This window comes from Nelumbo nucifera, chromosome 1, assembly GCF_055504915.1.
Source record: "Nelumbo nucifera cultivar China Antique chromosome 1, China Antique-T2T, whole genome shotgun sequence".
Lineage (NCBI taxonomy): Eukaryota > Viridiplantae > Streptophyta > Magnoliopsida > Proteales > Nelumbonaceae > Nelumbo > Nelumbo nucifera.
In genome coordinates, this window is record NC_142649.1 from 26920474 (window position 1) to 27064652 (window position 144179).

Consider the following 144179-nt stretch of genomic DNA (forward strand, 5'->3'; position numbering starts at 1 on the left):
AATTTTCAGAGTATTTTTTGTTTTGTTTATTTTATTTTCAGTTTAATTTTTTTAGATTTTTATTTTTTTTCTTTTATTTTATCTATTTCTTGCATAATTTTCTTTATGATCATTTTATTTTCAGTTTACTTTTTAGATTAGCAATTAGTTTGTTAGAATTTATTTTTGGTAGTTGTTAATTCTGTTTAGCACAATTAATTGTTGTTTTATTTTCTATTTGCAATTATTATTTGTTGCGTTATTTAATTCCTTTTCTTTTAGTTGTTTATTGAATAATTAATTTCTAAATAGGAAATTGTTGAAATTTGTGAATTTGAATTTAAATTTCAAATCTGAATTTAAATTTTAATTTTAATTTAAATCCAAATTTCAATTTCAATTTGAATTTCAAATTTCGAAATTTAAATTTTAAATTTTAAATTATCAAATTTAAAAAATTGAAAAAAAAAAAAATAAAAGTTAAGAATATAAAAAATCAAATTTAAATTTTAGGAATTTAAATTTCAAAATCTGAATTTGAATTTAAACTCCCAAAAATTTAAATTTTGAATTAAAAAAATATATCAAAAAATGTCAAAAAAAAATTTTGGTTAATATTTTTCTTGCATTTTCATTCCAATATTTAGGGTATGATATTCTAGAGCATGCATCATATAGGCTTATTTATTTGCTGGAATTATTATTGTTAGTTGGGAATGTGTTAGGTTTTCTTTTTATTATTTTAATTGTTCCTTTTGCTTAGTTGTTTGCTTTATTCTTTTATGTTAAATTGCTGAATTGCATATTAGAAATAATTGTTCATGCATTTTAATTAGTTGCATTTGCTTTGTTTATTTTGTTTTCTTTCCATTATTCCATTTAAGGGCAATCCAACTTAAATAAGATAAGGTGGGGATTTCATCACCCTTCCTTGGCCCAAAAATCACCACCATTCATGTGCGGTTCACCCTAACCCTAATTTAAAATTTGGCTAGAAAGATCCTTTAGGGAAGCCACACATTTGGTTCAAAAGTGTGTTGAATTTTAGGAGAGCTTGAAATTATTTTCCATAACCGGCGATTGGTGTCTAAGGAAAGAGGTTAAATGGCTAAGCCTAAGCGGGTTTTATGGTTACATAATTAGGTCCTTGTGAGAGCAAGGGGAGCCTCCCACATCCCCACCTCTTACCTGGCTAACCAAAGGAAGTGGTGTAATTCCAAGTGAAACTAAAAGGATTCACATTGAACCACTAGTTTAGGAAACCCTAGGTCAGCCCCTAAGTCGTGTGGTTGATTTGCTTGCATTTTTTTAAAAAAATTAAAAATTGAAATTTCAAACTTCAAACTTAAAAAATAAATAAATAATAAAATTTTAAAATTTTAAAAATTCAAATTTGAATTTAAGTTTCATAAATTTAAATTTCAAAATCTAAATTTTAATTTAAATTTCAAAAATTTATTTCAAACTTCAAATAAAAAAAATAAAAAAAAAGAAAAAAGAAGAAAAAAATTAAAAAATCAAATTTGAGTTTAAATTTCAGAATTTAAATTTCAAAATCTAAATTTGAAATTAAAATTCAAAGTTTAAATTTCAAATTTGAAAAAAAAAGAAGAAGAAAATGGGGGTTAAAATAAGATAAAATGAATTCAATGGTTGGAGTTTGTGGAATGAGAAACAACTTCCAACCTAAGCCACAAATAGATTGGAACCATGTGTCTCCACAACAGGACAGGATTAATGGGATGGCCAACAGAATTGACCAAGTCCTTGCATATCGTCAACAAAGTGGCCCATACCCAACCTTGTCAGCCTATCCATCATGTTCCATCTGTGCAAGCCTGGCCCATCATGTTAGCCAGTGCCCTGCGGCAGGCCCATGTCAACTAGTCAGTCCAAACCAAGTACATGCGGCCAACAAACTTTTCCAACCCAATGCTAACCCACTCTTTAGTCCATATAACCTCGGGTGAGAAAATCAGCCCAACTTCACTTATAGGTCCCAAGCCCAAGAAACCCCCCTACCAGATGTGCACTCTCAATGGTCTGAAGGCCAGACCCACTGGGAGTACAATGATTAAACTGGGACTCAACCAGCTCAACCATGTCAAACCTACAAACAGTCCTAGCAGTACCATTCATCTAACTCCATGGCCCAGCGATTTCAGAGGCCATAATGGCAGACCCAATTCCAATAGATGTATCCTAGGAACCAACCGACCCAACTATATCAGGCTTACCCTCAACCTCCTCAGACCCGTACAGTAGATGACCAATTCATGCAGCTTCAGCAGCTGATCCTAAATCAGCAGCAGTCCATCGATAGATTAGAAAGCCAAATAGGACGGCTAGATGAAGCCAAGGCGAGGAGAGAAGTATGGGAAATACCGAGTCAACCGGTTGTGACTCCTAGAAATCATCCACCGGGTTTTCCTCCACAACAAATTCAACCACCTCCTAAGAACCCTCAGCCTGAAAATGCCAAAGCTGTTACAACCTTAAGGAGTGGGAGGATGTTAGAGGACCCGTGTGAGAAAAAGAGACTTAATGAAGAAGAAAAGAATCAGGAAGACCCTAAGTTGGGGGGAGAAGAAGAAGGAAAGGAAACTTCAGAAGAAGAACCTTTAGTCAACCAACCCGTAGTTCCCTTTCCAACTGCACTCACAGTTGAGCCAGTCGAAAGAAGAAAGAGACTCGCAACGAGGATAGTAGGGAAGTCCATATTAACTTCCGTTTCCTTGACGCGATCCAACATGTCTCGGCCTATGCCAAGTTTTTGAAAGAGTTGTGTACTCAAGTGATGGAACCACGATCGGCCCCACAAAGATTAATGCTCTTGGCAAATGTTAGTGCAACTCTCCTAAACCACTTTCCCCGAAAAATGAATGACCTTAATGCTCCTCTCATAAGCTGTGTCATCTCTGGAATCACCTTCGATCGGGCCTTATTGGATCTAAGGGTCAGTATAAATATGCTTTCGTCAATTCATGACAAGTTTAGGATCGGCAAGTTAGAACCTACCCCGGTAATTCTACAACTCGCTGATTGGTTAGTCAAGACTCCTCGAAGTGTTATTGAGGATGTCATTGTCAAGGTAGAGGGTTGTCACTTCTTAGTGGATTTTATCGTCCCAGGCATGAGCCCAACTGAGGAACTGAACCACATCTCGATAATCTTAAAATGTCCATTTCTAGCAAAGGCTAATGCAAACACTAACTGTAAATCGGGAGAAATGGACATTTCATTTGGGGAGCAGAAAATCCGATTAAACATTTTTAGTGCCTCTAAGTATCCAAACCTAGGGAAAGATGAGTGCAAGGAGGATATAGTGGATGATCTTTTAGATGCCCTGCCTACCCCTTGGTTAGCCCAATCTGAACCATGTCTGTCGGAAGATGAAAGTGAGTCGGAGAGTTTAGATGAAGAAAGTGCATGAATGTGTCCGATTGAAGATGTTAAACTTAGCGCTGGTTGGAAGGCAACCCAACGTAATTTTCAGTTACTTTTAGGATTAGAGTTTTTCTTTTCTTGATTCGAGACCATGTGGCAAACCTTGAACCCCTCAGGAAAACCCTATTGATTGTTCCCTTTGGCCCAAATCCTTTTTGCATCATTCTAGTCATGCCATTAGGGACAATGGCATTTAAGTTGGGGGTGAGAAAAGAGAGAGAGAGAAAAAAAAAAAAAAAATTGAGAAGATAAGCCTTTAAATATGTAGAATTAAAATTTCACTGAAAATTTTAAAAATTTTTTCCATTAAAAGAGACTCCCAAATAGAAAAAGTTTAGGAAACTAATAAAAGAATATTGAATTTTGTAGAAATTGGTAGCATGTGATAGGAGTCAAAAATTGGTCATATTTGAATATTGTCAAAACCATTTAGAAATTTGAAAGTACTCCCAAGTTTGCCCCTATGAAGATAAGAAGGGAAAGATTGAGAAATTAGACAAAAAAGTTCTTCAAAATTGTTAAAGACAGTGGATTACCCTGAACCGTGCTTCTGCAAAAAAAAAAAAAAAAAAAAAAAAAAAAAAAAAGGGGATAAAGAGAAAATAAAAGGTCAATGGACACCCTAGACTTAGTAACCGAGTCTCTTTACCTAAGTCAAGTGTCGAGATTCACGTCAAATGAAAAAGGGAATGCCAAAGACACTCACCTAACACTTAGTAACCGGGTCTCTTCACCTAAGGCAAGTGTCGAGATTCGCGTCATGATAAGAAGAATGCATGTCTAATTTTAAAAATCAATCTCAGCTTATCAAGACAGTCTGCAAATGGAAGGCTAAATAAGATTTTTAAGCCAAGTTTCTGTAATATTCAAAGTAAGAGAGTTTTACCCCTTAAGCCCAATATCGATTTATACGGAGTTTGAGGATGCTGGAATCAGAATGCTTGACTAATTCTGTTAGGGAAGATCTTGAGATGGGAAAGATCTCTATGATCAGTGTAATTTTAAGGTTGCATTGCTAAGAGACTAGCAATGTTTAAGTTGGAGGGTGTGATAACTCTGCATTTTGATGCCTTAAGGGCATCAATTCAGAGGTATCTTCGGCCTTAGAATAGTCAAGATGTGCCCTTTTCCTAGTTAAATGCAATGTTGTGGCCACTAAGGGTCTCTGTGCAAATTCTGGGGAAAACAAGGAAGTTTTCATGGCTAAAATGCATATTTTGGGAAGTTGGTGTGAAGTCCAGCTGAGAGAGGAGGTGTTTTTGTGAAAAACTGAAAGCAGGAGGGCGCCTCCTAGTTGCTAAACCCAGTTTGGCGCCCCTCCTACTGTATTATCATGCTCCCCATGCCTTAGGAAACCCTAGGGCGCCTTCTAACTCATTCTTTTCATCCTTAACAAATCCTAACCGCCCCTAACTGCTAAATCCTCACCTTCCATCCCTTCTAATCTCCACCATCCATTCTAAGGCACTCTCTTTTTAGCATTCTAACCCTAGGGAGCACCCTAGAAACATCCTAACCCTTCATTCTAAACCCTAGGGCACCCATATTTTTGCTAAAACCTAGATACCACCCCCCTCTTTCTTTCTAATTCCAGTTATATCCACCATTCTAAATAAAAAGGACCCCAAGGGCCCTGGAGAAGGGGTTGGTCAATTCACCCAGGTAAGAAAAATGATGATCTTGAGAAGTTCAAGGGTAGAGGAAGAGGAGGACGCCTGAGCAAGAGGAGGGGTTCCTACTTGCAGTTCGCCAACACCACTATTGCCACCTCTAGATTTGAATCCCAACCATTTTTTCTTCAGTTTTAGAATTACTTTTTGTTCTTTAATTTTCAGTTTATTTTTCCTTTCTACTAATTTTACTTTTATTAGATTTAATTTGTACTTTATTTCTTTTCTACAGATCTGAAATTCGGCCAGGTAAGACGGAAGGCCTAGCTCGAGAAGTTCTAGGGTCGAAGGAGAGATCCGGAGACTGCTACCTCTAATCGGATTCTCAGACATTTTTATTTCGTTCCTTTTATTTATTTGTTTCTGTTATTTATTTTTATGCACATGTTATTCTCAGTGCTGTTTGAATTTGGTTTTACTGAATTCCATTTTTCTTTTTAATTAATTAATTTTATATTTCTACAACTCACCTTTGTGTTCTCTTTCCCGGATCTAAGTACATAATTATTTTTCCATTGCTTCCCTGTGGATACAACCCGTTCTCACCCATTTACTGCATTTATATTTTTGTGAGAAACGGTAAATTTATAAATATTAAAGCTGGTGTTCCGAAATGGCTAACGACATGCTTCCGAACACACCAGTGGATACCTCTATTAAGAAACATTAAATAACAAAAAATACAAGAAATTTAATAGATGGTAGAAAAATAGAAAAATGTAAGAAAATAGAGAAAACAAAAACACTAAAAATGTAAAAAAAAAAGGAAAGCTGAAAAATGAAAAAGACCCTTTTCCTCTAACTTGCCATTCAAGGGCGATTTGGTTATAAAAGTGTTATTTATGCTGACATGGGCACCTCTGTTAAGAAACATTAACGTTGCACCAATGGAAGGTGAGTTTTGGAAAATAAAAAATTACTAACATGGTGAATTTTAGACGTTTTGAAAAGTTGTGGTGAGCTTAGAGTTTAATATAAATGCTGAAAACTCATGGTGAGTTTTAGACAATTTCCCTTAAAAATATAAAAAGTAATCATTATCATCAATAAATCTAATAAATCTATAGACTATTATCATGTCACTAATAAAGCTTTACACTATTATCAATATATTATATTACTAAAGAAATAGAGAGAAAGAATTATTATATTATTAAAGAGAGATAATTAGAGTGTATTAATGAGAGAGAGATGTTATATTATTAAAGAGAGAGAAATATTACATTATTAGAGAGAGAGAAATATAATATTATTAGAGAGAGAGAATTAAGAGTGTGTTAATGAGAGATAGAGAGACGTTGGATAGTTTATTAGGCCCCCTAGGGAATGGAATGAGAGAGAGAGAGAGAGAGAGAGATTTGGGTATTTTAGGCCTCCCTAGAGATGGAATTCCTATTCATGAGTTTTAAAGAAACTCATGACAAATGTATTAATAAATTAATAATAATGTATAAATATATGAATTTTTAAATATAATAATATCTGAAAGTTTAATGGGCTTTTGTTACAAATGAAAGTTTAGTAAGATAAAAGGAGTCATGTCACGACAACAATTAGGGCCTCTTCATTTTCTTGAAGTCTGACATGTGAAAGTGCAATAATTACATTAAGGGGCATTCTTTTTTTGGATTTTGAGAGGGGGAAAGTTAGTCAAAGGGATTTTGGTTCCCATTGACCAAGAATCCCATGTTCTTTTTTTAGTTTTGTATGGGGATCAAGAAAAGTTTTCCTATGTATCACTTACCTAGGTAAATGATACTCATCTCCTAGGTGGGTAAATATAGGGGAAAAGTTATCAACACTTGAATGGGACAAAAATACCCCTTTTAATAATAGAATTTTATGGATAAAATGGTCATTGCCTTATTTACATGAGAAATAAAAGAACATGGGTAAATGCATTTATCTAGGTAAATATTTCCTAGGAAAAACTTACCCAGGAACTACATTTACCCAGATAAGTAACTTACCGAAAAGCGAACGAGGCCTAAGAGGTATATTGGTATTGATGAACTTTTCTTTCCTTTGAACTCTGAATGCAGAGAATGTTGTTTTGATTTTGAATTTGAATTCTGAAAATTATCAAATATCCATTTTGACCTCATATATGAGAGCTTTTGTTTGTCTTTTTGGGGGTATCATTGGAAAACAAAAAGTTGTAGTATTGCACTTTAAGAGATAAGAGGAAACGAACAACCATTTTTCTCTTAAAATTAAAAGATTCCTCTTAAGAGATAAGAATTAAGAAAAAACAAATAGACCCTTAGTGAAATGATGAAGAAAAGAAATACAAATACTACCAAGAAAAACCCTTTTATTCATGATTTGAGACAGAAATTTTATGGCTTCATGTCGGCCCCTTTACTAATCGAAGGCCAATTGAAGAAAAATTCCCAATCATCCGTATCCCTATTGTAAGAATAAAGGCCATCTTCCCTGATTGCCCAGACACAGAAACTGCTGCATCGATATATATCCCTTCTTGCATGGTATATTTCGAAGCTACCGCTTACAGTAGACCCTCCTGTCCTTGTCCAATCCATCCCACACCAGTAGAGTGTGCTGCTGAAAAGGTTGTCATGAAAACCCCAAGTGTAGTTCTGATTATAACCGATGAAGTGATCACCCAAATCGTCATCCTTCGATTTGCAGTGAACGTGGAGGTTCTTCCCAGGCTCCAACATGTTGATCAACGACACATGAATTTCTTTGTAATAAAGTCCTGATACCAGCATTGATGAATGGCTCAAACTGAGCGCTATCATCGCAATGGCTACCACATGCATCAAACCCATTTCGGATCTCTTTGGTATGTTGTTGATGTTGTTCAACGTTGGTAACTTGGTATATATAATATATATAATATAGCCGATGAGACAAATTAATTAATGGTGGGAGGAAAGAACGTCCACAAGATAGGAACGTAAAGGTGCCAATTAACTAAGTTGGTAAGGTCTCGCTGGATATGGCTGAGACTTGGAATGAATCTTTTCTTAAATTGACATAATTACAATTTTAGGGGATGTTAGTTTTTCCTTGATGCTTAGTTTGGAAGGAGTACAAATACAAATATGTACAGTATAAATACATACAAAATAATACAAAATACAAGGTTTGACAGAAAGATACATATTTGTATTTGTACTCCTTCTAAATTAAGTGTGAGGAACAGGCTGTGTACTGTGCATATATATGAATGTACTCATTGATTCCTGGTACAGATTACCCAAATATGTTTCATGTAAACGTCCACAAGATAGTAACATAAATGTGCCAATTATCTCAGTTGGTAAGGTCTCTGGCTGGACATGGCTGATAAATATGTGAACACATTTGCTGTGACTGTGGTTGTGCAGTTTGCAATAACCCCGGCCCCTGCCCTATTAGATTTTAGAGAAGGCTAAAAAGAATGCATTGCTTAAATATGGTAATTACATCATATTTATAGGCTAAAACAGGTCAAACATATTCAAAGTCAAACTCAAACTCTTAGAATATATCTAGTACTCTATGTAGTCTATCTTAATCCATTTCAAATTCTATTTTACTGAGAACTCCTAGTGTAATTCTATTCAAAATCACCCTTACAATAACAACACATACACCAAACCTTATCTTAATTCCCTAACACACCCAAACTGGTGATGAGCCATGGAAATTTATAAGACAATGTGAACTGCTTTTTCATTTCCATTGATGGGTGTATTCATCGGGAGATGTTCCCAATACACGGCGGTAATGTGCTGTGGGATGTTGTGGGGTGCAGATCTGAACTCGCAGATGTGTGTTTGATTAAGATTTTCCATTGCACTTTCTTAGGTTATCCCTCTTCTTTCTTCTCCTCCTTCACACCTCTATTGGTAGTATGGTCTTCTACTTTTTTTTTCCTTTTTTGGGAGCCATTACTCTTTTAACGTAAAGTGGCATTAATTTAAAAGATTCCTAACATTGACATCAATTAAAGGTGAAGCTACTTTCCAAAGAAAGATTTTTGGGAGAATGACTGATCAGTCCAGCTCAGATTTTTTTAGCCCCACCGTACAGTGAAGATGAATCCTGACCGTGGATTGATGCCAAATCCATGGGGGCTCCTAGTAGACTATGGGAGGCTGATTTCAGAATTCTGCATTGGGTTGCAGTGTACTTAACCCATTTGCAATGAAGACCCCTTAAATTTTCAAATTCCAACAAGACCCCCTCTTCGTTAAGTTGAGTAAGGGTGAGCATTATACGGTTAAAATCAAAAAATCAAAGCGAAAATTTCAGCTTTGACTTTTTTGGTTTTTTTTTTTAGGTTTTGGTTAATTCACTTTGGTTAGTTCATTTTTGAAGATTTCAGTTTCCATTTTGGTTTTTAGAATTAGAAATTCAAATAACCAACCTTTTGCTATATAATATGTAATATATATAATATATAATACATAATGTATAATCTATAAGATATATCATGTTAAAATATAATATATTATAATATTATATGTTATAACTTTTATATAATATAGTAATATATTATTGAAATTTGGTTTTAACTGAAATAACTGAAAGCCTAATCTAAATTTTTGGTTTTGGTTATTTTGGTTTTTCTTTATTTCAATTTTGATTCAGTTTTCATTTTTTAAGTTCAATTTTTTAAATTTTGATTTATTCAGCTTGGTTTTAAACCAAATGCTCACACCTAAAGTTGAGTGATGCAAAAATATGGGCTACCACCATCTACTTTGTGGTTAGTGACACAACTCTCTTGATTGACGAAAAAAGTTAATTTACTAATATGTCCTTTCAAGATTCATATATAGCTAAAAGGATGAAATTTCAAAATACAAAAATGAAAAGGGCAAAGCGCATTATCTCTTTTTCCACCCACTTTGGATGAGAAAGAAGAAGAAACGAAACCTAAGTAGAGGGTTTACATAAATATGTGAGAGAAATGAGAAAATGGTCCCAAAAAAATAAGAAAAGGGTAGTTTGAGGATTTAGAAGTGTTTAATAGGTACATAAAAGTCAAATAAGGGCTTGATTCGTTTGCAGGAATAGGGGTCTAGAATTTGAATCGGAATGGGCCATTCCAATTCCAACTATTTGGTTGGATGGAATCAGATCAAATCCCATTCCCATTCTGAGTGGAATGACATTCCTCCATTCAAGGGAATGGTCATTCCCTCCCCCACCCTTTTGAATGAAATACCATTCCAATTGATTCCATTTCCATTTTAATTCCTATATGAACCAAACAAACTATGGAAATAGACCATTCCAGTTCCGATTCTCGGAGATTTCGATTCTAAATGCAAATCAAATGGACTAAGAATTAATCTTATTTTAATTGATTGACAATATACTAAGAGAAGGGGCAAAGTGTTGGAATTTGAAAGTTCAGGGTGTCTTTGTTGCAAATGAAAGTTTAGGGGGTTAAGTGCCACCACCCCTAAAATATAGGGTGTTAATTTGTAGTTTACCCAAAAATTAATTTACCAACATAATGACTCGAGAAACTTCTATAAAATGGAAGTTTCAATAAAAAAAAAACGAAGAAAGCTCTATAAAATAAAAACCTAGAATTACAACAAACACAACATGCAATTAATACTAATTAAAGCCATAACAAATGAAAATTGAAAAAAAAATGCTAAACAGAACCTCAAAAATTGTTTTAAAAATTATTAGAAAAAAAGGATAGTTTGGGAAATTAGAAAATTTAAACAATCACATGAGAATCTTTTTCAAAGTCAACTGACAGAATACTAAAAAAGAGAGCTTGTTGGAATCTAAAAGTTTAATGGGCTTTTGTTACAAATGAAAGTTCATGCAGAGGGGCCCTACTTGGAAGGGGCTGGAATGGAATCGTTGACCTGTTGACCCGTTGACCCAGTCCTTAGCCAAAAATCGTTGAATCGATCAATCACCCGTTGACCTAAGTAGTCGAACCATTGACCTGTTGACTTGTTTAATGATTTTTGGTTGTTTTTTATTTTTTTTAATCGGCCATCCAGTCAATCGATTCTGTTTTATCCTAATCTTGGTTCGTAGCCAAAAATCGTTGAATTGGTCAACGATCCATTGACTCGGGTGGTCGAACCGTTGACCTGTTCAATGGTTTTTGGTTTTTTTTTTATTTTTTTTATTTTTATTATGAGAATGGGCCATCCGTTTAAACTGAATGGTTCTATTTTTGGGTTGTATGAGTCACACGCTTGAATGACATAACATGTATGATATTGCTCAATGAACCTTACACACTCAATTTTTTGCCTGTAACCTTTGTTGTCAAAACAGATTGTCCGTTCGAACTGGATGATCGAACTGCTAACTTGAAAATTGGTGGCCAAAACGGTTCCATAAATTTTTGCTTATAATTTTTTGTTGTTAGAATGGGTCATCCATTCGAACCAAACGACCAAACCGTCGATCCAAAAACAGGTGGCCAGAACGATTGCGTTTTTGGTTCGTATGAGTCACACGCTCAAATGACATAACACGTATGATACTACTTAATGGACCTCAAAAACTCAATTTTTTGCCTATAATTTTTGTTGTCAGAACAGATTGTCCATTCGAACTAGATGATTGAATTGTCGACCCGAAAACCGGTGGCCAGAATGGCTCCATAATTTTTTACTTGTAATTTTTGTTGTCAGAATGGGCCATCCCTTCGAACTGAACGTCAAACCGTCGGTTGTTAAAACGTTATTAACAATATTTATCAATAATAGTAAGTAATTATACTATTTAATTAAATAATCATTAATGATAGTTTTAATAATATTATTTAGTTATCTTTAATATAACAGTAATTATTAAATTTATGAATAGGATTTATTAACAATATTCATTAAATTAATAATTACCAAAATTAAATTAAATTAACAGTATGTATTTATTAATAATAGTTAGTAATTATAATATTTTATTAAATAATCAATAACAATACTTTTAATAACATTTTTAATTATTTTGAATATAAAAATAATTACTATATTTATTAACAGTATTTATAATTTTAATTTAAAGTAAGATTTAAGTAAATATCTATTTATTAATAAAATTTATAATAACAGTAATTATTAATTATATAGTTATTAAATTACTGTAATAATCAGTAATTATTATTACAGTAATTATATTATTACAGTACTTAATTAATTATTATTATTAATTACTGGAAATGGGTGCTGGCACGTGGGATCTATTTGCACGACTAAATTCCATTTCCTGAGTGCAGAGAGCACCCATATCCTTTTAATATATATAAGATAAGATAATTTACCCTTTTGGCTCGGTGTAACAGTACAAAATCATGTATTTTGTATTATTTTGTATGCATTTATAATGTATATATTTGTATTTGATACTCTCTCTCCAAATTGAGCCTTTTTTGTAAAAACCTTTTTAAGATTGTTTTGACAAAATACCAAATTTGGCGTTTTTAATACCAAAATTTTAAGTCCAGTGAGAAAAGATGAGCATGAACCCAGCATCCAATTAATAGTTTGCAATAAAGGACGATATATGATTAATTGCTTAGCATCTTAATTAAAAGTTCAAACCCAATATTATAAAATAATAATAATTAACAAGCACTAAACCTAAAGCTGGTCAGGAATCCCAAGATGAAGCTTTGAGAAGTAAAAGGGGACATGTCACGAACCACAACTAGTGAAATTAATGAAGAAGAAAAGAAATACAAACACAACCAAATTAAGAACTATGCTTCCATCAAACCTTCAAACTAAATTTAAATTAAACAATTGCAGGGAAAAAGATAAACCCTTTTATTCATGGTTTCTACAGACAAGAAATTTTCAGGCTTCATAGTACTCCATTGATTGGAGATGAGACAAAATCTAATCTAAGGCCAGTTGAATAACTTTTGCCAAACACCCTTGCGGCTATTTAAAGAGTAAAGGCCATCTTCCGCCATTCTCTAGAAACATTGACTGCCGCCTCGATATATATCCCTTCTTGCATGGTATATTTCGAAGCTACCGCTTACCATAGGCCCTCCTGTCTTGTTCCAATCCATCTCACACCAGAAGAGTGTGGTGTCGAACAGGTTGTGATCACCCAAATCGTCATCCCTCGATTTTCAGTGAACGTGGAGGGTCTTCCCAGGCTCCAACACGTTGACCAATATCACCTGAATTGGTAAGTAGAAAGTGAAGGGACGAGAGATTCATCCTATGGACGCCCAAAGATTGCGGAATAAGGGGCGAATTTCAAAAATTTTATCTCTCCCTTCAACTGGGAATCGTATTCCCTATTTAGAAAATCATATTTTCAATGATCAATCTTGAACCATAAACTGAACCAGATCTGAACCAAAAGGAGTGGGAGAGGATTATACCTGATACGGAGAAATACTATCTCCCAATGGAGGTGTTCACGCCCAAGGAATGATCCAAAATCTGCTCCCACTGAAGATGGCGCAGTGAAGGATGGAGCAGAATCAGCAATGTTCTTCAAAAGAACTTGACCCTTCGCAAGAATCAACTGGACGGCTTGTGAGTACAGATCCAACCAATTCTTTCCCAAAAGATTGAGATCAAGATCAAATCTTGATCGCTCCCAAGAACTGGAGATCGAACTGAAGGAATGGCAATGGCAGGAAGGTGGCGGCAGGAGAGAATTCACAGTATGTAGGAAATCTCTCAATCTCTCTTTCTTTAAGAGAAGAATGCTGTTGATGATGTAAAAGGCTGCCGCCCCCTTCCCCTTTTATAATCTCAAAGGGATCAGCTCCTAATCAGATTAGGAGTTGCTAATCCAAATCATATTTGGGTTAGAAGTCCCTTAGTGATAAGGGATAATCCTTATCTTATCTGCAAATCAGATCAGCTGTCTCTTAATCTAATTAGGAGGTTTCCAGATCTAAATCTTATTTAGATCTTGGACTCTCTGAGTGGATAGGGTCTAAGCCCAATCCTTTTAGCTGACCCACTTCAGAATTCGCCCCCTTTAAATGACTGATCAAATCAGCCCATTTCGAAATGGGCTTAAGGCCCATTAAGGTTATGTACTCAAAAAACCTTCCAAATTGCTGCCCAGTTGGGCTTCCTTGTATGGCGTGGGACCCAAGCATTGATCTACACATCAGTCACATGGGTTCAGCCCAGCCTTTGTTACAAGGCCTGGCCGAATGCACTGCTGAAGACAGTGTACCCCCTGAAACCCATCAAATGATCTCTATGGGCCCAACACTTACACTAAGTGGTCCCTGGGCCAAGCCACCTTGTAACACCCAGGGACTGTGGGCAGATGCAAGATTAACCCATCAGGCATTATCCTCAATGGTCTTACACTTAACCTCTCAGCCCATAATGATCATACACTGCCCGACAAGAGAGGACCTCTCCCTCGGCTGCAAGGAACAGTGTTGCACTCTCCACTCATATGGATCCCGGGAATTAAAACCTTCTTGCAAACAATTTAGAAACCATACATATATACTTTTATATCTTATATAAAATATATTTTGCAAAACAAATCTCAACGGTTGAAATCGGCTGCCGGCAGTCTTGGTTTCCATCAGTGAGAGTGCATCCCCGATCATTACCTTTGTCCGACAAAGGGGCTGATCCTGTCACTATGATCACCCACTCAGATGAATTCTCGGACTGTCCCAACATACCCAGGTTTTGACCCCCGCTAAGGATCTCACTGATTGGTACATCAAAGACAGCCCAATCCGACACCTAGTGTAGTATCATAATCGAGTCTAGGGGTCGGGTGTAACTTTCCAGTTTTGCCCATCAATCTCCAAGGTCCAGGGCAATACTGGAAATCTGGTCCAGTTCAAAGATTCAATTAATCCTACACTGTATGTGCCTAGGGTCTCACCCTGGCAGCTGAGACAGGCCACCCCAACCGACTTGGTGGCACCACAGTGTCAGCCTTGTCAGGATAGGTCTCCCCAGACCGACCCACTGGCTGTGAACATTCTAAACTAACACGAGTCTCATTAAGTGTCCAGTTTAAGGGTATTACACAGAAACATACCAAGGGAAAATGAATCAAATATGTATCTTTATTCATTTACAATAAACTCATAAAGTACATCATTCTGATTGAAGCTAAGGGCATACAAAACTGTCTAACAGAAAGCTCCCGATACCATTGATGAATGGCTCAAACTGAGCACTATTATCATCGCCATGGCTACAACAGGCATGAAACTCCAATAGCGGAACTGACTACCCATTTTCGATCTCTTGGTGATCTATCTTTGCAAAACTTGGCAATTTATATATAGAGAGAGAAAGAGAGAGAGATAATTAAGAGAATTTAATAGTTGACAAAGGACATTAATTAATTAGGTTGTAAGATTTGACACAGTAGGAATAGTAGTTCTGGTGAGTAACCCGTCTGATGAGTCCTATACTGTGTTCATCACATCAGTCATTGGTTGGAAAACTTTCGACCCAATTGAGAGGTGAACATGTTAGGGTTCACGGTTCCCATCCAACGTGAATGCTGCCACTGGATCATATCACTCCTAGAAATTAAGTCAAACAAGACAAGTATGCTTGTCTGTCTGTTGTTCTATTAATTCCTTAAAAGAAGGAAACCGTCCCCGCATTGTTTAGCTTCCATGCATGTATGGAAGTCATGAATAATCTGTAGTCTTTATAAATAACTTACATTGTATTAAGGGCTGCTCAGGTACAGAGTGGATCATCTGTATCGATTCTATTATAAACATTCAAAACCGAACCAATCACTAATCAGGATTATGGGTGGATCTGAATCAAAGTCGAGTTGAACATTTGACCATTTCAACTTAGCTAGGTAGAAAAACTTGAGGTTCGAGTTTGGGTTCAGGCTTTGTATAAAAAAATAAAAAATTATACATATAAAAAGTTAAAAATATTTATTACTATACATATCAAAACTAAAGATATTATATATAATATAAGCTCAATTAGGTTTATGAAGCTTCACAAACCAAAGTTCATTGGTCTTGATTAGTAAACAAGCTTATATATTGGGTTTTTCATGAGTCAATTTCAAATAACTTGTGAAAAAATCAGTTCATGTCCATCCCTAATAAGGATAATCGCGTCTGACTCGATCAATCTTCTCTGCTAAAATGCAGGCAGGATGTGGTTACCATACGCACAAGTGCTTTTGTATTTGTGGCTCTATTGATTCATTTTGCAGCATTGCTCCTTGGATTTTTACAATAGTAGATTCTATATTTCTATTCCTTTTTTTGCTTTGCTTTGATTCAATATGTAGAAGAATCAACCATCTTAACAAGGAAGAGGAGGGGATAGGATGGGGAACTGTATTAAGAATATTCCACATTTCTGTTGTAGGTAGGATGAATGTGAACCTAAGATTGCTTGTCCAATGAACACGATATTGTAGTAGACATAGAGATTCCATTGTACCCACATGGCCTCTAGAAAGCAAGAGTCTGAGAGATTTGGGGCTTAAAATTAGTGGCCCCACATCACAATACCTACAGCCTAAGGGTCTCCAAAAACCAAAAGCCCAAATAACAACACCTAATCCAATGTTAGCTAACCTTTGATAATCCATGGAGGTTTTGTCTAACCTTTGATAGTGTTAATCATGTGCAAGTGCTTTTGCCTAATTTTCATCATTCTCCATAGATCCCAGTCCTTCATGTTTCCTATTTCCTTCATCTTTCTAGGCCAGATCAATTTTTTTTTCAATTTTTTCAATTTTAAATTTGGTCAGCTTTACTAATAATCCAGCTAAAAACATTGGTGCCTGATGCCATGAGCTTGTTTTGGACTATCTTTCTTTGGCTTTGGTTTGTAACTAAATTTTGATATGTAGTGGGACAAACTTCAATTATGAGTGCATGTTTTTATTTTCTTATGCAGATATCTCTGTTGGAGGAATGTGGATTTCTTGAAAGGCTCTAGAGGAATTGCACAAGAAAGAGTTTAAAATTGTGAGTGCATGTTTCATGATACTAGTAAGGTCAAGTTGGAATTTTAGTTTTGCACTCTTCCCAAACAATGCCTAAATCTTACACATGAATGGGTGTTATCTTACATATTGTCTGTATTAATTAGACTAATAGCTAGTTACTTCAACCATTTCAAATGGCTAATGCTTTCTGATTTACAATATTAGCTAAGGCTCAGTTTAGAAATAATATAAATACAAAATTTTGCAATGCAAATGCATACAAAATAATACAATTAATTTTGACTCATTGACCTAAGAGTCGTAGCCTCTTATGTGTTTCCTATCTGTAAGTTAGGTTTGGCTTCACTAATGTGTCATATTGGCCTTCAGATTTGTCTACAGTCTACCACCGTGAAGATGTCATCTTTTTTTATTTATTTTGAAGGGTTGGAATTTACCTTGTGTGATCTTACTTTCACAGTAATAGTAATATAATAAAAATATCTTTTCCATGGTTCATGTGCAGAGAAAAGTCTAGCTTAATTAGTAGTTGTGTGGCCAAATTTAATTTGTTTGCTTCGATATATATAGTATTCATTAAATTAATTAGCCATCTGTTTTACTGCCCACACCATCTTTGAGAAAACCATTTACACGTTGATTTCCTAGAAAAGAAAAAGGCCATAGTATGGTTAATGGCATTCGGGGTGACGATGCCAACATGGGTTGGGTCCCCTCTCTTTACCTTTTTCTTCCCTTGTAGAGTAAGCTGGTGCTTCAATACCTCAGCCCAATTCAGTGTTTGGAATCCTTTTTGTCTAAGCATAGATGGTTTATTATAATTCTTAATATTATATTAAAAATATTATATATATATATATAATATTTTAATTTTTATATATAATAATAACTAATTCTTATAATTCTTTATTTTTAAAATATTAAATAAAAAAAAATTTTATATATAATTTTTTATTTTTATAAAACATTTTTTTCTCAAATCAAGCTCGAGCTGAGTCGAGTTTGAGCTTACGAGTTTTTGACTCGAACTGAGTTCGAGCTCAAGACTCTAACTCGAACTGAATTCGAGCTCAAGCCTTGTACTACTTTGGCTCAAATCCACCCTTATTCCCACTTATCAACGGGGCCCACTTAGTGGTAAGTAAAAGGTTCAACGTAAACTGTAATTTAATTTCATTTCTAACATTATCTATCAAAAAACTTTCAGCAAGCTAACTCAGTGCACTGTCAATACACCTGAAAGCGAGACAGGTGTGTTGGTTTACCACCTGTAACAGCACATTTGCCACCTTTTGCAGCACTGTTATCTACCTGAGAAGGGGGACTGAATGTGTTGGTTTGTTACCTGCAAATACTTGTATTTCTACTCTCTCCAAATATTTTGACATAATACCAAATTTGGCATTTTTTTAATACCAAAATTTTTAGTTCAGTGAGCAAAGATGAGCATGAACCCATCCAATTAATAGTTTGCAATGAAGAACGATGATTAATTGCTTAGCATCTTAAAAGTTCAAACCCAATATATATATATATATATATATAACTATAATAATTAACAAGCACTAAACCTAAAGCTGGTCAGGAATCCAAAGATGAAGATTTGAGAAGGGGACATGTCACGACCACAACTAGTGAAATTAATGTAGAATTGAAGAAAAGAAATACAAACACAACCAAAGAACTAAGCTTCCTTGCAACAAACATTCAAACTAAATCTAAATTAACAATTGCAGGGAAAAAGAAAAACCCTTTTATTCATGGTTTCTGCAGACAAGAAATTTTCAGACTTCATAGTACTCCATTTGAGACACTAAATCTAAGGCCAGTTGAATAACTTTTGCCAAACATTCTTGCGGCTATTTAAAGAGTAAAGGCCATCTTCCGCTATTCTCCAGAAACATCACTGCCGCATCGATATAAATCCCTTCTTGCATGGTATATTTCGAAGCTACCGCTTACCATAGGCCCTCCTGTCTTGTTCCAATCCATCTTACACCAGAAGAGTGTGGTGTCGAACAGGTTGTCATAAAAACTCCAATACCAGGACTGAGAATAAGGAATGTAGTGATCACCCAAATCGTCATCCCTCGATTTGCAGTGGACGTGGAGGATCTTCCCGGGCTCCAATATGTTGACCAATGTCACTTCAATTTGTGAGTAGAAAGCTCCCGATACCACTGATGAATGGCTCAAACTGAGCACTATTATCATCGCCATGGCTACAACAGGCATGAAACTCCAGTAGCGGAACTGACTACCCATTTTGGATCTCTTGGTGATCTATCTTTGCAAAACTTGGCAATTTATATATAGAGAGAGAGAAAGAGAGAGAGATAATTAAGAGAATTTAATGGTAGTAAGATTTGACGCAGTAGGAATAGTAGTTCTGGTGAGTGATCTGATGAGTCCTATACTGTGTTCATCACATCAGTCATTGGTTGGAAAACTTTCGACCAAATTGAGCGGTGAACATGTTAGGGTTCACGGTTCCCATCCAACGTGAATGCTGCCACTGGATCATATCACTCCTAGAAATTAAGTCAAGCAAGACAAGTATGCTTGTCTGTCTGTTGTTCTATTAATTCCTTAAAAGAAGGAAACCGTCCCCGCATTGATTAGCTTCCATGCATGTATGGAACTCATGCATCACATGTACTCTTTATAAATGAATTACATTGTATTAGGGGCTGTTCAGGTACAGACTAGATCATCATTATCGGTTCTATTATATATTATATAGGGAACGTTATTTTTTACAATTTTGAGAGGGGGAAATTGGTCAATGGGGTTTTGTTTCTCATTGAACATGAATCTCATGTTCTTTTTTCAGATTTGGGAGGGGACCAAAGAATCTTCTAAGTAGGTAAATAATTTTCCCACCTAGGGAAAAAATTGTCAATACTTGAATGGGACAAAAATGTCCCTTTTAATAATAGATTTTTTCCCAGGAAAAGCTTACCTAGGTAATTACATTTACCTAGGTAAGTAACTTACCAAAAAGCAAACGGGGCCATACATTCAAAACTGAACCAATTACTAATCAAGATTATAGGTGGATCTGAATCAGTCAAGTTGAATATTTGACCATTTCAACTTAGCTAGGCAGAAAAACTTGAGGTTCGAGTTTGGGTTCGGGCTTTGTATAAAAAAATAAGAATTTATACAAATAAAAAGTTAAAAATATTTATTATTATACATATCAAGACTAAAAATATTATATATAATATAAGCTCAATTAGGTTTATGAGCTTCACAAACCAAGGTTCATTGGTCTTGATCAGTAAACAAGCTTATATATTGGGCTCAAACTTGATTTAGACAATTTGAATTATTGATCGAGCTTTCAATGAGTCATCAATCTCAAATAACATGTGAAAATTTCATTTCATGTCCATCCCTAATAAGGATAATCGGGTCTGACTCAATCAATCCTGATTATACCTGACATCTAACCTATGATAAGCAACCTGAACTTCTCTTTTGGTAATACAATGTCAATAAAAATAACATTAACTAGTAAATTATTTATATATATACATATATATATATATATACATACATATGCATATATATAGATAATCAGTTCGGCCAATTTCGTTTGATGAGATAGACGCAACCCATTGATAGTTGTACATTTAAGTGATGGCAAGGACTTTATGCAAAAGAATGACAAAGGTTAGGATCGTACCCGCAAGTCTACTCCTACATGACCCCAAATAGCTAGGTCTATCTTTAAGTAATGGCCTTTTTACAAATGAATTGTACCGCGATATAGGTAGTATGTTGTCCTAGCTAGTAGAGTAGGAGATTACTATGCCACATTTTATATGGATCATCTTATAAGTATTTTTTTGGTCGATATCTTGTATGTTTTAGTGTGTTGTTTTTGATCCTATCTTGTTTTTATTATTAGATAAATTGAATTTTGTTGTAGTTTTAGTGGATATTTCTTTATCAAGATAAGTATATATTATTTCTATTATACATATTGCTTATGCAACTTGCATGTGGTTGAACGTGGATTGTACTGGCATATAAAGCTTTTAAAATTTCTTTTTCCTTTTTCTAGGTATTCTATCATTTCTATTTGTGTATTTTGTGAATTGAATACAACTATTAAAGGTGACTTTGACCACATATACAATTCCTCCTATTAGATGCATATATTTAGGGGTGATCATTCTTCGCCTGGCCCAGCCCAGCCTGCAAATTTCTGGGCCTAGCCCTAGGTTTTTGTGTGTAAACCCGGCCTGCATCGAGCCAAGAATTTTTTGGACCAGGCATGGGCCCAACACTTTTAACCCAACCCAGGCTTGGCCCGACTCATAATATAATATAATATATATTTTTAAATTTATATTATAACATTATATTATATATGTTATATATACAAGTTAAATGTTTACTTTTTATGTAAGATATAAAAGTTTTAAGTTTTAACATATAAATAAATATTAATTAGTTCACACATGTCAATACTTGTGTGAACACTTAAGCCAATACAAATATATAAATTGTTCTCTTAGGCAAAGCTTTTATATAGATGGAAGGCAAGGCCTTCATTCTCATTGTCTAAGCAATGTGAGACTTGGAAAGACATTCAGTGGTATCACTCAATATTTAGTGTTATTCCAAGTCCCACATTACTAATAATGGGAATGGAGGCATTGTCTTCATCTATAAAAGGATAAGTAAGCTAAGTCAAACCAACTCATAGAATTAAATGAGGCACATGCCTTCTTTTGTACATAAGTTCAAAGCTTAACCAAGCCCAAAAATTACTTTGGATTTGTGCGATATTTTTTTGTATATATTACATTTTATTTAATTTAATTTAAAATAAATAATTAAATAACTAAATTTTTATTATTAGATGTTATAGGCTTGAAAAGCTCGTAAGCCGGCCCAGGCCCATGTAGGGCTGGGCCGGGCCGGGCTTGAGTCTAGGTTAAAGCACTTATCATTAATGCTAAACCCAACCCGACCTGACCCATGATCACCCCTACATATAATTAATTGTGTGTGCATATGGTTGACATGTATGCTTCAATAACACTAATTGTAGTAGAATGATGTAGAACTTTGATAATAATGTAGTACAATCAATGTGTTTGATTGTAATTGATGCCAAATAATGTAGTCAACACCACATAATTTGATGATACATCCTAGTAGTAATGCAAATTAGACTTTTGTTAAAAAAAATGTTTTAATAGATTTACTAGTAATGCAAGTCCAAAGTAGGGGAGTGGTTTCAAGCTGGCTAAAACCAAATGCTTGAAAAGAGATTTAACAAAGTTTTTAATTAGAAGTTTGCTTGAAGTTCAACACCAAAGCCTTTAGGCTCGGTTTGGAAAGAGTACAAATATAAATATGTACAATGCAAATATATAAAAAATAATACAAAATATAAGATTTTGCACTTTGCATATTTGCATTTATACTCCTTCCAAGTTAAGCCTTAGTAAAAAAACACAAGATCTAAAATGTTGGTATAAAGAATTAACAAAATTAAGATTTAAGCAAACAGGATTTGATTGGAACAGAGAGAAGTAAATAATGATTGAAGCCTTATTAGACACATGGGAGAACTATTTGATCGTATAAACTATGAATTTTTTAGAATTTGTTTTTCTTTGGGACCCCTTTGTTTTTAAGCTAACCCTAAGAAAAATAGGTTTCACACCTCCAAGAAGCTTTTCTGCATCATAGTTACGTGGTGTAGAGTCTCCACCCTAGGATGAAGGCCGTGTTGACAGTGGATTAATACAATTCAGCACATGTGTGGCTTATGTAAACACCCCACTATTGTATCTTCTTTGATATATCTTATCCTCCTCTTATGTGTTACACTAAAATGTTGTACTTGTACTTATCTTTGTCTTGTAATCTCTCATCATTATCTTGTATTCTTAGAAAGATAAAGAGCAACTGCTTCACAACAGACCTCGATCTGATCCAGTCATGGCTTTCAATGAATCTCAACACTTAGAGGATACCATTGCAACTTTAATGCTGGTAATCATCTTCTTCAAGGGTGATTTCAAATATCACTAATCTAGTACCCATCAAGCTTGATGTCACCAATCATCTCCTATGAAAGGTGTTGTTTGAACCTATTTTATGTAGCCACTATTTCATGCCCATCATTAATGGTTCTAGTCCAGCTCTAAGAATGATCATGCTTTCGTATCATGGTATGAAAAGGATCAAATGCTTCTGTCTTGGATTCACGCTACATTTTCAACCTCTACCCTACCCTATATGGTGGGTGTCGAGTTTTCAAAACAAGCATGGGACATTCTTGGGTGAAGGTATGCCTCATCAACAGCCCTGCATATTTCAATCATCTATCTGACAACAGTTGTATCGTATATAGAAGGGATTTTAAGTTCTCTAATTAATTAATTAATAATTGTTATTGTGGTTAATTTTCCCTTTTGCAATTAAACAATGGAACATTGGAATGTGAAAATTTTCACCCTTTTTCCCTTTTTCATCCATTCCATCACCTCTTTTTCCATCCCACCAAATTTTTTCCTACAATCTATTTTAATGCCCAAACAAAATCTTTACTATGTAATACAATACTTGCCTTGGCTTCACATATATAGTTAGAGGTGTAATCGGGCTGTGCCACCTGCGGCCCAGCACAATTTTGAGCCATACCAGTCCAATTGGTCATGGGCTGTGCCACGGCACAGTATGATTGTATGGGTCGTGTCAGGCTTGGGGTTTTAGGTCTATAGGTTAGGCCGATATGATCCGTACTGTCATGCCACTACCTATGGCCCGTGGGCTAGCACGGCTCGACCCACAAGCCCGCAATGGGCCAAGCATGACCCGCCCGAAGAATTAGCCATTGGAGACCCCCCCCCCCCCACGACTAGTTTCAATTTTTTGGGGTTTTTTTACAGAAATACCCCCAATAGCTATAAACAGCTATATGGGGGAGTATTTATGCATTTTGGCTTTGGGGGAGATAAAATGACAACAATGCCCCCAACAACTATATAACAATTAGTTTAGGGGGTATTTAGGGAAAGTGATAAATTACTTTATAATGACCAAAATACTCCTCCTAATAATTAAAAACAACTAGTTTTTAGGGTATTTTGGAGAATTAAATTATTTTCAATTCCTATAAATAGCTTTACCCTCCACCATTCTCATCACACCAATTCTCATACTCTCTCAAATCTCAATCTCTCATACATCATACATTCATACTTTCACATATACTCTCATACTCTCTCTATTCTCCAATTCTCAACTTGATTCAAGTTTCAATAAGAAGAAGGCTTGTTTGGGTATCTCAAGTTAGCATTTTGAGAGATTCAAAAATTTCAACCATTGAAATCAAGTTGAGATTCCGAATCGGCAATTCGGGTAAGTGTAATTAAATTAAATTTTGTTTTTTTATAATTAAAAAAATGGTCAGCTCCTCCTCTCACTCTTAACACCAATTCCCTAACGTGGTTAATGTCGACGACGTCGATATTCAATCATAATATGATAGTGTTAGCACCGATATGGATGCTGCTAATATTGTTGACATTCTCACCCCTAGTACTACTGCTAGAGGTAGGGGAAAGAAAAAGGAGAACATTAGGTTGATTAGCCCGATTTGGACAATATTTAAAATAGAGGAAGTAGAGGGGAAGGAAAAGAGAGTCATTTGTTAAAAATGTATGAGTGACTTTAGCTACAGTAGTAGTGGTGGTACTGACCACTTGGGCAGACATTTGATATGCCATATGATGAAAGAAGAAGAAGAAGGAGAAGAAGTGGAAGAAGAAGGAAAAGAAACATCACAACCACAAATAGGAAGTGATATTTTTGGTACTTTCAAATATTCCCAAGAAAAAATGAAGCAAGAGTTAGCAAAATATATTGTGCATGCTGAAAAACCTTTTTTATTAGCTGAAGATATTAAACTTGAAAATTTTAATGTAGATTTATAAATCAACAATTTAAAAAGTTTCTAGAAATATTATTAGAACATATGCTTTAAATTTTTTTTATTCATATAAACAAAATTTAATTCCTATGTTATCAAATCTTAATTCTAAAATTGCAATTACTTTTGATATTTAAACATCTAGATTTAATATAAGTTATATTTGTGCTACCAATAATTTTATTGATGAAAATTTGTTTTTACATAAAAGAATTTTAAGTTTTACTAGGTTTGAATGGCCACATACTAGCTTAATTACTGATGCGAGTATTTTAAATACTTTACATATTTATGGAATTGGAAATAAACTTTTTTCTGTCAATTTTGATAATGATAGTAATAATGATGATTCAATAACAAATATTTTAAAATCTCAATTAAAACTATGTTTAGATGGTAAATTATTTCATATTAGATGTGCATGTCACATCTTAAATTTATGTATTCAAGATGCTTTAAATATTATTTCTCATCATATTTCTAAAGTTAAAAAATTATATAATATATATTAAAAGTTTTACAGCAAGAAAACAAGAATTTAAATATTTATGTCAAAATTATGGTTCAAAATATAAACATTTTGTATTAAATGTTCAACATAGATGAAATTCTACCTATTCTATGTTAGAAAATTGTATTGTTTACAAACAAATTCTTACTGATTTTTATAATGCAAAAATACCACACGATATGATATTTGAGGAAGATTGGGAAATGACAATTTATGTAAAAGATTTTTAACAAATTTTTTATGATGCAACTAATGAATTTTCGGGTGTTTATTACTTAAATAGTTGTCTTTTAGTTAATTAATTATTTATGATTAGTGAATGTTTTGCAAAATATAGGAGAAATCCACAATTTCAAAGTATTTTTCAAATAATAAAAAATATTAGGAGAAAATTTCTCCCCTTTATTGCTTAGCTACAATATTAGATCCTAGGATTAGGAAAGATGGCTTAGAAGTTTTACTTGAATGATATTGTGAAAATATGAATATTGAAATTCGAAATAAAAAAGAAGAAATTAATAGTTTATTATTTAAAATGTATAGTTTATATGAATCTTAAGTGGTAGGGCATAGGAAATCTTGTACAGGTGCAAGTTCCACTTCTGAAATAGTTAGTTCCAATAGTGGAAAAGATAAAATTTGGTCTCTAATAAATAAGATGCAAAAATCTTCATTTGCAAGCAAGTTTTTCTACTTTAGTTGATTCTTGGGATTCAGAGGAATGAGGTAGTTTTGATATTTTAGCTTGGTGGAAAGGACATGAAAAAAAAAAAACTATCGAGTCATTTCCATCGGAGTCTTGTTTTAGTGCAAGTACTAGTGTGTTGAACAACAAGAGAAGTTGCATGAATGATGAAAGTTTGGAGATGTGCATTTGCCTTAAAGATTGGTCGGATGGCTGAGGATAGATTTCAAGGCAAAGGAGGCATGAAATTATACCTAATGTTTCACCTGAAGCAGATGACGAAAATGCAAGTGGAGGTGGAACTTGAAGAAAAATGATGAAGTCAATTTTTTTTTGTGTACTCAATATTTCAACTATTGTATTTTTTCAATTTTATTTAAATTAGTTGTTATTTTTTCAATAATGTAATTTCTTTTTATTTCCAATTTATAATTGTATTATATTTTTTTATATTTTATTCCATTTTCTATATTTCATTCATCCATTGACTATTGTATTGTTCAAATTCAAGAAATAAAATTCCTATTTTTTTTCCAATTTGTTGTCCAATTTGTATTTTGTTAAGTATTTAAGTATATTTTTTTATTTATTTGTTAGATTTTTTATTTTTCCAATTTGTTTCCAAAGATCAAAGGAACCAAGGAAAATTAAGTATTTTAGTTTTAGTGCTTACTTAGCAAAAAAAAAAAAAACAAAAAAGTTTGGCCTAGTTCGGCCCAAGCCCAAAGGCTTGACTTGTAGCCTAGCCTAACATAGGCTAGGCCCACGTGTGACACAACCCACAACCTGTCCAACCCAAGCTTGTGTCACCCAAGCCTGTGGCACGGCACGACCCAACATAGGCTTGCACGGGCTTGGAACGTGGAACATGCCAGGCCGACCTCCCAAAGTATCTTAGGGGAGGGAATCATGACCTGATTTACACCTCATACATCGTACCATGTGAAAAAACCAAACCATCCATTTTTTTTTTCTCATCTGAGTCCTCTCCCCCTCTTTTCCATTTGTTTTCTTCTCTTATCACCATTTGTATCTTTATTACATGATGATGATATTTAAGTTGGCTTTACCTCGATACCACTAAAAAGTTGAACCAATGTTCTGGTGATACATGGTTTTCATGATTTAATGGTTTAACCATCGATTAACTAATATAAATTTAACCCAATGAGCATTCATGTTTTCTATCTGGTCCAAATTTAATAAAATAGGGGATGGTAATGGGATGAGTTTGGGGTGGGAACTATATTCTTTGTCCTTAATCCCAATTTTGAACAAATCTGATGTAGCGCGATCTGGTCACTCATAGCTAGCAGGGGCCTCGCTCCTAGCTGGCAACGGACAATACCTGAGAAAGAGAAGAAGACAAAGGATTCCCGGGGAGTTCGCCCGACGGGAACACTCCGATGCTTAAGTTAGAACTCGATGGAGAGCTTAGAGAGTAGTAGAGGAAAATAAGCTAAGAGTAGAGATGCGCACTTACCTCTTTCTTGGGGGTCGGGACCCTTATATATTAATGCTTTGTCAAATCGGGTGTAACCGCCTCTGATTCTCTGCTACAGTCGTTATTTGCTAGGGCTGATTCGACTGGTGCAGGTATCCGTCATAGAGTACGGTCCTGTCAGTTGAGAGACGTTTTTCAGGGCTGGTGTGTACGATGCCGCCTGACGAGAGACATGGACATAGTCCCCTGGGCTGGCAAGTGTTGTGCCGCCAGACAAGAGATGTGGGAGCAATCTGACGGGCACGGTCTTGTTAGATAAGAAACTTTCCCAAAACTCCGAATTGCTCAATAGCAAGCTTCTTTGTAGCGAGCTGCCTTATAGCAGACTATTTTGTAGCGAGCAGTTTTACTAGGGTTTCAACGAGCTCATTATGCCGAGTTGTGGCCAAGCTGTCATGCTGAACTGTCACTTACGTCAAATCATATCCACATGTTGCCTAGTCAGGAGGTCGAATCAAATCACCCTCCATCAAAATCCTTGTCTTCAACCCCGACCCTTGTGCCAACGATAAAAGTTATCTTCCATCCTCAATTTTAAGAGAGATGGATTTTACTTGAATTTCTAAAAATTTTTAATCAAAAATATTTTTGAAAAACAAATTTACTTAAAATAAAAACTTTTAAAATATAAATAATATTTTAAATATATATATAATTAGGATCTACTCTTCACAGAACTTTCCGTACAAGACCTCACGGCCATGACAAATTGTGAGACCAGTGTGAGGAGCAGATCCGCCAGGACAATCTGTGAGATCGGTATGAAGAGCGCTCCGTTAGAGTAGATCCGGACTCGGGTGAAGCGGGACTTCACTCGCCATATCTATTCCCTCCAGATCGGGTTCTTATGAATCTCCTCCGCCGAATCAATCTCCATCCCCACTCCATCCTATCATAATTGCTCCATCCTCAATTTTGAGAGAGATGGAGAAAATTGACATCCTATCATAATTGCTCCATCCTCAATTTTGAGAGAGATGGAGAAAATTGACATCCTATCATAATTGCTCCACAGCTCCAGTTAACTCTACCCACGAAAACAAAAAGCATTCTCCAAGAAGTAAGTGGTCAAATAATATTTGGGAAAAATACCCGAAACACAGATGCAGAATTCTGAATTCCAGCCCCCTACAACTAGCCCTGTACCCTATAAACCACATCCTGCCCGTGAATTTGGCATCAATTCACGGTCAGGATGCATTCCCCCTGTACTTTGGGCTGGGCTGATTTGTACTTCTCCCATAATACTTCTACATTATTTGGCCCGGGTGGATCGGGCTTGCTCGATCCAATTCTAACTTTGTGCTAGCTGTAGCCACAATTTCCAATGCAGGCCGAGTCTGTAAAACTGTTACCCGGCTCTGTGGCCTAACACGATCAACACGCTATCTCTCGCTTGTAAAGTTGTAACAGTAGAGAGAAATAGAAAGGAAGGTTTGCAAGCAAAAGGACGGCAAAATTTCCAGAGATAGAGGGATGGTGGGACGCGGACATGGCATCATTCATCCCCTGGAGGTGGCGGAGACGGTCTTAGAGGTGGCCGATGTCGCTTGGAGCGCTGTTGAGCATTGCCGCCATCTCTGCCACCATGGCGAACATGGCGACCATGGCCCAGCTGACAACGAGCACGGTTGCGCCTCTCCTGACGAGGAATTAGCAGCCCTCTGCTCCGAGAATCGCCACCTCAGAAGCTTACTTGAGCAGAATCTAAAGCTCCTCCAACAGCTCTCCCAATCTCCGTATCTATTGAAAGATTGTCCTCCCGATGTGCGTATATTATCGTTTCCCCTTGATCCTTTTCTTTCCTAATTCCTATCTAGGTGGCTTTGATTCAGGGTTATTTTTGTGGGTTCTATATTCTGAACTGAGTAGTTTTCGTAAAGAAGGGAATTTCTTCTTTTCGTGTTCATCAGAAAGGGAAAACTTAACGCGGTTATCTACATGTTGAAGATATGTTTTGCAAATTCTGAACGTTTCACAATTCACTCGTTTGGATATCTAGCAAATCTTGTTGTTTGGTTGACTTGGTTTATGTTGATTATCGGTTGGCTTCTATTTAAATTGTGTTGGTTAGATTCATAGTGGTATTTGGGTGGACGGAATCCTCCTCGTCTCCTTCCTCTTTAAGCACAGGAAGTAATCAGGAACTTCATTCGGCCATCCTTTGTTGGGATTCAATTGTTTTATTGATCCCAAACTTACAAATGCTATGTATCATCTAATTTTCATAATTTCTCTTTTTCCTTTGATTCTTAAGCTCTATCAAGAGACCATTAAGAACTTAGGAACTGGACATGGAACCCAACAACGCTCTATCTCCACTGCTGTTCAATTAGAAGAAGCTCTATCAGATGCAGTTCAATTAGAAGAATCTCTTCTATGAACCAGCTTCTGTATATCTCCACTGCTGTCCCATTGTCTGAGGTTGAAATTAATCTAGAAACTAGAAGGGAAGAATTGGGCATGGACTTCCACCAGTAATCAGATCAAGCACTTTAAGGTGGAGTGCAACTTAAAAAGTATTCTTATTTAATGCAGCTAATCATTCGGCACCATTTTACTGCATGATATTCTACTTCTTGCTTGCTAAAGGAGCTAAGTAGGAGATAAAAGATGATGATAGAGGCTGCAGCTAGAAATTAGGATTTGAAGTGGATTCAACATTATTTTACTGCATTCTCTATTATGGTTAAGCTCAACTTGGTCTAAAGCTCATCTAGTGGTGTTGTTCCAAACTTCCTATTACTGGATTTAAGTAGTTACAAACTGTTCTTTTCATTTTACACTTTATCAGCATGAGTAATATTATGATTATTATCTGGAGCCAAAACTGATTTTGAAGAATCTGTTTCAATTTTCAGCTATACACTCGTCTCATTGCTACTGTGGATTCTAAAGACTTTTTGACTCAATTGGAATCACTCCATCAGGAATCTAGAGATGCAACAAGCAATATATTTCCCTTTAAAGAAGTTACAGGTTCTTTTATATGTTCAAATGCTAGTAGTTGCCAACATTTTTTCCTAATCTCTCATTAACTTATTTTTCTTTTTTTGTTGGTTTTGATTATTGAATTAGGAGATGATCTGCATTCAGTTGAAATTCTGATAAATGTTGATCAGGAGGAACCTAGTTGGTGGGTGTGGGTCACAGATGAAATGATTACAGAAGAGTGGAGTGGAATTGATAATGAAAGTTATGTGATTGTTAGTGAGGAACATGTAGTTGAAGGGGTTGCTAATTTCATAGCCAAATGCATTGTCTCAAACCCCAAAGCTAAGGTATATGAATACCAAAGCCCCTTATTTTGTCTTCAAACCATGTAATCGTATCTAATGAAGATTGGTAATGCCAAAATTGCAGAGACTGAGTCCAGAGCAACTGCAGAAAAGTAAGTCTTTGTTGGAACCCTGTTGATTGAAATCTATTCTGGGTAAAATGTGTTTGATAAGATTATGCATATATTTGAAGATTGAAATTAGCACAGTTATATGTGAATTTTGTTACTCTTAGCTGTATATCCTCTCCTTTTGATATGATAGTTACATCTATATTTTTGTGAAGATAACAACTGTTAAAGAAAACCTTTTGAGTACACTTCTAGGCATTAAGTTAGTTAGACAATTTGAAGACTTTTTCATTGCTTGAGCTTTACACTGTTGTAGTGGCTCAATGGAGCTAGACTATTTTGTTCTTTCACCATAACCGTGTGAAAGAATCATAGCCATAAATTTGTTTTTTGGTAAACCATAACCATGAATCAGGTAGTGGGACTTGTAACTGTAAACCATAGCCATAAATTTGTTTATGGTTTTTTGGTAAACCATAACCATAACCATAACCATAGCCATATATTTTTAGGAGAACTCTAAAAGCTTGTGGGACTTGTAAGTTGTAACTATGTATTGTGCTCCTCATTGGGAGATGAGGCTGTGTCTGTGCCTCCTCTCTTGGGAACCTTGTTGTACTGCATTGAATGTTCTACTGCTTAACAAAATTCTTACCTTACCTTTTTCTTCAAAAAGAATTGTCTAGGTGAGGACCTCTTAGGATTAAAAAAAAAAAAGCTGTATGATGTTTTTTTTATTTCTGTTTTTGTTGTGAAATTTGGAGTATTATTCCCATAGCATGTTGTGCTATCATCTAATAAATTTATCCATACAAAGGGTGCCTTCTACCTTTTTTGATCTCTCTTCTTTTATCATCGAAACCTTTTCCTTTTGATAGAAGGTTTGGTTAATTTGTACTGAGAATAAAAGAAAAAGAAAAGAAAGCAGGGGCGGGGGTTGAAACCTTACAGTTAAATAATTGTCCTTACATACGAGATCAGCAACGGAAAAGAACCACAAATACAATGATGAATTACTGCTCTTGGAACTTAACTGGAGGCAGGAGAGATTTGTTCAGAAGTTCCAGCTTACGTTGTTTAAGTCTAATTAGAGGTAACTCCATACTAAAATGCTGGTAGCTAGGTCCATATAAAATCTACATAAGGTAGGACTAATATCATCCAAGGCTGGACTATAAACAATTTTAAGGGAAAATTGAAGAAGGAAATAATGTTTTTATGGGGTTAAGTCGAAGGTTTGGGTTTGTGTGGCTAGGGAGAGGTCTAAGGAAGGTGGATGAGGGTTTACCTACGGTTATTGGACTATTTGATTTGATTAGAAAACTATTTTTGAGCTGAAATTCCAGCAATATGAACTATGCAGAAACTTCTAGATAGCTAAATAAAAAAACTAATATCTTGACATAGGATAGAATTTCTTCAAGTTGTGTTTAGGGAAGATGATGGAATATGGAAGGATTTTGAGATGGTTTCACACAAGGATGAGAATTCCCAAGATTGGGAAGTTTTGAAATCTATGGATTTTAGTAGATTTTTTTTAAAGCTGTTATATGAAATGAAAAAGGGCCTAAAATATGGAGAGGGATGAATAAGACCTGGTTTCACCAAGATTTGACAGGGGTGATTTAGAGAGAAACTTCTCTCTACAGAAAAGTGTGTGAAGTTTGAAAAATGAGGGAAATTGAATGGCCAGAATCAATTCATCCTTTATCTAGTGTCATATGGTAGCTTTTGATGGTTTTGTCCCAGGTGCTTGGTGGCTATTGTTGCTTAACTGAGAAAATTTGCAAGTGAAGATGAGAGAAAAGGGAGAGAAGAAGAAAACCTAAGAATCATTTTAGGGTTTTTAAAACCACTATAGGGCTTTGGGATTGTTCAGTAGAAGACACAAATAGCAGAAAATAATCTCCAAATTCATTAGCCACATTTTTGTAACTTTACACACAGAAACACATATATACTGTTCAGCATCAGCCAAACTCCATCATAAACTAATAAAAGTCAATATTATAATTTTGCTTCTCATACTCCAAATAAAAAAAGCATTAAATAATTCTTAAATTGCTTAATCAATAACTGATGTAGTATATAAAAAATAACTGAAAATTTCACTGCAGCTAAACTAAGATTAGAAAAATGACCAAAGTGCCCCTATGAATAGAATCAGCCAAATTCTTGAGAATATTAACAATTGTATTTTGGTCTTTTTTCCTTCTTAAGTATGTCCTTAAAGGGTGTTTATGATTCCCATCACCACCACTCAGGACCTTGGATATCTAGGACCTACTTTGGTAGTGGCCTCTTTTGTAGCTTGCCTATTGCTTTAGGGGCTGTTATTATAGCATTCAGAAGGCCAGTAACATTCTATAATCAGGAGTTCAAAATCCAATTTTATAAGATTCCATATAATTTGTAATACTGGGAATTCTGATCTTTTTGCCAAAACTGACTGCTCAAAATCCCATAACCAAGATGTTTATGGATTTTAGTTGGGCTGGATTTTGGATTTTTTTTTCAGAAGGCCAGTAGCATTCTATAACCAGGAGTCTAAAATCCAATTTTGTAAGATTCCATATAATTTGTAATACTGGGAATGCTGATCTTTTTGCCAAAACTGACTACTCAAAATCCCATAATCAAGATGTGCATGGATTTTAGTCTGGCTGGATTATGGATTTTTTTTTTCAAAGAAGGTAAGGCATTGTATTAATATAATTATGATAACAAGAGATACATCTTCCCATGTACAATACTACAATGTACATTGGGAATATACAAAAAGAGTATTCAATCAAAAAAGGGTCCAACTTTAAAAAATGAACCAAGTTGAACAGTGGACACCCTAATTGACATAATGCAAACTCCAAGACAAGGGTGCAAGGGCATGAACAAGGCAGTTTTGCTCTTTAGTTTGGAAGCCCTGCAAGAACTAAAAAGATGCTGCAATGGTGGTTCCACCTAAATGACAAGAAATTAGGAAAAGAAATAAGAAAGAGAAGCAATAAAAAGGATAACTAGCAATCTCACTGCTGGGATCCAATCGGCTTGTTAGTTGTTAGAGTGTCACTAAGTAGAAAGAGAGGAAGGTGGAGTGTCACAATTGGGAGAATGGACTTCACTTTTCAACTACAAGTTGTAGGGATCAAACTGTATCTATTCTAAAATGAAAGTGTGGGTCAATGCCTATTATAGGAGAAGGTTAGGTTGTATTGATAGGCAAGAAAACAAAAGGCCATTACCCAAAGTGGTCGCCCTGATACTCGAACCCATGTTCTCACACTTGCCAGCCCAAGATTTTATCATTACACTAAGTAATGGCCACTGCTAGGAAAGAAAGCAATATTACAAGAATGCCAATCTTATCCTTTTGGGATTTTCCTTGGAATATTCTCTTTCTGGCGCCATATGGATTGGGCCTGTTAGAGTGGGCTAGGTATGGGCTTGCATATGAGAAGATGGTAAATGATCTTCCATAGAGAGAGTTATTATTAGTTGTGGGGCATGTAGACACTATGGTAGCACAATTTGTATGAGCTTAAGACCACAAAAGTAAGGACCATTGATACTGCAGCATTAACTACCTTGGATTCTCACTAGAATATGATTCTGGACAGAATCCAGATTCTAGAACGTCATCTAAATAGGCTAATGCTTACAATTGGTAACCTCCAGGGCTGGACATCTAGCACTCTTTGAAGTCTCTATTTATATTTATAGAGTCTAAAATGCCTAGGTGTGAGATCCTGTTAGGGTTTTCATCTCATAGAGTTTAGGGTGAGGCGTGAGAAATGATGTTCACTCTCTCTCAACCTTCAAATTAGAATCTTCACTCTATTCATACTAGTTAGTGATCAAGATTATAAAGCCATCCTACAATTGCAAAGAGGTTAACCAACACATTTGCAATACACCCTTGAGATTGTGGAAATTATCAAAGCAGTCATTTTGAAAGAAATGAAATTTTTGTCCTTCCACGCAATAGTGTCATAATTTGACCAGAAAACTACTGTAAGATCACTGTCTTACCCAATCACAATCACATGGAGTTTATCCAAGAGTTCTATTACTACCATGAGACCTCATAACATGTTATTCCAAAAACCATTTTGCAAAATTAATACTTAATACATAATAAATAGGGTTCATAATTCTTTTAGAGTAAATACTATAAAATGTCCACCTGTGTGTTATAAGAGTCCCAATATGATCAGGTCACTTTAGGACAGTTTCTAAGAAACTTTCAATACAACCAACTGACCAAGATTGAGCTTTTAAGACGCTAAAGTTAGGCTAGGCAATAAGAGGTGCCTTATTGCAAAAGCCTAGATGATGTGTTCTTTTTCCCTAATAAAAACCCTGAATCCTAGGGTAATTTCTTCGGTTCCGTAGCAACTAACCATCGCTTTCACTAATTTTCAATAAAAACTATAAAATTTATTTTAAAATGTAGATAATCAACATATTCATGGAAAGAACGGGAAAAAGAAATGAAATTCCAATATATATATATATATATATAGGGGTTGAGCTCCTATTTTTGTCTTAGGAAAGGAAAAACAGGAAGGGTTGTAGAAGGCATGCACCAACATGTGTGTTGATTGAACACTACAAATAAGAAATACTAAAAAAACTAGTAGACCCACAAAATGGATAATTTAGTGTAATAATGTTTACTTCATTATTATAATCTAAAAATAATTAAGAATATAAAAATATTTTATAGCACCATGTATAAAATAGCTAGGTACTTCAGCAAAATGACCTTCCATGGGTAATCTTATAGCTTAATTGTTTTTTGTTGTTTTTTATCAATAACATCAAACTTTCATTAGAAAATATATGCTAATAGTACATGGCAGATAAGTACAAAGTGTACATGGTAAAAAGACAATGAGAGATAAAAACTCTTATCTCTCACCACACCCAAGTTTCTAATTTACAATTGTTCCCCGAAAAGTGTTTCTCTTCCCACCCTTGTTTGGCTAAGCATTTGCTACAGAATTAGCACACCACTTTATCCAGTTGAAAGAGATTTCCATCTCTTTTGTTAGCCATCTAAATTTCTTTTTTTCATTGTAGAGAACACTGATGTGGGCCCCACAACTATGGTCCCACTGTGTTCGTAGGTAGAATGTGTTCTAGTCATCCTAGGGTTAGCTGGTGGTCAGTCGGTTATTTCAGTTGTTATTTATTTCAGTTTTATTTTGTTCTATTTGTTATGTAAATACTAAGGGCAGATCTGTTCTTTCCATGTAATGAGCATAACTTATAAATACTAAATAGAAGTGGCGGCGGCAGAACATTCAGATTCTATCCCTCATTTCAACCCTTTGTGTTCTACAATTCTCTCTTCTCTTCTCTACATTTTCCTTCTATTTTCGAACCTGAAATCTATTAGGGTTCAAGGCTGATAGCAGTTTTGAACTTCTACATGGTATCAAAGCAAGGTTAGGGTTTCTCATGTGAATCTAGTCCAACCGACCACATGAGAACCATCTAGGGCTAGAAGCTGAGAAAGTAGAGTTCGTTGACTGATTCTTGGAGATCGCCAGAGGGTTTAGCAGCTGTTGAAGACTTGCCACGGTTGCAAAGTGTTGGTGATCAGGAAGAATCAGAGAAGACTAGGGTTCGGGTAACCTTGGAAGGCAGCGAACAACATTCTCTTGTAAGTTATTTTATTTTCTAAGAGAAGTACTATCAGAGAAGATTGGTTGGACCTATCTAGAAAGGGCGGCCGAACTATTCTAGGGTTTTCTTCTTTCTATTCTCTAGGGTTTGGTCTTAACCCTGCGGCAAACCCTACTAATCTTGTTGCAAACCCTGCTGCTGGGCCGAGCCTTGTGATCTACCTGTGAAGCTCTTCTTAAGTTTTTTTCAGCATTGATCAGTTTTAGGGTTTCATATTAACCCTATTACAAGTCTTATCTGTATGGTACTGCTTGGAATGTGCGGCTGAGAATTTTTTTTAAGGACTTATTAAGACCCTAATTCTGCTTTAGCATATCAGATCATTCTCCAAACTGTATTCAGATCTTTTTTGGGGTTTCAAACTCTTTTAAGGAGTGAAAATTGTACGGACTGTTGCTATTGTGTTTGCTAATTGGTTTTAGATTAGACTTATACTGGTTTCATGAACATATACCGTGAATACAGATTAGTTCTATACTGATTTTTGATTGTGATTGATAATCCAAGTGCTGTTCTTCGACTGTAGTAACCCTAATTTTTGAGACTACTGGTTCTTGAACGAAATGGAGTTTAAAAATCAGGTAGAAGGCAGTTCTGGGAACAACAGTTATGGTAGTGTTTTTGAGACAGGTTTTCAGATTACAACCGTAAAATTTGATGGATCAAACTATTTGGAATGGGTCCAATCAGCCATGATGGCTATTGGGGGAAGGGGTAAATTAGGGTATCTCTTGGGAGATGTGAAAGAACCTTCCAAGGGAGACCCCATGTATACCAAGTGGGTTCAAGAAAACTACTTGGTTATGACATGGCTATGTAATTCTATGCAGCTTCATACCAGCCGAAATTACTTGTGGGCAATGACGGCCAAGGAGATATGGGATGTTATGAAAGAAACTTATTCCCAACCCCTTAATGTTGCCAGAGCTTATGAATTGAAATGTAAAGTGAACACTCTTAAACAAGGAGAGAAACCAGTTTCTGTTTACTTTTCTACCTTGAAGTTCCTATGGCATGAGATTGATCACTTAGAGACTCTTGAGTGGGAGAGTCCCAAAGATGCATAGACCCATAGAAAGCAAGTCGAGACAAACATGGTGTTTGAGTTTCTAGCAGGTCTGAATTCAGAGTATGATATTGTGCGGCAACAGATATTGACCAAAGATAGTGTGACTCTCTCCCAGGCATACTCCTTAGTGCATAGTGAAGAGACCAGGAGGAAAGTCACGATGCAACCTCAGCCTCTTACACCAGCCCTTGTAGCTGTTAAACCTAAATCAGGAGGTAATTCAGAAAGGGACAGGAAGAAGGAAGATAAAAGAGATGTGGTATGTGAGCATTGTAAGAAACCCAAACACACAAAAGAAACATGTTGGAAACTGCATCCTCATTTGGTCCCGACAAAGTTGAGAAGCAAGAAGGGTAATGCTCATAAAGCTGTGAACACTGATTCAACATCCTCGTCTGGCACAAGAGGCACACCTTTAGAGACCTTAGCTGCAGTTCGGACTGCTTTAATACAGTTGGAAAAGGAAGTTGGGAACTCAGCTCAGCCACTGCAGTCATCATCAACCCCTACCACATCTGCTTTCGCACATTCAAGTACCCGAGCCTTAGCCTACCATGCCTCAGTTCCAGGTACTACTGAACCCTGTTAGGTAATAGATTCAGGTGCATCCGACCATATGACTAGCTTGCCTTTCATTGTTTACCACTTATCATTTGTCTTCTGGTAGGGATAAAGTATCTATTGTTGATGGTACTCTCCCCATTTCTAACAAGGGTGACATCAAGCTATCGAATACTATCTCCTTGTCTTCTGTTTTGCATGTTCCTAAGCTTGATACTAACCTTCTTTCAGTTAGTAGTATTACCAAACATTGAACTGCTCAGTAACTTTCTTCCCTAACCGATGTGTTTTTCAGGACTTGGAGACGAAGAAGGTGATTGGGACTGGTCATGAGATGAATGGGATCTATCTGCTCAGGGAGAGTTCTCATCAGGAAGAGTCAGTGGATAAGAAGTCACTTGTTTCTCAGATTGTGAGTCCGGTTATGCTTTGGCATAACCGATTGGGTCATTTGTCTTTTCGATCTTTAAAGAGTCTGTTTCCTACTTTGTTTGAGTCTGTTGAGTTGTCCCAGTTGAAATGTGAAAGTTGTGAGTTTGCTAAACATTGTAGAAAATCTTATTCATTGAGTAATAAAAGGAGTAATAGTTCTTTTGATATTGTGCATACTGATGTTTGGGGGCCATATCACATCCCTTTTATGGGTGGGTACAGATATTTTTTGTTATTTGTTGATGACCATACTCGGTTTTCTTGGGTTTATCTTATGCGTTCACGAGATGAGGTTCCTGCCCCGACTCAAAACTTCCACCAAATGATCCTAACCCAGTTTGATGCCAAGATCAAAGTTCTTAGGTCTGATAATGCAAAGGAATACTTTGCTAAGCCATTGGCATCTTATCTTCTTAATCATGGGGTTATCCACTAGAGCACTTGCCCTCATACACCTCAGCAGAATGGGGTTGCAGAAAGGAAGAATAGGCACATCTTGGAGGTGGCTAGATGTATTATGTTTACCTCCAATGTCCCTATTCGCTTCTGGGGTGATGCTATCCTCACGGCGGTATATCTTATTAATCGGGTTCCTTCCCAGGTTCTTGATATGAAGACTCCTTTTTCCCTTCTATACCTAAATGAGGAGTTGTTTACTGTTCCCCTTAAAACATTTGGTTGTACCTGTTTTGTTCAGCTTCTCGGATCCCGTCACTCCAAATTCGAACCAAAGGTCTCCAAATGCATCTTTCTTGGTTATGCACAAACTCAAAAGGGTTATTGCTGCTATCATCTTATCTCAGGGAAGAAGTTTGTCTCCATGGATGTCACTTTCTTTGAGGAGACACCCTATTATTCTCGGGTTTCTCCTTAGGGGGAGAGCAGTGAGAGTGGGGATTTGGGTCATTTTCTTCAGGGGGAGCGCAGTGAGGGTAGGGTTAATACTTTTGGGGCTGTTCCCTTACCTATTCCATTGGGTGATGAGGGCTGCAATAGTGAGGGTGGTTAGAGGGATTGGGAGTTGAGAGTCTATCACAGGCGATGCAGGCAGGTTGATCCCGGTCATCAGCAGTCCAGGCCAGCTCCAACCTCTTCTGTGGCTCCAAGTTCAGGTATTACAGTCCCAGGGCCCACAGAGACTCCTTCCACTGTTGCCACTTCACCTGCAGACGACCTTGACCTTCCCATTGCCGTCCGTAAAGGGAAACGGCATTGTACCACATCTACAGCCCACTGCATTTCCCAGTTTTTATCCTATGATCGCCTATCTCCCTCCTACAGGTCCTATCTTACTTCCGTTGCCAATGTCCCTATTCCAAGAACAGTGCAAGAAGCCCTATCAGTCCTGGAGTGGAAAGATGCAATGCAAGTTGAAATGGATGCCCTGTTGAAAAATAATACCTGGGAGCTAGTTGATCTGCCCAAAGGAAAGAAACCAGTTGGATGCGGATGGGTATTTACTGTGAAGCACAATGCGGATGTCTCCATTGAGAGGTACAAAGCTCGGCTAGTTGCAAAAGGGTTCACCCAGACTTATGGTATATATTACTTGGAGACCTTTGCCCCGGTAGCCAAGATGACCACCATTCGAGTTCTATTATCTCTTGCAGCAAGCCACACTTGGCCTTTGTACCAAATGGACGTTAAAAATGCTTTTCTGAATGGAGACCTGCAGGAAGAGGTTTACATGCGGTTGCCTCCTGGATTCTATACAGAGACAGGTAAGAAGGTCTGCCGGCTCAATAAGGCATTGTATGGTTTGAAGCAGTCACCTAGAACTTGGTTTGATAGATTCAGACTAGCCCTTGGGAAGTTCAGATGTGTACAGGCCCAGTCAGATCATACATTGTTCATCAAGAGGGTGGAGTCCTCTCTGACACTACTTGCAGTATATGTTGATGATATTGTGGTGACAGGAAATGATAGCCATGAGATTGAGTCCCTCAAACAGCTCCTTCATCAAGAGTTTGAGGTGAAAGATCTTGGTGCATTACGGTATTTTTTGGGTATTGAGGTTGCTAGATCTAAACAGGGGATCTTTGTCTCTAAGAGGAAATATGTTCTAGATCTGTTGGCGGAAACTGGAAAGTTAGGTGTCAAGCCTGCGGATAGACCCATTGAACAGAACCACAGGATTAGTGCAGAGAGTGGGGAGCCTCTTGAAGACAAAGTTATGTTCCAGCAATTAGTGGGAAAGCTCCTATATCTCTGTCCCACTCGGCAAGATATCAGTTATGCAGTTAGTGTTGTCAGCCAGTACATGCATTCTCCTAGAACCACGCATCTTCTTGCAGCAGAAAGAATATTAGCATACTTGAAGTGATGCCCGGGTAGAGGTATACTGTTCAAGAACAATGACCACATGAAGGTGGAGGTCTATACGGATGCCGATTGGACTGGGAGTGTTGATGACAGTACTGTGCCCTTGCGGGAGGTAACCTTGTCTCTTGGAGGAGTAAAAAACAGAGTGTTGTCTCTCGATCTAGTGTTGAAGCTGAATACATGTCAATGGCTAACGGAGTGGCTGAAATTCTATGGCTGAGATCACTACTTGAAGAGTTGGGTATTGAGTATGAGAAGCCCCTGATGCTGTATTGTGATAATCAAGCGGCTATTAATATAGCGCACAATCCGGTGCAGTATGACAAAACTAAACATATTGAAGTTGATCGACATTTTGTACGAGAGAGGGTCTCATCACAAGAAGTGCGTCTCCTGTACATCACATCCAACATGCAGCTAGCAAATATCCTCACCAAAGCTGTACCAAGGAAGAAGCTAGAGGCAGATCTATCCAAGTTGGTAATGATAAACATTTATTCCCAACTTGAGGGGGAGTGTATAGAACACTGATGTGGGCCCCACAGCTATGGTCCCATTGTGTTCATAGGGTAGAATGTGTTCTAGTCATCATAGGGTTAGCTGGTGCTCAGTCGGTTATTTCAGTTTTATTTTGTTCTATTTGTTATGTAAATACTAAGGGCAGATCTGTCCTTTCCATGTAATTAGCATAACCTATAAATACTAAATAGAAGTGGCGGCGGCAGAACATTCAGATTCTGTCCCTCCTTTCAACCCTTTGTGTTCTACAGTTCTCTCTTCTCTTTCTCTTCTCTTCTCTACATTTTCCTTCTATTTTCGAACCTGAAATCTATTAGGGTTCAAGGTTGATAGCAGTCTTGAACTTCTACACATTGCTGTAGATGCACATCTGAATCATCTCATCACTTTGTATCCAATTAATTACAAATCTCGAATCTCCCTCAATAATCAGTTTTCTAATAGTCAGTTCTTTTGCCCTTTGTATACCCTCCATCATGGTTAGAACTTCTGCTCTGAGAGAGTCTCCTTCCCCAACTGGACCCTAAAAGAGAGCAATGATTTTACCTTCCTCATCTCTGAATACTTCACCTATACCTGATCTTCCTGGGTTTCCCAAACTACTACCGTCAAAGTTGAATTTAATACAGCCTCTTTCTGGTGGATATCATTGGTAATTAGAAACAACCATAGGTAATGAAGATTCAGTAACTTCTTTCCAGTTTCTGAGCAGATTGTCCATTGATACATTTGAAAAAGCATCTATGGACTTAAGCCAGTGTACTGCTCTAATCAAAACTGTGTCCCTAGCCTCTTCAAAGCTTTTCTCTTTTTCTAGAAAAACTCTAGAATTTCGTTCTTCCCAAACTGTACTCTGCAGACTTCAGACACCTCCACATAGATTTTCCCTTTTAATTTGGCCATGCAAAGGAAGATGGTGCAAATAGGCTTTGAACATCCAGTGGTGGATTGCACCTGCACCCAAACAAGGAGAAAGACCATTCCCAAATAGTAGTAAAGGGGCAAGAAATAAGCAAGTGATAGCAGCTCTCACCATTAGCTTTACATAGATTATTGCCAATGAGGGGATAAGCACCACTTTGGTTGCTTTCTTTGAAGCAAGTCACAAGTATTAATCTTTCCATGAACAGCTTTCCAACAAAAGGCTCCAACTCTAGGTGGAATAGGCTTACACCATATCTCCTTAGTAGGGAAAGGAAGCAGAGAGCTAAGAAAGGGTTGAAACAAGGCTTGGAAAAAAGATACAGAAGAAAAGGAGCTGGAAGGAGTACAAGTCTAAATTCAGTTGTCATCCTTGGAAGGGTCAAGAAAGACTTCTCCAACAATTCAAGTAGGGTTAGTACATTCTGAAATTCATAGTCTCTTATGCCCCTTTGAAATCCCAAGTCCCAATTAATGCCATTACTCAGATTTGAAAGAACAAAGAACTTGGAAATAGGTTCATTTTTGAAGCCAGAGAATGCAAACAGTGAGGGGAAATGTTCCTTCAAAGGAGCTGACCTCAACCTGGCATGTTCCCAAAATTTAATACGATTACCATTACAAGGATTGTTTTTAATAAAAGGTAGAAACAGAGGCAGTACCTCATTGATGGCCTTCCGAGGAGAAGCTCGAGTTGCCCTTGCCAGCGCTCCAGCATCCCAGCTGTTAACCAAGAGCCCATGAATGCTCACTACCACCTTTGCCCACAACTTGTCACGGTCTTTTGGCATTCTCCATAGCCATTTTCCCAAGAGAGCTAAATTTCTTTTCTGTATATTACCTAGTCCCAACCCTCCTGCATTCTTACCTCTGCTAACCACTTCCTAGTTAATCCTATGATCTCTCTTTCTTTCCCCTGGTTTCCAAAGAAAATCTCTCATTATCTTCTCTATCTTCTAGCTCACACCCATTGGAATCTTAAAGACTGGCATATAGTATATAGGTAGGTTGGATAATGTCGATCTAATCAAGGTAATTCTGCCCCCCCCCCCAATAGGTAAATACCCTTTCTTCCAACTAGCGAGCCTTTTAGAGAACCTCTCAACCACTGGATTCCAAAACCTTGCTTCATAGGCAGCCCTAAATAAGTGAGAGGCCACTGAGCAATATTACACCCAAAGAGATTTGCACATTCTGCTGTTTCCCCTTCTTCCATATTTATCCTAACTACACTACTCTTTTCAAAATTTATTTTTAAATTTGGCATTCTTTCAAACAATTGCATCACCAATTTCAGATTCTTAGCCCATTCTAAATCATCACCCGCACAGAAAAGCATAGTATTTGACAACTATGCCAAGACTCATTCCATATTCATCTTGAGGTCATCCTGAGGTAGAATACTAGAAATTCAGTTACGATTCTTCACTAGCATTCCTAGTATGCAGGACAGGGTAAGGGTCCTACTAATTTAAGTTCTAGTGGTGGGCTTTGTAGGGTGAAAGAAGGGTTTTGGGTGACCTAAGATGCTTTCAACCAAAGAATGAAGAGAAATTATCAAAAAAAGAAAGAAAAGAAATTAGAAAGAGAGAGAACTGTTGTTGTAGGATAAACTACAATGAGACAGATTACTTATAAGAAGAAATAGGTGTGAGAGTGGGAAAAAACAGAGAAAAATTCTTGGCAACAACCAGAATTTCCAAACTTAACTTTGTTCAATCAAGTCAACTCTCCTTTTACTGCATTTACAATTCAATTTATAAACTCGGATGTCTCTTTACAAACTCCAATTTGGACTAGAAAACTGACCCAAGTGAACTTCTAATTGCTTTAGAGCTAAGACAAATCCATAGGTAACTCATAAGGATACTTAAGTAAGGACTCTTAACTCTTTTTTTTTTTGATGAATTTCTTTTTTTTTTTTTTGAGATCAGCAAGAAAAAAGTTTATTTTATTAACATATGAAAGAGATTAATACAACATGAAGGATAGACTGCCAACCCAAAAAACAAACAAATTTACAGTGAAGCCCAAAAGAGTTGCTGCCTCATGACGCCCTGTTTAGCAAGAGTATCAGCCATCCCATTTCCAGTCCTTCTAACCCACTTAAATTCAACATTTAGGTCCTTAGAGGTACTTTCCACTTCCCTACAAACATGCCAAGTCCATGAATATGGCTGGTACATCTTGCCCATGAAACAAGGACTCTTAACTCTTAAAACAACTCTAATAATACTTTCCTAATCTTATTAAAACTAAATGTAAAGACACTAGAACTTATTAAAAATAGTAAATCGTGAATTTACTAAAAATAGTAATAATGGGAATTACTATAATAGTAAGCTTGAAAGTTACCATAAGTAGTAAAATAGGAATAAAATTCTCAAAAACAGAACCTACAACTAGAAAATAAATAAATAAACTGAAACAATACCAACATACAGGTATTTGTCATTTACATGATGCCCTTGGTATATCAATGTGATTTGACATGCTTTTACATCTAAGTAGTTCATGTCTGAAAATGAAAGTGATATTCAATGAATCTTCTCAACTGGATCATGTCAGTTTGTATTTTGTATCCATATGTAAGTCTAGAGTCTCACTCAAATGGTTCAAAAATCACTACCACATCCAACAACCACTATGTCAACCATACAAGTGAGTTGCCCAGCCTCATCTTCAATTGTGATGTCTCAGGTCTACAAGGATCTAGGTCATTTAAATCTCCTATGGGTAAGTCCCACTCAACGCCTAGATGGCCTACAATATTACTTGAGTGAGAACCTTCCACTCACACTAACACATAGACTACAACTATTATACCTCATATAAAAATGTCTCAATTCGTTAATTTAATCATGAATGTATAAAGAATCTTGTCTTTAAATGAGCATATGGAAATGACATTACCAACACCTTCTATATCAAATTTAGTTTTTTCAATGAGAGGTTCATTTGTAGAGAACACTGATGTGGGCCCCACAACTACGGTCCCACTGTGTTCGTAGGGTAGAAGATGTTCTAGTCTGCCTAGGGTTAGCTATTGGTCATTTAGTTGTTTCAGTTGTTATTTATTTCAGTCTTATTTTCTGCTCTATTTGTTATGTAAAGACTAAGGGCAGATCTGTCCTTTCTATGTAACGAGCATAACCTATAAATATTAATTAAAGTGGCGACGGCAGTACATTAAGCTTCTGCTCCTCCTTTCAACTCTTGTGTTCTACTGCTTCTCCTCCCTCCCTCTTCTTTCCTCTTACCTTTCTTCTTACTTTCGATCCTGAAATCCATTAGGGTTCAAGACTGATAACAGTCCTGAACTTCTAATTGGTATCAGAGCTAGGGTTTCTCATGTGAGTCTAGTCCAACCGACCACATGAGAACCATCTAGGGCTGGAAGCTGAGAAAGCAGAGTTCGTTGACTGGTTCTTGGAGATCTCCGGAGGATTAGCGGCTGTTTGAAGAAGTGCCACAGTTGCAGTGAGTTGGTGATCAGGAAGAATCAGAGAAGGCTAGGGTTCGGGTAACCTTGGTAGGCAGCGAACTGCATCCTATTGTAAGTCTTTTATTTTCTGAGAGAAGTAATATCAGAGAAGATAGGTTGGACCTATCCAGCAAGGGTGGCCGAACCACTCTAGGATTTTATCTCTCTATTCTCTAGGTTTTGTCTTATCCCTGCGGCAAACCCTAGTATTGGACTGAACGTTGTGATCTTATCCCTGCGGAAAACCCTAATAGTTCCCCTCAACATTGATCAGTTTTAGGGCTTCATATTAATCCTAATACAAACCTTATCCGTACGGTACTGTCAGGAGTGTACGGCTTTTAGGACTGATTAAAACCTCAAATTGGCTTCAGCATATCAGATTGTTTTTCAAACTGTTTTTCATTTTTCTTTTGGGGTTTCGAACACTTCTAAAGGGGTGAAAACAGTTCGGACTATTGCTGTTGTGTGTGGTTGTTGATTTCAGATCAGTTTATACATGTTTCATGCACATCTACTGTGAGTACAGATTGGTTCTATACTGATTTTGTGATTGTAGTTGGTAGTCCTAGTGCTGGTTTTGACTGTAGTAACCCTAACTTTGAGACTTTTGGTTCTTGACCGAAATGGAGTTTAAGAATCAGGCAGAAGGCAGTTTTGGGAACAGCAGTTATGGTGGTGGTTCTGAGACAGGTTTTCAGATTACAACCGTAAAGTTTGATGGATCAAACTATTTGGAATGGGCCCAATCAGCCATGATGGCTATTGGGGGAAGGGGCAAAGTAGGGTATCTCTTGGGAGATGTGGCTGAACCTTCCAAGGGAGACCCTATGTATACCAAGTGGGTCCAAGAAACTTACTTGGTTATGACATGGCTCTGTAATTCTATGCAGCCCCATATCAGCCGAAATTACTTATGGGCAAAGACAACCAAGGAGATATGGAATGTGATGAAAGAGACTTACTCCCGACCCCTTAATGTTGCCAGAGCATATGAATTGAAATGTGAGGTGAATTCCCTTAAACAAGGAGAGAAACTGGTGTCGGTTTACTTCTTTACCTTGAAGTCCCTGTGGCATGAGATTGATCACTTAGAGACTCTTGAGTGGGAGAGTCCCAAAGATGCTCAGGTACATAGAAAGCACATCAAGACAAACAGAGTGTTTGAGTTCCTGGCAGGACTGAATTCAGAATATGATATTGTGAGGCAGCAGATTTTGACCAGAGATAGTGTGACCCTCTCTCAGGCATACTCCTTAGTGCACAGCGAAGAGACCAGGAGGAAAGTCATGATGCAACCTCAGCCGCTTACACCTGCCTTGGTAGCTATCAAACCCAAAACAGAGGGTGATTCAGAGAGGGACAAAAAGAAGGAAGATAAAAGAGATGTGGTGCGTGAGCATTGCAAGAAACCTAAACACACAAAAGAAACATGTTGGAAGTTGCATCCACATTTGGTCCCGACAAAGTTGAGAAATAAAAAGGGTAATGCTCATGTGGCTATGACTACTGATTCAGCATCCTCATCTGGCACAAGAGGCACACCATTAGAGACCTTAGCTACAGTTCGGGCTGCTCTAATACAATTGAAGAAAGAAGTTGGCAGTTCAGCTCAGTTACCGTAGTCATTGTCAGCCCCAGCCACATCGGCCTTTGCACACTCAGGTACTCGAGCCTCAGCCTACCATGCCTCTGCTCCAGGTACTACTGAACCTTGTTGAGTAATAGATTTAGGTGCATCCGACCATACGACTAGCTTGCCCTCTTTATTTACTACTTATTACTTATCTTCCGGTAGGGATAAAGTATCTATAGCTGATGGCTCTCTTGTCCCTATTTCTGGCAAGGGTGACATCAAACTGTCGTATACTATATCCTTGTCTTCTGTCTTGCATGTTCCTAAACTGGATACTAACCTCCTTTCCGTTAGTAGTATTACCAAACATTTGAACTGCTCAGTAACTTTCTTTCCTGACCGATGTGTTTTTCAGGACCTAGAGACGAAGAAGGTGATTGGGGCTGGCCGTGAGACAAATGGGATCTATCTGTTCGGGGAGAGTTCTCGTCGGGAAGAGTCAGTGGATAAGAAGTTACTTGTTTCTCAGGTTGTGAGTCCGGTTATGCTTTGGCATAACCAATTGGGTCATTTATCTTTTCGGTCCTTGAAGAGTCTGTTTCCTACTTTGTTTGAGTCTGTTGAGTCATCTCAGTTGAAGTGTGAAAGTTGTGAGTTTGCTAAACATTGTAGAAACTCTTATTCATTGAGTAATAAAAGGAGTAATAGTTCTTTTGATATTGTGCATACTGATGTTTGGGGGCCATATCACATTCCTTTTATGGGTGGGTACAGGTATTTTTTGTTATTTGTTGATGACCACACCCGGTTTTCTTGGGTTTATCTTATGCGTTCACGAGATGAGGTGCCTGCCCTGACCCAAAACTTCCACCAAATGATCCTAACCCAGTTTGATGCCAGGATCAAAGTGCTTAGATCTGATAATGCAAAGGAATACTTTGCTAAGCCATTGGCATCGTACCTCCTTAATCATGGGGTTATCCACCAGAGCACTTGCCCTCATACACCTCAGCAGAATGGGGTTGCAGAAAGGAAGAATAGGCACATCTTGGAGGTGGCTAGATGTATTATGTTTACCTCCAATGTCCCTATTCGCTTCTGGGGTGATGCTATCCTTACGGCGGTATATCTTATTAATCGGATTCCTTCCCGGGTTCTTGATATGAAACCTCCTTTTTCCCTTCTATACCCCAATGAGGAGTTGTTCATTATTCCCCTCAAGACATTTGGTTGTACCTGTTTTGTTCAGCTTCTCGGTCGCCATCACTCCAAATTTGAACCCAAGGCCTCCAAATGCATCTTTCTTGGTTATGCACAAACTCAAAAGGGTTATTGTTGTTATGATCCTGTCTGAGGGAAGAAGTTTGAATCCATGAATGTCACTTTCTTTGAGGAGACACCCTACTATTCTCGGGTCTCTCCTTAAGGGGAGAGTGGGGAGCGTGGAGTTTTGGGTCCTTTTCTTCAGGGGGAGTGCAGTGAGGACAGGGTTAATACTTTTGGGGCTGTTCCCTTACCTATTCTAGTTGGTGATGGGGGTTGCATTAGCGAGGGTGGTCAGAGGGATCGGGAGTTGAGAGTCTATCACAGGCGATGCAGGCAGGTTGATCCCGGTTATCAGCAGTCCCGGCCAGCTCCAACCTCTTCTGCGGCTCCAAGTCCAGATATTACAGTCCCAGGGCCCACAGAGACTCCTTCCATTGTTGCTACCTCACCCTCTGCAGACGACCTTGACCTTCCCATTGCCTTCCGTAATGGAAAACAGCATTGCACCACATCTACAACCCACTGCATCTCCCAGTTTTTGTCCTATGATCGCCTATCTCCCTTCTACAGGTCCTATCTCACCTCCGTTGCTGATGTCCCTATTCCAAGAACAGTGCAAGAAGCCTTATCAGTCCCGGAGTGGAGAGGTGCAATGCAAGTTGAAATGGATGCCCTGTTGAAAAAGAATACCTGGGAGCTAGTTGACTTGCCCAAAGGAAAGAAACCAGTTGGATGTAGGTGGGTATTTACTGTGAATTACAATGCGGATGGTTCCATTGAGAGGTACAAAGCTCGGCTAGTTGCAAAAGGGTTCACTCAGACTTATGGTATAGATTACTTGGAGACATTTGCCCCAGTAGCCAAGATGACCACCATTCGGGTTCTATTATCTCTTGCAGCAAGCTACACTTGGCCTTTGTACCAAATGGATGTTAAGAATGCCTTCCTGAATGGGGACTTGCAGGAAGAGGTTTACATGCAGTTGCCTCCTGGATTTTATGATACAGAGGCAGGTAAGAAGGTCTGCCGGCTCAATAAGGCATTGTATGGTTTGAAGCAGTCACCTAGAGCTTGGTTCGACAGATTCAGACTAGCCCTTGGGAAGTTCGGTTATGTGCAGGCCCAGTCAGATCATACACTATTCATCAAGAGGGTGGAGTCGTCACTGACACTACTTGCAGTATATGTTGATGATATTGTGGTGACAGGAAATGACAACCATGAAATTGAGTCCCTCAAATAGCTCCTTCATCAAGAGTTTGAGGTGAAAGATCTAGGTACACTATGGTATTTTTTGGGTATTGAGGTTGCTAGATCTAAATAGGGGATCTTTGTCTCTCAGAGGAAATATGTTTTAGATCTCTTGGCTGAAACTGGAAAGCTGGGTGTCAAACCTGCAGATACACCCATTGAACAGAACCACAGGATTAGTGCAGAGAGTGGGGAGCTGCTTAAAGACAAAGTTATGTTCCAGCGGTTAGTGGGAAAGCTCCTATATCTATGCCTCACTCGGCCAGATATTAGTTATGCCATTAGTGTTGTCAGTCAGTATATGCATTCTCCTAGAACCACGCACCTTCTAGTAGCAGAAAGAATACTAGCATACTTGAAAAGATGTCTGGGTAGAGGTATACTGTTCAAGAACAATGACCACATGAAGGTGGAAGTCTATACGGATGCCGATTGGGCTAGGAGTGTTGATGACAGAAGGTCTACCTCTGGATATTGTGCTCTTGTGGGAGGTAACCTGGTCTCTTGGAAGAGTAAGAAACAGAGTGTTGTCTCCTGATCCAGTGCTGAAGCTGAGTACAGGTCAATGGCTAATGGAGTGGCTGAAATTCTTTAGCTGAGATCACTACTTGAGGAGTTGGGTATTGAGTATGAGAAGCCCCTGATGCTGTATTGTGATAATCAAGTGGCTATTAATATAGCACACAACCCAGTGCAGCATGACGGGACTAAACATATTGAAGTTGATCGACACTTTGTACGAGAGAGGGTCTCATCACAAGAAGTGTGTCTCCCATACATCACCTCCAATATGCAGCTGGCAGATATCCTCACCAAAGTTGTACCACGGAAGAAGCTAGAGGCAAATCTATCCAAGTTGGGAATGATAAACATTTATTCCCAACTTGAGGGGGAGTGTAGAGAACACTGATGTGGGCCCCACAACTACGGTTCCACTGTGTTCGTAGGGTAGAAGATGTTCTAGTCTGCCTAGGGTTAGCTATTGGTCATTTAGTTGTTTTAGTTGTTATTTATTTCAGTCTTATTTTCTGCTCTATTTGTTAGGTAAAGACTAAGGGCAGATCTGTCCTTTCCATGTAACGAGCATAACCTATAAATATAAATTAAAGTGGCGGCAGCAGTACATTAAGCTTCTGCTCCTCCTTTCAACTCTTGTGTTCTACTGCTTCTCCTCCCTCTTCCTCTTCTTTCCTCTTACCTTTCTTCTTACTTTCGATCCTGAAATCCATTAGGGTTCAAGACTGATAACAGTCCTGAACTTCTACTTCATTTTCCAAGATCCTTCTTTCTCTGTTTTATTGCCCATTGGAATCACATTTCCAGCATTATCTTCTAAAATGGACGAGTATCACATGATTAGGTTGGTGATTGGCCATAGTTTCATACACGAGTGTCACATGCTTTCTCTTCTAAAATGCATCTTTTTTCGACTTTGCCATCTCTCTCTCTCTCTATTACTGCTTTGGCACCCTGTAAGAAATAGCAATCAGTTACAAAGTTGAAGGGGCTAGAAGGGCTAGGGTTAGACTAAAAAGAACATGGGTCAAAGCAGTAAGAAATGATTCAAGCACTCACAATTTAACAATGGATATGGCATTAAACAGAATGGAATGGCAAAACAGGATTCATGTAAACTTGTTTTCCTAGTGTCTTGTTGGTTGGGTGTTACCTTGACATCCAATAAGATTGTATCTATCTTTTCTATTTTAATAAAATTTTCTTCATTACTATTCAAAAAAAAGGCTTAGCATCATCATCCAAGTCTTATCCCAACTATATAGGGATAACTTTTTATCAGTAATGGTTAAATTTTTTTGAATGAGTATTTGAGGTGGTCACTCGGCATCCCTTCAAAAAAGGTGTGGGATCAAAGCTTTGGAACTGCAGGCTCTCCATGGTATGGCCAATGGGCCTCATGTGCCCCCTGCTCTGTCCTCACCCAAGTCCCTTGTAATGTGTACTATGTAATACCAAAAAAAGAAAGAAAGAAAGAAGAACAAGAAATCTAATTAAAAAGTGAATAAGCAGCAGAATAGGACTATACAAAAGTGAATAAGCAGTAGAACAGTCAAGTTAACCTGATACCTCAAGCACCTAGTATGAAAACCATTGTGTTAATTCACAGAGATACAGAGATGACCTTAGACATACTTTGAGTGTCACGTTTAGCAGTTTAGACTGGATGCTAATCAACCAATGGAATGGAGATGAACTTGTTTCTTTTGTTGCTTGTTCATTAATTAATGTTTGGTGATATTTAACTCTTAAATTTGGTAACTTGCAGCTGTGGTGAAGGCCTTGGGTAGTGTGAACAAGTTGGAGAAGATGTTAAGCATTTGGCATGCTGGGAAGATGTTTTATGCACTATCTACTTGGGGACTTGCTTTTGCAGGGTGAGTTTTTTACCTATTTTAGTTTAGTTCTGTTTGTGGAATCCTTCTATGAAGTTATACAATCCACATACATAGAACCAAAACAGAAAATAAAAAAGGATATACTTCCTCGATAAAAGATAACTGTTTGGGTAAATTTTGAAGATGCCGGCTAGCTTGTTGGTAAAGTCTCCTGCTTGAAGAGGATATCAGGGATGAAATCCTGTCTTCATCATGGTTCAGGCTTCAGGGAGTTTTGGTGTTTGGGGAAGAATTAATATATATGGTTACTCAATCCCTTCTATTGGCATTACATAGGACAGATAACAGGGGAATCAGGGGTGGGGACAAAGCAGAGTAAACATGAGTCCCATTGGCCATGCCACAGAGAGCCTGCAGTTCCACGGGTTTGATCCTGTGCCTCCTATTTTGGAGGGAGCTGACTGACCATCTCAACTACTGGGTCATTGGTGGTCTAGTCGACCCATGGAGGCTTGACAATTGTTCTTCACCCATCCTAAAGACATTTAACCAGTCATTTATATTGGAAAAAATGAAGTAAATAATGTACTGACAACAAAAGTCTATTCAAATTTATCAGTTGTATTCAAAATCAGTGTTCTACTAAGCATATAAGTGCCTTTTGGTATGTATGTAGAAGTTTTAAATGGTGAAGTTTGAGGCTCCTCGGTGAAATGTAGGCATTTGGCCTCAGGAATTGGGACCAGAGATAAAAATACATTTATTAAATTTCAGATAAACATAGATATCAAGCTATAAAGCTGTTATTAATAAACAAGGATTGTAGAAACATACACGCAGGTTCACTTTTTTTCTCTAGAAGAAGAATACAGATATTGTAATTTACATATCTCTTTCTCCTATGTCCTCCCTTTCCCTTTTACCACTTCTTTGTCATAGTAAAAATAAGTATTTAATTATTAACTACCCTAAAAGAGTTTTCAATTCATTATATTTAAACAATATAATGTTCTTTTGATAAGCGAATAATGATTTTATTAATAAAAGAAGTATACATTCACCCTAAGAGGAGGCACGAGATGTTACCTCCCCTTAGAGATGAGGACATAACCATACTCTTAACAGGATTAATATAATTAAGTATATTTAAACAATATAATATTTAATTATTCCATATATTTATTAATATTATTAAGTATAAAAATAATGTTAAATAGTGGTTTATACATGTAGAAACTATAGTTTTGTAATGGTTACTGCCATGGTATGGGTTTCTGGCTGGGCAAATGGATTGTCTAGGTGACAACACTTTGTATACAAGGGAATCTCTCCCTCTTCCCTCCATTTATGAAAGTTTTTGCCTTCCAAAAAACGCAGTATCTTTGGATTACTTTCGATTAATAAACCTTCATTTACATAGGTTCACATTAAAATATAAAGAACATGTAATGACACAATATCAAAATCATGACAATTTATTCGTGATGATGTCACCACTCACCAGTATATTTTGGTAGTGTATTGAAGACTAGTGTTTTACCTCGAAAAAAGGATGAATCAGTTCATAATTATAAACATTAGATATAACTTGGCTGGTATGCATATAGGGCTGATCATAAGTGGAAAAGTTTCTGTAGTAATAACACCACAAACAATGTAGCTCAAAAGATGGTGGATATTCTCAGTGGTTTGGGAAAGAAGACTAGTCTGGATTTGCTGACCACGTAATGCTGGCCACAAGAGCCTACAGCTGCACATCGGGAACATCTCTTGTGCTCTGTTGTAATTCATTGGGAGATGTTCCCAATATGCAGCTGTAGTGTCTTGTGCACACGATGTTGCTACTGGCTAGTGCTTTGTGGTCAGCAGATCCGAACTCATAAGACTATACAAGTCTACTTGGAAATAAGAGAGGTATCACAGGCTAACCGAGATAATTGTGTTGTTAATTTACAGGTTGTATAGGCATCGTGCTATCTTGAAAGTGGCAGCCAAAGGAGTTGCAGTATCCAGCAAAGCTGTTATGAGGGTCCTCTGAAGATGGATGATCCCTTGGATTAAATGCGCTGAAAGAAACTTCCATATATTGTTTAATGCATGAAACCAGACTATCACTGTATAAATGCTTTTTTCATTGTGTTGCATGTCCTGTGGCTGTATATAGTGGTGGCCTTTGCATTCTTTGTAAAAGTGATGGCCTTTGCATTCACTTCCATTATTGTTTCAGAAATCTGAATCACTAATCTGGTGAATGATTGTTTCATTGATTTCTGTAGCACATATGTAGCTTAATCTACAACTCTTTATCTCTAGTTTTACAATTTTGGCGGGGTCCCAAACTTCTAAAATTGAGATACGTGAGTGGTACATCCCATGACCAAACGGAGTTTAACAGAGAAATGGTGGTGAACATCCAGTTCTGTGCAATTCTTGGATTCTTTGACCAATGAGCATCGTCGAACCTGAAAAGATACACTAGAAGATAAAATTAGACTGTCTTCATAAGGGTCCACCTTGTACGTAGGGTGAGGAAAACAGAGTCGGTGACAAAGGCATTATCCTTGTTTACTGGTATTACTCGTTTAAATATTGGGGTAATTTTCATTCGTTACTTTGATCCTTAAACCACCGTTAAAATTTAGGGGGTGTTTGGCATAATATTTCCGTTTGATGATGACTGTATCAAGGATTAAAATATTATCACATCCTTACTGGTGACGATGGAGACGAAAGGATACATCAATATACGCACGGATATTGATGATAATATAGAAAAGTATGGTTTAAAAAAAATGAACAAGGATTAAGCAGCCAGCAGCCTCTTTTGCATTGTGCTTTAAAAAAAATATATTATCATTTAAAAAAATGATGTGATTTTCAACCATATCACCCTTTCTCAGAATGTTTAACCGAAACCTATGTACTCTTTTCAAACTGAGCCCAATGCTTGTGTCATTGTGAGCATGAGACCCAGTCAAACCATTAACTGACATGGAGTATTATCTGTCTGACATCATAGGTTTTCCTTTACCTGAATATTGGAGTCTATAGGGTGGTTTGTTATGAATCGTCAGCCCAACAGTCAGTTTGAGATTCGTGAGTCGTGACAGTCTATTGTGTCCAGTTGTTCTCAAATGGGTCCATGAATTGTTAAATGGAGGTCCATGCTGATTGGAACTTGGAAGTTCGATACGTGGTTCAATTTGTGATATTCACTTTATGGCTCAAACCATATTATCCAAGGTTTTAAAAATCAGACCGGATACAAAACTGTCTTGGGACTGGTTCCCTGGTTCGAACAGATGGCCTATTCTGATTTAAAAAAATAATAATAAAATTTTCAAAAATAATTAAAATAAATAAAATGACAAAAAGCGTTATCTGGGTTAATGGTTTAATGGTTCAACCACCCAGATTAATGATTCGCTGACCAAATCAACAATTGTCAGCCCAAGAACGGTTTAAGGTAAAATAGAACCAATTGCCTGACTAATTCCTAGATTAACCGGTCCAACCATCCAATCCAGTCTGGTTTTCAAAACCATGATATTACCAATGATTCTATAGTTTGGAAGGCTCTTTACATTTTGTTGGCATATCCAGAATTGTGCTTGAAAATAAGATTTTTTATTCTGCGTAATGCGTGTGCTACTTTGAACCATTCACCTAAATTGCAGCATGGTTTTCCTGCCTTCATCTCCACTCATTGGTTATCACCACCACCTCAGCAGCTTATCTGTACCCTTCAGGGGTTGTATCGGGTCAGACCATGGTTCAGAGGGTAATCGGGCCTTAAACTGACCCCTCTGAACTGATTTTGAAAAAAATAAATAAAACTTCAAAAAAATATCAATACATGCCGACAGCGTATCGACCTGTATTGATGCTTTGAACCTTGGATAATACCTCCACACCTTGACAGTTATCCCTTCTATTATTTCTCATATTATTGAGACTGAACAATGTAACTAGTTTTGCTGTTGAACAGAATTGCCTTTATAGCTTCAAACAAAATACTAAATTATTTTGATTAAGCTCTCGCGCTCTCTCTCTCTCTCTCTCTTTCTCAAGGTCTCGTTGTGACGCAGAGAATACTCTGTTTTCATGGGATCTAAACCATTGGTCCCAGAGCCAAAACCTCCCAGAGTGGGAAGAAGGACCAAGTTGAATATTACATTGACTCATTGGTCCAGCTCGAACTGGACGATATCCACATTGCTGTTCACTATAGGCAACTCCACATTTTGGAAAACATGTTTAGTCTTTTCCAGCTATAGATGTGGTATACAAGATCCTTCAATCCTACAACCGTACCTCAGTAGTGGAAGGGTTGGTTGGACCACAATTCTGGATCATTTGGACTGGGGTTAATCATTTTTCTCCATAACTAGTGTCCTAACTACTCAATGAGTTCGGATCTGCCGAACTCCTGCTCAATGCAACGACCAGTAAGGTTTCAATTCCTGTTAGTTTCTTTTCCGTTCTGTAATTTAGTTATATATATTATTTAATTTAAGTGATAAATCACGTTTTATTTCTAAAAAAACAACCCATATGGATCTTGCATTTGAAATGAGTTTTTTTTCCTCTTTTCAAGGAAGATTACTACCACCAATCGAGGTAACTACTATTTGGAGGTCATGTTTTTCTATTGAGAATAGATAGACACGTCTCCAAAAGAATGATGCTTCTATTTGAGAAAGAAAATAACTACTATTTTAAGAAAGGTTTTTAAAACAGGATCGGACAAGGAATCGTTTTAGAGTCTGACCGTTCGAAGCAAACAGACGGCCCTCTCAGACAAAAAAAAAATAATAAATTAAAAAATAAAAAAACAGCAAAAAATCGTTGTTCGAGTCGATAGTTCACGGTTCAACCACAATACTGGACCGCAATTTACACCTCTATTCATGGGAACATGAAAGTAGAATACCAAAATTTCATGAAATCGCATTCATGAGTGAGTGCAGAGATGCAACACTTGATCCTCATGAATCATGATATATCTAGGAAATTCATGTGCTAATAACCCAGAAATGTTGCCTGCAATATTGGATCATAGAGTGGAATAGATGACAACTACAATTTACACCATCCATGGTAAATTCTATGGAAGCATGAAAGTACAATGCCAAGCAATTTCATGAAATTGAATTTCTCTGGAGTGAGTTCAGAAATTTAACACTTGATCCTCATGAATCACGATATATGTATGAAGTTTATGTGCTAATGCAATCATGCATTTAACAATTACTAGAACTACTGAAGCTCAATCCGGTGTTCCTGATCCTGATATCAGCAAAGCAGATAATTTTTCAGAGAATCTTATACCATAACCATGAGAGATTTTTATCACAATGGAGGATAAATATGCAATGAACTCAAGGAATCTAGTATTTTACTTTCTTGGGCAGCTAATAATGGGCTGAGTAGTGTTCTGCACAAACAATGTTGTTATTGCACATCAACTTTGAAAATAAAACAATCATGGAGGCTCAACAAGCCCCAGATGCATACTCTGCACTGGTCATGAATCCGTCTCCTTGCTCTGTGAGAGCTTTTGTCTAACTACTTTCGCAAGTTCCATGACATGATTATCTTCACATCCTACATGCGTTAAAAGTTACTAGAAAGAATAATTAAACAAGAATCAGACTTTAGCTTTCAATTCAAGATCTGAAGTATATTTACCTAATTGAAGAAGAGCTTTCTCAAGATGGAAAAGATAGTCTCTATTGGGTCCCGAGGGGCCTTCTGCATGGACAATTTGGCTGCATAAGACAAAGTATAAGTATTGGTGAGAAAATGAGAATGCAGTACCACCAAGAAAGGATTGCGTATAAAAAAAAATGGGGCAGAATAAGAAAACAAGGATTAGCATACTTGGCCATCTCTTCTAGTGATGCAGGGCCCAAGTAATTCTTATTGGACATCTTGTCTGATGATGCTATGTACCTAAATGGGATAAGTGTGAGAACGAATCTAATTGCACCCCTTTTAGGAGGGAAGAGTTTAACAATCAAGTAAGGGCATGGTCCTTTCTAATACTTACACCATTACCCCAGAGACTTCAGGAGTTGTAGACTCTAGATCCTGAAACCATTTTATGTTTGCACATTAAATTACATGATGACAATCCTAAAAAAATGGAATTCCAATAAAATTTACATAACTTACAGTAAAGGCGTCAAGATAAGCCTTCACATCATACTGCTTCTCCCTTACTTCTAAATACTTCATGTCAGACCACCACAGGAAGAATATAATGATTTAAAACAGTTGGCATGACAATAGTAAAACATCATTTTTAGCTGTACACATGAACACTGAGAGATAAGTGATGCAAATATAGGACTGAGTTGGTGCATAGGAATGCAAGATGTTGTAAACAGGAGAGAAGCTCTTTAATAATAAATGACTTATTACTGCATGAATTGTGCATATGAATACTTCATTCCTTATTCATGAACGCCAGATAGATTAACAGTGTCTTGGGTAATTTGATAGGTGCAAAACCATGGATAGGAACAAAACCCACTAATATTCAGTCAAATTTTAAAATTTCAATTGAGAATTTTCAGGCTGAAGTTTCATAATTTCAATTTCATTTCCCCCTAAAGAAACTGAATCTTCATGAAACTAACCTTACTTAGACCTACTAGATCCGGGATTAGCATCAACATTCACAGACCTCTTAGAGTTTCTTCTATAGGCAATTGAAAAGTTACAGTTTGGTTTGGTGAATCCTTGTGTTGTACATCCAGTATGGGTTCTTGATTTTCACAATTAAAACTTTAGAGTCCAAAAAGAATTTCAGATTTACGAGATGGATCATTAATTTTCCACCAGAAGATGTGGTTTACTACTCTGTGTTGTATGCATTTAAATAGACTTGGATCCAAAGCATAAGATATAAGGCCAAAGAACCTATTTGTTCAGAATGTATATTTTGTTGAACATGATATCAAATTAGCAACAGGAAATCACATCTTTGAAACCAGAAAATCAGGAACATATTTCTAGCCTTAGTTTTGGAGAAAAACAAAGAAAAAGAAAAGAATATGTTTTATGTGCTCTTTTCTCCTAGGAAAAGAAGAAAAGAAAAGGTGGAAGAAGAATGTGTTGATTAGACCAGATTTTAAGTTCTTCCTTGCATATTGGTTCAAGTTTCAAAGTCTTTGAGGGTTCAAGACAGCATATACCAACACATGTATTAATTGAAACCTAAAAATAAGAAAATAATAAAAAAGAAACTAATATATAAACCCACAAAATGAATATTTTAGTTTAGTAATGTCTATTTTATCATTATAATCTTAAAAAAGAATATAAAAATATTTCATAGCGACATGTACAAATTAGCTTGGCAATTAAGTAGGATGACCCTCCATGGTTCATGGGCACTAGTCGTTGCCTAGGTTCCTAGGCGTCACCTTGACAACTATGGTACCACATCTATTTCATTCTAGCTACATATTTGATTTGAAGTGCCATCATGGTCTTCATAATAATCCAAGCTAATCCCAAGTTCCCAACCGAGCTCAAGTATTTCAGGCATCCAATGAAAATTCCATGAGGTTTTAAGTTGTTTTTCTTATTATTTATTTGAGATGGTTGACCATTTAGTATGCTTTTTTTTTGTTTTGGGTTGTTGATTCTCTCCTTCCCTCTCTCTCTTTGAGCATATGGGCATCCATTGTGTTACCATGGGGCCATACATTGAAGTGAGATAAGTTACATTGATTGGCTTGTAAGTTTGTAGCTTTTAGTGTTCTAACCCAACCTATTAACAAAGCCCTTGATAGCCTAATCTTTACTTAGGCATTTTTCTTTCAATCTAGTTCTTTAAAGTATACTAAGTGAATTTGGGCTTAAGTCAATATTATATGATGGACCTAGACTTAATTTTGTTTGAGCCAAGGCCCACTGAAAGCTTATTTTGGCAAACCTGGATGAATTTGGACAAGTTTTCTAGAACTTAGATCAAAAGAAAGTTATGTCTTGGTTTCATTTATTTCCTTGTTACTTGCTCTAATATGCTTGGCAAACACCTTTGAAACCTGAATTTGATGCTGGTTCTTTGACTTCTGAAACGTCTAGCTACATTAGGAGCTTTTTCTCAGCTTCTTTCAAACTCCTAGAACCATCACTTCTCCTCTTTGTCTCCAAAGCCATCACATCCTTCTCGCCCCCTCCTAAACAGTCCCCACCAACCCCAACAAGAGTCACCCTCTGTTGGATCTCCATATTGTCAAAAATAAGACCACCAGCTGATTTACTTATTTTCTCTTTCATCCTACTCTTTTGCTCCAACTCTCTAAAAGCCTTAACCTCTTGTGGGGCCAAGTCATTACATTCCACAATTTAATCACAACCTTTGATGCCATTACCTCCATCCATGATGATAGCTTACATCTTGTTCTTAAATTTATGTGAATCTATTAAGATTCACATAAATTTATGCTGCTTATGGATTTGTCTTAGCTTTAAAGAAATTAGTGTTGGCCCTATGTGTTTTGACAATAATAAACTCATTGAGGGTATAAATGGTTTAAAAAGTAAGTGTGTAGATGCAGAAAAGAGTCCTCATTTGAGCTTAACAAGGATAAAGAAGAAACTACTCACATGAGGCAAGAAAGGACAGATGGCAAGCCTCATTTGTGCTTAACAAAGATGAAAAGAAACTATTTGCATGAGAAAAGGAAGAGCAGCCGATTCCCATGATGCAGTGAAGACACTTCAAGACTCTCCAAAGACAATAATGCTTCAAATGATAAAATAAAGACATCAAGAACCACCTACAAAGGAAGATTTGCTACCAAAGGAAGAAGAAAAAGAAGACATCAAGCTCCAAAAGACTTGATTTATTTTCATCTTTCTAGGACTTGATCTAACCAGGTACAGGATATACTACATGAGCTTAAATGAAATCATACTCGGTTAACCAACCTTAGAGACCAAATGGCTAAAGTTGTGTGTGGTTCTTGGGCTTTCATAGACTTTAACTGAGTTAAGAATGTGAAAAAATCATGTCTGGAAGCCTAAGAGATTGATTACCAAGCATTTTAGAATACAAATCTCTAAGTGTTCTAAGGTTTAAGTTATCAAAGTAGTAGACTACTTTGTACAGTAAAATGCTGTGAATAGTTCATGTAGTCTGTAGAGAACACTGATGTGGACCCCACTGCTGTGGTCCCCACTATGTTCGTATGGCAGCATATTTTTTGTTAGTTTATTTTTGTTAGTTATGTCAGTGTTAGTTGGTAGTTATTTCAGTTTGTTATTACAGCTTCTTATTTCAGCTTTATTATTAGTTTATTTGCCATGTAAGCAATAACGGCAATTCAGCCCTTTTACAATTAGTCAACATATATAAATATTAAGAGTGGGTCGGCAGATCAACTGATCAACCCTCTCTCTCTTTTCAAAATCTCTTCGTGTGCTTCTTCTTTTTTCCCTCTCTTCTTCTCTTCTGAAATTTCTTCTTTCTTTTCTTTTGAATTCAAGACTGATTGTAGTCTTGATCGACTACTTGGTATCAGAGCCGACCTAGGAGCTCTTATGTTAGTCTAATTAGATTGACTACATGAGAATTTCCTAGGTTTAGAAGTTTTTCAACAAAGAAGGAGGATCGGCTGATTCTTGGAGGTTACTGGTAGTGTGCGGCTACTACTAAGAAGATTGTAGAAGGCTGGGAGAGTTCCAGTAGTCAGGAAGAATTAGAAAAGGCTTCGGATCCTCAAGATTAGGGTTTTGCATCAAACAGAAGGTGGCGGCCAGAGATTTTCTTTCATAAAATAAGTTTTTTCTTGAGAATAACCTTGGAAAAAATCTTGGTCTATTTTGAGAGGTGCGTCTGGAAAATCTGTTTTTTTCCTTTAGGGTTTTGAGAGAAAACCCTAAAATTCAAAACTGTTGTTGGTTTCAGATCAGATTTTGAACTGGTTTCATACAGAATTCTGTTTTCTTTGCTCTTTGGAAGACCTAGGCCAGCTGTTATCAGTTGTTTGGGTGTTGTTTTCTATTACAGTAGTTTAAAAGGTTTTTTATTATTAATTCTTGACCAAGAATGGAGTTCAAGAATCAGGGGGAAGGTGTTTTTGGGACTAGCAATTCTGGTAACATGTCTGAGAATGCCTTTCAGATTACAACTTTGAAGTTTGATGGATCAAACTACTTAGAATGGGCTCAATCGGCCATGATGGCCATTGGGGGTAGAGGAAAACTCAACTACTTGTTGGGAGATGTGAAAGAACCAACTAAGGAGGACCAAACTTATACCAAATGAGTTCAGGATAATTATTTGGTTATGACATGGCTGTGCAACTCTATGCAGCCACATATCAGCCGGAACTATTTGTAGGCAAAAACAGCCAAGGAAATTTGGGATGTCATGAAAGAGACTTACTCCCAACCCCTTAATGTTGCTAGGGTTTATGAATTGAAGTGTGAGGTTAACAACCTTAAACAAGGAGAGAAACCAGTCTCGGTTTACTTCTCTACCTTGAAATCTTTGTGGCATGAAATTGACCACCTAGAAACACTTGAGTGGGAAAGTCAGAAGGATGCACAGACTCATAGAAAGCAAGTTGAGATTAAAAGGGTTTTTGAATTCCTAGCTGGTCTGAATCCTGACTATGATATTGTGAGACAACAAATACTAACAAGGGACATTGTGACCTTATCTCAAGCCTACTCCTTGGTGCATAGTGAAAAGACTAGGAGAAAGGTTATGATGCAGCATCAGCCCTTCCCACCAGCCTTGGCAGCAGTTAAACCTAAGTCTGAGGGTGATACAGAGAGGGATATAAAGAAGAAAGATAAGCGGGATCTAGTGTGTGAACATTGCAAGAAACCTAAGCAAACTAAAGACACATGTTGGAAGCTACACCCTCATCTAATTCCAGCAAAACTGAGGAACAAAAGGGTAATGCTCATATGGCTGTTAAAATACCGATTCTACATCCTCATCGGGCACAAAAGGCACGCCTCTAGACACCCTAGCTGCTGTCCGGGTTGCCCTAACTCAGTTGGAAAAGGAAGTTGGGAATTCAGCTCAATCATCTCAGCCACCATCAGCTCCTCCCACATCAGCCTTTGCTCATTCAGGTACACGGGCCTCATCTTACCATGCTTCAGCTCCAGGTAACACTGAATATTGTTGGGTAATAGACTCAGGTGCATCTGACCATATGACTAGCTTGCCATCACTGTTCACTACCTATCACTTATCTTCTAGTAGAGATAAAGTGTCCATTGTCGATGGTTCCCTTGTTCCCATTTCTGGCAAGGGAGAATCAAGTTGTCTAATACCATTTCCTTATCTTCAGTTCTACATGTTCCTAAGATTGATACTAATTTGCTTTCAGTTAGTAGTATTAAAAAACATCATAATTGTTCAGTAACTTTTTTCCCTGACCGATGTGTTTTTCAGGACTTGGAGACAAGGAAGGTGATTGGGACTGGCCGTGAGACGAATGGGATCTATTTGCTTGGAGAGAGTTCTCATTGGGAAGATCGTGAAGATAGAAAGTCTTTTGCTTCTCAGTCTGTTAGTCAGGTATGCTTTGGCATAATCGGTTGGGTCATTTATCCTTTCGGTCTTTGAAGAGTTTGTTTCCAAATTTGTTTAAATCTGTTCAGATGTCAAATTTGAGATGTGAGAGTTGTGAGCTTACAAAGCATTGTAGAACATCTTATTCCTTGAGTAATAAAAGAAGTAGTAATTCTTTTGATATTGTGCATACCGATGTTTGGGGCCCGTATCACATCACTTCTATGGGGGGTACAGATATTTCTTGTTGTTTGTTGATGACTACACCCGTTTTCTTGGGTTTACCTTATGCGTTCTCGAGATGAGGTTCCTGCTTTGACCCAGATCTTTCATCAGATGATTTTAACCTAGTTTGGGGTCAAAATAAAAATCTTTAGATCCGATAATGCGAAAGAATACTTTACCAACCCATTAGCCTCTTATTTGCTTGATCATGGGATTATTCACCAGAGTACTTGTCCTTATACACCACAGCAGAATGGGGTTGCTGAGAGGAAGAATAGGCACATATTGGAGGTGGCTAGAAGCATTATGTTTTAACTCCAATGTGCCTATTCGTTTCAGGAGAGATATTCTTACAGAAGTGTATCTCCTTAATCGAGTTCCTTCACGGGTTCTTGACATGAAGCCTCCATTTACCCTTCTATACCCCGATAAAGAATTGTTTACTATTCCCCTTAAAACCTTTGGTTGCATTTGCTTTGTTCAGATTCTTGGACCTCATCGTTCCAAATTTGATCCTAAGGCCTCCAAATGTATTTTTCTCGGTTATATACAAACTCAAAAGGGTTATTGCTACTATGAACCTACTTCTGGGAGGAGATTTGTCTCGGTGGATGTTACTTTCTTTGAGAAGGTACCCTATTACCCTAGGGTTTCTCCTCAGGGGGAGAGTAGTGAGAGTGGGGTTAACTCATCAGAAGTTCCTTTACCTGTTCCATTGAGTGATGAGGGATGTAATGGGGAGGGTTGTCAGAGGTGTTAGGATTTGAGAGTCTATCACAGGCAGTGGAGGCAGGCTGATTTCGGTCATCAGCAGTCCAGGCCAGCCCCAGTTCCTTCTACGGATCCAGATCCAGGTACCACAGTCCCTTTATCAGATCCAAGTCCCACTGAGATACCTTCCACTGTTGCTACTTTACCTCCTTTGGATGACCTTGACCTCCCCATTGTAGTCCGTAAAAGCAAACGACGTTGCACCACATCCACAGCTCACTGCATTTCCCAATTCCTGTCCCCCTCTTACAAGTCCTTTTTCACATCCATTGTTGATATTCCTATTCCCAGAACAGTGCAGGAAGCCTTGTCAGTTCCTGAGTGGAAAGATGTAATGAAGGTTGAAATGGATGCTCTTCTGAGGAATAATACTTGGGAGCTAGTTGACCATCCTAAAGGAAAGAAACCGGTTGGATGTAGATGGGTATTTACTGTGAAACATAATGCTGATAGTTCCATTGAAAGGTATAAGGCCCGGTTAGTTGCAAAGGGATTTACTCAGACTTATGGTATAGACTACTTGGAGACTTTTGCTCCAGTAGCAAAGATGACCACTATTAGAGTTTTGTTATCCCTTGCAGCCAGTTACTCTTGGCCCTTGTTTCAGATGGATGTTAAAAATGCCTTCCTCAATGGAGACTTACGGGAAGAAGTCTACATGCAATTACCTCCTGGATTTTATGATGCAGAGACAGGAAAGAAGGTTTGCCGGTTGACTAAAGCCTTGTATGGACTAAAGCAGTCCCCCAGAGCTTGGTTTGATAGATTCAGACAAGCCCTTGAAAAATTCGGCTATGTACAAGCCCAGTTAGACCATACATTGTTCATTAAAAGAGTGGACTCTTCCTTGAATTTGCTTGCTGTATATGTGGATGATATTGTAGTGACAGGGAATGATAACAATGAGATTGAGTCTCTTAAACAACTCCTCCATCAAAAGCTTAAGGTGAAAGATCTGGGAGAGCTACGATACTTCTTGGGTATTGAGGTTGCTAGATCTAAACATGGGATTTTTATTTCTCAAATGAAGTATGTTATAGATCTATTGGAAGAAACTGGAAAGTTGGGTGTTAAGCCTGCAGATACACCTATTGAACAGAACCACAAGATCAGTGCAGAGGGTGGAGAGCCACTTGAAGACAAAGCTATGTTCCAACGGTTAGTTGGAAAATTCCTCTATCTTTGTCTCACATGACCGGACATCAGTTATGCAGTCAGCGTTGTCAGTCAATATATGCACTCTCCTAGAACTACTCACCTCCTTGCAGTTGAGAGGATATTAGCATACTTGAAGAAATGTCCAGGTAGAGGTATATTATTCAAGAATAATGATCACATGAAGATAGAGGTTTATACAGATGTTGATTGGGCTAGGAGTGTTGATGACAGAAGGTCTACCTCTGGATATTGTGCCTTTGTAGGAGGTAACTTTGTCTCTTGGAGGAGTAAGAAACAAAGTGTTGTTTCTCGTTCTAGTGCTGAAGCTGAATATAGATCTATGGCTAATGGTGTTGCTGAAATCCTATGGCTGAAGTCATTATTTGAGGAGTTGGGTATTGCTTATGAGAAGCCCTTAATGTTGTATTGTGATAATCAGACTGCTATTAATATAGCTCATAATCCGGTACAACATGACAGAACTAAGGATATAGAAGTCGACCGACATTTTGTCAGAGAAAGGGTTTCGTCTCAAGAAGTGCGTCTCCCGTATATCACCTCCAGCATGCAGCTCGCAGATCTTCTCACCAAGGCTGTTCCAAGGAAGAACTTAGAGGCAGACCTATGCAAGTTGGGAATGACAAATATCTATTCCCAACTTGAGGGGGAGTATAGAGAACACTAATGTGGACCCCACTGTGTTCGTATGGCAGCATATTTTTTGTTAGTTTATTTTTATTAGTTATGTCAGTGTTAGTTGGTAGTTATTTCAGTTTGTTATTACAACTTCTTATTTCAGCTTTATTATTAGTTTATTTGCCATGTAAGCAATAAGGGCAATTCAGCCCTTTTACAATTAGTCAACATATATAAATATTAAGAGTGGGTCGGCAAATCAACTAATCAACCCTCTCTCTCTTTTCAAAATCTCTTCGTGTGCTTCTTCTTTTCTCCCTCTCTTCTTCTTCTCTTCTGAAATTTCTTCTTTCTTTTCTTTTGAATTCAAGACTGATTGTAGTCTTGATCGACTACTTAGTCAACTACCCAAAATCTATAGCCAACTACCCTTGACAAGAGAGAGCAAAATCACAGCATAGCCAAGTACCCTTAACAGCAATGATTCAGGAGCATTGTAGTTAACTGACAGCTCGTATTAGTCAACTAAAATACAAAGAAAAACTTCTCACATTATTTCTATTAGACCATTTGAATTCCAACAGCTCTATCCTCCTTGGGAAATGGTTCAAACAAGTTGGACAACATTTTGAAATTGTACCAACAAAGGATTAATGAGTTCCAACATTCAAATAACAGCCAAAAAACAGTTACATTCTTGAACCTATAAAGATACGTGAGAAGAAGAAGAAACATCTAGCAATCATGTGAAGATGGAAGGATTCTTTGCAAGTAAACCAAAAGGATTTGTGTGCTTACAAGAGTATAGATCTTCTATGTTTCCCTTGGGTTGGAAGGTGAAAACCCTAGAGCTTTTGAGAGAAGATTTGCACCATTTGAACCCTGGTTCTTTCAAAGTATTATCTTGCATTTGGGCTACTGTTTGAGCTTGTGTTTGTTTCATCAGCCTATCTAAGAGGCATATTCATGTATCCGAGCTTCAATGTAATATCTAATGTAAAGGAATGGTGTTCAAGGATGAAAACACTTGGAAAGGTTTTGATCGGAACCTAGAATACCAGTCGGGGTTTGGTAGAGACCAGGAAGATCTACCACTTTAGATTGGGTAAGCACTCAAAGTCCTACTGAGTTTAGGTAGCACACCAAAGTCTATCCTATCCAAGGATGTAGGAGCCTTGAAAAACCTACAATTATAAAGGTTTTGTTGGTGCCCGTGAAACCCAGCTGGTTGTTTTAGTGGAAATCCTCAGAGGGTGTCTGAGATAGAGGACATAGGCAAGGGATTTTGGTGAACCTCTATACAAATATGTCTGGATTGTTTCTTCCTTCTTTGTGCTTTTCTCTATTCTTGCCCTGAAGCTTTTGCAGCTACTTACACTCCTTACACTCACTAACTACATTACATTTGCACAAAGAATATGTTTGCAGCCTTTACTTTTCTATCTTGTTCATTTGCTTTTGATAGCTATAATATGTTGTTACTTGCACCTACCTACTGCAGTTATTTGAGTCCACTGCTCATCTCCTACACATTCTTATAGCTGAGGCATGAAACACCGGACCGAGAGATAATAGTCGACTACCCTAAAATGTGTAGTCAACCACCTATGATATTTGAGCCATGGAATGCCAGTCTATGAGTAGTCGACTACCTATTAAAGTCGAGGCCAAGGTTCAAAGATATCGACATGTATTGGCCTATATCGACCGATACATATCGTGATGATGGCTTCCTGATACACCCCTACAAGGGTTGTATCGGGTCAAACCATGGTTCAAAGGGTAGCTGGGACTTAAACCAACCCCTCTGAACCGGTTTGAAAAAAATAAATAAAACATAAAAAAGCACCGATACAGGCCGATACTTTGAACCTTGGTCGAGGCCTACAAATGCATACATTAAGCCTTCATTTCATTGCACTTAGTTCCAACTTCCCACCATTCAAGAAGGCTTAGATTCAATTTTTGGGGGAAGGGCTTTTGAGCTTAACACTTTCACAGTTTTTAAGCTATACCCAATTCACCCCCCTCTTGGGTCTAAGAGACTAGGCAGCTATTAGAAGTTGACTTCAGTCAATTTCCTAGTCTAAATTGGAGCTTGTAAAGGGACACCCAAGTTCGTAAGATGAGTCAATAAATAGTCACTGTAATTGCAATCTAAGAAGAATTGATTTGATGAAATAAAGTCTGATATAGTTAATTTTGGTTGCTATCAAGAATTTTTATCTTTTTTTCCTCTCTAACCTATTTCTTCTTCTAAGTGTGCTATCTCTTTGATGTTTACCCTACCAGCAAGCTCTCTCTCTCTCTCTCTCTCTCTCTCTCTAACAGGACTCTCTTTCTAGGTTATTGATCATTCTTCAGTGAACAAAAAGCTATCTACTTGCTTTTCTACCCTTATTTTTCATCCCAGATCCAAAGCCCTTCTTTTACCCCCCTAAACCACATCTTAAATTAGTAGGATCCCTACCCCGTCCTACATCAATTCTGCTATTCTCTCACTGTTGACACCTAAAAGTTCTTAATCCTTGAGTGCATGTGATGTTTTGCAAAGAAAGCCCATAAATTTTACTATCTCATGGTGAATGATCTCATTTGCTCTGCAATTTCTATTTAAAGTAAGAAACATTTCTGAATAGGACTTATCATCCTACTTTTTTTTGTCAGAATTTGAAACATTATTATTACAACCCTACATGAATGCCTACAGTACTTTGTTTTACTGATGGATAAGTACAACAGAATCTTCACAAAAAATATTAATTGGCATACTTTATTTGCAGTAAGGAAAATATCAGGGAGAAAAGAAATGAAATGTAAAGAAAGCAGCACCTGTTTGTTGAGTCTTGAGTGGCAATAATCATATGTAATGAAAGCAAAGGCATTGGCATAAGAAACAAGATTAAAACTTTTAGATATAGGTCATGATAAAGCAATTCAAAATCATACCTCCAACGCAATCTGTTCATCCTCCTCCCCTGAGACCTTATAAGCAACTCCCCACTATAACCTTGCAAAAGATGAGAACATGATTTTTATGTAAAGTAAAAGTGCATAAGTGGTATTGAATATAAAGCTGAAGGAAACTAACAGAAAGAATGAGAAAAATCAATTCCCCCATATATTTTTAATTCAGTGGGATAGAAAAAAATATATATATTTAGCACAATGAATCAAGTAATCCAAGAACTTAAAGCAGCCATCCAGTATTTGCTACAGCCATGTTTTTGTCCAATCGTACTTTGATTTAAATTTTCCCCTCTTAGTAAAGCACCATAACTAAAAAGATTATAATATGATTGTAAGAGAAAATTCCATTGGTCAGAAAGTTTGTCATTTTGTTGTTATTTGTTTCACATGTTGAGTAATATCAGTATGTAATTGTTCTTCTTGTTCAAGATTCAACATCAATCAATTAACACAGACTCATTTATATTTCTTATTCCCAATCAAGTTTTAATCTTTTTTGCATGCCTCTTCATAGGATACTCTACACTGTTCTCACGCTCAGTGAAATTGGTAATTGCACAGGAACCAATGAAGGGTCATAACCTCAGCTTCAAACTCGGGATTTTACAACCTTGGATTCTGAGTTGGAGAGACTAATAGAAGACAGGAAGGAATTGAATTGAAAATGGGCATTTGGGTCATGGGTACTAACACAGATTTCGTCCTCTGCAGGCTCCAATGTCACTGTTCTACCCGGGTACTCTGTAGTCCCTCGATGGTCTGTGCTGCCTGCCAAGTAACCAACACGAACCATTAAATTCAGTGAGAACTTCGTATTAAGAAACAAACACAAGTATAGAAAGAGAGAGAGAGAGAGAGAGAGAGAGAGAGGGAGAGGGAGAGAGACCTTGGTAGAAGACTCGACGATAGCCTCTGATGAAACAGACAAGGCGATCATCGTAATGAAAGCCAGCTCTCCAAATTAAGGACCCATATCCAAATACCCACAACACCATCCTCGATGTCACTGCTTTTCTCCGTCTTCAAGAAGACTGAAGCCTGCTTGGTTCAATAGAACCAAGAGAAAGACAAGGCGATGGATCCTTGGATGTTACTCTCTCCCCCCACTAACTGGTGACTGCAGACAGAGAGTAAAGAGGAGAGGGATCAGGGAACCCAATCAGCAGAGGCGTAGAAGAACAATGTGGTTCTGGTAAGTTATTCAGCGCCAATAAAGGGCGCCTTTGGGCTTTGGGAGGGCTAAGCCGAGCTAAGCTGGTCGTGCTTTGCGGCGCTCCGGATAAGCTAAAGGAACTGAGGCAAACGGCCCATAAAGCAGTGCTTTCGGGAGGGATGAAGAGCAGCGGATTCTGGCTTTCCCAATGGGTGTCAACGATTAAGCTGAAGTATTTGCTTTCTATTTGGGCGGGGGGAATATATGATACCGGAAAAGATGGTATCCGAAGAGCTTTGACCAACAAAGAGCCCTTGATAATTTTGATTAATACCATGGTTTTTTTTTATCAATTTGATTAATACCACGGTTACCACCTGATGAATCATCTCTTTAAATGACTGTTGCTATTTGTTTTGAATGTTGCATGTTTTCTAAAGAGTTATAAGGTTCAAGTCTCAATGAACTTATTTTCAATTCATTTTATTCATGATATACAATATCAAAGTCGTAATTTGGTTTGTTTTATTAACAACAGAGTTTTAGTTTATTCATGGTCAGTTTTAGCTAATAATTAATTTTTTTATCAATAACAGAGTTTCGGTTTATAATTTATTGATAACATTCAATATCTGAAATATGCATGAAGATGATGATCATGCATCAAGAACCCAAATGTTGGGTTGTCTCCATGTTTCACCTTCAACACAATTTTCTGACTATCCTCCATGTTTGCAAACAAATAAAGCAGTTCTTGCAATAATTTGATGCACCTTCTCTGTTGGAAGTTGAAACCAAAAGAGAAAAAAGCCCACTCAATAATGATGAAATTCATGACAGAAAAATTCTCTAGGAAAAAATATACATCTTACTAAAAGTTCCAAGTTAGACCCATGGAATCTCACATATATTTGACAAATATAAAGATCATGGAAGAGAATTTTGTAACAATATGTTTCAGCCAATTTGCTTGAAAGTGTTCTGCTGATAAGTGTTCATCACATTACGAAATGGTTTTTCAGCTTTTATGGTCTTTCTAGTGATTTATGAAAAATATTTCAACCAAACAATTTTTGGTCTTTTAAGATCTATTTGCAAAAGCTCATCTCATCATGTCTTTTAACTGTCATATCTTGCAACAGATTCTGAAAAATATTTGCCAAACGGGCACTATGTCTTTTGGCTTTAGATCTTCTGGAGGATCTTCCAAAAAAAGGCTTGCCAAACAGTACCTAAATTAAGACTTGAAACATAATAAAGTAAAATCCAAAACAAAATTAAACAAGAACTTGCATTCTTTTATTTGCATTCCCAAGCATTTGTACTAGTGCAAATAAAATTGCATGGCAACCAAATACAGTGTTATGAAACTTGCATAGATCACTTTCACCATTAATAAACAATCACAAAAGCATATTGCTTAATCTTTTTTTTTTCTATATGAAAATTACTTAAACAAATAACAAAGAGATTTTATTCCATCTCCCACCCTTACCACATAAGGGGTCCGCTTCTAGTTATCCTAAGTTTTTAACACAAAAACTTGCATAAACTAACTAGAACTAAACATTAAGGCTATGTTTGGTTTGAAGGAAAAGGTAGGGAAAGGAAGGGAAAGACAAGAGAACCTCTACAAGGTTTGTAAAGGTTTCCTTACCTTTCCCTTCCGTTCCCTGCATTTTCCTTCAAACCAAACATAGCCTAAATTCCCTAATAATTTTAATGAGGGGTAAAGTAACCCCCCAATTACGCACTACCACGTGGTGACCCAAAACCGTCTCAAGACACCTCAGAGCCATACGTGGTAGGGCCTCAGAGAAACATTTCAAGCCAGACCGACTCATGCCATTCAAACACTATAGGCCCCGTTTTGAGGTAGGTTGGTAGATCCAACCTAAGCGGCCTACAGTAGCCTCGAGCTACCAATTCAACTTGGATGATCGACAATCTGATGAGCTATCCGACCTTGGAAAGACCGACCTACGTGTCATGGCTTCCCTAATCTGTTCGAGTCACTTGATGTTCCCTAAGTTCGTAGAGGCATGTCGCCCACCTGGCAATGGTTACCTCCAGATACTCTGGTCAACGGGGTGACCATTCTAAAGTAGCCCCCAAGTATAGGTGGTTGAGGCCCGTTACTCCCAAATACATCAAGTGCATTGTGATTGGATTTTGGGATCTATATAAGGGTGATCATTTTTCCCTCCAACGGTATACTAACACTAGCTCTCATACTCTCACTCGCACTCTCTACTTTGATCTCTACTATAAGCTCTCTCTCTCTCTCTCTCTCTCTTCCTTTCTCGCTCTTACAACTTGGTACTAACTTGACCATCGGAGCTCCCTTGCCCAAGTCATCTCCCTGGGCTCTCTAACTATATTTGCTTTACAGATCCGACCTACAAACCTCTTCAATTACATCCAAGCTATTAGTCTAGTAAAGATCAGTGCAGATCGTGCTACATCAATTGGCACCATTTGTGGGAAACGTGCAAATGGTCATCCCTACACACTTTCTATCATTGTTCAACATGTTGTTGCCTAATGGGAAAGAGGATCAACAAAACATCACTGGATCCTCTTCTAAGGGACAACAGCAGAACATTGACTCCTCTGTGGTCCCATTCGAAGTGGACACCTAGTAGTTTCAAGAGCTGATGCGCTACATCCAAGATATGGACCTCCACATGTAGACTTGGGAGCAACACATGGCTACACTGGGACTCCCCTAGCCTGAAGTACCCATGTAGGTGCCACCTCAAGATCAGGACCACCAACTCCCCTAAAATCATTGCAAGAAACATGTCGTCTCAGAGAACCAATAGGCCCCACATCATCGGAGTCAAGAAGACCTCGCTTAGACCCAGAAGTCAAAGTGATAGGACCCTAACTATGTCCCGAAGGGGGTGGATAGTCAAGTGACTACCTTACAAGGGACCAATACCCCTCGCTTTGCGGTGGGTTCCATCAAGACAGGCACAAGAAACACTCACATTGTGGACCACATGACTAGCCGATGTGACAGGACCCTACCTATGTCCTAAAGGGGATGGATAGTTAAGTGACTACCTCACAAGGGACCAATACCCCTCACTTTGTGGCGGGTTCCCATCAAGATAGGCGCAAGAAACACACATCATGGATTGCATGACTAGCCGATGTGACACCTCTGACATCCTTGAGCTCACTCTTACCTTGCACTTATCTGTTGAGATCTTCATCAAGCCACGCTTGAAGGACTTCAAGATGCTTAACCTAGAAACCAATGATGGAATGGCCGATCCACTAGATCATGTGGAGAGCTTCCAAGCCCCTATGCTACTCCCTAGGGCCTCGGAAGCAAGCATGTGCCTGGCTTTCCTGACCACTTTCTGCCATATAGCATGGATGTGGTATTCGGGATTGGCATCAAGACTCCATCATGAGCTGGAAGTAGTTTTCCAAGATTTTCAACATGCACTTCACTACTAACCAATGACATACCAAGACCACAACAAGCCTGATGACTATTTACCAACACTTCAGTGAGAGCCTTCGAGAGTATGTTTAAAGGTTCAACTTGGAATATTTGCAAGTTTGAGGGCTTGACCCAATTGTCCAGGTAATTGTCACCATCCATGGTGTTAAAGATTGCTACCTCAGATTCTCCTTGTCCAAAAACTCCCAAACAACATGAAGGACTTCCTCACCTTGCACCCATGCTGAGAACTAGACCTGTTCATGGGCCGGGTAACCCGATGGCCCGGCCCGGCCCGGCCCACACCCCAGTCAGGCTTGGTCATGTAATTACACCCACGGGCCTAACCTTGGGCCTAACACAGTAAGCCCGACTATGTTACGGGCCGGTCTCGGGATTTATCAAAAAAGCCCGGCCCGGCCCGACTCAGCATCATATATTTTATAAAATACATAATATGTATTTTAATATTATATAAAATATACAAATAATACAATATTTATTGAATATATATATATATATATATATATTTATAATTTAATATATACATTTTTTTTCTTTATAATTTCTCTCTCTCTATTCAACCACTTCAGCAGTAGTAACAACATGGGATAACTTTCAAGCTCGGGCCCAGGCCCGAGCTTCGGCCTTTTATGAGGGTCGGGCTCGGGCCCAAGTTGTAGACCCGATGGTCGGGCCGGGCTCGAGCTCGGGCCTTAGATAAATCTGTTAATACATAGTGAAAGCCCGGCCCGACCCATGAACAAGTCTACTAAGAACTACATGAACGAAGAGGAGTCGATCGAGGAGCCGATCGAGGAGCAGAGTGACCAAGGAGAAAGGAAGAGGAAAAACTAGGACGAGGATCGTGATGAAGGCAGCAGTATGTGGGGTCGATGAGAAAGAAGGTCATCATCTAGATGCTCCAAATTGCCACCCAAGTGTTCCCGAACTCCCTTGACAAAGTACTATAATTATACACCACTAAATACTAGGAGGGGAGAGATCGTCATGCAAATTAAGAAGATGGACTACCTCAAGTGGCCACTATGCATGAAGGGGAACCTAAATAACAAGAACCAAGACCAATACTACCACTTCCACCAAGCCAAGGGGGACAACACAAAATATTTCCAGGATCTCAAGAATGAGATTAAGGAGTTGATCAGGCATGAGTACCTAAAGCAGTTTATCAAGAAAGACAACCAACCACTCGAGCAGTTGAGGAACCAACGGAATGAGCCCCAGGAAGAATATCTCATAGGTGTAATTATGTTGCAGCCATCGGGGGTAGATGGTTGTCAGGTGTAGCTCATCCATCGAGAAGGCTTCAATCCAAGAATTACAGCATGACGACGAGAAACCCACCAAAAAGGCCAAAGACCAAAGAGGTGATCTCATTCATGGAAGATGACCTACGAGGAGTTCACTTCCCTCACGACCACCTCACGACAAGGCATTGGTCGTGAAGCTTGTCATTGCTAACTATGAGGTAAAACACATCTTAGTTGATAGTGGTAGTTCGGTTGATATCCTTTTCCTAGAAGTCTTTGAAAAGATGAAGTTAGACTAAAAAGACTTAATCCCAACTAATGTGTCTTTGGTCAGTTTTAGTGGGGATGTAGTTCGCCCCATAGGGAAAATAAACCTACCAGTTTCAAAGGGACTGCAACGAACAGGCAGAGGCTTAATCATGATTTTTTAGTTGTGGATACTCTATATCCCTACAATGCCATTCTTGGCCGCCCAATCTTGCACACCCTTCAAGCAATGGTATCAACGTACCACTTGGCCATGAAATTCCCAACTGAGCAAGGAGTTGAGGTAGTTCAAGGGGACTAGCTAGAATCCTGTAAGTGTTATGTGGTGACCTTGAAAAGCAAAGCAAAGAAACAGTTGGTAGTCAACCTAGACCTTGACCTGCTTGAAGAGTCCAACGATGAGTTAGGATAGCCCATTAAAGAAGCCATCTCGGTTCCTTTATTTGAGAACGAGCCTGAGAAGAAAGTCCAAATCAGGTCACTCCTCGAGGAACCTTTGTGCACCAAACTTCTAAGGTTTTTAAATTTAAATTCCAATGTTTTTGCTTGGTTGGCCACCGATATGCCCAGCATAGACCCCTTTGTGATAACCCATAAACTAAATGTAAATCCTTTGGTCAAACTTGTAAAGTAAGGGAAAGGGAAATTGTAGTGAGTTTTCAAAACGTCCAAAGAACACCATGTCAGTGAGTTTTTATTTTCCAAAACCCACCTTCTGTTAAAGCACTATTAATATTCACTAATAGAAGTTGTCCACATCAACATAAATACAATTCTCATGATCAAATTGCCCTTGACTAGTGAATTAGAGAAAAGAATCATTTAGGGTTAGACTTATTCTCCAAAATTCTCTCTCTCTCTCATTTTGTTGATCTTCTCTTTGCCTTTGTCGCTTAGAACTTCTAGCTCTGCACCGTCCCTCTCTCTTTCTCTTCGTTCGGGTCTCCAGATGTTGCACTGACCATCTCACTTAGATCTTTCGGCTTCTCTCTCTCTCTCTCTCTCTGCTCATGTCTTCAGATGCTACACCAACCATCTTGCTCAGATCTTCTGGTCCTTCACAGTCTCTCTCTCTACAATAGGTAGCCACCACACCACCCTCTCTCGTTTAGATCTACAATAGGTGGGCACCACACCACCCTCTCTTGCTCAGATCTCTAGTACATGAGCACCACACCACCACCACCCTCTCATTCTATATCACTTAGATTTACTATTTGAAGGCTGTCGTCCGACCATCACTATCCCTCTCTCACTTGCTCATATTTATGTTTTGAAGATGTGTAGGAACAAAAACAATGATAAGAAATTTCAGAGATTTCTAGTGTTTTGAAATATTTGCAATGTATTGTAAATTTTTGCAACTTGAACATACAATGTAAATCTCCATCAAGGGCTTTATAAATTTATGCAAAATTATTTTTGTAAATTTTTATTGATTGTCCAAAATATTTTTTGAATTCGGGTCTCCAGATGTTGCACTGACCATCTCACTTAGATCTTTTGGCCGCTCACTCTCTCTCTCTCTCTCTCTCTGCTCATGTCTCCAGATGCTGCACCAACCATCTTGCTCAGATCATCTGGTCCTTCACAGTCTCTCTCTCTACAATAGGTGGCCACCACACCACCCTCTCTCGTTTAGATCTACAATAGGTGGGCACGACACCACCCTCTCTTGCTCAGATCTATACTACATGGGCACCACACCACCACCACCCTCTCATTCTATATCACTTAGATTTACTATTTGAAGGTTGTCGTCCGACCATCACTATCCCTCTCTCACTTGCTCATATTTCTGTTTTGAAGATGTGTAGGAAAAAAAACAATGATAAGAAATTTCCGAGATTTCTAGTGTTTTGAAATATTTGCAATGTATTGTAAATTTTTGCAACTTGAATATACAATGTAAATCTCCATCAAGAGCTTTATAAATTTATGCAAAATTATTTTTGTAAATTTTTATTGATTGTCCAAAATATTTTTTGAAAATTTATTACAATATTCCTTGGATGCAATGTCTAATATTTGTTTGATTTTTCTGAACATTTTTATCATTTTATTAGTTTGTCTATAATTCTTTATTTTTTCTAAAATTTATATATTATTTTAAAAAAATGATCATTTCTTTTTTATTTGATATATATATATATATATATATAAATTTTTATCACTTTATGTATTTTTTGTAATTATTTTTTTGAAAAAAAATTTATCATTTTCTTGTTTTCTACAATTTATTACTTTTTTCTATATAATTTCTATCATTTTATGTACATTTTCAATTTATGTTTTTATCCAATGTTTATATTTTTCAAGTTTTTTGTCTTTTCAATTTTCAATTTTCTTATTTGTTTTTGCATTTTTAGTGTTTTGTTATAATTTCCAATGCTTTTAATAATTTCTGTTTTTTACATTTTTCTATTTTCTAGAATCTATAAATTTTTCTATATTTTTTGTTATTTATTTTTTATTTCTATGTTTTTTTTATAATTTTTGGTGTTTTCCTACATTTTTTATTTTCTGATTTTGTTTTTTCAATTTCTATAGTTTCTATAATTTAAAAATAATTTTTATTTTATTTGCAATTTCTATAATGTTTTATATTTTTGTAATTTTTGTGTTTTTATGTATTTTATATTTGAAAATATTTTTGAACCTTTTTTTTTCATGTCTTTTTAGTTAAAACATTAATATATATATATGTATGTATTTTATATTTTTCTATGAAGGGTAAAATGGTAATATATTAACACTCATGAGTATATTTAACGTCAAGTTAGTGACTTGTGAGTTTTAGACATTTTGAAAAGTTATGATGAGTTTAAGAGAAATGTTGAAAACTCATGGCGAGTTTTAGGGGAAACGGAACTCCACCACAGATTAGTGGAGGACCATTGACAAGGAGGTTGGGAAGCTCCTTGACATCAACTTCATTAGAGAAGTAGAGTACTCGGACTGAATTGCCAATTTGGTGCTTGTAAAAAAGGCAAATGGGAAGTGGCGCATGTACATTGATTACATAGACTTAAATAGAGCCTATCCAAAGGACAACTTCCTACTCCTTAAGATAGATCGGTTCATAGATGCCACCTTGGGGTTTGAATTGTTAAGATTCATGGATGCCTACTCGGGTTACAACCAAATCCATATGAACCTCACAGACCAAGAAAATACCACATCTGTAACCGAGATTGGCTTGTACTATTATAAGGTTATGCCCTTTGGCCTCAAGAATGCTAGGGTGACCTATCATAGGCTTGTAAATAAAATATTTTCTAAATTAATTGGAAATAAAATTGAGGTTTATATTGATAGCATGGTTGCAAAAAGTCATTTTTCTAACTATTTCCGACCTTATCGAGGTCTTTAATATTTTAAGGAAATTTAAGTTAAAGCTCAACCTTAATAAGTGTGTGTTCGGTGTCATGTCGGGCAAGTTTCTTGGTCACATGGTGACCTGACATGGCATTGAAGCCAATCCCGAAAAGATCCAGGTGGTCTTGCACATGCCATCATCAAGGTTTGTTAAGGAAGTCCAAATATTATTGGCCAAGTTGCTGCCCTTAAGCACTTTATGTCTAAGTCAGTAGGGTGGTGCCTCCCCTTTTTCCAAGTAATTAAAAAGTGCAAGGAGTTCCAATGACTAAAGAATGCTACTTCGCATTCGACAAACTCAAGAATTACCTGAGCTCGCCACCATTGTTAACAAGGCCTGAGCTTGGAGACAAACTCCTCTTGTACTTGTCAATCAACAACAAGGTCATTAGCTTAGTATTGGTCCAGATAGTCAACAAAGTGCAATGACCCGTTTACTACGTAACTAGAGTCCTACATGTAGCCAAGACTAGATACTCCAATGTGGAAAAGCTCGCATTCAAACTTATCATCTTAGCCCGTAAATTGAGGTTGTACTTTTAGGCTCTCATGATTGCCATACTCACCGACCAGCCCCTGTGACAAATACTATAAAAGCATGAGGTGTTGGGAAGAGTAACCAAGTGGGTCGTCGAACTAAGCGAGTATGGCATTTGATTTGACTTGTGTCCAGCCATTAAGGCTCAAGTTCTAGCAAATTTCATCTCAGAATGCACTTTCAGCACATTGTCCCTACATCAGGTGAGTCGTCATCTAGCTTGGAGGCATCCACCAATGTAGAACCCTCCCCTAGGTTGGGAGTAGAGCCTTGGATCCTCCACATAGATGACTCATCAAACCAAAAAGAGAGCGGAGCTAGACTCATCCTATTGGGACTCGATGAAGGGAAGCTTGAGTATGCACTTAGGTTCGAATTCTAGGCATCCAATAATGAAGTTGAGTATGAGGCCTTGATCGTTGGTCTATCTCTTGCGAAGGATATTGGCATAAAAGACTTGGAGACCTATAGTGACACCTAGCTTGTCGTCAATCAGGTGAATGGACATTATGAAGCTTAGGATATATCCATGGCGAAATATCTAGCAAAGGTACGAGAACTCATTAGATAGTTAGACTTGTTTTTCATTCACCAGATACTGAGGAGTGAAAACATGTAGGCTAACACACTTTTAAGGTTGTTCAGTTCTATGGATAACACCAGTCGAATTGTCCACATTGAAGACCTACTTCTAGGGGTGACCACAAGCTGAGCTTCTCACAAGCTATTCGAGCTCGGCTTGTCTTAGTTTAAATTGAGTTTCGAGCCAAGCTTGAGCCTAATATATAGGCTCGTATGCTTATCGAGCCAAGCTCGAGCCCAGTGAAGCTTGAATCGTGAGACTCGTGAGCCTAGTATAATAAATAAATATTTTTTATTATATACATACATACATATACATATAAATATAAATATATATAATAAATAATTTTTATAATTCTTAATTTTTTATATGTAAAATAAAAAATATTTGTATAATTTTTATTTTTTAGAAAAAAAACTTGGATTATAGTCAAAATCGAGCCGAGCTCGAGCTCGATCCTAACACAATTTCAGCAAACTGAGCTAGAATAGCCAAGTATTTGGTTCAACTCGACTTGAATCCAACCCTACCTGCTTCGCCCTATCATTGAGGAGGCGATAGAGGAAGATGCTCTAATAAAGATTATGCAATCGAGCTGGATTGATCTGATCTCGGACTACCTACAGGATGAGACATTGTCGACCGACCAAAATGAAGCTCAAAAAATCAAGCGGAAATCAATTCATTACACAATCATTGGCAACCAACTCTATAGACGATCCTTCACTTTCCCTTACCTCTGGTGCCTCTGACTTACTAAGGCCAAGCATGCACTCAAGGAGATACATGCGGGATTATGTAGTGAGCACTTAGGGGGCATATCATTTTCTTAGAAGGCCCTCCAACAAGGCTACTATTGGCCCACCATGAGAGAAGATGTCCTCCAATTGGTATAATGTTGTGATCACTGTCAATGCCACGCCAATGTACCTCCATAGCCGACAACCGACCTACAATACCTCACCAGCCCCTATCCATTCACTCAGTAGAGAATTGACATCCTTAAACTGTTTCCACCAACCACCGACTAGTGGAAGTTTCTTGCCGTGGCCGTTGATTACTTCATGAAGTGGGTGGAAACCAATCCACTCACGACTTTCATAACTTGGAACATCCAAAACTTCGTTTGGAAAAGCATCGTCTACCAGTTTGGATTACCCCAGTGCTCATTGACTTTCTACGCCACCTCTTTAGTGAGAGCCAAGACGTTTACCTAGCTCAGGTCGACATTGGGATAGAGAGAGGCAACGAGCCGGTAGTAGAGTTTAAATTATTTGTTCAACAAGTCGGTGGCATATTTGTTCCTTTCCTTTCGAAATAGATCGGCGACATGCTACTCCTTGGCACCCTTTGCTTTGCTGACTTGGATGTCCTTACCATACTTTAACCTCTGCTCCGCTAGCTCGACCTCCTTGTGCTCCAGCTTGGATGTTAGGGCAGCGACGTTCTTCTTGGATTCCAATAGCTTCTCTTGTAGCTCGACTACCCTCACCTTCACCTACTCTAAATAGTTGACAATGGATTGAATGTTCATTGGGCCCCCACAAGTTGACCTTGGAGGCTTTCCACATCCTTCCTCACGGTGTCTCATAGGTGAGAAGAAGCCTTTGCTCTCCCTAGCATGTCTTGGGCTAGGTTGTTGTCCTACTATAAAACTATTCAACATCAAGTTAAGAAAATCGACAATTGAAGAAAATTAGAACATGTGCCTATCATGAGGATAACCCAAATCAGCTTTATGTTGAGCACCAAAGTGAACTCGTTGTCGTAGCTCTTTTTGTCATCAAGAAGAAGGATGCCTTGGTCTAGCTCAAGCGTGACCCTCGGGTCTTGGATCCTATTGGCTATTGCCACTGATCAGTCAAGGCTCAACCACAGAGCTAGTGTTTCAATCATGCTCGCATCTTGGGTTGGCACCTTGGTCAACTTGGTGCCCAAGGCCGAGGAAGTCTATTTGCTGAGCTAGGTCTAGTCGCTTGGCACCTCAGTCTCCTAGTCAATAAGGCTAATGTGAACAACCCGCTGGTCTGGTGATCCTTCGACCTCACCTGCCCCTCAACAGTATAGCAACCTCTAGGAGGACTCAACCCAGTTCGGATCAATGCCTCCTCAGCTAAAAATTCGCTAACCTATGACTTCCTGTTGATCGGAATCCTCACCCTCTCTTGCAGGCGATCACTCAAGGTCACCTCACTAACCAACTTAAGGGTCATCTTCCACTCCAAGGTGAAGGGCCACCCACTATTAGTAGCAAGAAAGAAATACTTCATCTTCTAGGTTGGCACTTTGGAAGGGAAGTCTCCCAACAACTTACAACCAAGGTAGTAAGACAAGTAAAAATTAAACTTCTTGTCAGGGTTCTTCTTCAAGTGGCAAAGGCTAGTAAAGTTCTAGAGGATTAAGGGGAAGCCGAAGTTATGATAGAAAGAAATGGTGCCGACTAGGGTCCTAATTAAGTTCAGGTGAAGCTGAGCTAGGGAAATGTTGTAATACTTAAGGACCACGACTATGTAGGGGTGAAGTGGAAATTTGAGCCCAACCTTCAGTGCCTGACTGAAGACATAAACCTCCTCCTTTTCATGCTCCCAAGGAAACTAGCCAAGAGGAAGGGAATAGCCAAACTTGTTGGGAATCTTGTACTGAGATACAAGCTAGAGAATGTCCTCAGTTGTTAACTCCGCTGAACTGAACTCCAACTTGGTCTTGGGTTGCCTGTGAGAGTTCGAGGCTACTTTATGGGAACCTCACTGTTCTTGTTCTGAGGAGGGTCATCGACATAGACGGCCCACTGCCCCTCTCCCTCAGACTCGCCACCTAACATAATTAAAGAAGGAAAAGAAAATGAAAGGAAAGGCGAAGGCTCACCCAAAGATGCTAAGGAACTGACTGACCTCGCCGACCTCACTGACCATGCTGAGCTCTTTGATCTCACTGACCATGCTGAGCTCTTTGATCTCACTGACCATGCCGAGCTCTTTGATCTCACTAAAGGCAAGTGGAAATGGACCCCCCCACGCTCCATTATTTATAGGTGGAAGACTCGATCCATCAACGATTGTTATTGATTCAACTATGCAGATCCAAAGGGCATGATGGTTCAACTTTTGAGGCATAAAATTTAGTTCAACATGTTTTTGACATCCACAATAGCTAAATTTCACGTCAAGTCCGCATGTGCCCAACATTTGACCTATTAGAGAACCTCGACCATGCAAACCGGGCCGACACTGACTCACAATCTAATGGAACTGCCCTCAAAGTGCTTAAAGAGCTGAACACGAATGACCTACTTCCTTCACTTGAGCCGTTCACCTCAGGCTCAGAAGTGGAGGGCAACTGATGAAGGGTACAGTAAACCCCCAATTGCACACTGCTATGTGGTGACCCAGAACTATCTCAAGACACCTTAGAGTCATACATTGTAGGACCTTGGAGAAATACTTCAAGTCAGACTGGCTTATGCCATTCAAACACTACAAGCCCCGTTTGGAGGCAGGTCAGTAGATCCAACCTAAGCGGCCTATAGTAGCCTCGAGCTACCAGTTCAACTCGGATGACCAATGACTTGACGAACTATCCAACCTAAAAACCAACCTATGTGGCATGGCTCCCCCAATCTGTTCGAGTCACTCGACTTCCACGTCGCCCACTAGCAATGGTTACCTTTGGATATTTTGGTTAACAGGCTGATCGTTCAGGAGTATCCCCTAAGTATTGGTGGTTGAGGCCCATAACTCCCGAATATGTTGGACATGTTATGATAGGATTTTGGGATTTATATAAGGGTGATCCTTCGCTCTCCAATGGTACATTCACACTAGATCTCATACTCTCACTCTCACCCTCTGCTATAAGCTCTCTCTCTCTCTCTCTCTCTCGATCTTACAGCTCAGTACTAACTTGACCATCAGAGCTCCCTCGCTCTGGTCACCTCCCTGGGCTCTCTGACATGTGTTTGCTTTGCAGACCCAACCTACCGACCTTTTTAATTACATCGATCCGAGCTGTTAGTCAAACATGGATCAGCGCAGGTCGTGCTACATCGATCTTGAATTTGAATTCTTCGTGATTGTGACTATGAAAACTTATTCTTTGCTAGAAGCGGTAACAGAGAATCAACAGCACTACGGCTGAGCATTGAGAGAGGGAGAGGCTGAGAGGCAGCGAGCTGGCGAGAGCTTTTCATCCAAAATGAAGCAACGCGTTCTAGCTTTTGTGGCTTAAATAAAATGTCACCTTGTGCTTATATATACAAACTCGTGAGCTTTTGAGATAAATATTTTATTGGTCAAATTCGAGTTTTAAAAAACCAATCAAACTTGGCATGAGATTTAAACTTATTGCCATTAAACTCAAATGCAGTCTAATCAAATTCTAACCCGAATTATTCCATTAAAGCTAAATTCAGTTGCACCCCTATTAGCATTACCAAAAAAATTGCACCCCTATTCATAAAAATATATTTAACAAAAGAATTTCCAAATAATTTTTCTCTCTACTATTATTTGGCCCAAGAATCAATACAATGTTGCCCAGATTTTGGAGCCCATTAAGTGAACCCAACCCACTTAAGCAATTCCTCATAAAAAGAATCATTGGTTCACTGGTCACTGCAGTGTACAAAGAATACGAGTACACATTCTTACCTAAGGATCGTCTACAGTTCTACTCGTAAGCAACTAGGGAAACCACATATCAATTCAATATCACGTGGGTTCTGGCAGTTGTGTCGGTTGCCTTTGTCCTCGTCCTCACGGACTTAGATAATGCGGTGATGGGTACTGATTGGCCCAGTACTGTAATTTTGACGAGGTTAACCGTACCGTCCGAGTGAATAAAACAGAGAGAAAATCTCGGAATTTGAGGGGTTTTCTTGTCGATCTCTGCCCCCTTCTCCTTCTTTCCAGCCCAATTAACTTTTATGATTTTAGATATTGGCTAATTCAGTTTCAATCAAGGCCACATATTGGGTGGAATAATTTCAGCCCATATTTCAGAACTTGGTCTAAAATTTTAGAATATTATTAAATAATATAAATATAAAATACTAAAAAAAATAAGAAAATACTTAAACTGTATTAATGAAAATTTCTAGTAAAATGCCAAAATTTTAAAAAGTTACACCAAGGAGGAAGTTTCTAAAAAGGTTTAAATTTTAAAAATTTAGAATTCCCACCTAAAACCTTGGATGAAAGATAAAATACTCAATAACATAGCCATTAAAAGGAAAAAGAAAAAAAATATTGTGTTTGAGAATCAGAAAAATCTTGGATATTATATTTCAAAAGTCCAAGCAGAATGGGGCAGCCACCACAGGTTTCATGGAACTCAATAATTTGAATGTAGGTCATCATGCTATACAACAACAGCAACCTCTTCTCCCCTATTATAAAGACATGGTACATTTTCAGGCCCACCAGTTAATTACCCACCTACCACATTTTGATCATTTTAAATTTACATATTGAATGGCCATCATCCAATGTTAGTTCTGTCTATCCTGGGTCTTTGGAGTAAAGTGGCAATTTGGGTTGGGTTGGATTGAGAATTTGTTAAATTTTTAATAGGCGTAAAAGCCCTAAAACCCTAATTTAAGGTTGATGTAGTTGAAATTCTTCAAAACAAACAATCTGCTTTGCGGCTTGCCGCGGCCATGTTCATATATACTTGGGTCATTGCTTTGTAAACTGGTAAAATTGCAAGTTCATAAGAATGAAGATGAAATTTAATTTGAGTCTGAGAACAACCACTTTGTACAAGAAAAAGCTGAAGGTTAGGTCTTTTTCCAATCTACCCCTCCCAAGACACTAGATAATGATCCTTAGCCATTCAAATATTAAAAATATAGCTATTAGTCGATGTGATTGCATTTGTAATTCAAGATGTGATTTGGCTAAATCAAGAAAATAGTTTTTTTTTTTTTTAATGCTTTTGGGCTGAACCAACCGGCATTTCCATAATTTATTTTGTTATTGAAGATTAGGCTTTGTTTGGTTGAATGTAAAGTGAAGAACAAAACGAATGATTTTCTCGAAGACAAATCATGTTCCTACTTCTCTCGACTCTTTATTTAATTTAGAAAACAACCCGAGTAGAGGACCAAACTCTGCCTAGAAAATGACTTGCTGAAAGTGGGAGGGAATGTCATTTTCGTTGGTGCTGCTTTTTGGAAATGCTTGTTTTCAACAGTCATTTTACAAGCGATCAAATACCATAAAAATAGCAATAACTTTCAGGAAATTGTTCATTTTTCTTCATTTTATATGCAACCAAACAGAGCCTTAATCTTCCAAAAAAATAAAAAAACTGAAAAACCAATTACTTAATTAATTACAGAAATTCTAGAATATATAAATAAACATCAGCAGAAACTTCACGAAAACCACAAATAGATTTATTTAGAGGTGATGTTCTAATTAGTTACAGAAAGAGCTCTTAAGAAGGATGAACCTTGGATCCCTTGAATGCTGATTTCACTGAAGCAGTGGCGGAAGAGAGTGCAGCTTCCATGTATTTCTTGGACGCAATTGTTGCTGCGCTTTCAATCAACTTTCCCCTCTTCTTTGCAGCCTTTGCCTCTTTTACCAGGCTCTCTAGTTCAGCCTTTGCTGCCTGACCCAGCTCCCCTTCAAAGCTCCTGAAGTCGTCCATGGCCCTCTCCATGACCAAGTTGAGGTAGTCCTCAGCTTCTCTCATGGAGATTTCAGCTTCTTCAACTGCATTCTTCTGTTCAACATCCAGTGCAGCCCATGATCTGTGGGCTTCTACTTCGAAGAATTTCATAAGCTCTTCGATCGTCGAAGGATCGAAGTTCTTGTCCTCCAAAGCCTGGTTTGAGAGGAGAGTGAATTGGGAAAGGAGAGCTTCCATGTTCTAGAGGCTCAAGTGCAGCTCTACCACTCTAATAGTATTCATGAATGTGATGGTGGGGCTCAAATAAAGTGTATGGGTAATGGGTTCTCTGGGTCATTTTCTACAAGATAGAAAAAGGGAGTAATTCGGTGGAAAACTATTACAACTTTTGAGAAGACATCTCTGCCCACAATGAACCCACATATTCATCTTCAAACAATTCAAAGAATTGGTCCTGTTAGTGATCTCTTAACACCTTGTTTGTTTAGGCTGCGTTTGGAAAAGATGCAAATAAGTGTGAATACAAATATATAAAATGTAAAACGATTCATATAAATTGCATTTTTTGATTGCAATACAAGTGAAATTGCATTGTAAAGAGACAGAGCCAAGGCTCAATTTGGTTGCCGTACAAATTTCATTTGCATTAGCATAAATGGATGGAAGTGCAAATAGGCTGAGTGTAAATTCTTGTTTACTTTGGCTTCATATTTGACTTTATTTATTTGTGAGAAATAAATAGCAAGTAAGGTGATGTTGTCCCCACGTGAAGTGGGGAGTTAAATGATGCAATGGCCACTTTATATGAGAAAGAACTGATGTAGGTGGTGTAAATTTTGCATCAATTTTTAACTAAGATGCAAAATTTATACTGTCAATGAATGCAAATGATACAAAAAGGACGAATTTGGTATCAGATAAGAGTACAAATCATGATTACAAATAAATGGATGCAAAGCACTAAACTAGGTGTAAAAATTGTACCCATCCAGTTTAGATTGGCAGTGCAAACAAACAGAAGCCTAACTGGCAAATAGGTCTAAAATGCATTAGAACAAAGGGGGAAAAAATCTTAGTTGGGAATACTGCAAAAAGGTGATTGTGAATCGAATTTCTAGGAACAAAAGCCTATAGGGGTTTTTTCATCCCTGCTTTTCTTTTGAGTAATAAAAATTGCAACTAGTGATGCAAAGAATCAATTTTGTCCACCAAAAAGAGAAGAAAATGGGACAGCAGGGAGGTGGACTTTCTTATCGGCTAGCGGTGGGAATCTGAACTGGTGGGCCTAAGGGCCATATGAGCCCATGACCCTAAAGACATTGTCTAGCAACTGGTGGCTCTTTTAAATTACTTAATAATTGTGGATTTTGCAGTTTGTGGCCACCGGCTCGGTTGGTGGCATTACTTCCTTACTTGGAGTCCCAACACTGTGCACGGCAACAGGCTGGAAAGGTATCTCATTGCTAGTGCCAAATACAGGCAGCCCAGTTGCAGGAGCCTTTTAAAGCAGGTTGCCCATTGGCCGGTCCCCCTCCCAAATGAAAGGGTTTAGGGGAATTTTCTAATAAGGCCAGAGAGGAGAGAGAGAGGAAAAAGCTCTATGACCTCTTTTCATTCACTCTAGTTCTACCTACAGAACACCACCACTGTCTCTGGAACATCCTCCATAAATGACAAGGGAGATGTCATTTTCCTCATAGGGGTTTTAAATTCAATGGATCGGGTTTGGTACATGTTGGTTTAACATGAATCTGAGGCCCAAAGCAACCTAAACCCGAACCAACCCGAGCCCAATCCAGTTAAATAAAGAGAAGATATCAAACCCACCCACCCCATCTTATATACATCTATACTCAATCAACCTTAAATCAAGGTTTTTAAAATCGACCCAGAGAATGAACCGGTCAGGGGTCCGGTTTCCAGGTTGAATAGTCCAATCGTTTGAAGGAATGGTCGGCCCATTCTAACAAAAAAATTAAAAAATTAAAAATTAAAAATAAAAAAATGTTCAAAACCGTTCAAATGGTTCACCGCCCGGGTCAGTGGTTTGCTGACCAAAATCAACGGTTTTTAAAAAAAAAATCTAGTTTTGGGGAAAACCGGAACCGATCACCTGACTATTCCGGTTTTTCCGATCCGGTTTTGAAAACCATACCTTAAATTTACAAATATTTCATTGCTACAATATCGTTGGTTTAGCATTCATTTCAACCAAAAGGTCCAAAACTAAACTAAAAACCCAATTAAGGTTGACTCAACCCTAACCCGATAGGAGTGGGTCAGTGCAGTTTTACCAATTAACCCTACCCACTGACATGTCTATCTCAATTGTTCCGCCTTTGTTCCACAAGTGGAAGGATGCTGCTCCATGGGTTCTTTTGGAAGCATATCCTCAATTACTCAGCCTTGTGGATGAAAGATGCTGCTGGAAACCAACGCAAGAGATGGATGAAGCGCTACGCTATTGATGAAATGCTTTGTCCAATCGAACTAACTGGTTGGTTGCTCGTCAACCCTCGGGAAGACGAAATGTCTCAATAGAACTAGTGAGGTTCTTCATCAAGTTTTACCCAAGTTTGGTTGGGCAACGTAAGTAAGGCTGTGTTTGGTTGTTTGAAAGAAGGGAAGGAAAAACTTTTCTATTCAGTTTTGTTTTGCATTGAAAATTTTACAGTATTTCGTTTGTTTGCTATGGGTGCAAGGTAAATATAATTTTGCTGTTACGTTGTTTGTTTGTTGGATATTATTACCTTGACAATGGACGTTTGTTTGTTTGTTTATTTGACCGTTGGTCTCCTTTCATTGTGTGGAGGGAATCCTATTTTTTTACCTTGACAATGGACGTGTAAAGTTGGCAGTCTTTTTGGTCTTTTGGAAGTAAACCTTCTCTAAAAGAGTGCAAACATAGTAGGAAAAAGTATTTTATGCGAGGTGAATTTGCACTCTTACCAAACAGCTGCAAAAATGAATCAGACTGCAAATTTGTCTCAGTTTGACATTTGCATTCTTAGCAAATGCAGCATTAAAAGTTTAAAACGCCATAGTACCAAATACCATAGATTCGGCCAAACCCAATCAGAAAAATTATTGTTGGGTTGAAAATTGAGCTAGGGTCAGTACCTGAAAATGCCAACATGATTTGATATTTAGTTGGGTTGGTGTTGTCGAAGGCAAGGCAAACCCCATGAGTTATGAACATATTTATTTGGACATTTGGAGAAAAGGACTAATTGAACTTGATAGATGTTTTACAGGCTTATGCACTTTATGGCTGGCTGTGGCCGCGTGGGATGTTATAATTTGTTCCACATCCCATAAAACAGATATCAAGTTTCAGTTAATCCTCTCTTAACGTAGAGGTGTAAAACGGGCCGTCTTGGGCCGGTACGACACAGCCCGCGCATTGTACAGGTTAGAGTTGGCCTGTAGGTCATAACAAGCTGTGTTTCTTTTTTCTTGAGGTATTTTGGGGGATCAGCCCGGTATGGCCCATGGCCCGAGTCCGCATAGTTCCCTGTCGGGCTGGATTGGGTTGATCCATGGGCCGAGCTTTGGGATAAGCTAGGCCGTGGGTTATACCAAAGTTATTTATTTAAAAAAATTGTAAAAAACTTAAAATTTTAATTTTATATGAATTTTGATGTATATAATTGCTTATGTATATATAATAATTAAATAAAATAAAAAAAATGTTTATTTTATTAATATATTATATACTATATATTATTATATAATTATAATTTATATTATATATATGGGCCATATCGGGCTGGGTTGTGCTAGCCCATGGGCCATAGGCGGCACGATATGACAGTGTGGGTCGTGCTGGCCTGGCCAGCTGACCTAAAACCCAAAGCCCGGCACGCCCATCGACCCATACAATCGTGTCGGGCCGCTGCATAGCTCGTGAACCTTCAGGCCAGACCGGCTCAAAATCGTGCTACGCCACGGGTAGGATGACTCAATTTACACCTCTAGCTTAATGAAATATGCTTGCCCAGGCACACTTTGTAAGTGGGATAAAGAACTAAGAATTTAGGATAACGTTCAATTCAAACTTCAAAGATTGCCATAAGCAAACAAAGCTGAATCCGGGTTTTCTCCTCACAAAGTGTGCTTCACATCAACCTTACAATGCTTTCAGTTGTGCATTGAGAAAATCTCATGAATTTGATGTTGTCATTCTTGGGAAGATGCTTCCTATGCGTTGTATTGTGAGGTTGGTGTGAGGAGTGCTCTGTGAGCTGGGAATAAATCTTTGCCAGATGTGTTTTGTTTGAAGGAAAAAATAGGGAAAAGGGAGAGGTGGGAAACCCTTTACAAACCTTGTATAGGTTTCAATCCTTTCCCTACCTTTTCCTTCAAACGAAACTTATTAGGTTTCTTGATTGAGTCACATCTGGCCAATGGGAAGTTGTGATGAGTTTGGCAACTAATTAGGGTATGTTTGGTACTGATGGAGGAAGATTTGACCCAACCCCTTGAGACAATGACACGTGGACCTAACTCAACACGAGCAACAGCTTAGCACCGCAGCCTGGTTGTGACTAAGTAACGGGCCTGCAGGACAGCTCGCTACGTCATAGCTCGCTATAGGGGGAGCCCGCTACCGTGCGAGCTCAAGCTCCCTCGAGCTACCGAAAGGGAATACTCCAAGACTATCCCAACCCGTGAGATAGGGTAACCAGCTCACTCCAACACTTAAGCAAAAAAAAAAAAAAAACTTGAGAAGGGTCACCTCGAAGTACCCCTGGGAACTCGCTACAAAGTACCTCGTGACAAGATAGCTCGTTGCGTGACTGGGTAGCTCGCTACAAGGTAGCTCGCAACTAAGCAACGCGATACTCTCAAGGAAGCTTCTATCTGACAAGACCGTACCCATCAGACTGCGCCACTTCTCTCAACTGACGGCGCAGTCCCTGTCCATTCAGCAGACTGTACCCACGTCTCTCGACAGATGGTGGCGTGCCTGTCCTTCTGGGATGTGTCACCCATCCAATTGGGTAGTATCCTGCAGCGGTCACCTGCGCAGCCCTGGCAGGTAACGGCTGCGACAGAAGCCAGTGGCGATTACGCCCGGTTTGACAAGAACGCCTATATAAGAGCTCCCTAGTTAAAGGGAAGCTCTCTCTCGAACATCAAGGACCTATCTGAAACTTTCTCTCGAACTAATCTTGAGAACTCAGTGATCTAGCATGACCTACACTCTTAGACTCTTTACACTCTTTGCTTTCTCCCCAGCGTTTTAACTTAAGCTTCGGAGTATTCCCGCCAGGCAAATCCCCCGGGAGTCCTTCATCTTCTTCTTCTCAGGTGTCGTCCGTTGCCAGGTAAGAGCCAGTCAGTAGCCAGTTAGGAGTGCCCAGATCGTGCCTAAGGGCCAAAATGTCGAGCTAACACGACCTCGGCGCAGTGAAACCCAGTCACCTCCATGGCATGGGCAAACTCTAAGGGCAGACTATAAGTCACCCCCTCAGCCTAAGGGCTAAAACACCGAGCTAACTAAGACCTCAACATCAAGAAAGACTTAGCCACTTCAGTGAAAGTATGAAGTATCAGAGGCGTAAGCAGCTCGGGTCTGAGGCCTACGAAGCATACCTCGTCTCAGTACATCGATTGGACCAAGTAAGGAACAACCTACAAACATATAGTTCGAGCATACATGGTAATCGCTTTGCAGTATACCATAGAGATGCCTTAAACGCTAAGGGATAGCTCGGGATAACGATTACCGAAAAATCCTACTTCGGGCATGCAGTTCTAATAGATCGAGTGATGAGATCGCTTTGGCAAAAAATAAAAGAGCACACCATACTTAGAAGAAAAAGAGAAATTTCATTGCCACTCCAAAAAAAAAAAAAAAAAAAAAAACCGAGCCAAACAGCTCGAGAAAGTTCAACAAGGGATAAAAAAGGGCACAACCGCCCAAGAAGATCTTTGAAGACCGGATTCTGGCACTCGGGAACCACCAATGATCAGTCAGAAGAACAGAAAAATAGAGTCGCCAGCCTCGGGGGTCCACCTCCTCCACCTCGTCCTCGTCCTCCGTGGAGTCAGGCTCTTCCTCCTCCGCCTGGTCCGCCGTCTTGAGAGCCAGGCCCTTCATGGTGATGCCGTCGAGGTTGAGCCCAGAGAACATGTTTCGGACCAACTAGCGGCAGAGCTTGAACCCAGAGCGGTATGAGCTCGAGCCATACTCCACTTGGAGGTCGTGATACTCCTGGGAGTCCTTGAAGTCCCAGACTGCCTTCTCCTGCTCGGCCTCCACCATGGTGTCGAAGTTTCGAGTTCAGTCCAGAAGTGTAGACTCCAAGTCCCGAACTTGTTGGCGAAGGAGCTCCCTCTCCGCTACCACCCTCGATGACTCCTCCCTGTAGCGTGCGCTCTCATCGGAAAGCTTGGCGATCTGCACCTCCTAGTCACGGACGAGCAGCTCCTAGGCCTCACTCCCCTTGCGAGTGTCAAGGAGCTCGCCTTGGAGCTTCTGGACAATGGCCCTTTGATTGCGAGCATCGTCGGAGTGGATGTTGATCTGGAGGGCCATGGTGTGGATGGCAGTGTTCACCTGCCAACAAGAGACTAAGATCAGAGAACAACAAAAGAAGGGAAAAAACAAGAAGAAAAAGAAAAGACTACTTACCACTATACAGTGGGAGGCGGCAAACGCGGTGAGCGCCTTGGGCTCCATCTCCCCCCACCTAGCGACCTCCTCATGGCAAATTGCCCTTCGGCTCTTCCGCCCAGCCACGATGTAGTCGTTAACACCCTCCCAGTTCCCGATAGGGAACTGTGGGTAGGGAAATGGGCGGGAGGGACCAGGAGGAATCACTCCTTGCCTCAGGAGCTCGCCCTCCTCGAGGCCACCTTCTCCGGTGCCTCCTTTGGATGGGACCGGTGGAACGTCAGGCAGTGGAGAAACAAAGTCTGGCTCAGCAGACTCAAACTCAGTGCCCCTGGAAGTGGGAGTTCGGTCGGGACGCGACCTCTTCACCTTACGCTTCTGGTTGCTAGAGAGAAGGTGGTGCGCGTCAACACTAGACATGATGGCTGCCAAGGAACCACAAGGTATTAGTCCAGTAAAAAAGAAATATATGTATACACATGATATATTTACAGGGCACTACGCGACCTAAAAGGTAACCTACCCGGGCTTAGGCCAGCCTACGTGAGCTTCTCCTCGGTCAAGTAATCTGAATAGAGAAGGCCTACAGCTGCCTAGGACAATAACATTTTCCGAGTTTCAGAGTCCAACTCAGCCCCGGGGTCCTGGATGGTGCCCCTCCAAGAAGTTGGGAAGGGCCACCCCTCGGGGTTGGGATGGAGCTAGTCAATGGTGATGTTAAAATGATTCAACACCTCCACTATTAGGGGGTGTAGAGGAAGACGTAGGCCAGCCTCGAGCTGTTCTTGGAAAATCACTATATCATTGGGACCATGCTCCTAAGGAAAGTTACTAGAGGGGAGACCGTATATAAGGTCCCCGGGAAGGTGAAAATGGCGGACTAGAGATCTGAGCCTCCCCATCGTCATAGAGGAGGGACCGGAGGTGTCGGGCTCTCTGCCCCGAGAGGTAGAAGCCACATCGCCAGAGGCCTCCAGAGCCTGCTCCCAAGCTCCCCCCGAGCTCAAGAGGGCGTCGTCGTCCTAGTCACCGTCTCAGGGATAAACGTGGTACGGATACCCAGACATGATTGACATAATGAATGACTCACCAGAAAGATGAAATGGTGTGAACAGGAGAGTTCGGGCAGACTAGATGGATGTGCGGCCTCAGAATCCGAAAACAGCAAGTTGGCGTGGAAGAAAATGAGGCTTGGAGGCCCTCCTATTTATAGCCACTGTGCCCCTAGACCAACAGCCCAGATTGAGACATATCTGACGGTTCACAGTCAAGCTGACTGCACGTCTTCTGAAACCGAAATGTGACTGGCTGCACGTCTCCCATGATTGAGGTAATGACGGTTGCACGACACCTAGAGTTAAGAGCCGCTTTGGCGCGTTTCTCGCCATTCAAAACAGTAGAAATCTCCTGACTTCTGCGCACGCATTTAATGCGAGAATTCAATCAAGTTTGAACTTCAGTCAAATCCACCTGTCCCACTTCATGAACTCCTCACGCTAAGGTAGCACTCTTAGCCCGAGGAGTGGGGGGCAATTGATGGAGGAAGATTTGACCCAACCCCTTGATACAATGACACGTGGACCTGACTCAGCACGAGCAACAGCTCAACACCGCAGCTTGGTTGCGACTAAGTAACGGGCCTGCAAGACAGCTCGCTACGTCATAGCTCTCTATAGGGGGAGCTCGCTACCGCGCGAGCTCGAGCTCCCCGAGCTACCGAAAGGGAATACTCCAAGACTATCCCAACCTGCGAGATAGGGTAACCAAATCGCTCCAACACTTAGGCAGAAAAAACAACATTGAGAAGGGTCACCTCGAAGTACCCCTGGGAACTCGGTACGAAGTAGCTCGTAACAAGATAACTCGCTGCGTGACTGGGTAGCTCGCAACTAAGCAACTCGACTTTCTCAAGGAAGCTTCTATCTGACAAGACCATACCCATCAGACTGCGCCACTTCTCTCAACTGATGGCGTAGTCCCTATCCATTCGGAAGACTGTACCCACGTCTCTCGACAAATGGTGGCGTGCCTGTCCTTCCGGGACGTGTCACCCATCCAATTGGGTAGTACCCTGCAGCGGTCACCTGCGAAGCCCTGGCATGTAACGGCTGCGACAGAAGCCCAGTGGTGGATACGCCCGATTTGACAAGAACGCCTATATAAGAGCTCCCTAGTTAAAGGGAAGCTCTCTCTTGAACATCAGGGACCTATCTGAAACTTACTCTCGAGCTAATCTTGAGAACTCAGTGATCTAGCACGACCTACACTCTTAGCCTCTTTACACTCTTTGCTTTCTCCCCAGCGTTCTAACTTAAGCTTCGGAGTATTCCCGCCGGGCAAATCTCCCGGGAGTCCTTCATCTTCTTCTTCTCAGGTGTCGTCCGTTGCCAGGTAAGAGCCAGTCAACAGCTAGTTAGGAGTGCCCGGATCGTGCCGCATCAGGTACCATTGTTGTTTCTAGCTTAAGCCCTGCCACATCAGCACCACCTAGGCGTTTTGAATTGCAATGGAAATTTTAATTTGGGTGGGAAACTATGGAATTAGAAGACAATGAAAATAAAATGGACATTTGAAATGTTGATTTCCACACATGGGAGACCTGCACATAATGTATATGTTTGGTTCTGTTGGAGTTTCTTAGGGGGGCGCTTATCAGAAAAATGTTTACGTGATAAACGCCACTTTAAACGATTTCTATTTTTGTTGTTTGGTAATTTGGTTGAGTTAGTTTGTGGGCGTTTCAAGAAATAGCGCTTAAAGGAACTTGCCAACTCAGCAATGAGAAACGTTTCCTATCTTGTGCTGTTTGGAAGGGCATTTTAAGAAGTGACTACATGGGTGATTCGGTGTAGCACCTTTCAAGAAGTGGCCATATGGGAATCATGAAAACACCCGTATTGAAGCAAATGACATCAACCGAAAGATCGACCTTCAGAGGAAGGGGTAGGTATGACATACCGTCCAGGTCAGAAAATAAACAGCAATGAAGCACCTTTCGGGTGTACGCAACAGCAACTCCTTGCCGGATTAGGAATTGACTCCTCGTCGTACGAAACACCTTGCATGGGATTTCAAGTTTGCCAAACAAAAGGAAAAATTGCAAAGTGGTCAGTATGAAACATACGGCCGGTGTGTCGAGGTGGTGGGTTTGACGCTGTCGACGACAAACTTACCGGTGTCACACCCTCTAGTTTGCGTGAAAAGCAATCTCCTTGCGCAAGTCTCTCTTGTGACTCTGGATCTCTTGTGGCTATCCTTGCGAAAGTCCCTCAAACACAACGGTAAGGGTTCAGGGTAGGGTATTTTTTTTGTCAAATTTCAATGATCTGCGAAGCATCAAATCTCTCTCCCTCAATCGCCACATCGTCCACATTAGCACCACGTCAGATGTGCGCTTCGTGAAACGTGAATTCCCCCAATAACTCTGATGCTGTGCAATCCAGAAACTCCTACCTAGCTGTTGACTGGTTCCTACCTGGCAACGAACGGCACCTGAGAAGAAGATGGTGAAGAATTCCAGGGGGACTTGCCCGGTGGGAATACTCCGATGCTTAAGTTAGAATACTGGAAAAAATAGTGAAGAGTGTAAAGAAGGCTGAGAGTGTAGGTCGTGCTAGATCACTAAGTGTTCAAGATTAGCTCGAGAGCAAGTAAGATGATTCAAGATCCAAAATCAGATCAGATCCCCTCCCCTTCGAGTAAGGGGCTCTTATATAGGCGTTCTTGTCAAATCGGGTGTAACCGCCACTGGGCTTCTGTTGTAGTCGTTATCTACCAGGGCTGCGCAGGTAATCATTGCAGGGTACTACCCAATCGGGTGAGTGGCATGTCCCGGGAGGATAGGCACACCACCATTTGTCGAGAGACGTGGGTAAAGTCCGTTGAATTGGCAGGGACTGCGCCGTCAGTCAGGAGACGTGGCGCAGTCTGACGGGTACGGTCTTGTTAGATAGAAGCTAACTGAAAGCATCACGTCGCTTAGTCGCGAGTTACTTTGTAGCGAGCTCCTTGGGGTACTTCGAGGTGACCCCTCTCAAGGTTGCCTTTGGGGCAGTTTTTCTGCCTAAGTGTTGGAGCGAGCTGGTTACCTTAACTCCGGATGTCGTACAACCGTCATTACCCACCCCAATCATGGGAGACATGTAGTCAGTCACATTTCGGTTTCAGAAGACGTGCGGTCAGCTTGACTGCGAACCATCATATCTGTCTCAATCTGGGCCGTTGATCTGGGGGCACAGTGGCTATAAATAGGAGGGCCCCCAGGCCTCATTTTCTTTCACGCTAACTTGCTTTGTCTTCGGATTCTGAGGTCGCGCATCCATCTAGTATGCCCGAGCTCTTCTCCTGTTCACACCGTTTCATCTTTTCCGGTGAGTCTAATCATTCTGTCAATCATGTCTAGGTATCCGTACCACGTTTATCCCCAGGACGGTAACCAGGACGACGCCCCCTCGAGCTCAGGGAGAGCTTGGGAGCAGGCTTCGGAGGCTCGGGAGGCCTCCGTCGAGGTGGCTTCTACTTCTCAGGGCAGAGAGCCCGACACCTTCTGTCCCTTCTCTATGACGATGGAGAGACTTAGATCTCTAGTTCACTACTTTAACCTTCCCGGGGACCTCATCTACAGTCTCCCCTCTGGTAGCTTTCACTGGGAGCATGGTCCCAATGACATAGTGATTTTCCAGGAACAGCTCGAGGCTAGCCTGCGTCTTCCTCTGCACCCTCTAATAGTGGAGGTGTTGAATCATTTCAACGTCACCATTGACCGACTCCATCCCAACGCCATCCGGAATGTAGTTGGGACTATTTCTCTGTGCTATGAGTATTGCCTTCCCCTTGATCTTGATATCTTTTCTTCTATTCTCTGCATCAAGATTGCTACTCTCGGAGCACCTCCGGAAAAGCGTTCCTACTACTTTTCTCCCCGCCGCGGCTTCAAGCTCTTGCACAAGCTACCGAACAGGATTCCGGCCTGGAAGCGGGACTATTTTGTGGTCCGTAACCCCGAGGGGTGGCCCTTCCCAACTTCTTGGAGGGCTGCCATTTAGGATTATGGGGTTAAGTTGGACCTTGAAACTCGGAAAACACTGTTGTCCTGGGCAGCAGTAGGTCTTCTTTGTTCAGACTACTTGATCGAGGAAAAGCTCGCGCAGGCTGGCCTGAGTCTGGGTAGGTTGCCTTTTTTTTTTTACTGAACTAATACCTTGTGGTTTTTTGGCAGCCATCATGTCTGGTATTGACGCGCGCCACCTTCTTTCCAGCTATCAGAAGCGTAAGGCAAAGAGGTCGCGTCTTGACCGAGCTTCCACTTCTGGGGGCACTGAGTTCGAGTCTGCTGAGCCCGACTTTGTTTCTCCACCGCCTGATATTCCATCGGTCCCATCTGAAGGAGTTTCCAAAGAAGGTGGCCTCGAGGAGGGCGAGCTCCCGAGGCCAGGGCTGTTTCCTCTTGGGCCATCCCGTCCATTCCCCTACCCGCAGTTCCAGGTGGGGAAATAGGAGGGTGTCAATGACTATATCGTGGCTGGATGAAAGAGCCGAAGGGCAATCTGCCACGAGGAGGTCGCTAGGTGGGGAGAGATGGAGCCCAAGGCGCTCGCCGCTTCTCACTGTATGGTGGTAAGTGGTATTTTCTCTTTCTTCTCGTTCTTTCCTTTCTTTTCTTGTTTTCTGACCTTAGTCTCTTGTTGGCAGGTGAACTCCGCCATCCACGGCATGGCCCTCCAGACCAACATCCACTCCGACGACTCTCGCAATCAGAGGGCCAACGTCCAGAAGCTCTAGGGCGAGCTCGACCAGGCCCGTGGTGAGATCCTTCAGGCTCGTAAGGGGAGCGAGGCCCAGGAGCTGCTCACCCGTGACCAGGAGGCGCAGATCGCCAGGCTTTCTAAGGAGAGTGCGCGCTACAGGGAGGAGTCGTCGAGGGTGGCAACGGAGAGGTAGCTCCTTCGCTAGCAGGTTCAAGACTTGGAGTCTACACTTCTGGACTGAACTCGGAACTTCGACACCATGGTGGAGGCCGAGCGGGCTAAGGCAGTCTGGGACTTCAAGGACTCCCAGGAGTATCACGACCTCCAAGTGGAGTACGGCTTGAGCTCATACCGCTTCGGATTCAAGCTCTGCCGCTGGTTGGTCCGAAAGAAATTCTCTGGGCTCAACCTCGACGACATCACAACGAAGAACCTGGCTCTCGAGACAGCGGACCAGGCGGAGGAGGAGGAGCTTGACTCCCTAGAGGATGACGACGAGGTGGAGGAGGTGGACCCTTGAGGCTGGCGACTCTTCTGTTTTTCTATTCTTCTGATTGACTTCTGGTGGTTCTCGGGTGCCAGAACCCGGTTTTCAAAAATCTTCTTCTTGGGTAGTTGTGCCCTTTTTTACTTCTTGTTGAACTTTCCCGAGCTTTTTAGCTCGGTTTTTATTTATGAAATAGTAATGAAAATTTTCCTTTTTTTGCTAATTATGGTGTGCTCTTTTATTTTTTGCCAAAGCGATCTCATCACTCGAGCTATTAGAGCTACATACCCAAAATAGGATTTTTCGGTAATTATACCCCGAGCTATCCCTTAGTGTTTTGAGGCATTTTTATAGTATGCCGCAAAGTAGTTATCATGTATGCCCGAACTGTATGTTTGTAGGTTGTTCCTTATTTGGTTCAACCAATGTACTGAGACGAGCTATGCTTCGTAGGGTTCAGACCCGAGCTGCTTACGTCTCTAGTACTTCATACTTGCCTTTACCAATGAAGCGGCTGAGTCTTTCACGGTGTCGAGGTCTTAGTTAGCTCGGTATTTTAGCCCTTAGGCTGAGGGGGTGACTTATAGTCTGCCCTTGGAGTTTGCTCATGCCATGGAGGTGACTGGGTCTTATTGCGTCGAGGATGTGTTAGCTCAGCATTTTGGCCCTTAGGCTCTGAGAGTGACACATGGTCTACTCAGTAGTTCGCCCATGCCATAGAGGTGACTGGCTCTTATTGCGCCAAGGTCGTGTTAGCTCAGCATTTTGGCCCTTAGGCTTTGAGAGTGATGCATGGACTACTCAGTAGTTATAGGTAATACTGCCTTAAGTTGACAATATTCCATGCCCGAGGTATTTGTTTCCCTTCAAGGGTTTCAAGCTCGTACGTTCCTTCCCCGAGCACTCGTTTCACTCGGTAGGGTCCTTCCTAATTCGGTCCGAGCTTGCCAACGCCGGGCCCAGGTACCATAACTTTACGAAGGACCAGGTAGCCGACACGGAGATTTTGCTTCTTGACCCTGGCATTGTAGTACCGAGCTACTCTTTGTTGGTAAGCTACGGTCCTGATATATGCGAGGTCCCTTATTTCGTCGAGTAGGTAGAGGTTGGTTTGTAGCTCGTCTTCATTTGCCTTGTCGTCATATGCTTCCAGTCGTAGCGAGGGAGCCTCGATCTCAACTAGGATGACTGCTTCGGTGTCGTAGGTGAGGTTGAAGGGAGTCTCTCCTGTGGCGGTCTTCTCTGTGGTTCAGTAGGCCCGTAGGACACTGGGTAGCTCATCCGCCCATAGTCCTTTAGCTCGGTCTAACCGTGCCTTCAGTCCGTGGAGGATAGATCTGTTTGTGACTTCTACTTGACCGTTTGCTTGAGGGTGTGCGACTGAAGTGAAGTTTTGTTAGATCCCCATGTCTTGGCACCAATTCTGGAATTTAATGTCCATGAACTACTTACCGTTATCAGAAATCAGTACCTGAGGTAACCCAAAGTGGCACACTATGTTCTTCCAAAAGAAGTTTTGGACGTTTCGAGCTATGATCGTCACGAGAGGTTTAGCTTCTACTCACTTGGTGAAATAATCCACTACTACCACTAAGAACTTCCTCTGGCTTGACACTGGTGGAAATGGTCCGAGTATATTGATGCCCCATTGTGCGAATGGCCACGGGTTGGTGAGATACTTGAGGTCGGCAGGGGGTTGATGGTGGATATTGGCATGCTTCTGGCACTTGTCACACTTTCTGACAAGCTCAATAGCATTTGCTTTCATTGTTGGCCAGTAGTACCCCTGTCGTAGCGCTTTTTGGGCGAGGGCCCTGCCCCCCAAGTGTCCGCCGCACAGGCCCTCATGAGTGTTGCGGAGTACGAGCTCGGCTTCGGAAGGTCGCAAGCAGCGCAGGTAGGGGAGCGTATAGGATCTTCGGTGCAGCCGTTCGTCTATCATGACGTATTTGGCTGCTTGATGCTCTACCCTTTTGGCGGCATTGCGGTCTGCGGGGAGGGTCCCGTGTAGCAAGAAGCTCGCGAGCGGGTCAATCTAGCTCGGCTCTGCTTGAACGACAGGAGCGACCTCCTCTGTCCCCACGAGAATGCTAGGCCGAGGCAGGTTCTCTATGTACACGGTTCTCATGGTGTTATCATTGGTGCTGGATAACTGGGACAGGGCGTCGGCCTCAGCGTTCTCCGACCTCGGGACTTGCCTGATGAAGTGTGACTGGAAGTTGAGCAGAGCCTCTCTTACTTTGGCTAACTAGGCAATCATAGTCGGTTCGCGAGCTTCATATTCTTTTATGACCTGATTAACCACGAGATGGGAATCGCTGCAGATGATAATGTGCTTGGCTTTCATTTCTTTGGCTAGAGCTAGCCCGGCTATCAACGCTTCGTACTCTGCTTCATTGTTGGATGCTGCGAACTCGAAGCGTAGTGCATACTCCAGTTTTGTGCCACTTGGGCCGTGTAGAACTATTCCGGCTCCGCTGCCCTACTGGTTCGAGGAGCCATCTACGTGAAGGATCCATGGCTCCTCATCCCAGTTCACGCTTGGCCTAACTAGGAGAGATGCCGCACTGGCTGCTACCTCACGGTGCTCGGACTCAACCAGCCTGGGAGCTTCGGGCTCACCCGAACTGGGGGCGTCGTGCTCAATCGGCCTGAGGACTTTGGAGCTGAAAGTGCACTCTGCGATGAAGTCTGCTAAGGCTTGGGCCTTAATAGCCGTTTGTGGCTTGTATTGGAGATCGTACTCGCTGAGCTTAACGACCCACTTCGTCAGTCGACCAGAGACCTCGGGCTTGAGTAGGACTTGTCTCAGAGGTTTATTGGTGAGGACAATAACAGTATGAGCCTGAAAGTACGGGCGGAGCTTTCGGGCTACAATAACCAGTAAATAGGCTAATTTTTCTATCTCCAGATATCTTGTCTCTGTTCTCTGCAACACTTTACTAACATAGTAGATAGGTCGTTAGACCCGACCTACTTCTTTTATTAGTACCGAGCTGACCACTTCGTCACTTGCCGAGTGGTATAGCTTTGAAACATCGCCCTCTTCGGGCTGGGTTAAGACCGGTATGCTAGCGAGGTACTTCTTGAGCTCGTCAAACGCGAGCTGGCAATCTTGGGTCCATTCAAACCCTTTGCTTTTAATTGCCTTAAAGAAAGGTAGGCAGCGGTCTGCCGACTTGGACATGAAGCAGCTTCGAGCGGCTATTCTGTCGTTCAACTTATGAACCTCCTTCATTTTTTGGGGTAGTCTCATATCTAGGATGGCCTTTATTTTGTCCGGGTTGGTTTCAATGTTGCGCCGGTTTACAATGTATCCCAGGAATTTACCCGAGGTGACACCAAAGACACACTTATTCAGGTTCTACTTCATAATAAATCTACGCAGAATTTCAAAAACTGAATGCAAGTATTGTATTAAGTCGCATGAAAACTAGGTTTTGACAACCATGTCGTCTACATAACATTCTACTTTTTGGCCAATCAATGGCTCAAACAGCTTATTTACAAGTCTTTGAAAGGTTGCCTTGGCATTTTTTAGCCCAAAGGGCATGACCTTGTAGCAGTACAGGCCAAGCTTGGTTATGAAGGCAGTCTTTTCTTCATCTGTCGGGTCCATCCTGATCTGGTTGTAGCCCAAGTAGGTGTCTAGAAAGCTCAGCAACTCATGCCCCAAGGTCGCATCCACCAGACAGTCAATCCTGGGAAGTGGGAAGTAGTCCTTTGGGCAAGCTCGATTCAGGTCGGTGTAGTCGACGCACATGCGCCATTTACTGTTAGCCTTTTTCACCAGAACGGGGTTGGCCACCTAGCTTAGGTAATGGACTTCCCTGATGAAATCGGCTGCAAGGAGCTTCCCGACCTCCTCGTCGACTACCCTCCCTCGCTCTAGGGCTAGGTTGCGTTTCTTCTGTCTAACGGACCTAACTACAAGATCAGTATTAAGCTTATGAGTTTTGATGCTAGGGTCTATGCCAGGCATTTCTGCCGCGGACCATGCAAAAACATCTAAATTTTCAAGTGAAAAGCATACCAGTTTAGATCACAGAGGCTCCTCAAGGGAAGCACTGATCTGAAGCGTTCGAGCTGGGTCCTCCGTCGAGGCTAGGATGGAGACGGTCTCTTCGGTGGGTGCAACTCATTCTTCGCTCTGCTCCGTAGATTGCTCCAGCTCGAGGTCATCAACCACCTTGGCTTTCCCTTTGAGAGTGGCGACGCAGCACTTGCGAGACTCAAGCTGGTCACCTCGTGTTATCCCGATTCCGAAGTCCGTGGGGAACTTCATGCCCAAGTAATAAGTGGACACCACAGCCCGTAAGGCATGGGTAATCGGCCGACCTACTATGGCGTTATACGGGGAGGGGGTTGCGACCACTAAGAAATCATGGTTGAGCCTCACTATGCTAGGCCAAGTGCCGACCTCCACGGGTACTGTAATCCTTCCCAGGGGCCTGACTTCCTCTCCGCTGAAGCCTACCAGGGGAGTGTTCACGAGCTTTAGGTCGCTCTCTTGGAGCTGAAGTTGGTTGAAGGCTGCTTTGAAGAGGATGTCCGCTGAGCTGCCTGAGTCAACGAGGACGCGCCTGACTTCGAAGTCGTTGATCTTCACCTTTATGACGAGCGCATCATCATGGGGGTAGTGGACCCTGCGCGCGTTGTCTTCTGTGAAGAAGATGGGGTCTTCCATCCTTGGCCGCTTTGGGGGGTTTTGCTCTTCCCTAGCGGCCTCGCGAGCTGATGCGAGAGCTACAACTAAGGTGCAGCCCGCCACAATCGAACCTCCAACTATGACGTGGATGGTCTCCCGAACTGGTCTCTCTTCGGGGGGCTGCTTCTGTGGCTGTTCCGCTTGCCTCCTGGACTCGGGAGCGTCTCTACTCTGCTCCCCTTGCTGACATGCTTTATTATTATTATTACTTTGTACAAAATTTCTCAGATATCCGCGACGGATGAGTTCTTCTATCTCATCGCGGAGATTTTTACAACTTTCGGTGCTATGACTGTGATCTTTATGAAAGTTACAATACAATTTTTTATTTCTAGCATTAGGGTCGGCCTTCAGCCGAGGTGGCCACTTCACATACGGGGCGTCCTTGATCGCCATGAGGATCTCGGCCCGCTTCGTGTTGAGGGGTGTGTAGTCCCTTTCTACTACTGGAGATCGGAAAGGCTGATTCGGCTTTGCCCCCTGAGTTGGGTCCTTCTTCTTCCTATTGTCACCCTGAGATGGGGGCTCTAGTTCCCTCTTCCTTTTCTCGAGGGCCTGTTCGCCCTTCTGGTTGATCTCTTCCTCCGTCCCTATAAACCGGTCCGTGAGCTTGAGGAACTCGGTCAAGGTCTTGGGCTGATTGACAATTACGTGCCACTTGAACTCTTTGTGGGTGAAACCTCACTTGGCTACGGTGAGGCGAACTGCGGGATCCAGGTCGGGTATCTGCAAACAAGCGTCGTTGAACCGCTTGATGTAACTCCGAATGGACTCCCCTTCCTTTTGAACTATACCGAGGAGGCTTTCCTGAGTTCTCGGGCACCTCTTGCTGGTGACGAAGTGAGAGGTGAAAACTTGCACGAACTGTGCTCAACTTCTTATCGAACCGGGCGCGAGGTTTCGGTACCAGGTGCGGGCTACCCCTTTGAAGGTGGTGGAAAAGCCCATGCACATGCAGGACTCGCTAGCTCTTGCCAGGTGCATCTGGGACTGAAAGGCGTCCACATGATCATTCGGATCGAAGGATTCATCATACTTGTCTAGTGGAGGGAGCTTGAAGTCCCTTGGCATGGGAACAATAAGGAGTTCTGGAGACAGTGGGGAAGAAACTGAGATGAGAGGGGCAGCTTTCACTTCACCTGAGCATACCTCCTCTTTTCCTCTAAGCTCGGGAGAGACCCGGGTAGTAGTTCGGCGAGCTCGTCGGCGTCTTCGTTGCTGCTTTTCCGGCTCGGCGCTGGTGCTTGATGCTTCAGTGTCGCTGAGCTTGATGGGCTCGGACTGCTGGTGGTGGCTTTAAACCAAAGGGCCCTGCCTGTAGTCTGTGGCCAGGACCTCAAACGGGTTCTCTGCGAGTGGGAGCTCGAACTGCGAATGTTGGGGTGATACAGGCTTGGTTGGCTAGGAGGCCCCCGACTTGCCCACAGGCTGCGAGGCGGGGGTGGCTGGCCTCTCCTTCCTACCATGGGAAGAGGCTTGGCTCTTGGCGGGATCCTGGGCCTTGGAGGCCTCTCCCTGGCGAGGTTGTTCGCTCCGGCGGGAGGGCTTGGTCTGCTTCGTGGCCGGGTGCCGAGGGGGAAGCGACAGCTCGACCTGAGGCAAGGAAGGAAACTGCTGCTAGTACTGGTATTAGGAGACCTGATGCAACACTCGTTGTTGGTAGAGCTGGAATTGCTGAAACTGTTGCATTTGACCTTGCATGGCTCACATACATTGCATTAAGTCTTCCAATTGGTTCGGGTTGGCCACTACGGGCACAACCGAAGGTTCAACAAAGGTTGCTCCAACTGTGGAAGGGAGTGGAGCGATCGCGGGTGCCACTATGAGAGGCACGTTCAGACTGGGAATCCCGTCCACAGAGAGGGGGGCGGTGAACTGTCCAATACTGACAGTAGGAAATTGGGGTTGCTCCCCAGAAGCGTTCTAGCTGGCACCACATCTGGCGTTGCTGGAGGAAGCCATGAATGCTGAGTTTTCAAAAAGGAAACTGTAGAAGCTTAGAGGAAGGCTTTTTGAAGCGCTTCCCACAGACGACGCCAAATGATGCTACGCAATCCGGGCACTCCTAGTTGGTTGCTGACTGGCTCCTAGCTGGCAACGGACGACACTTGAGAAGAAGATGGTGAAGAATTCCCAGGGGACTTGCCTGGTGGGAATACTCCGATGCTTAAGTTAGAAAGCTGGAAAAAATAGTGAAGAGTGTAAAGAAGGCTAAGAGTGTAGGTCGCGCTAGATCACTGAGTGTTCAAGATTAGCTCGAGAGCAAGTAAGATGATTCAAGATCCAAAATCAGATCAGATCCCCTCCCCTTCGACTAAGGGGCTCTTATATAGGCGTTCTTGTCAAATCGGGCGTAACCTCTACTGGGATTCTATCGTAGCCATTATCTGCCAGGGCTGCGCAGGTAACCGTTGCAGGGTACTACCCAATCGGGTGAGTGACATGTCCCGGGAGGACAGGCACGCCACCATCTATCGAGAGACGTGGGTGTAGTCTGTTGAATTGGCAGGGACTGTGTCGTCGGTCAGGAGACGTGGCGCAGTCTAATGGGTATGGTCTTGTTAGATAGAAGCTTCCTGAAAGCATCGTGTCGCTTAGTCGCGAGCTATCCTGTCGCGCAACGAGCTATCCTGTCGCGAGCTACTTTGTAGCGAGTTCCTTGGGGTACTTCGAGGTGACCCCTCTCAAGGTTGCCTTTGGGGTAGTTTTTCTGCCTAAGTGCTGGAGTGAGCTAGTTACCTTAACTCGCGAGCTGGGATAAACTTGTCTTGGAGTATTCCCTTTCAGTAGCTCGGGGGACCTCGAGCTTGCGTAGTAACGAACTCCCCTTATAGCTAGCTATGGTGTAGCGAGCTACCCTGTGGGCTCGTTACTTAGTCGTAGGCAGGCTATGGTGCTGAACTGTTGCTCGTGCTGAGTCAGGTCCATGTGTCATTGTCTCAAAGGATCGGGTCAAATCATCTTCCATCAAACTCCTTGCACAAAAATCCACCATTTTCATTTATTAGTGTTTTCTCGATAAATAATCACACCAAACAGCCATTTAAATTCTAATAAACATTTATCACGCCAAACACTGAGGTGGAACCTATGTGGCAGCATTTATTTAAAAAATGAACGCCCATAATTCCGGAAGTGCAAGAAGTTGTGTAGGACAGCCGAGTGCAGGAGATTCAGACTCTCCACGTGGGTATGACAAGAACAGTCATATATGTTTGGTGAAAAATGAGAGCCCAAATTACCTGTCACTTGGAAGGGCTGTTCAGCCCTCCAAATATTTATGCTGAATCTTCAATTCAGCCCTCCGAAACAGTATTAAATTAGTGGCTTTTAATGGATCCATCCAGATGATATATCATTCATACAATTGTGTATCAATATATCAAATACGACATACTTGAGCTACCTAAATGTAAGTAGGGCTGCAAGTTGAATCACCAAAATATTATGTACATATTTAAATACTAGTAATTAAGCATATGTCTTGAACGTATGGATTTTTTTTTCATATTAATTACTTTAATTTTATATATATCATAGTTAAAATATAAATTGAAAATTAATAAAAGTAACAATATGACTAAAAATAAGCTTTAATACTTGTACTAGATGTGTATGTGCAGAAATTTTATATTACAATTACAATTACTACTACTACTACTACACTACTGAATTTTGTGTTCCATTTATGTCTTAAATAAATATAATTTTTATTTTAACAATTATTTTTATTTAATATGATGATTATATAACATTAGACGTGCTTCAAATTAAAATGTCTTTGACAAAACTTTTTACTTTTTTTATTTTGTGTTCAATCTTTTTTTTTTAATATTTATTATTCAATTACGACATCATGAATTTCTTTGAAAAGTTGGATAATTGACCCATCATTTAGATAAGAAAATAGCTTTGCTTTTGGATCAGTTTTAAATTATATATTCCATCTACATTATATAAATAATTTTTACTTATCACACTTAATTTTTGTTTGACATAATTAACATATAATTTTTTATATATTCTTTTGATTACTTGTACTTTTTATTTCTTTTTAAATATTAATTATTTAACTATCATATCATCGATTAATCCATTTGACCTAAACCACTAATCCATGACTCAAAAAAAGTTTGATTTCTAGGTTGACATTAAATTTTGTATTACATTTCCATTATTGATAAAATTATATCTTATGTATAATATTTATTTTTGTTCAATATAATGAATGTATAATATTATAGATGTACCCAATATTTTATTTTTTATAAATATATAACATTATATCTTATGTATAACATTTATTTTTGTGATTCTTTGTATTTTCTATTTTTAAAAATTTTATTATTTGACTATGACATCATTTCATTTCTAGGTTGATTTTAATTTTGACATTCCATTTTCATCATTTATAAAAATACTTCTTACATTTCATACTTATTTTTGTTCAGTATAATGAATATACAATATTAGTGACATGCCCAATTCTTTTTTTTTGTAATATATATTTTATATATTTTATTTTTTATTATTTAATTATGGCATTATTTATTAACGCATTTGACCCCAAATTATTGAATTGCTTACCCACCACCGAGAGGGAAAAAATGGTTTTGTTTTCAAATTATTTTCCAAAATATTTATTTTTATATTATTAAAACTAATATTGTGGATTTAATTAGTAGAATTTAATAATGAGAAAAATATTTCTTAAATATAGGATTTAATAAGAGAATATACCTTAGATATGAGATTTAGTGAGAGATAATAGGAAACCAGTTTTACTTCCGATTGGCTTGAAATTTTACATTTCATTTCCATCATTAATAAAAAAAAACATTTCTTATTTATCATCAATGTTTTCAACCTATTGTTGACTCGGCCGATTGAACCGTTCGAACTGTCACTCATCCTTGATCCTAGGTTTGGTTATGTTAGAAACTCTCACTTTCAGTTAAAAACCATCTAACCCAAGTGGTTCGACCATTGCCCTGTTCGAACCAATAACCAGGTTATAGGTTGCACACTTAATTATGTGCAAACATTTGGAAGCTATAACTTTGCACTCCAATGTCTGATTGGGGTTATCTTTTTTTTTTATTAGTTTGAGTAACTTTTCAAGATATATACATCCCAAGGGCCTTAGGCTCCTTGCCTTGCCATTTTCACGAAAAAAAAAACCCTTTTTTGGCCCCCAATTGAAATTTTAATATTTTTATAAATAAAAAATTAAAATCTGAATTAAAAAACATAAATAAATGTAACATAATACATATATTATATGTCGTAAAACATAATCGTACTATTTATTGATGAAATATGTATTTTTACACACACACACACACACACACGCACACTCATATAGTATTGATGCAGAAATATTTGACTCGTTTGACCTTGATTGTCGAACTGGTGACCTGTGACCTATGACCCAAAGGCAAAAGTGGGTCAACCTCTGGTTGGTTTTGAAACATTGTTTATCATATTGATTATTATTTAATATGTCAAATATATGATGTTAAAAACGTTCACATTTTTTTAATTTCTATATTTTTTGCATTTTATATATTTTTGAATTTTATTATTTAATTGTGGCAATATGGATTGGCTCGATTGACCCAAATGGTTTAATTTCTTACCACCGCTAGATGAAAACACTATTTTTCTAGGTAGATATTAAAATTATAAGTTTTTATGTTATTGAAATTATTAATTTATTATGTATGGATTTAATTATAGATTTTAATGTTGAGATAAAACAAAAAAAGCATTAATTATATGATTCAATGAAAGTGAATGCAAATTAATACCTTAAATGTTAGATTTAATGAGAGAGAATTGAATATCTTAAAATTACCTCTTTTCAACTCATTTAATATCAATAACCAATTATCCTATTTGCCCTAATTTTTTATCAATAAATTTAAATATAAAGAAGTTTTATCTTTAAAAAATTCCATAAATATTCTTGAGGCTATTTGTACTTTTTAAAATAGTATAAATATCCAAAACCAAAAAGGATGAATTCTTTGTAATCCACCCCAAAATACCATTAAAATTCGGGTATTTGCTTGAGTTGTAGGTACGGTAGTGGGTACTGCCAGGGCAGTGTATCCGGACTCTTTTTACACATGTTGAATGAAGGTCCCTACCTTACCTTGAGTTTAGATCGAATTTAGTACTCACTGTTGTTTCTACCAGAAACAGTTTGAATTGATCAATACAAATTTATTAGAGAAATGTATTATCACATTACATACGAGAATAATGATTAATACAATTTCTGTTTCTACCTAAACCATTAATTTGATGAATAATCATTAATGTAATTTCTGTTTCTTCAATCTATTCAAATTTGTTTTAATTTAATTTGGTTTCAACCTAAACCAGGTCCTTCGACACCTATATTCTTGTCTTATATTAATGAACGGATCAGGTCCAAATCAATCTAATAAATATTTCGTTCGTCTATGTAATTGGTTCAAATTGATTTTGGACTGAACAGGGTACAATCCATCGAAACCCTTAATGAGAGTACAACGCCTTGTACTCTTGACAACTTGACATACTTATCTTTAGTGGGTAAGCCCAAGCCAAGGAACAGGCTTTCTAGAAATCCCAAGATTGGCCTTCGAATTCATATTTTTACAGCATGAATGAAGATTAAATTTCAAACACATACCATTGCTTGATGTATGCACTGGATTCTTTATTCCTCCTATTTCATTTTGTTTATACAAAGTGTACTTTCATGAAACCAACTAGTGTACTTTCAAATTTGTTTCTCCTATTTCATTTTTTAAATTCAACTTCAAACCCCATCTAGTTACGCTTACCAAACAAAATCTAGTTAATGGTTATCAAATTTTAAATTCAAATATTGATCTAACCCTATCTGACTAGAGGTGTAAAGTGGGCTGTGCCGGGTCGGCACGGAATGACCCGTGGGCGGCCTGCCCTAAAGGCGGGCCGTGCTGTGTTGGCTCGCGGGCCACCACGGGCCGTGTTGTCCTCCCCGGTGGAAATTTTGGGGGTCGGCTTGGCAAGGCCCATGACCTAGGCCCAAGCGGACCTATGTCATGCCGTGTCGGCATGTGGGCCTGGGCCAGGCCGGGCTGTAGATCGTGCCATGGGCTTGGACCATGCCAGGTTGGGCCACAGGGTGGGCCTTGGGCCTAGGCCGAATCGGCTACACTGTTTTCTTTTTTATTTATTTTTGAAAATTTTGATTTATTTTCTAAGTAAAATCGTAAAACTAAAACATTTAACTTTCCTATGAACTTTGGGACTTAGGAACTATTTAAAAATTTAAGAAATGAGAAATCTAAGTTATTGAACACATAAATGAAAAAAATACTTAACCAAATTGACATAAGAATGATGGAATAACAAATTGGAAGAAAAATAAGAATTTTATTTCATTTAAATTTGAATGGTACAAATTAGTGAATTATAAATACAATGATTGGATCATTGCATACTTGGATGAATGAAATATAAAAATGGAATAAATTAATAAAATATAAAAAAATACAATATGGTTACAAATTGAAAATACAAAACTACATTGTTAAAAAATTAAAAAAATATATCAAATAAATTAAATAAAATTTAAAAATTTTACAATAATTTGAAAAAATGAAAAATTCTACAAGTAATCAAATTCATGAATCATCATTCATGACTTTCATCTTCTGCTTCGGGTGAAATGTCCGGTGTTGTATCATGCCCTCCCTTGTCTTGTAATCAATCTTCTGCATCTAGCCAATCCTTGAAGCAAATGCACATCTCTATGTTCTCATCGTTCATGCAACTTCTTTTGTCATCCAGCACCCTGGTACCTATACTAAAACAAGACTCCGATGGAACTGTAGACATCAGAGGGATTAGTAGATCACGTGCCATGGAGGCGAGAACTGGATAATTTTTCGAGTGTTCACTCCACCAGGCTAAAATATCAAAATTATTTGATACTTCACCTAAATTAGAAAAATTTGCTTGCAAATAAAAATTAGGTTCAGTAAATGAACTTGTTGTAGAACTAGCAGATTTCCACCTTCTACTTATTAAATAAAAAAGCTTTTCTCTTCTACTACTGGGCTCAAAGTCAGAAGGAGAAGAAGAAGAAGATGAACAAGTTGTAAGAATATTTTTTACAACTTCAGATTCATACAAACTATACATTTCAAATAATAAATTATTAATTTCTTTTTTTTTATTTCCTATATCAATATCCATATTTTCATAATATGTTTCAAGTAAAATATCTAAACCATCTTTCCTAATCCTAGGGTCTAATATTGTAGCTAAACAATAAAGGGGATAAATGTTCTCCCAATATTTTTTAAATTTATTTTCCATAATTTCAACAATACATTGAAATTGTGGATTATTTCTATATTTGGCAAAACAATCACTAATTTCCATTAATTGATACGGTAAATTACAACTAGTTGGATAATAAATTCCAGATAATTCATTTGTTGCATCATAAAAATGTTTTGAAAAATCTCTTATACAGACTGTCATTTCCCAATCTCCTCAAATATCATATCATTAGGCATTTTTAAATTATAAAAATTAGAAAGAATTTGTTTATGAGATATACAACTTTCTAGCATAGCATAGGTAAAATTCCACCTATGCTTTTAAATTATAAAAACCATAATTTTGGCATAAATATTTAAATTCTTAATTTCTTGCCCCTGAACTTTATATATATATATATATATATATATATATATATATATATATATATAATACAATTTCTAATTTTTGAAATATGATTTGAAATAATATTCAAGTCATCTTGAATACATAAACTTAAGATGTGACATGCACATTTGATATGAAATAATTTACCATTTAAGCATGGTTTTAATTGAGATTTTAAAATATTTATTGCAGAATCATTATTGCTAGCATTATCAAAACTAATAGAAAACAATTTGTTTTCTATTCCATAAGCATGCAAAGTATTTAAAATACTTGCAACAATAACTGGGCCACTATGTGGCCATTCAAGCCTAGTAAAACTTAAAATTATTTTATTCAAAAGCCAATTTTCATTAATGAAATGGTTGGTGATACAAATATAACTAATATCAAATTTGGATGTCCAAACATTCGAAGTAATTGTAACTTTAGAATTAAGATTTGCTAACAAAGAAATTAAATTTTGTTTATATGAATAAAAAATTTTTAAAGCATCAGTTCTTATAGTATTCCTAGAAACTTTTTTATATTGTGGGTTTACAGAACCACACAACCATCTTTCTAGCTTTGGATCTTCAGCTAACATAAATAGTTGTTCTACATGTACAATATACTTAGCAAGTTCTTGTCTCATTTTTTCTTGTGAATATCTAAAAGTACCAAAACTAGTCCCCCTCCCAATCTGTGTTTGGGTTGTTTCTCTCCCTTCATCTTTATCTCGCTCATGTGTGAGCAGATGTCTGCTTAAATGACCCGTACCACCCTTGCTACAATAACTAAAGTCTTTCCTACATTTTTGGCAAACAACCCTTTTCCCCTTCCCCTCAATATCCTCTACTTTGAAAACTCCAAAGCGGGCTACTCAGTTTAGAAGCCCTCCTTTGTCCCCTAGTATCACTACTACCGGTGAAAGATCCACTTCCATAGACATCAAATGCATCGGCATCAGTGCTAACACTAATACTATTGTGATGCGATTGAATGTCATCCATGGTGAACATGTTGGGGAATCGGTTTTGAGAAGGGCAAGCCATTTTTTTTAATCCTAAAAAGATAAAAATTAATATAATTCGACTTACCTGGATTGCTGGTTCAAAATCCCAGCTTGATTTCAATGGTTGAAGCCTTTCAACGTCCAAGCCTCCCGAATTGAGATACTTGAGCTGGTTAAGCAAGCCTTCTTCTTGTTGAAAGTCGAAACTTCAATAAAGTTGAGACTTGAGAATTGGAGAATGCAGAATCAGACAATCAGCTAATCATAATTTCTTAGATTGCAGATAATTGAGAATGTATGAGTATGAGAGAGAGAAAATTAAGAGAATTGTTGAATTGGTGTGATGAGAATGGTGGAGGATATGACTATTTATAGAAATTGAACATAATTCAATTGCCCAAAATACCCAAAAAAATTATATGTTATTTAGTTATTGGGAGGGGTATTTTGGTCATTGTAAAGCTACTTATAGCTTTACCCAAAATGCCCCCCTAAACTAGTTGTTATATAGCTATTGGGGGACATTTATGTCATTTTTTAAACCCCCATAAGTAAACTACAGAAATACCCCCTTAATATGGTTGTTTATAATTGTTGGGGGGTATTTCTATAAACCCCCCCAAAAGCTGAAACTAACCGTTGGGCCCCTTTGGGAGGGGGGCCCAACGGCTATATTCCCGAGCGGGCTAAGCGTGGCCCGTTACGAGCTTGGCGGGATGTGTCTTGCCAGCCCGTGGTGAGCCGTGCTTTGTGCCATGCTGTGCCGGCCCATGGGCCTCGAACCCTTGACCCAACACGACACGAACCTTTGTGCCGGGCCTAGCACGACCCGCTAGCCGTCGTGCTGGCCTGGTCCAAAATTGTGCCGGGCCGCGAGCAGCCCAACCCGATTTACACCTCTATATCTGACCATATGATCCAATAAAATTTAAATTAGTATGTTTATCTTTCTATATATACATATATACTAGTGGGGGCTTGTACATCACTTCCATAAGATACTCTATGCCATCCCTGCCCAAACCTTAGTGGTAGGGCGGGTTCGGGGCAAAGCACCCATTCCCCGTCGGGGATGGGGAATCCCCAAAATTTCCCCACCCTAAGGTAATCACCTAAAAAAATCAAATTTATGGATATTTTACAAATAGGATTATGGAAATTTGGGGGTATTTTAGGAATTGGATTGTGACAATTTGGGGGTATTTTATAAATGAAATTATGGGATCCTAGGATTATAAGAATATGAGGAAAACTTAGAGATAATTTAAAAATTAATATTAAATCTACGGATATTTTACTAATTTACCATTGGGTCTGAGGAATTATATGCAAACCCCATCCCTAATTTGGGGCAAAAATATTTTCCTTGTCGCCACCTTATCTCTGTCCCATCCTCATTTAAGATTAGAGAAAATTTGCCCCATTCAAAGCGAAGCAGGGTAGGTTCCCAGTTTTATAGGGAAAATTTTAATTGCTATTGATTAGTAGCAATGTATAATTATTTACAATAACAATAAATTAATGTAAATTATTTACTTTTTAAGCCTAAATTATTTACTATTAATCAAAGTAAATGTAATTATAGTGAAAATAATGTAATTATGGTAAATTGCATCATTTTTAATTAAAAGTAAATCATTTTTTGTTAATTAATGTAAAACCAGGTATGATCGAAGTCAACAAAGTGGTCTAGATCAGTATGGATAGACTTAATAATTTTCTTAAATTTATTTAATAATTATTTATTGAAATAATAATAATAGATTGTTATTTAAATAATTATGAAACTATTTCTGATAGATTAATTTCCTAATTCAATTTTCCTAAACTTTTTAATAATTATTTAGTTGGATAATAGTAGTAACAATGGATTATTATTTAAATAGTTTTAGAGAATATTTTTTTATATATTAATTTTATTTTTTTAATTACTTATTTAAAAATTAATCATGGATTATTAGTTATAGAGTTTCCCTAAATTATTTGATAATTGTTAACTATAACTTTTGGTTTTATAGAAATTAGTAAATTATGCTAATTAGTAATATCTGTTATTAATAAATTATTATTGTAAAAATTATGAAAACTTATTAAATTACAATGATTAAGTAAATTATTCTAAATATTGAAATTTTGAACAATTATTAATAACCAAAAAATTATTAAGCAATGGATTGTTTATTAATTTTTTCTAGATTATTAAATTATTTAATTTTTGTTAAATAATGTATTGTTTCTGAAATAATTATTTCATAATTTTTGGTACAATATTTTCAAGAAAATTTTAATAATTTTCATAACTAATGGATTATTTAACAATAGATTATTATTCAAGAATAGATTATTTAACAATAATGGAAGATGCCATGAATATATAGGAAACATCAAATGCCATGTAGATAGGGGTTTCCAAATAAAATATGTAGGTATATGGTTGTTTATTAATTGGATTGTTCATTAACTAGTATTGTTACAAACCAGGATCAAAATATCGATACAGATATGATCCTTGGGCTCAGTTTGGAAGGAGTACAAATGCAAATATGTACAATACAAATACATATAAAATAATACAAAATATAAAGTTTTGCACTCTATGTATTTGTATTTGTACTCCTTCCAAATGGAGCCTTGGTTAGAAAACTAAGAACTCATTACAACCATCCTCAGCAGGGACAGGCCTGATCGTCCATTAACTTGTACTGTAAATTGCTTTGTCATGAAGATTCTGTTAGTTTGCAATGCAAATTTCATTTGCAATGGTGCAAATGCACTGAATGAAATTTCTCATTTATTTTTGTTTGAGATTTATTGTTGTTTTGTTTGCTTGTGAATAGTAAAAAATGGAAAGTAGAATGATATGGCCCCTACCTTATATAAAAGAGACTAAAGGAATGAGGAAGATTTCTGTCCAAGAAGAGTGAAGGAAGTGAAGTTGGTGCAATCCCCATTTCACTTATATTAGGTAATAAGATACAGATTTTGCACCAAGTAGGGATGCAAATCATGGTTACAAACATATGCAAATCCTAACCATGTGAAAAAATTTGTATCTAGTTTAGATTTTCGCCACGGAGACTGAGATGAAGGCTAAAAAACATAAAGATGAGTTCATGATTGTAAGAACATAGCTTATCCATTAAAAAAATAACCATAGCAGTAGGAATAGCCCAACATGAAGTTGTATGTTCATCTGTATCATACAAATTAGAAGCCCAAGCCCACTCTATGGAACGATCCTGGGCTTGGGTTCTAGGATTTAAATTTTGTAAACAATGCTTCATGCACCAGTTATTAAAAAATGGGAACAAACTTTAGCAGTTTAGCAGCTTCTAGAAAATCATATAACAACGTCAAAGACATAGTGTGACTCAATCAGCACAATTAGGGTGCTGCTCTCACTTTGAATGCGTTGGATTCATGGATTGAATAAATGCGCTCTCAGATTTTGAGAATATATATTCAACTGGAACTCTACCAAAAGTTTCAGAGCTAAGGAAAAATTTTCTCCTCCTACCTTTTCACTTGGTAGATAAAGACAACAGAAGTAATAATAGACGTCAAGTTTCTCTCTATTTCCGTCTTGTTCATGGCCCAATCCACCTACATCCCTTATCAAGTTTCTCTCCCAACATACCCACTAGAGGACTGACTCCTCATGCCTTCCCAAGTCTAGAGGGTTATGGATTCATTATATATACTTGGTGGGAGAATTAGCGATTCACCGTTTTTCCATGGTCTTCTTTTCATTGTAATTCTCTAGTCTTCCACTAAAGAGTCCAAAGAAACAACATAAACGAGATGACAAAGAAAGAAGAAACCAAAGGTTGACCTTATGTATGTGTAATAAAAAGAGTATAATCCTAATCATTAATTTGACTAGGAGTTCTACTTTGTTTCGGTGACACAGCTCATTAGATTTTAAGAGTCCTACTACGATAAGGTTATTTTATAACTCTCCCTCACTCCCAAGTGAATTGGCCTCACATTAATTGTAGGCTAGGATAGGCCTGTATGGGAACCTTTGGACCAATCCTAGATATTGTGGGCTGGGCTGGCTAGGAACGACACCCTTAAGGCCCTAATCCAAATCGAACAGAGCTGATCATGTCATGAGTCATTCTGGCTCGTTTGGGAGGGCTGAAGTGGATTTAGCTGCTTTGAAGTGTTTCGGGTGAGCCACTCAATGAGGCTGAAGTAGCCAGCCCCCTCTAAGAATTAATATAATCACTAAAATCAATATCTACCAATTTGACCCTGAGCAGCTTATAGGTACGTAGCTTTCTTTATAACAATTTTATGTTCAATTTCTTTGTTACGTTTTTTCTTCCTTCAATCTACATTTTTTTTTTCTATTCTCGTTGGTTGTGCTGTATATCGATCATCGCTAATTATGTTCTAAAATTTGAAAAGTCTTGATATGGGTATGGTTCATTTATGTTTATGGGATGTTCCGTTGGGGTTGAACCTTCTAATCCTATTTAATTTTGTTCTGAAATTTGAAAATCGTGATGTGGGTATTGTTTAAAAGTAGGTAAAAACCAAAACGAAAAAGAAAATCAAGATTGGACCAGCCTTGGTTTGGATGGCTAATTCTATGTTCATGGGATGCTCCGGTTCCTGTTTAATAGTTTTTAATCTTTGAACCTTTGAGCGTGATGGGTCCTTTTTTTGTGTTCTTGTTTGGTGAAGGCAGTATAACAATGTTGAATTGACACAAATTGCATTTCTTAAGGTGAAAAGGTTAAGCCTCTTCTTTTGTGAGGTGAGAGAAGGTTGTTCAGACAGGAGAGAGAGAGAGAGAGAGAGAGAGAGAGAGAGGAAGTAGAGGGTAGAGGGCGGACGCAAGTGGGACGTGAGAAAGGCGGACCAGAGGAGGAAGGAGAGGATTAGGGCAGAGAAAATCTAACGTGTACTCATTTCATTGGCCCCACAGCCCGCTTAACAGCGTGAGATGCTCAACTAATCCGAATTCCATCACTGCTTTGTGTGACCATTTTGTCCTTCTCCATCGATTCAATTAATGGGAGAGAGTAAGGGTAAAATGTTGGAATCAGAAAGTTTAGGGCTCTTTGAAAAGCATATGAAAGTATCAAAGGCTAAGGTAACACTACATAAAGTAGAAGGTGGTAAAATGTAAAGTTATCCAGAAGGTCAGGAATTTGATAGAGTTGCTCTGCTTAGAATAAATCTCACTGTCCACCCGACCTTTAGCTTCCTACGTTCCCATGAAAATATATTATGCTCATCTCAGTTTGAAAAGCTTTGTTATGGTTCAGTTCACTGGTTTCATAGCGCAAGGCTACAACCAAAAATCATAAACCATGGCATTAGATCTATTGTAGTGGCCGCACCAAGAAATCACTTCACCAAAAAATGGCATTTCTTCTCTCTCTCTCTTGGGATTTAGAGTTTATTTGTTTTTGTGATTCGTGGGGATGTGTTACCCCAAGGATTGTGTAGCACCTTCGGTTTTCATAAAAAAAAAGTGGGGTGATGACAACACTACAACCAAGTGTGGTTTGGTTATAGTTTAAGCATGGAACTAGCCTACAATAGTCAAAATTCTCCATCTTTCCTAAGGGTGCAATTCGGGTGGGTTGGGTTGGATTTATGGTCAACCTAGGCCCACTCCTAAGATTTTGGCCTAAGGCCGAGGCTGGACTGAGTTGGAGGTCAATCCCGATCTTCCCAACCCAAGCCCAATCCACATAGTAATTTGATGTGCTTTGGTTGAGCTCGGGCTCAGGCTGGTCTCAGGTTGATTAATGAATTCGCTCTAAAAGTATACATGTATTTATACATTTATGCAAATATATAGGGAAAATTTCTTAAAGTACTCCCAAGTTTTCTAACAATTGACATCGCCATTAAGTACAAATGGAAAAAATGAAATGTCAAATTTGTCCTCCACCATTCATAAAAATTTCCAAAAGAAAGCATGAATTCCGGAGTGGGTGGTGGTTTCATAGGAAATGATTTGTGGTCGAGTTTTCCACCCAAGGTCTTGTCAAAATGGAGCAACATTGTCTCTTAGCGGTACCGATATCTTCTCTTAATATTACAAGTAAAAGGATAATTGAGCTTATTAGTTGAACACTTTTGTTCACAAAAAAAAGAACTCTTTTGTTGACCATCGTCAGCATATATGTCATCCTTGTCTACCTCATTCAAACATCGTCCCGTACGGGCTGGGTATCCTAAAAATTTAGAAGCAGTGAGGAAAGAAAACCAGAGTGTTCACTTCCAATCATGCGCTCTTCTTTGTCCAAAATTAGAAATCCAAATATCAGTTTTGCCCGTCAATCCCCAACCACAAAATATAAGATGTATGAAAGTCATAACGCACAGAACCGAACCGAGTATCACAAACTTTTTGGACTTTCCAAGCCACATAGCTAGATGGACTAGCATGAAATGAAAATAACAAGATCACAATCATAGAACTCTCACCATCGATATCGGAAGATCTTCGAATTCCAAATTTAAATCACGATCCAAAAAAGTAAAAGAAAATGACATGAAAAAATCATCAAAATAAAATGCGCTACAAGGGAAGGTCCATATGCAGAGAGTGAATGTCTTACTGATATCGTCGATCAAGAAAAGCTTTATTAAGTAATCATAGAGTTACAATGGCGGGTTAGATCTCTAATCGTAGAGTTAAGAATCATCATAAGAGATTCATTTTGTTTATAAATGTGGCGACGTTAACAGTATAGTCTCAAGATGGTATAATGAGAACAGTTTTGTGAGATGGAATTTACTGGAGATTTAGTCATCTGCTTAATGGGTGCCATGAGAATGGGTTGAATGGTATCAAATGCAAGCAATGGAGGATGTGGACTGGTAGAAAGAACGATTAACGTCTCCCCATCTGTGGATGCAGTTGAGGCACTACAAAATGTCTACACAGGTAATGCAAACATGCCACGACTACCACTAGGGCAGCAAAGCAGTCAAAGTGGGGTACTTTTTGGGCTCATATGTAGTAATAGTTTCTATAGCTGGAAAGCAGCTTAAATATAGAAGCCTTGGTGATTAGGTGGCAATACAAGGGAAAGGGGAAATCGACAGCAACCGATGGAGAGAGGGAGTTCAATTTCATGGTAACTTCTACCTCTTGCGATGATCGAACAGACCCGAGCCTCTCCTCCTCATCTAATGATCTCTTCTTCAAAGGAAAGCTCGTGCCACTCAATTTCTGTGTCTTCAATCCTTCTAAGCCAAACTCCATCCCTTGTCTCATTACAAAGATGGACCAAGACTTCACTTCTGTATGGAGGCTTTATTTACCCTCAAATTCTGTGTCTTCATGTTTTTATGTTGTATCGGTACCCTTTTTTTTTACCTCCTCTTCTGATATGAGACTTTATGAGACTTCACTTCAGTGTTAACCATCAACAAATAGGGATCAAATCAATGAGAGATAAAAGAAATAAGATATTGCAGTTAAACTAGAAACTAGTGGGCTTACAATTTACACAAGATGATGACCACCCACTCTAGAATTCATGCTTTGACGGAGACGTAGATGGAAATGGAGATGAAGACGAAGACAAGTGGACTTAGAAATTGGTTTTCCTTGTCATTTATAGTATGCCACAAGGGTATTTTAGGAATTTTAAAAATATATCAGTCATGTGATGTTACATGTGAATGGAGTGTGATGGACAATTAACAGTAAATGAGGTTTTAGACAATTGTCAGAAAACTTAAAAGTACTTTAAGACTATGTAAACAGTAAGGGTAGAGTTAGTCAATTTCCTAAATCATTGGGATACTTTAAGAAATTTGTCCATACGTATGTATATGTATGTATATACGTATGTATACATGTAAATACATATCTATATATGTATATATGAATGTGTATAATCATGTCGGGCTTGGCTTGGGTTGGGACAAAGTTAGGGATAGGCCTCGGCCCAAATTGAAAAATAAAAAAGCTCGATTTCTTGGGCCCAAGTCCAACCTCAGGACCAAAAATCCAAGCCCAACACGTATAAAATTTTGGGTCGAATTGGTTTGGCCTCAAGCTGAGCCTGCCCAAATTGCACCCCTAATCTTTTACTCGTTCCCAAAGCTTGGATTCCTCCAAATCCATCTCTCTCTTCGAGCAATCCAACGCTTAGCTTGTCAAGTTATCGACATCCTGGAACCTCAATCTTGATACATGTTCCCTCTCTTCTTCAAAGCTTGTTCCTCTTCGGTTATGTTCAGTCAAGGGCCCAACTTCATGCCCACTGTGTGAAATGAAATTTGGACTCAATTCAAATCTATTTTTGACGATTGAGTTAATAGATATGTATATGAAAAACATGTTGATTTGTGTCAGCCTATCACCACTAGTTTTCAGAAAAGAATTGGGATTTTCTCCTCACAAAGCGCATCTAGCACCAGCCTCACAGCCACATCCCACCCCATATTGAGGACATCTCCCCATGAATAAATAACAATACAAGTATTGGAGATGTTTTCGATGTGCGGCCAAGACATGCTGTAAGATTGGTGTGAGGCGCACTCTATGAGGAGAAGAATCGGACTCTTCAAACAAAGTAAAAGGGAAAACATATTCAGTTGTTATTGGAGGTCATCTGGTCATGCAACAACCATGATCATTACAGATGTGAGTTCCCATTTGGGAGGGCTTTCACACAACTTCTCACTTTACATGATTTAACTTAATATCACTATATATTTATAATGACAACTGTGTGACATCTCATAAAAGTAGTTAGTTTTTTTTTTTTTTTTTTAATTTCAAGTGCCATGTCACCAGGGAAATTCAGGATTACTAAAGCGATTCGAGAAACGTCAATTTGACATTTAAGAAACCCCTACCCCTCATTTCCCAAATTCAAAAGTTAATCATTACAAAAATGGTTTTTTTTTAGAAACAAAATTGCCAAATGCAATTTTCTTGCCAATTCCATTTACTTGCTGATGTGCATATGACACATCAGTAGAAATAAAATGCTTGTGAAACGCACTGGTGCCAAACGCCCACTATGTTTGATGAAAAATCTGGAAAGTCCTAATATGCTTTCATTCAGCCACGGAATCAACTTTTTGGTGAAGTTAATTTTAGAAGCTTCTTCAACGTGTCTTAAAGAAAGCAACTCAATCAAAACTCAAGCCCTTCCAGATGGGCTAAAATAGAGCAGCTTTCGGCTTTCCAAAGTAAATCCTATTCCTATATTGACAGCTTAAATCAACCATCAATCATTCATTTGAACTTTAAAGGGCTGATAGCTTAAGCCTCATTGAGTGGCTCACCCGAAGCACTTCAAAGCAGCTAAATCCACTTCATCCCTCCCAAAATGACTCATGATCAGTTCTGTTCAAGTTGGATTAGGGCCTTAGGGGTGTTGTTCCTAGCCAGCCCAATACACAATATCTAGGATTGGTCCAAGGATTCACATATAGGCCCATCCCATCCCACAATATCTCGGGAATGCAAAGGTTTTGGCATTTTGGGTTTGTCATTTTATCGGGTAGAATAATGAGTTTTAGACCGGCTCAAGTCTGGTTCTAACATTAAAGTGTCGGGCCAGGTGCCAAAGGTCGCCACCCAGTTTTTATTTTTATTTTTTTTAATTTAGTTTTGCATCGGTGTTCTTTTTGGGAATGCCACCTTAGTTCTCTCTAAGGTGGCAGTCTTAAAGAGCGCCAGCTCTAAATTGCCACCTTAGAATGTTTTGCTTGTAGTGTGGAGAGAATAAAGGGGATTTAGAGATAGAAGTGAAGAGAGGATAAAACATATATTTAGATAATTATGGAGAATAGTTAGGTTGTTTTAGAAAGTGAGAGATGTGAGTTGTGGGGGGAGAGAGAGAACCCAATGGAAAGGCAGAGGAATGAAGAGAGAAGGTGCTGAGATGGCAAATTGGGAGTGGTGGGAAGGGGGAGAGGAGAGAGAGTCAAGGGAGATTGTAGGGTTGGGGTTATGGAGCAAGGAGAAGCAAGGTGACGTGGACCGTCTTGCTAGATTACCCTTGCTTCTCCTTGCTAGATTACCCCACATCACCTTGCTTCTCCTTGTTCCATTACCCCAACCTTGCATTCTCCCTTGACTCTCTCTCCTCTCCCCCTTCCCACCACTCCCAATTTGCCATCTCAGCATCTTCTCTCTTCATTCCTCTCCCTTCGATCCCATTGGGTTCTCTTTCTCCCCCCACTTTCTATAACAACCTAACTTCTCTCCTTAATTAGCTCAATATATGTTTCATCATCTCCTTCACTTCTATCTCTAATTGCCCTCTATTCTCTCCACTTTATTAGCATCTTCCATTATTGATAAATAATAAATTCTTAAATAGTAATCTATTGATAAATAACCCATTAGTTATGAAAATTATTAAAAATTTCTAGAAAATACTCTACCAAAAATTATGATATAATTATTTCAGAATTAATCCATTATTTAACAAATTTTAAATGATTTAATAATCTACCAAAAATTAATAAGTAATCCATTATTTAATAATTTTTGGTTATTAATAAATGTTCAAAATTTTCAATGTTTAGTGTAATTTACATTAATCATTGTAATCTAATAAATTTTCATTAAAATTTTAAATAATAATTATTGAAAAAATATTACTAATTAGCACAGTTTACTAATTTATATAAAATCAATAATTATAGTTAACAATTAGCAAATAATTTAGGGAAACTCTTTAACTAGTAATCAATGGTTACTTTTGAAATAAGTAATTAAAAAATTAAGAAATTAATCTATGAAAAATATTCTCCAAAACTATTTAAATAACAATCCACTATTATTATTCAACTAAAGAATTATTAAAAAATTTAGGAAAAATAAATTAGGAAATTAATCTATCAGAAATTGTTTCATAATTATTTAAATAACAATCCATTATTATTACTTCAATAAATAATTATTAAATAATTTAGGAAAATTATTAAGTCTATCCACACCAATCTAGACAACTTGGTTGACTTCGATCATACTTGGTTTTACATTAATTAACAACAAATGGTTTACTTTTAATTAAAAATAACATAATTTACCATACTTATATTAATTTACTATAATTACATTTACTTTGATTAATTGCAAATAATTTAGGCTTAATAAGTAAATAATTTACATTAATTTATTGCTATTGTAAATAGTTAATTTACTATACATTACTACTAATTAATAGAAATTTCAATATTTTTTTTGGAAATGATCATAAAATATTGTAATTTATTATTATTTAATTTATTGTTAATTAATTAGTGATAGAAAATTATTAGAATTGTAGGGATGACAATTTTCCCTGTAAAACTGGAGCCCTACCCTGCCCCACCCCGAACAGGGCAAGTTTCCTCAAATCTTAAACAGGGATAGGGAAGAGACGGGGTGGGGACAAGGAAAATATTATTGCCCCAAATGAGGGATGATGTTTGCATATAATTCCCCGAACCTGATGGTAAATTAGTAAAATATCTGTAGATTTAAAATACCCCCAAATTATCATAATCCAATTTTTAAAATACCCCCAAATTTCCATAATCATATTTGTAAAATATTCATAAATTTGATTTTTTTAGATGATTGCCTTAGGGTGGGAAAAATTTGGAGATTCCCCACCCCCAACGGGGAATGGGTGCCTTGCCCTGATCCCGCCCTGCCACTGGGGTCGGGGTGGGGATGGCACAGGCTATCTTAACTTACGGGGGCGAGGAACAATGAGGGGTTCCCCATCTCATGCATCACATGTGCCCCACTAGTATATTAATAAAGTTGGTCAGGTCTAATTAAGAGTAACCAAAATTTAACTTAAATATTAATCCACCCCTAAATCAATCTGAATTATATCCACAAAACAATTTGCCACACATACAGAGCATAGGAGAGAAAATTGGATTGGACCACGACAAAATTAAATAGACCAACGTACTCAGGTTAAAAATATTTTGGGGTTGAGTGAAGTTAAAAATTTGGCTTGGATTAGCATTTGAAAATGCCAAACTAATTTAAACTCAAGTTGGGTAAGAGTTGCCCGGGCAACCTGATTCAACCGGAACACAATATTTAATATCTATGGTTATATACGCTAGAATTGTGATATATGTTTTTCTTTTCTTTTTATATGTATTTGTGTATTTGTCCTTCTGTATATTCTTACGAGTTTTGTGCACATTCATCCTAGAATAAGGGCCTGTTTAGCAGAGATTAACTTTGGTTCTTGAAGAATCTCTTGGACGAGGTTTGCACAATGGCTGTATAATGACCAAATTTTGGCTCTCCAGACGTTTTTACCAACTCGGCATCTCACCAAATGTGGAGGCATAGGATCAAACTTACATAACTACAAGCTCTCTGCGATAAGATCAGTGGACCTCACTTGCATCATTTTTTTTTCTGTCTTTCCAAGTTTAGACACTGTAGATCATACTTAAGGGTGCAAATCTGATGCCAAATTTGAAGAATTTATACTTCATTGGGCTAGAACCGTTCAAATTTTAACAAATTCTCAACCCGAGCCCACCCAATAAATTGCACCGTTAATCAAACTCAGCCCAATCAAATTTAACATATTAATCCCAAGTTGTGGAGAAATTAGCATTGCCGGAACTCTGTTATTTCTGGGCTTGTGTTGCTCCTAAACCCTATACGATTTTACCTTATCAGCTATCTAAAATAAAATTAATTAAATCAATGGACCAGATATTGGCCTAATCCAACCCAATCTAATATAAATTTATTACAGACAGACTACATCCAATCCAATCTAATAAATATTTCGGATCGAATTGGTCCAATCCAATATATCTGATTGATCCATTCAATTCATCTAAATTGATTTTGTATTGGACGGGTCCAATCCAAAACTAGTCCATTGACACCCTTATATTCAACTGGAATTCTGCCGAAAGTTTCACAGCTACCAATATAAGGAATATCTTTCTCCTCCTGCCTTTTGACTTGGTAGATAAAGACAACAGAAGTAATAATAGACGTCACGTTTCTCTGTATTTCCCTCTGGTTCATGACTCAATCCACCTAAAATCTTACTACATCCTTCAGTAAAAAGGGGAAAAATAATCTCTTCTTTTACATAAAAACCATGCTTAATTATCATGAACACCTCGTTATTTTGCAAGGATGTTATTTATTTAGGTACATAAGGCTTTGTTTGCTTGCAGTGCAATTTTATTTGCACTAGTACAAAATGCATGTGTAAATGTAAAAAATGCAAATTCTTGTTTAATTTTGTTTTGAATTTTACTTTATTTTGCTTCATATCTATTTATTTCATTTGTAGTGCAATCAAACTAAATAAGTTAAAATTTGAAACAAAAATTAGGTCAGAATTTATACTCAGATCATTTGTACTGCCATGGTTTTGCATCAGTGCAAATTTGTTTACATTGCAACCAAACACAGCCTAAATATGAATTTGCATCAGTGCAAATTTATTTGCATTGCAATCAAACAACATAAATACGGATTTGCATCAGTGCAAATTTATTTGCATTGCAACCAAACACTGCCCAAATGTATTTGCAGTTACTTAAGTGCAACCATTTGCATCATTTGCACTTAAGTAAGTACAAATAATGCACTAGTACAAATGCATTTGCATTGCATCATTTGCACTTAAGTAAGTGAAGCAAATTCCCCAAAGACCATTTTGTTTGCACTTAAGTAAGTGGAAGCAAATTCCCAAAAGACCCTTTTGCATTGCAATGATGCATTGTGATGCATTTCCATTGCATCATTTGGCCAATTATCTGCTTATACGGATAAGTAATGTATGGAGAAGGGTAAAATTTACTCAAGAAAGTGGTCTAAAAATTTATGGAGAGAAATCTTATTTTCTGTGGACCATACACTTCCTAGCAAAACCTTGTATTTTGTATTATTTAATATATATTTATATTATACATATTTGTATTTGTACTCTTTCCAAACTGAGCCTAAATGGGAAGTTAATGAACCCTGTGTTCAAAATGGTTAATTGCAATAGTATACTATCAAAAAAAATTGCAATGGGGCTGTTGCTAGCTTGGGTTTGTTGGGTAAGTCTATGATTGTGGCAATGATGGCTTTGGAGATGTCCGAGAAGTTGATAATGATGATCTTCTTGACAACACCACCCCTCTTTTGCAATGATCGGGAAAAACAAGATTCCCCTACTCACCGACTCTTCTTCTTCTTCTTCACTATGGTGAACAAAGGAGTCGACGAACAAGATCATCAGCACTGCTCTTACCACCTCTGCTGGCAAAGATGCCCTTGTAAAAATGAAAACAAAACATTTGAGGGAATATTTTCTCTCTTAAGTGTGCCCCTTTTAAAAATAAATAAAAAAATGATACTTCTACCCAGACCTTGTTTTTTCATCTTCACGCCGATGACTAGATATTCAGCCCATTTGAAGTTTTTGTAATTGTTGCTACCCAGATTGGTCAAGGGCAACAAGGTAAAAACACTCCCGAGCTTTGAAGGCTGGCCGAAGGCTTTGAGGGGTTCAAAGGAGGTTCGCCGAGGCCAAGAGACGTAGGCCAAGGTGGGTCGTCTTTGAATACTGTAGAAGCCGAGGGCTGGTGGTTAAGTGGTGAAGTCCCTGGTAGTTTGAGGTCTTGCAAGACAGTAAATGTTAGAGGCCCCGAGTGAGAACCCGAGGCAAAGGCTCCGACAATCAAGTTAGTATGGGGGTTGAAGAAGAGAGGGATCTAGTGCAGATGAGGGCTCTGAAGAGGGTGCTCGTACGCACTAGGCTCCCAAGAGGAAAGGTCCTTCACTTAAGCTTTTAGTTAGAGCTGGCGTTTGGGAATCCTCTACCTGGAGGGGGGTACCCCATATTTATACTTGAACTGCCTGGAGGTTGGTGGATATGGACGCCCCTGATGAGCTCCATACGAGGGCAATCAGCGGGAGAATCAAGGATGCTAGGGCGCTCCGCCATTGGCTCCGTACGAGGGGAGTAGGATAGCCCCCGCCGTGCTGGACTGGGACCCTGGCTGGCGTCCGTGGGCTGGGCCCTCCAGCCCGTAATGGGCTGGGCTAGGTTACCCCACATCACTTGCCCCCCACTCCCGAGGCCGAGGTGGAGACTTCGGCTTCGGCCAAGGGGAGTAGCAATGGTGGGCGCCAGTGGGCCCGACGACTAAGGGGTACCCTGTGGTGGCATCAGATTTCTCGCGCCTTCATTTGGTTCGTCTTTCGCGAGTGGGGGACGAGATTGTTGGCGCACTTCGGCCTTCTGGGAAGGTCAAGCAGCAGAGCCTTGGAAGAGCCGAGTCCATGCCTTCTCGTACTAGTGGCTCGAAGGTGCATGCGGCGCTGGCGTGCGGGGACTGTGCCCAGCACGGATTCGAAGACCAGGTAGGGCTCTCGTGTGCAGAACGGCCTTCTAGGTAGACTAGTGTGTGTGTTCACCAGGTTAAAGGGCCTAAACTGGTGGGTCACAGTGACCGGGTCCATTGGTTCACCCTGGATGTAGTTCTGTCTTCCGAGGGCGCGCGCCTGGGGATACGACACAGTTAGGATGTCGATGCAGAGGTCCCCGCGGCCGTTGGATCTGTCATGATCTGAGCCATTGCTTGGGCATCATTTTGTCTTCCGAGGTTGGGCACCGAGTGGCGTGCTGTGGTTGGGTTGTGGAAGTGGAGGTTTCTTGGCTGTTGGATTCGGCGAGATTTGGGTTGTTCATTCTTCTTTAAATAGGGGCCTTAGTGCTGATTTTTCTTTGTCATTTGTCTCTAGGCAACCTCGCATTCGAGTGAACCACTACTCCTAGACCTTTGATTTTCCAACACACCTCGTCTTCCTCCTTCCCTTCATCTTTAGGTAATTCTTTTCACCATGTCTCATTTTGATTTTGGCTCGGAGTGCTATGAGCTTCCGATTGGCTCGTAAGGGAGTTCTCCTTCGACTTCATCCCCTTCTTCCCCAGGTTCCCCCAGTAGCCGTCCCTCCTTGGCGGGAGGTAATGGTGCTAAAGGAGAGGATAGCCTCTGGGGGTGCCGATGGCAGCCACCGAGGCAGTGACCCTCCCTATGAGAGCACCTCATCAATGATGCCGAGGGAGCCAGAGGGGTCCCCCCAAGCCGAGGAGGAGGAGACCCCAGATCTCGCCCCAGGGATGGTGACCAAAAGTGTTGCCCAAGGGGCGGCCAAGGCTGGTCTTCCGTGTTTGGAGTTCGATAGTTCTTTGGACGTGAAACAGATCAAGTCCCTGGATAGGCAGTACTTCATACCTTGGACATACACCATTAGGGTGCCTGATGTAGGTGACCGGTCGTGGATTCCCGAGGAGGGGGAGATATGCGTCTACCAACATTTCCTCCAGTTCGGCCTTAGATTCCCCTTTCACCCTCTGATCAATGAGTTGTTGAGGTGGTATGGGATCACCCTCAGCCAATTAGTACGCAACGCTCTTAGGACCATGGTCACCAAGCTGGTGGTGGCTCGGCTTCAGGGGTGGAGCTGATGCTGAAGCTTTTCCGAGCTATGTTCGTGCCGAGGAAGCATACTTCCGAGGCTGGTATGTACTATTTCTATCTCGTAGGACTAAGCCTGTAAACAACCCTTTGTCCGTTCACAATTGGAAGAGTAAGTTCTTCCTACCTTGCCCCGAGGGTTGGTCTTTCAAGTCGGGATGGGGAGGGGCTTGTCTGACGGTGGAGAAGAGTGCCCCCCTGCTTCGGGATGAGGAGGTTGCTGATCTAGCTCACCTATTTGTGCTGGGGAGAGTTCGAGCCCAGCCCTTGGTATAGGAGGAGCTCCCACTGGTGTTCATGGGGTTCAGCCCTACTCCCCTCGGTAGGAGAGGTGTTGTTATTTTTTTAACACGTTCCCTTTGTCTTCGGCTTACTAATTTGACGCCTTCTCATTTATTTGCAGAGATACCCATGGACGCCAAGAAGCTCTTGGTAGAGAAGGCACGGGCCAAGCAGAGGGCTCAGGCTCAAAAGAAGGCTGGAGAGCAAACTTTGAAGGGCCTGGCCGAGGGCAAACCTGTAAGGAACGACCAGGTTCCTACCCCTCCACCGAGGGGAAATGCACAACAAGCCCCTGTCAACCGAGGGGACAAGGGCAAGAGGCCAGTGGCCGAAGACGACAGGAAGCCGGCAGGCGAAGGCAACAAGAGGTCGACAAATCACATGAAGGGGTCAAAGCCGGTCAGACGAGGCCAGTTGAGGTTGGGAAGAAGAGGCCAGCTGAGGGGACACCAAAGGGACAACCGCCAATGAAGGTGGCTCATCAAGAGTGCCCTGCCGGGGGTGCTACGTTGAAGAAGCCCCCTACAAAGGAGCACCCCGGGGGGACCACATTTGCCCCCCCCTTCCTTGCAAGGGGCTACCGAAGAGGCCGAGAAGCCCACGAAAGTTTTTTGCCTCCAGTGGCCCATCCACGAGGGTGATTCTATTACAAAGAAGGGGGTTGGTAAGGCCGAGCGGGGAGATTCTGCCGAGAGATCGCTTTGAGATGATGCAGAGCACCCCCTAATCCGTTTACAACGAGGGGCTTTACCATGTGGCCGAGGTACATTCCTTACCCTTTACTCTTCATGATCCCCCTCTTTTTTTTTGTTGTGGCATTACTGATGGCACTTGATGCAGGTTTGGCGCCACTTCATCGACCTAGGTGATCGAGTGGGCCTCACCTTGGAGTGCTTAAAGAAGATTAATGAGAAGCTCCAGGTGAAAGCTTCCATTGCCAAGAGTAGCCAGGACAAGTTCAGGGCTGCCCACAAGGACGAGCAGTAGCTCTTGGTGACCTCGGAGGATGACCTGAAGGCTGCGAAGGCTCACCTCGACAAGCTGCAGGAGGTGCTGAAGACATCCGAGGAGAGGGCTCGTCTCGATAGCCTCTCCATAGAGTCCAGCCGGAGGGTGAGGCAGGCCGAGGAACGAGCAGTCGAGGTGAACAAGTGGGCGGATGAGGCTGAGAGGCGTGCGTCTGAGGCCGAGAGGCGGGTGGCTAAAGTGGTGGAGGCTTTCAAGCAGTTTGCCGAGTACCTGCATGCCCTCACCGAGTATGCTTCTACAAGCTACCTAGACGGGATCGAAGACACCAAGAGGGCCATCCAGCCAATGATGCCCGAGTTCGATGTTGACGAGCTAAAGGTGATCCCCGACTCTCCTTCAGCTTTGGTTGCGATTATTGATGAAGCTGCCGAAGGCGTTGAGGTCTCTACTCCCCCTCCTCTAGCCGATGACAACATTTAGTGGCTCTTATGGCCTTCTTTGCTTCTTTTCTCTCTTTTCTTTTTTGTGATTGTAAATGTGTTCAGCCTAAAAGGCTGTAAAACTTTTTTGTAAAGGATCAATACTCAAAGTTAATGAAAAAATCATGCATGCTTTCTTTTTGTACATTATACTCCTTCTATTTTGTGCATTGTGTTCTCCCTTTCTTCTTTTTTCTTTTTCTTTTACCGAGGGCTCCCTGCCCCTTCCAATGATGAGACCATAGTGCACACACGAAAAGTAGCTCGTATTAGCTCATTACACGCATGCCTTAGGTTGGTAGGAAGGGGAGGCTGAGGTAGAGCTACGCAACCAAAGTGCGGCTTTACCTGGCCTAGTTCCTTCTAAGTGTCCACTTAGGCAAGGCCGAGGTGGCTTATTGAAACGTGGGGAAGAGGCCAAGGCAGAGCTGAGGCTCGCCTGGCTCTCTCTTCTCCAAGTGGTTTCTTCGACGAGGTCGAGGTGACTCTCTGAATAGGTTTGGGTCTCGGGCCGAGGCAAACCATCGAGTTGGTCGGAGTTGCCGTCTTTAGCTAATGGCGCTAAGTGTAGAAGACCAAGAGGCCAACTACCACCGAGGCGGGTGGTGAGGCGTGCGAGGCCTTGGCTATCTTGGTATAGTCTAGCGAGGCATTTAGTTAGGGTGTTAACTATTACTAGTATGCCCTGGTGACGGTCTGGCAAGAGGGCGCAACCCTCGGGAGAGGCCATGCGCCTCAGCCAGTAGCGAAGAGGAACTTTGCTTCATTTATTCATTATTTCATCAAAAAATTACATTCATCTATAATACATCCGAAGGTTCTCCAAGGTCCACGTCCGCGAGACAGGTCTTCCATCTAAAATTTCTAAACGAAAGGTGTCGGGGCCGACGACTTACTTGGTCTTGTAGGGGCCTTCCTAGTTGGGACCCTGCTTTCCAACTCTAGGTTTGGGGACCATGACCTTTCTGAGGATGAGATCTCCCTCTTGGTAATGTCTTTCTTTCACCATGGAGTTATAGTAGTGGGTCACTCATTGCTAGTAGGCGGCCACCCTAATTTACACTTGCTCTACTAGAATTACTACTTCCGTACCGTAGGTTTGGCCAAAATAGGTCTCTCCCATAGCCGTCCGAGGTGTGGTTCAATATGCCCAGAGAACGCTGTGTAGCTCGTCAGCCCACAAGCCTTTGGCTCGGCCCAACCTAGTCTTCAGTCCGTCCAGGATGGTTCTGTTTGTGACCTCGGCTAGGTTGTTCGTCTGAGGGTAGCCCACCGAAGTGTACTGCTATCTGATGCCGAGGGAGGTGCACCATTCTCGAAACTTAGCATCATCAAATTGCTTCCTGTTGTCGGTGACAAGCATGTGGGGAAGGTCAAAGCGGAAAATGGTGTTTTTCCAAAAGAAGTTATGGATTGCTCGGGCTGTAATGGTGTCTAATGGTTCGGCCTCTACCCACTTGGTGAAGTAGCCCCAACGACGACGAGGTATTTCCTACCCCCTGTTGCTTGAGGGAAAGGGTCAAGGAGGTCCATTCCCCACTTGGCGAAGGGCTAGGGACTACTGAGAGCCGAGAGGGTTGTGCTTGGTTGATGGCAAAGGTTAGCATGTCTCTGACATTGATCACACCTTCGTACCAGCTCAGCTTCATCCTTGTGAGGAGTTGGCCAAAAGTATCCCTGCCTTAGTGTTTTTTGGGCTAGGGCTCGGCCACCGAGGTAGTTACTATAAATGCCTTCATGAATTTCTCGGAGCACGTATTCACCCTCCTCTTAACGGAGGCATCAGAGGTAGGACAAGGTGAAGGATCTCCTATGCAATTTTCCCTCCAGCAAAGTGCAGTGTGCTGCCTAACGTTGGAGTCGTCTAGCTTCGGTCCTGTAGTCAGGCAGTCATCCTGTCAGTAGGAAGTCAATGATGGGGTCCATCCAAGACAGTTCGGCCTCTAGCGGGAGTACTTGGGCTTCTTCTATAGAGGGCCGAGGTAGCTTCTCTACACAGACAGTGCGGCCGAGGGCTACGTTCGAGGTACTTGCCAACTTAGAGAGGGCATCGGCTCTTGCGTTCTCGGCTCACAGTACTTGTTGCAGGGAAAAGTGTTAGAAGTGGCGGGCTAGCTCTTGAACTTTGGCAAGGTATTTGGCCATGCTTTGTTCTCTAGCCTCGTACTCACGGTTGACTTGAATCACCACCAACTACAAATTGTTGAAGACTTCGATATGCTTGGAGCCGAGGTCCTGGCGAGTTGTAACCCCGCGAGGAGGGCCTCGTACTTGTTCTCATGCTTTGTTCTCTAGCTTCGTGCACTCTGTTACAAAATCAGCTAAGGCTTGCGTTTTAATTGTGGGCCTCGGCTGGTACTGGATGTCAAACTCAGACAGTTTGACTGTCCACTTGAGTAGGCGTCCCGAGGTCTCAGGCTTTGTGAGGATGGTCTTAAGGGGTTGGTTTGTTAGAACCACAATGGTGTGAGCTTGAAAGTACGGCTTGAGCTTTCTGGCCGAGATAACGAGGGCGAAGGCTAAATTTTCCACCTCGGGATACCTGGTCTCGGCATCGCAGAGGACCTTGCTGACATAGTATATAGGTCTCTAGACTCCCTCATCTTTTACCAAGACCAAGCTAATGACCTTGTCCCCCGTTGATAAGTATAAGTACAGAGTTTCTCCTGATGCCGACCAGGCGAGGAGGGGGTGAGGCGATATCTTTAGCTCGTCGAAGGCATGCTGACATTCCTCCGTCCACTAGAAATCTTTCATCTTCTTGATGGCACAGAAGAAGCGAAGGCAGCGGTCGGCCGACTTCGACATGAAGCGATTGAGAGTAGCTATTCTACCGGTGAGCCTCTGAGTTTTCTTCACCAACCGAGGGGGTGTCATGTCTTGTATGGCCTGTATCTTGTCCGGGTTGGTTTCAATGCCTCTTTGGGTGACGACGAAGCCCAAGAATTTTCCTGAGGTGACGCTAAATGCACACTTGCTTGGGTTAAGCTTTATGTTGAACCTGCGCAAAGTGTCAAAGGTTTCGGTCAGGTCTAAGGTGTTGCTTCGGTTTTCAGGCTCTTCACTACCATGTCATCTACATATGCTTCGATGTTCCTCCCCATCTGGTTCTTGAACACCTTGTTGACAAGACATTGGTAGGTGGCCCCTACATTCTTAAGTCCAAGCGACATCACTTTATAGCAATATGTGCCATGCTCAGTGATGAACGAGGTATTCTCCTCGTCCTCGAGGTGCCTCTTTATTTGGTTGTATCCAGAGAAGGCAACATGAAGCTGAGTAGCTCGTATCCTGCAATGGTATCAACAAGGTGGTCTGTCTTCGGTAAAGGAAAACTATCCTTCGGGCAAGTTCGGTTAAGGTGTGTGAAGTCAATACAAATCCGCCATTTCCTGTTAGCTTTCTTTACCAAAACCACATTTGACAACCAGTTAGGGTAGTGTACCTCTCGGATGAAATCGGCATCGAGTAGCTTGTCAACTTCCTCTACTATAGCCTTCCATCGCTCTGGTGAAAAGTTCATCTTCTTTTTCCGAACTGGACTAGAGCTCGGGTCCACGCTCAGCTTGTGAGTAATAACCGAGGGGTCAATTTTGGGCATATTAGTGGCGTACCAAGCAAAGACGTTTACGTTAGTTCTGAGGAAACTTACCATTTCAGATAGGCCTTCAGGGGGAAGGTTGGACCCGACGCAGACTGTTTTCTTAGGGTTTGCCTCGTCTAGGGGAACCAAGACGAGGTCCTCGGTCGGCTGGCCTTGGCCCGTTGGCTCCTCCCTGAGGTTGAGGCCCTCCAGTGATAGGGCCTCCTTGTTCTTGTCCTTCAGCGCTGCCACATAGCACTGGCGGGTGATCTGTTGGTTCCCACGAAAAACTCTGATGCCGTGCTCGGTGGGGAATTTGAGGGCCAGGTAGTAGGAAGACATGGCTACCCTCAGCGTGTAATGGGTAGGCCTCCCCATTATTGCATTGTAGGGGGAGCCAACCTTCACTACCAGGAACTCATGCATCCAACTCACTTGGTCCGGTTCGGTCCGAACCATGATGAGCAGGGTGATCTTTCCCTCCGGTCTGACGACACTACCGGAGAAGCCGACGAGGGGAAAATCAGTTGGCTGGAGCTTCTCGGGCGTGAGCTTCATCCTTTTGAAGGTGTCGTAGAAGAGGATGTCAGCCGAAGAGCTTCTATCCACTAGGATCTTATTCACCATGTAGTTGGCGATGATTGCTGTGACCACGAGGACATCGTCGTGGGGGACTATGACCCCCTTCAGGTTCTCGTTCGTAAAGACGAGGGCCTTCGGATAGCTAGGTTCCTTTGGAGCGTCCGGGTACTTCTGCATCTTCGGGGCTGGCCCCTAGATGTTCAACTATCTGACGTAGGCCTTGCGGGCTAAGGCCGAGGCCGAGGCCCCACCCACTGACGCTTGTCACTTGCTGGTGCTGTTGCTGCTGGGAGGACGAGGTGCCAGCCTCTCCTCCCACGAACTGCTTAAGGTGCTTGCGACAGATGAGGGACTCTATGTCATTCTTGAGATCATAGCAGTCCTCCATATCATGCTCGGTGTCGTGGTGATACTTGTAGTACTTTGTGGGATTTCCCCTCTTACGAATCCTTTTCAACTTCTCAGGCCACTTTATGTACTTCTCCTCCTCAATTTGCATCAATATCTAGGCACAAGTGGAGTTAAGTGGCGTGTACTCCTTGTACGCTAGGGCTGAAGCCGGTGGCTTCTTGTTGTCCTTGTCGTTGTTGTTGTTGTGGTGGGGGTTGTTTGCTGTTGATGAAGCGAGCAAGGAATAGATTGGAAAACTGCTCCCATGAGTTGATTGAACGAGGCGGAAGGCTGGAGAACCAACGGCGAGCTACCCTCTGAAAGGTGGCTTGGAAGGTTCGGTACGTCAAGGCATCAAAATACCCATAGAGTATCATGAGCACTATGAAACCTTCTAGGTGGTCATCGGGGTCGGAGCTCCCATCGTACGTCTCTAGTGTGGGAGCTTTGAAATGCTAGGGAAGAGGTTCCGAAATGATGTTTAGGGTGAAGGCGTCCATCCTCCTCGTCTGATTGCTTTGGTTGGCCAAGGCATCAGCTCGGCTTTCGTGAACTTGTCGGAGCTCGTCCCTGACGGCCCCAAGCTTGGCTTACAACTCCGCAATACAAGGGCCAGCGGAAGCCTGTTCCCCCTCTTTGTCTTCCCGAGCATGGTGGGGGTCGGCTCGGACTCTAGAGTGCTTCGAGGCGGGACCGCGCATCTCCTGTCTGGTGTGGCGATCGTTTAGGACGTCGTAGAGGTCAAAAATTGGAAGGGGGGAGGTGTGGTGTCTGATGTTAGTGGAAAGCGTGTCGTTAACCACTTCGAAACACCAGTTTAATATTTATATAATTTTCCTATTCTCAAACAAACACAAACGCAATAAATGGGTGAGAACGGGTCGTATCCATAGAGAAGCAAGGGTAAAACCGTTACGTACTTAGATCCGGGAAAGAGAATACAATTGGGAATTGTAGAAAATAAGAAAATAAAATTTATTAACGCTGAAACTAAAGGTTCGGAATTAAACAAGACAATAACTAAAATTTAGAAATTAGCAGAGTACTGAAATTAACAAAAGAAATAAATAAAATTGATCCAAAATTCGGATCTAGTGGCAGTAGCTATAGCTTGGCCGGACAACTTGCAGGAATCCCTCATGACAAGAACTGGGCGTCCTTCCCCTCTTCATCCCTTGAACCCCTTGAGACACTTTACCCTTGAACCGGATGAATTCAGATCTACAAAACAGAGAAACGAATATGAATTATATCTAAAAGAGTGCTGAAATAAAAATAACAGAAAAGAAAAAGACGGTTGATCAGATCCAGTGGCGGTAGTTGTAGATTGGTTGAACAGCTTGTAGAAACCCATCCTGACAAAAACTGGGCGTCGCCCCCCTCTACAACCCATGAACTCCTTAAGAAACCTTAGCCTTTGTGAACTGGGTGAATTGACCAACCCTTCTCCAGGGCCCTTGGAGTACTTTTTATAGAGAATGGTGGATATAACTAGAATTAGAGAGAAAGAGGGGGCAGCAGTAAGGTTATTTTGTAGAAATATGGGCACCCTAGGGTTTAGAATGGAGGGTTAGGATTGTTCTAAGGTGATCCTAAGGCTGAGAAGAAAAGGAAAGGGTGGCCAATATTATGTAGGGCTAAGATTTAATGGCTAAAGATGAATGGTGAGGATTAGAATTTAGGTGGCTCCCTAGGGTTAGAATGCTAAAAAGAGAGTGCCCTAGAATGGACGGTGGAGATTAGAAGGGATGGAAGATAAGGATTTAGTAGTTAGGAGTGGCTAGGGTTTGTTAAGGATGAAAAGAATGAGTGGAGAGGTGCCCTAGGTTTTTCTAAGGAGAGGGGAGTATGCTAATACAGTAGGAGGAGCGTCATTTTGGGTTTAGCAGATAGGAGGCACCCTCATGTGCTCAGTTTTTCACAAAAATACCCCCTCTCTCAGTTGGACTTCACACCAGTTTCCCAAAACTACATTTCAGCCATGAAACCTCCCCAGTTTTCCACAAAATTTGTACAGAGACCCTCAGAAGTCATAATATTGAATTTAATAGGGAAAATGGTACATTTTGACTATTCTAAGGCCTAACATACCCCTAAAATGATGCCCTTAAGGCATCAAAATACAGAGTTATACACCCCCCAACTTAACCATTGCTAGTCCCTTAGCAATGCAGCCTTAAAATTACACTAAGTATATAGATCATTCCCTTGCAAGATCATCCTTAACAAAATTGGTCAAGTATTTTGATTCTAGAATTCTCAAACATTGTATAGATCGGTATTGGGCTTAAGGGGTAAAGCTATTTTGCTTTGAATATTAAAAAAATTTGGCTTAAAAATCTTATATACCCTTCCATTTGTAAATTGTCTCAATAAACTGAGATTGATTTTGAAAATCAAAAGAGTATTCTTCTTATCATTTCTCACAGTAGATTTTTACCCCTAAACTTGATACACACACTTATTTTTATTGCTACCTTCCACCGTTTGACATGAATCTTGACACTTGCCTTAGGTGAAGATACCCAGTTACTAAGTGTTAAGTGATTGTCTCTAACATTCCCTTTCCCGTTTGACGTGAATCTCGACACTTAACTTAGGTGAAGAGACCCGGTTACTAAGTCTAGGGTGTCCATTGACCTTTTATTTATTTATTCTTTTTTTTTGAAACATTGTTCAGGGTAGTCCATTGTCTCTAACAATTTAAAGAAATTTTTTCTAATTTCTCAATCTTCCTCTTCTTAACTTGGTAGGAGCAAACTTGGGAGTATTTTCAAATTTCTAAACGGTTTTAACAATATTCAAATAAGACCAATTTTCACTCTTATCACTTGCTACCAATTTCTACAAATTTTTAGTTCTGCATTTCTAACGGCTTAGCTTCATTTTTTTTTCAAATTTTCTCTCTCTCTTTCCTCACCCTCGACTTAAGTGCCATTGTTCCCAATGGCATGACTAGACTGATGCAAAGGGACTTGGGCCAAAGGGAACAATTCAGAGGGTTTTCCAAAGGGGTTCAAGGGCTGCCAACTGGTCTCGAATCAAGAAAAGAAAGAAAAAAAACTCAAATCCTAAAAGTAACTAAAAATTACGTTGGGTTGCCTCCTAATCAGCGCTAAGTTTAACGTCTTTAGTCGGACACATTCATGCACTTTCTTCATCTAACCATTCACCCACTATATCCACATTTCACTCATCTTCCCCTAGGTTTGGATACTTAGAGGCACTAAAAACATTTAAGAGAGTTGCATTAACATCTGCCGAGAGCATCATTTTTTGTGGTGCCAATCGTGGCTCAATCATTTGAGTACACAGCTCTTTCAAGAACTTGGCATAGGTCGGGATATGTTGGATCGCGTCGAGAGGGAAGTTAATATGGACTTCCCTGTTCTCCTCGTTGCGAGTCTCTTTCTTCTTTCGCAACGACCCGGCTGTGAGTGCAGTTGGAAAGGGGACCACAAGTTGGTTCACTAAAGGCTTGTCTTCTAAAGTTTCCTTTCCTTCTTCTTCTCCCTTCAACTTAGGGTCTTCTTGCTCCTTTTCACTAACTCTCTTTTTTTCACACGGGTCCTCTAAAATCCTCTGACTCCTTAAGGTTGTAATAGCCTTGGTATTTTCAGGTTGAGGGTTCTTAGGAGGTGGTTGAATTTGTTGTGAAGGAAAACCCAGTGGCTGATTTCTAGGATTTACAACTGGTTGACTTGGTAGTTGCCCTACTTCTCTCCTCTTCTTGGCTTTGGCTAGCTGTCCTATTTGGCTCTCTAATCTATCGATGGACTGCTGTTGATTTAGGATCAGCTATTGAAGCTACATGAATTAGTCATCGACTATATGGGCTTGAGGAGGTTGTGGCTAATCCTAATAAACTTGAGCCAGTTGATTCCAAGAGTACATATGCTAGAATTGGTTCTGTACTTATGGCCTCTGAAATTGCTAGGCTATGAAGTTAGATGGATAATGATATTGTTGGGACTATGTGTAGGTTTGACATGGTTGAGCCGGTTGAGTCCCAGAGTAATCATTGTACTCCTAGTGAGTCTGGGCTTCAGACCATTGGGAGTGCACATTTGGCAGGGGGTTTCTTGGACTTGGGCCCTGTAAGTGAAGTTGGGTTGATTTTCCCACCTAAGGTTATATGAGTGAAAGAATGGGTTAGCATTGGGTTGGAAAAATCTATTGGTTGCATGTACTTAGTCTAGAATGACCGGTTGACATGGGCCCGCCGCAGGGCACTAGCTAACATGATGGTCGGGCTTGCATAGATGGAACATGATGGATAGGATGACAAGGTTGGGTATGGGCCACTTTGTTGACGATATGCAAGGACTTGGTCAAGTATTTGTGCCATCCCATTAATCTTGTCCAGTTGTCGAGACACATGGTTCCAATCTATCTGTGGCTCAGGTTGGAAGTAGTTTCTCATTCCACAAACTCCGACCATTGAATTCATTTTGTTTTAACCCCCTTTTTCTCCCATTTTTTTTGAAATTTGAAATTTAAATTTTGAATTTTAATTTCAAATTTAGATTTTGAAATTTAAATTCTACAATTTAAACTCAAATTTGAATTTTTTATTTTATATTTATTTTTTATTTGAAATTTGAAATTTAAATTTTTGAAATGTAAATTCAAATTTGAATTTTTAAATTTTTTTAAAGTCTTTTATTTTTATTTTTTATTTTTAATTTGAAGTTTAAATTTTTGAAATTTAAATTCAAATTTAAAATTTTTTAATTTAAAAAAAAATGCAAGCAATTCAAACGCACGACCTACGGGCTTAATAAGATTTCCTAAACTAGTGGTTCAACCAATGTGAATCCTCTGAGGTTCACTTGGAATTACATCACTTCCTTTGGTTAGCCAGGTAAGTGGTGGGGATGTGAAAGGCTCCCCTTGCTCTTGCAAGGACCTAATTAAGTAACCACAAAACCCGGTTACGCGTAGCCGTTTAACCTTTTTCCTTAGACACCAACTGCCGGTTATGGAAAGTAATTACAAGCTTCCCTAAAATTCAGCACACCTTTGAACCAAGTGTGAGGCTCCCTAAAGGATCTTGCTATCCAAATTTTAAATTAGGATTAAGGTGAACTGCACGTGAAGGGTGGTGATTTTTGGGCCAAGGAAGGGTGATGAAATCCTCACCTTATCTTATTTAAGTCGGATGCCCTTAAAATGGATTAACAGAAAGACAAAATAAACACAACAAATGCAACTAATTACAATGCATGGAAAATTATTTCTAAAGTGCAATTCAACAATATAACATAAAATAATAAAGCAAAAGGAACAATTAAAATAAAAAGAAAACCTAACACATTCACAACTAGCAATGATAATTTAGCAATTAAATAAACCTATACGATGCATTCTCTAGAATATGAAACCCTAAATGTTGGGATGCAAATGCAAAACTTTTACAATATTAATTAAAAATTTTTAATTTTATTTATTTATTTTAATTCAAAATTTTAAATTTAAATTTAGAAATTTGAAATTCAGATTCGAATTAAAATTCAAATTCGAAATTTAAACTCAAATTCAAAAATTTAAACAATTTCCTATTTAATGATTAATTATTCAATTAAATAACTAAAAAAAGAGAATTAAATAAGGTAACAAATAATTATAACAAACAAAAAATAAAAGAAATAATTGTACTAAAAACATTAACAACTACCAAAATAAATTCTAAGAAAATTCCTATTCTAAAAATTAAACCGAAAATAAAGTAAATAAAAGAAAATTATGCGGCAATAAATAAAATAAAATAAACAATTTTTTCTATTTTTTTATCTAAAATAAAAGAAAAATATAAACCTAATAAGATAGAAATTCGAACAAGGAATTAAAATAAAGAAATAAAAATAGATCTAGAAACAAAACGAAAGAAAAATAATACTAAAAAAAATTAATCGGATCTAGAAAAAAATTAATTAAAAATTCGAAAATCACTATTCTACAAAAAAAAAGAGTTTGAAAATAAAAACAAAAAATCAAAAACAAAATGGGACGACTACACCTGAAACGCAATCCAATTTCTCTTTCTTCTCTTCTCTCCCATAGTCCCGCAATGCTCCAGTACCCCACCTTTCGCTATTACATCCTACAAAATCGAAGAGAAATAAGAATTAAAATGAGATAACGGATCAAGTAATAAAACGAAAATAAAAAAATAATGAAACAGATCCGAACAAAGCAAATAAAATTTTTTCTTGCTTCCCCAGCAACGACGCCAAAAACTTGATGTTAGCGGAAAGCATGTCGTTAACCACTTCGAAACACCAATTTAATTTATAAAATTTTTCCGTTTCTCAAACAAATACAAACGCAATAAATGGGTGAGAACGGGTCGTATCCACAGAGAAGCAAGGAAAAAACCGTTACGTACTTAGATCCGGGAAAGAGGATACAATTAGGAATTATAGAAAATAAGAAAATAAAATTTATTAATACTGAAATTAAAGGTTCAGAATTAAACAAGACAATAACTAAAATTCAGAAATTAACAGAGTACTGAAATTAACAAGAGAAATAAATAAAAGTGATCCGAAATTCGGATATAGTAGCAGTAGCTACAAATTGGCCGGACAGCTTGCAGGAACCCCTCCTGACAAGAACTGGGTGTCCTTCCCCTCTTCCTCCCTCGAACCCCTCGAGACACCTTAGCCTTGAACTAGACGAATTTAGATTTGCAAAACTGAGAAACAAACAGGAATTAAATCTAAAAGAGTGCTGAAATAAAAATAACGGAAAAAAAATGAAGAAAAGAAAAAGACGGTTGATCAGATCTAGCAGCAATAGTTGTAGACTGGTTGAACAGCTTGTAGGAACCCCTCCTGACAAGAACTGGGTGTCCCTCCCCTTCTGCAACCCTTGAACTCCTCAAGAAACCTTAGCCTTGTGAGTTGGGTGAATTAACCAACCCCTTCTCTAGGGCCCTTGGGGTCCTTTTTATAGAGAATGGTGGATATAACTAGAATTAGAGAGAAAGAGAGGGGCAGCAGTAGGGTTTTTTTTTGTAGAAATATGGGTGCCCTAGGGTTTAGAATGGAGGGTTAGGATTGTTCTAAGGTGATCCTAACGCTGAGAAGAAAAGGAAAGGGTA

General features: G+C 39.6%; 8 protein-coding genes across 10 annotated transcripts; 3 read left to right on the top strand and 5 right to left on the bottom strand.

Annotated features, from left to right (window-relative positions):
- The first annotated feature begins 2857 nt into the window (after positions 1-2857).
- LOC148803034 (uncharacterized) lies at positions 2858-3412 on the top strand. The gene has a single exon (XM_088889332.1). It carries the CDS (start codon positions 2858-2860, stop codon positions 3410-3412), a length of 555 nt encoding a protein of 184 aa, XP_088745458.1.
- A 4023-nt stretch (positions 3413-7435) lies between these two features.
- On the bottom strand, positions 7436-7891 carry LOC104609696 (S-protein homolog 24-like). Its single transcript, XM_010276067.2, has one exon. The coding sequence runs from the start codon at positions 7889-7891 to the stop codon at positions 7436-7438; it is 456 nt and encodes a 151-aa protein (XP_010274369.2).
- A 10993-nt stretch (positions 7892-18884) lies between these two features.
- LOC104609697 (S-protein homolog 5-like) lies at positions 18885-19262 on the bottom strand. Its single transcript, XM_088889401.1, has one exon. The coding sequence runs from the start codon at positions 19260-19262 to the stop codon at positions 18885-18887; it is 378 nt and encodes a 125-aa protein (XP_088745527.1).
- Positions 19263-28993: 9731 nt separating this feature from the next.
- Positions 28994-54719, top strand: LOC104609646 (elongation factor). 3 transcript variants are annotated; one of them, XM_088896307.1, is made up of 6 exons: positions 28995-29427; positions 30522-30639; positions 30739-30941; positions 31024-31051; positions 52380-52491; positions 54409-54719. In XM_088896307.1, exons 1-6 carry the CDS (start codon positions 29137-29139, stop codon positions 54488-54490), a joined length of 834 nt encoding a protein of 277 aa, XP_088752433.1. In that variant the 5' UTR covers positions 28995-29136; the 3' UTR covers positions 54491-54719. The 3 variants fall into 3 exon arrangements, with proteins under 3 accessions (XP_088752434.1, XP_088752433.1, XP_010274313.1); XM_010276011.3 differs by having other exon boundaries at positions 52383-52491; XM_088896308.1 differs by lacking the exons at positions 52380-52491; positions 54409-54719 and adding an exon at positions 38623-38924 and having other exon boundaries at positions 28994-29427.
- LOC148803035 (uncharacterized) lies at positions 46632-48298 on the top strand. Its single transcript, XM_088896306.1, has 2 exons — positions 46632-47706; positions 47997-48298. Exon 1 carries the CDS (start codon positions 46632-46634, stop codon positions 47628-47630), a length of 999 nt encoding a protein of 332 aa, XP_088752432.1. The 3' UTR covers positions 47631-47706; positions 47997-48298.
- A 2906-nt stretch (positions 54720-57625) lies between the features above and the next one.
- On the bottom strand, positions 57626-71150 carry LOC104609647 (ChaC-like family protein). The gene is made up of 8 exons (XM_010276012.3): positions 70653-71150; positions 70458-70534; positions 69746-69799; positions 58630-58686; positions 58505-58545; positions 58336-58407; positions 58144-58223; positions 57626-58059 (listed from the first exon to the last, which is right to left on the bottom strand). Exons 1-8 carry the CDS (start codon positions 70759-70761, stop codon positions 57980-57982), a joined length of 570 nt encoding a protein of 189 aa, XP_010274314.1. The 5' UTR covers positions 70762-71150; the 3' UTR covers positions 57626-57979.
- Positions 71151-86851: 15701 nt separating this feature from the next.
- LOC104609698 (uncharacterized) lies at positions 86852-87286 on the bottom strand. Its single transcript, XM_010276069.1, has one exon. The coding sequence runs from the start codon at positions 87284-87286 to the stop codon at positions 86852-86854; it is 435 nt and encodes a 144-aa protein (XP_010274371.1).
- Positions 87287-135760: 48474 nt separating this feature from the next.
- On the bottom strand, positions 135761-136861 carry LOC148803036 (uncharacterized). The gene has a single exon (XM_088889462.1). It carries the CDS (start codon positions 136859-136861, stop codon positions 135761-135763), a length of 1101 nt encoding a protein of 366 aa, XP_088745588.1.
- Between the last annotated feature and the right edge of the window lie 7318 nt (positions 136862-144179).

What these genes read in the sequence shown, in the direction of transcription:
- LOC104609698 (XM_010276069.1), bottom strand. Translation starts at nt 87,286, where the DNA reads ATGGAAGCTCTCCTTTCCCAATTCACTCTCCTCTCAAACCAGGCTTTG.
- LOC104609647 (XM_010276012.3), bottom strand. Translation starts at nt 70,761, where the DNA reads ATGGTGTTGTGGGTATTTGGATATGGGTCCTTAATTTGGAGAGCTGGC. An exon ending in ATGAACAGATTGCGTTGGAG is followed by an intron (nt 58,687 to 69,745) that starts GTATGATTTTGA and finishes TCTGACATGAAG; the next exon opens with TATTTAGAAGTAAGGGAGAA. An exon ending in GAAGTCTCTGGGGTAATGGT is followed by an intron (nt 58,408 to 58,504) that starts GTAAGTATTAGA and finishes TATCCCATTTAG; the next exon opens with GTACATAGCATCATCAGACA.
- LOC148803035 (XM_088896306.1), top strand. Translation starts at nt 46,632, where the DNA reads ATGGAGTTTAAGAATCAGGCAGAAGGCAGTTTTGGGAACAGCAGTTAT.
- LOC104609646 (XM_088896307.1), top strand. Translation starts at nt 29,137, where the DNA reads ATGGTGGGACGCGGACATGGCATCATTCATCCCCTGGAGGTGGCGGAG. An exon ending in TGAAAGATTGTCCTCCCGAT is followed by an intron (nt 29,428 to 30,521) that starts GTGCGTATATTA and finishes TTCAATTTTCAG; the next exon opens with CTATACACTCGTCTCATTGC. An exon ending in TCCAGAGCAACTGCAGAAAA is followed by an intron (nt 31,052 to 52,379) that starts GTAAGTCTTTGT and finishes TTTGGTAACTTG; the next exon opens with CAGCTGTGGTGAAGGCCTTG.
- LOC104609697 (XM_088889401.1), bottom strand. Translation starts at nt 19,262, where the DNA reads ATGGGTAGTCAGTTCCGCTACTGGAGTTTCATGCCTGTTGTAGCCATG.
- LOC148803034 (XM_088889332.1), top strand. Translation starts at nt 2,858, where the DNA reads ATGAATGACCTTAATGCTCCTCTCATAAGCTGTGTCATCTCTGGAATC.
- LOC148803036 (XM_088889462.1), bottom strand. Translation starts at nt 136,861, where the DNA reads ATGCAGAAGTACCCGGACGCTCCAAAGGAACCTAGCTATCCGAAGGCC.
- LOC104609696 (XM_010276067.2), bottom strand. Translation starts at nt 7,891, where the DNA reads ATGGGTTTGATGCATGTGGTAGCCATTGCGATGATAGCGCTCAGTTTG.